Below are 140,870 nucleotides of genomic sequence, written 5' to 3' on the forward strand. Positions count from 1 at the left end.
TGTTTCATATAACACCAGTAAACATGCAGAAAACAAGGATTTAGCAATTTTCATTTAGCCCCTAACCAAGGCACTTAAAAATTTGTTTACACTGTTGCCACTAGCAGCTGCAGCTTGACCTGGCAACATCTTGCTTAGTAACAGAACCGTAGAGCACCGTAGACAATGAGAAAAGATCACATGGCAAATAACTCGCCACACAAAACCAAGAAAATCCACTAAATGGTCAAGAGGTTGTTCACTTGGTTACCACATAGCTTTGTGACATCAAGTTCCAGGTTGCACTTTAAAGTACATATGTAATAAAAAAATTGAATGAAGCAGACACTAACAAGTACCAACATGATGTGTTCTTAATAAATAACTCCAACATTCACTAAATGAAGTGAAAGCAAAATAGGCTGAGGAGTAATAATTTTATTCAGTGTACAGTTGAGAGTTCTAAAACAGTTACATGTAAATTCTACTTGGCACCCATAAAAATAGTCAACGATCTGATAAATGACATTTTCCATCTTAATTCACATCTTCCCATTTACAATATTGTCCACGTTCGCAAGGTGTATGATGCAAGTTAGTAGAACGGCCAGATGTTGACATTGTACCTGAAAACCACAAGATGGCCTAGGGCGTGCACATTTTCGTGTCTTGGTGCCCGGGTATAGATATCATCGCTACATGCCCTCGGTATCTCAAATATCAGCTCCATACGATGATGAACCTGTAATTGATACAAAGGTGACAGCACTCTTGCTGATGTTGTCTACTAAGGAGAAGCGTACTTGAACACTATAATGCTTCAGATTGTATTCATAGCGCTACACATTTCTGAGTAATAATCATAAGTATTCATTTCATATTAAAGAAAAGGCTATTGAATTATGTTTTATAACGTTCAGGCAATGTCACTCATTTTGAGTGAACATTACAACAATCAATTAAATAGGATAAGCATAGTACAAGGTAAAAATGAGAAACACATCTGTGAAAAGAGAAAACGTTAAGGGTTTAGACAGTCAATTAAAGCCCAGTGTTTTTCTATGGCCCAACACAAGAACTTGAAGTGTACCACAGCGAAACTCGATAAAATTTTTGCCAGAACTAGTCAGGCTTACCTTTCCTTATACCGTAGTGGAAACGACGCTGCTTCAAAGACTTGTCTGCAGAAAAACAAAAGTATATGAGTCTGTAAATGTCTATCTGATGTCTCCGAAAGAAAAAAAATATGAGCAGACTTCAGAGATTCCTGCCAGCTCTGGATTCGTTTGGTGCGATAGCAGTAGGCTCTCACAACGTTGTCTTATCATGAAAACATTAATAAATTTCAACCAACCTTCAGCACAGTGGTACTAGCCTAGGCTAAAATGTAGGTAAGCATGTCGACAGCTGCAGACAATAGCCATGGCAGGCTAAAAGATATGCCAGAAGCATGTTTCTGTAAAATTTAAGGTAAAAAGAAAAAAAAAAGAAAATTATGTTCTTTGGGTAACCTCACAGCCACTATGGTTAAATTCCATGACTCTGCCAGTGAAATGCTAATGACTTTGAGATTAACTATATACTACCTTAACACTTTAGAATGTACATGCAGTGTATCTATGAAAAAAGTATAACAGTTGTTCAATGTGCAACAAAAATGTAGAGCAACCAGACCTTGATTTAATCATTCTTAACTGTATCAACATGTGGATAGTTTACTGTAGTAAATTCTGTTCAAAAGATATCATGCTTTACTGCATTTTGTAAAAATGAGCAGGCAATGTTGAACACAGCACAATGAACTAAAACAAATTGCAAGTCATACACCCAGACAACCATATCAATAATATTAACAATTGTAATCATAGCAAAATTCACATTTAGGCTGCATTTCTGCATACAAAGTAACAGTGTCTCCGTGTGTCCTTTAACCAACATGTACAACAACCTTAGAACAATAGAACTATACTCCTAGCTTACATTGGAACATATCATGAAGCTTCAAACCCCATGACATTAGACTATGCCTCAAAAAGTATATCAGTGTCACTAAAACAAGCACATCAAAAAAGGTCGCCACTTAGCCTCATCGCATAACGCAAGAGTGATTGTAACAATGTACTAAACCTGAGGAGAGACTTGACAATGAAATTTACACTTGCTCTTCAGGCACTTTAACTATTACGGCTGCAGTGAAAATACATATGTAATTTACACCATACAGCCAGAGCTAAAAGTTGTATTTCAGTTCCTCTCTACCATGTAACAACATGGAAGTAATTATAACGTTTTAAACAATAATTCAAATGTTCACGATACATGAATCTTCATGCGGACATAAAAAAAATACTGAGGTCAACAATCCACAAAACGTATCATATACAACCGACACTTTCAATGTTCAAAGTACAGTAAAACCTCGTTAATTCGACCCTCGGTAATTCGGAAATTCAGATAATTCGGTCTCGTCCGCTGGACCCGGCAGGCGTATGCATTATTTAATGAAATTAAATTCGTTAATTCAGACTTATCTGGCCTCACATTGGTTAATTCGGATAACTCTCTGAGCTCGGCGAGCGCCTCAAATGTACGACGCAAAGGAGCAGAAACGGTCCTTAGCGGCCACCGAAACAAAGCGGCGGATTTCGCATCGCCATAGTTATCAGTGGAAATCGTACGTGAATGATAGCAATGCCAAAACGCTTCATGCCTATTTGTGCTTTAAAGCCTTTATCTTACGTTTACCGCCGCACATAGCACCACGTTGGCCGCGTACCTTCATCACTGCATAGCTGAGATCCATGACCGCGTCGATAGCAACCACGGTATTGTCGGCAGCGGTTGCGACAGTAGTTTCGCTTAGACTCGGTGCACACGTCGGCCGCATGCGTTCATGACTGCGTAGTCGCCATCCACGATTGCGTCGATAGTGGCCGCGGTTTCGTCCGCAGCGGTTGCGGAGAACAGTACTGTAGTTTCGTTTTGACTTGGTACGCGTGTCGGCCGCGTGCCTTTATAACTGCGTAGTGGTGATTCACGACCAGGTTGATAGCGACCGCGGTTTTGTCCGCAGTAGCAGCAAATGGTAGTTTCGTTTTGACTCGGGGCCTGCGTCGGTCGTACACCTTCAGAACGGCAAGGTAGCCGTCCATCATCACATCATCGCGTCAACAGCAGCTGCGGTTTCATCCGCCGTGGTTGCGACAAAAAGTAGTTTCGCCTTTACTCAGTGCAGAGCTGTCGAAGACGTAGAGCACTGTTTCACTGTTTACATCAAGATGGGCGGCGAGCTGGCGAAAAATAATTTGGATGTGTGCGCGGCAGTGAAAAGCGCGTCTCAGATGAAGACGCACGCCGCAGCCGTGCTGCTAAGGAAGTCGCGAGGCCTTCGCCGCTGTGAGCGCTAATCAGTCCTGTGATGACGAGAATTGCAGCTTCCCCACTGCTTTTGTGCAAAATAAAAACAGGATTTGCAAATTCATTAAGTAAATAAAAAGTGTTGGCGTAGTAAGCATTTGTTTGTTTTCTTGATACCCTCGATAATTCAACATACGGTTAATTCAGACATTTATTTTTTTTGGCCCCGTTAAATCCGAATTAACGAGGTTTTACTTATACCTATGCATCTATGATACAAAAACCATGCTGGTCATCCAGGCAGCATACTGGTTATAAGGAAGAGTCGAAGCAGTCAAGCCACCAAACAAGACGTGGTAAATGAGAGGCTCCTCGTCCCGTTTCTTTGAGTTACCTTTTAACAAGGGGTGCAGAGCTGGTTGACATAAAGGCATGTTGTGCGCGGCAGCTGTAGAGAAAGGGATTTTGCGCATTGCTCCAGCCTGGCACTATACCGTATAGACTCGTGTAAGGGCCGCACCCCCAACTTGGCAGCCCAAAATTTGGAGAGAAAAAAATTTCCAGTGGAGAAGCAATCGCGTTCGGTGCCCCGGTGCCATGCGCACATCGGTGAATTTTTTTCGTGCTGCATGCTTCCGCGTGCCGCTACTATATGGCGAGAGCTGCGCATTGACCTCTGATACAATGGTACAACTGCGGATCCAGGGTGTGCACAAGTCGCCGGCTGCACCGGTTCCCATTCTGACCCGGAGGCTCGGTCCTGCCAAAGGGCCGTACCTCGTGAAAATTGCGAAAAAGAAGAGTGGCCTTTACATTAGGCTATATGCTATTCTTTTAAAGTGAGCCTTCCAGTGATATACCAAGACTTGCGGCACTGTCAATGGCCTTTCTATGCCATTTTATTTTGCTATGCGTCTCTGCCACTGGCAACAACACAGCTCTGCAATAGTTTGCAAGAAAACTGAAGTTTGGCTATAAATTCCAGTTTTCTCTGCCAATAACTTTTGTCTTCCCACCAAACAAGCATTCACGGTATTCTAACCTGTCGGTCTAGCAGAACTACATTTTCTTCTTACTGCACTATAAAAGGATGTTTCGTACTAGCTGAATTTCATTGACGAAACTGATAGCATGGCACTGCAGTACTCCAATTTTTTTTTTGTAAATTTTATCATGGAACAGATGACAAATGTGACATTGACGTGGCTGCTCATTCACTTCTATAACCTACTATCCCCTACCAGTGCAGTGTGTCCAGAAAAAGCATTCGCAAGATTCCCGACCACACAGCAGACCCTAGTGAACTTTTATTTAAGTAAAGCAACCTCCTCTATTCTTATTCGTGACTCTCAATAAGCAGCACAGTCACCGACCATTAATTCAAACATGCTTGATTATTTCGACAACTTTGTGGCACCACCACTGGACTCGCAGACTTAATGTACAAGGACAACGAAAATTTCGGACACCTTACAGCTCGCCGCGCGATAATTTGGACTCGGACTGCACAGCCATAAGCTAATTTGACCACCAAGTAGAGCAGTAATAAAGATATGTTCGTTTTGATCTGTCATCGAAATGGTCGTCAGTCATGTCGTCAGTCACGTCGTCGGCGCCTCCTCGAAACCGGAACTAGCGAAGCCTAGTCGATCTAGTAGTTGCCGACTGTGCCCAAACCGCTGGACAAGCCAAGCACTAGTTGTAAAGGTTGCATTTGCGATTTGTCATGCAAGTTCTGTTCCTCTATCACCATCCACCGTTCATAGCCAGCTGATCCTGTTGATAATGCGGATGGAGTGTTGCTCTGACCACTGACGAAGGGTGAAAAGCGTGAGAAGGAATACCTTCACTTCACTTTCATACCTTCACTTTCGCAATATTTCGCTGCAACTAGCACCGGACACATCTACGAGCACTCTGCCAAGATTACCGTCGCTCGTAGAAGCCAATGCGTCTTGCGCTAGTCACAAGAAACTGAAGTTATCCCCACAAGTGACGATCCAAGAATACAGCACACCTTTTTTTGGCCACTTGCGAAATATAGTCACTTATTTTCTGGTGAATCTGGTATTTCGGATTCCCAATTATTCGGACGTTTTGGCGATCCTGATAGAGTTTGAATTATCGGTCGGTGACTATCTACACATCATCAATGTCGCACTGAAATCTCATTCACAACTTCCACAAGGCTCGTGGAAATGAGCCGGAGATAAGGGGACTGATTAAAGTACAGTTATTCACGGTATTAGCACTGTGTGAGCTTGGCAGCCATGATGACACTACTAAAGTAAGGTTTGTGCATTGTACTACTAGTATCAGCCACCTAGACAAGATGGCACACACAGAAACAAAAGCTCAACTACAGTGTCAAAACAATTTATGACCTCAATATCTAACAAAATGAGTCGGCAGTGGCGATTACCAACAGTCCGGCTACATCCGCGTTTCTTTCAGTGGCAATTCGGCAGCAGTCCAAGTTTCCCTAGCCTACAACGGCTAAGGAAGAAATATACAAGGCATTCCACCAACTTACAGGTGTTGCACGACTAAAGCATCTATGCTTTCCATATGCAAGTCCCACAAAGGTGTTTCACTTGCACTTTTTTCGTGAAAGCTGTTGCCACAGATGCATACTACAGACAATGCTATCAGTAATACACCAGAAATATTGAAGAAATAAAAAGCAGTGTTCATCAATGTTACTCAAACACAAAAAACATGCTCCAATGGCGAGGATAAACGTGATATATATAACATGCAGCACTGTCCGTAACAGAAGACCATTTTCTCCAGAAACACTAGCAACCTTCGAAATGCCTACGAATCATGCTGACCGCTCTTTGGAGACTTGGCATTCAAGCAAGTGCTGTCGTAAGACTCATCGACCTCTTCTACTGTCAGGATTTTCCCGTTGCAGCAGGGCGGCGAGTGATGGCCTTCAGAGACACTGGGCGGGTCGGGATCATCGTTGCACGTTGTAACTGAACGGTAATCTTCGCTTCGCGAAAACCCCGGCGTCAATGCGCTACCATGTGCTGCTTGATGACTAGCATGATGCAAGTCATGGTGCAAGTCATGGTGCAAGTCATGGTGCAAGTCATGGTGAATAATCGATTCCCGGCCAGGCATCGATACCTGCAGTTTACAAAAGGTCAGAGATCAGAAAGACTGTAAGGTAAACCGTGCAGGTCATGGACTGAAGCGTTTCGCCCTATGCTCCTTTTTATACAGATCTGAGATGCCTACTATGTATTAAATATGTCACATTTTGTGACAAAGTATGCAAATTAATGTTACACCAAATGACATAACATATGCACCTACATCATTCATATGTGATGCACTTTTTTTTTTGTAGTAAATGGAAGCAGTGAGACAAGTCTCTACAGTTGACTTTTTAATTCCAGCCTAATGGGACCAACAAAATTGACCAAGTTATCCGGCAGGTCGAATTAAACAAGATGCAGAAAAAACGCTAACACACACCACTGATTCATTTGCCAATATTTGCCTCTGAATCAAACATGCGCCCATTTTAGTGTGTCCAAAGTAGAAAAATAACGCTGAAATTATATTAAAGCTCCTAAACAAATTATAAATCTAACAAGCACCGATTTTTTAGCAAATAACATGGGTAAAGGTCTAATATGTGTTGCACAATGATGGCTGATTTCCTAAAGTCAGCTTCGCCGCAATACATCCGTGTTATGCAGTAAAACACAAACGCCGCAAAAACTGTTTTGGTTTAGTATCCGATAGCACTGTGCAGGCAATTTTCTGCCCAATTTCCTTAAAAATAAAGTAAAAGACGTGTGTTACAATCAGGTAAATACCATAATCTGACACTGTGAGCTACGGCTATTGCTTGAAAAGTTTTCTAGGGCAAGCCAGAAATAGCCTTTATCAATGGGAGACGTATTTACTGTCCCCTAAGCTCCACTGAGACAGACGCCTGCCACTAAAGGAGTTGCTATCGGGGTCACTATGAGGGTCAGGTGCGTGCGTGCTGACTGGTCAAGTTCGAATTATCCGGCAAAGGCTCATATTACGTTTGAAATAACGAAAGCTTGGGTCCATAGAAGTGCATAAGCGCTGCCAGGGACCTTGGGTCAGGATAGAATTAACCGAAAAATCGAATTCACCAGAGTCTAATAAATGGAAGTCTACTGTACAGGCTTCGTAGTGTTACCTGCTAAGTATGAAAGAGTAAAGGCTGTCTCAATACCACATTTCGTATGGGCAGTTGCCCACACTACAAGTAAGACCCAATAGGGCAGGACCCCTTTGGCACTGCAGTTACAAAAGACCAGGATTATTGCAACAATGAACTCTGATAACTCGATTTTTCATATGTTGTGTTTTGCTATATATACTCAAAAGTGTTTAATTTCTCATGCTGAGCTATATTACGTGATTTGGGTACTTCTGTGACCCAAGATGGCAGCAACATTGTGCAGGTGCAGTCAAGGCTGGTGAAAAGAAAAAGGAAAATTAAAGCCTTGGGCCTAATTAGGAGACAATGATTACAGCAACTGGAAGTGTGGTTTTAGTATTTTGCTTATTTTTCTTGGTGATCTGAACTTTTTTTAAACCAAGCTATTAATGCTAAGAGCACCGAGTTTGAGAATCGCACCAAACTACCCCTTCAGCTTTATTGATTTTTGCTTTATACTTCGAAAAAGAAGGGGTGGAGGAAATGTAGTGTTGGCTTGGCCATATGTCGTCATGAATCGGTGCTGGCCTCAATAAAATTAAATTCTGATGTTTTACATTCCAAAACCATGATATGATCATGAGGCACATTGTAGTGAGAGACTAAATTAAATTAAACTTGACCACCTGGTGTTATTTAAAATACACCTAAACCTAAGTACACAAGCATTTTTGCATTTCACCCTCATCAAAATGCAGCCGCCACGGCTGGAAAGTTTCAATGAAAAATCTTTAGTCTTAAGTTTGTGGCTAACGGCATCTCACCATTCCACTACTCCCTGTTCGGTACTTCAGTTTAACCTTTAACAGTCCATTTCACCAACTAGCCCACACTTTCTACCTTTCTAGAGTAATGACCAAGCACAGACGAATAGAAAACGTCCCTACCCGGACAGGCATTGTGGATGTGCCCGCTTCAACACGGACAGGAACAGGCTCATGCGTCTCATCCTCAGACGAAGAGCCTATGTCACTCAGTTGCCGAGGTGACATGCGGCACCCGCGGAGGAGGAACCCATTTAGGCGGCCACACGAAGCCAAGATGAGCCCCATGTAAGGCGGCGATGGCTTCAGTGGCCGGCTGATGTACTCTGGATGAAACTGAACACCCACAAAATATGGGTGATCTGCAAAAGTAAAAATACGATGCAGGCATGCAAGACTCTGAGCATAAGAGCATGATCCACTCTTAAAGGGAGAGAGAGAGAGATAAGTTTAATGATGCGAAATGCAGAGAGGTCGACCTGAGGTAAATTCCTCTAGCCAGCTACTTTGCGTTGGGGGAAGGGGAAGAGGGAAAGAAAGAGGGAAGAAAGAGGCGCATGATGGGTGACGATGATGAGAGAAGGAGGATGTAAAACATATGGCAAGCACTTTGGCATGCTCAAAGCCTACAGTCCATGCCCGTACTTTTTAAAAAGTTCAGTAACGCCTGCATGGCCTTGAATCTTGATTGAGTGTCTGGCCAAGGGCCTAAAATAACGTCCTCCGACAACGGCGGGCTGTCGAGACGCGTAAGGTCATTATTCAACCTTTGACGCTCTTGCACGTACCTAGGGCAGTCACAAAGCACATGAGCTATAGTCTCTTTGACATTGCACAATTCACAGTCTGGAGACTCGGTGCGTCACATGAGGTGTACGTATCCGCGCGTAAACGCTACCCCCAGCCTTAGTCTGTGCAGAAGACTGGCACAGCTGCGTTGAATTTTCGGTGGTAGCCTAAATTTCATGGTAGGGTCCAATCTCTGCAGTCGTCCGTGTCGATTATCCGGACTGTCCCAGTGCTTTTCTGTCGATTTTCGGATGACACTGGAGAGAAGGCAGTTGGCACCCGCTCTTGAAAAAGGAATCGCAAGCATTGAGTCTGGTTCTTCCAGTGCTTTCTCCGCTTCAGCATCAGCCAATTCGTTGCCGTGTATACCACAGTGACTGGGAATCCACTGAAATGTGATGTGGTGGCCGTTTTCTTGCGCTAAAGTGTATAGCTCGGCAGTTTGAAGAGCCAACACCCTGTAAGTGCTTTCTTTCAACACCAGTCTAAGATCCACTCTTAAAGGGCCCCTAAACCACCTTTGACATGTTTTTACATTCTAAGTAGACAAGCACATTGCGCACAGTATACCGTGACTATCATCATTCACAAATATGGCACAGCTACATGCCACAGTAAAGCCACCAATTTAAGATATACTTCAGGGCTCCTTTCCGGACATGACTTCCCCAGGGTAAAAGCTGTTCATCGGTCGGTCCACGAGGTCCCCGGTCAACTTGATGAAAGTTGGTTGTGTGCTCCGAAAATGGAGGGGAGCTTGCCCATTATCTGCTGCTGAACCTGTTATGAAGTTTCCATTCAGTGGGCATTCCGCAGAGGGCGATTAGAAGCAGACAATGAAGGAGCCTTTCTTTTTGTCAGTCGACGTGACCCGTAGTTATCGCTGCACAGCACCGGTGGTTGGTGTGAGTACGCAGCCAGGTGAAGAGAACACGAGTGGGGAGAGCAGCGAAGGAAAGCAAGAAACAGTGGCGGCCGTGCAGTTGCTCATCAAATGCCTGTAACTTTGCTATTACAGCATCATTAAAAAAAAATTATTGTGGCTGCATGTTCGTTGTACACTGGTTCACAGTGGTTAAAGGCACCTCGCTGGTAAGAAGGCGAATTAACTGCAGCATTTGGCATACTTTTCTGCCTTATCAAGTCTCCTCTCCCAGCAAGAGTGGATTTTTCAGTTTTGTAGAAATAGGTTTGAATAGTGAAATTTCCTAATCGAATACGAAAAAAAGAAGAATTTCATATATTTTGTCATTTCTATATCAGCATGAAAAATGAAGATCATGTGTAGTTAGTTTGGTAAAAAAAAATCGAGCTCATAGACATTGACACATGCATGTAATACCATTCACAATTAGATGTCTGGACAACTTAGGAGCTTGAAAATGATAAACGGCTTTCTATTATCTGTAGGGCCAAGGCAATAAGAGTCATGAAAAGGGGAACAGAATGTTTGCAGATGCATGTAGAGTGTTGTGTTCGCGAAGGAGAGAAGTGTGGCACTACAGCATTGTACATCAATATGGCGAGACTGCCCAAATAATTCAGACAAAATTCATATATAGGCTACCTAAAAGCGAGCCATTCTTATTGAATGACAGGAAATTATTGAGCAGAAGTTATCTGCCCCATGCATTCGTTAGGAAACTGCTGCGCCTGGGCAACAACCACAGCTATCCTGCAGCAGAATCATTCTTAACATCTGTCATTCTGTCTTGAAACGCTTTTTTCAAAAAGTATTCTTATCGCTTAGATATTCGAAAGAAATGAATATTCCACAACTTTGGATAGTGAATTCTCAAATCGAATAGCAAGGACTATTTGATTCGTATTAGACATTTTGAATATTCACACAACCCTAGCAGTTCCCTAATACAGCAACTTATTTTTTTTCTTTAATAAGTCAATTTGGTTACACTGAAGCTCAATTGAATGCGACTTTTTAATCTATGATGGATGTGATGTGATCAAGGGAAATCAATGAGGTGTGTTTACTGCCGACCAGAAAAGCACACGTTGCACTTAACTTACCAGATAGTTCTATCACTTCCATTCGTTTTCCTGAAGTGTCCTTGCCGACAAACTTCAGGCCAGCTTTCTCAAGCTCAGGGACATAGGAAGGGTTCACTTCATACCGATGCCGATGCCTTTCTTCAATTTTGTCCACGTTCTGGTACAGCTTCCCTGCAATCACCATCACAGACATTTCCAACAGCTTAATTCATGCGCAGTCAAAGTCCAGTGTCACTTTCAGATAGATTACATATGAAATATAGTTCTAAAGCATCAAGAGTAAAAAAATAAAAAAGGAAGAGGGAAATCAAACAGGAAGTTAAATACTATTGCCAAAGAGGATGTTTCCTAAAACACGCAACTTTCTCAGCGATTTTCTACCCTGTACTTTAAAAGCATGCGAAGTTGGTTCATTAATCTCGATAAATTATGCATTTAGGCAGAATAAAAAAATTGTCCAAATTGCTTCATAGAGTGGCCAGCAACATTAATTTGGTCATGTCCTCCTATAGAGCACCGCAAAAGCTTTGAACCTAAGCTAGAGATAGCTGGCCCATCTCATATATGCACAGCTAGAGGAAAATAATGTCAGTAATGTGAAACCTTTGCAGTTCGGAAAATTGGATAATTATAATCTCATCTCTGATACTGGCAAGCTTATGCATTATTTAATGGCACGAAATTTTAGTTCACTCAGATGTAACTATCCATGATGAACTTTGGAGTACGCTGAGCACGAAGCACTGCAAGCGTGCGACATGAAAGAGCAAGAGTGGCGGGAGCGTGCAACCAAAATGAAGCAGCACAGTCCCAACTAGTACCTATTTATCAATGGGAATCATATAAGAACAACATGAACATGAACAAGAATGCTTCACCAGGCTTTGTGCCTTTTTATTTTGTTTAGTGTCACGCATGGAACTGTATAGGCAGTGTGCCTTCAGGACTACATAGCCACGACAATGGTGACCACAAATTCATCTGCACTGGATTGTGGAAAGTGCTGTATTTCGTTTTGATTCAGTGCAAGGCATACGATGTCACAAACATTGTGGAAGCCACCAAGAATGAAAAGTGATATTACTATCGTGCCCTGTGCATAGGCATCGAACTTGCCAGCTCAGTGGTGAAAAAAATAATTGGGATGCACACACACTAGTAAGAAACACACCTACCAAGGTGAAGACATTCATCTTGCACCACTGCCACCCTGAGAAGGAAGTTCCAAAATGTTCGCTGCTGCGAGTCCTTACCAGCCACTATATAATAAGAACTGCAGCTTCAACACTTATTCTGTGCAAGATAGAAGCAACGGTAGCAGATTTCTTTAGTAAAGAAAGGCTTGTTGATGTGGTAAGATGTTTTCTTGGTCCATTCAAACTTTGACATTTAGTTAATGCGGACATTGTTTTCCTGCCTCAATAAATTACAAATTAACAAAATGTTATTGCAGTTTGCACTTCCCTGTGTCCACTGTGTCACCATCATCCGGAAAGTGCAATTACACAGTGCGAAGAAAAAAATCAAAGCTATGAGCCTGTCAACATCAGCATTCCCTAAAAGGACTTATATGGCACTCATTGGTATCAACTGCCCACTTAGCTATTTTCTGCACCTGTTGCTGCGACACGCACAGCAGAGAAAGTCATTTAATCGGAAAGGCCACCATAGGTGTGCAGAGTCTCAAAATAAATGTTCAATAGCATTACTGTGTCATGTCCCACTCTTACGGTTTGTCACATCTTTTGCATAGTTAATCAGTCATGCAAAACAAGCTCTTCCACTTGCGAGGTTGAATGAACGCTGTAACTGGAAAAACATGAGTACTACTGTCATATGGCTGCACTTACTCAACACAGAGTCTTGTGTGTTGAAGTGTGTTTCTCGCTTCCCAAGACGCATTGTGCCTCCCATTTGACCGACATTGTGCTCGGGCATTTCAATAATCTGCAAAGAGTGAGCAAACAAAAAACAGTAAGAACCGCTTGCTTAGCTCTGTCATCAAAAGATTTTTATATTATTTTTCATAAGTAGTGGTTGCTCAGACACCCAATTTACAGGATTTACGACACAGAAGTTATGGCAAGAAAGAACTGTAGAAAGCACAAAAGTAAACTATGTCACCCTGCTAGATAAATTACAGTTGAACCTCAACAAACAAAAACAGATATAACGAATTATGAAACACAAAGTAAATAAAAAAATAAAAGTTTCAACCAATAAAATTGGGATGTAACGAATATTATACCTGCAATCAATAACGGATACAGTAGAACCCCGCTGTTACAATCTCGGGTGCTGCGTTTTCTCGGCTGTTACATCGTTTTCAGCCGGTCCCGGCACAGCTCCCATAGAACCCAATGCATCAGTAACCCCGTTGTTGCGTCGTAACTGCGGGACTGTTCCCGTATCATACATTGCGAACTGCCACCTCGCGCTGGCCCAAGCAGCCATTTTGACTCTTCATGTCGCTTGGCTTGGTGACTTGACGAAGGAATTGGCCACCCAAAGTGCCAAGGGCTTCACCTATGACGGTTTCCGCCAGCAAAAGTATGGCCTTCGAGATCAGTATTTGCTATCTAAAGATGGTGTCTATGACGCGTTGTGGCCCTAGAATTAGTTTCAGCGTATACATGTTCCGTATAAAGTCCAAGGGCGATAACACCGTCGCGCGCCATTTGCTGTATGTGCGAGTGAAAGCATGCGAGGAGAGCCGACGACCGCACAAGAAAGAAAAGCAGGGAGGGAGCACGCCTTCCGTTGCGCTCGAGACATCGGCGAGGGAGCAAGGGATAGCGAGCGGCGTTGTACTCTAGCATCAACTGCGCACTGCGCGGCAGCGCGCGGGCCGTATCTTGAAAGCGATCCGTGTTGGGGGCAGAGTCTAGGAGTGTAGGTGCATCGGCGGCTCGTAGCTTTGTGTGTGCTGTGTGTTCTCGGTACTCAGTTTGCATTGAAACGATAGACAACAGCACGACAGTCACTTCGCTCGCTGCTGCAGCGGTGCTTCCTCACGCCAGCGCGTGTCCGCGCTCATCGAGTGTGATGTGTTGTTTGCCTGTGGGCGCTGACACCATGCTTGTTAATATAGTTAATAAGCAAATGTTGACAAGTTTATAAGGAACATAAAACTACTATCCTTACTTTGTACAGCTGTCTACTAATTTGCTATCGCAATCAATGCTTCAGCTTTCGGGTGAAACTACGACTTTTTTTCACACGTAGGAATTAAAATAATATTGTTGCAGTTCAACACTACTCCCATTTCTCAATTTTTCCTGTTTTTCGGCTTTTGCGTTTCCTGGCTCTTGGGTTTTTTTTTTTTTTCGGTCCTGTGAAAATCGTATCAGCGGGGTTCTACTGTATAATGAAGATATTTTCATGTCTGATGTGACTTTGTCCCAATGAGGTATAACTGTACAACACGCAGATTTTAAGATCCTACAGAATCACTCTTAAGAAATCACTGGACAGTTTGATATCGTTTCCACAACCACAGTTGCAAGACTCCTACGCAAATTTGATTTTTCCCTGTGTTCTCAAGAGAACTGTGACACACAAGAAAAAGCTTGCCAGTTCAAGAAAGTGGCAGCGAAAACTTACAACAGGGTGTGAAGTCTTGGAATTAATCTCGGCTGAGTTAGCATCCTCCCACCCTAGGACATTGCGAGAGAACTCGATCACTGCACACTGTAGCCCAAGGCACACACCTGCAAAAATGGCATCATATTTATTATGATCACAAGTATGAAACAGTGATCGGAAAACGCAGAATATCTCCTAATAAGTTGTCCTTGATACAAATCACATAGATGTGTTTTGATAAAAGCACTCAACCAATGCAATAACCGGCCTTTTAAAGGGGTTAAGCCTGCTGTAGGCTTCCCCTGTATGCAAGGACACTCAACATGAAGTGTTGGAAACAGCAAACATTTGAAATATATTTTAGTTCGCTTCCAAAGAGCGCCTAAATGCTCGTTCTCGCGACAGAGACCCATCGCTAGTGCGATTTACACCGACGTCACTGTGTTGGAAGTGCAACGAAAGTTTTAGTGACATCATACCACATTAGAGTGACGTACAATGAGCGGTGACCCACAGCACCGGGCAAACCTAGAGAGCCTCGAGTCTAGAGTGCAGTGAGCCGCATCGGACGCAGATGTAGAGTCGGAATTGGAGCTGCCGCAGCTAGCCATGACAACTGTGAGCGTGGTATTGTTTGCCTGCACTGGTACAGAAAGTGTGTGCGACAGCAGACGATGCAGCAGTGTGTGCGTCACAGCTTTGTGGGCCCACGTGACCAAGCTTCCTAGAGAGTGACGTCACTGCCCAACTTGGCACCCAGAAACCGCAACCGTTCACATAAATAATGCGAAATTAAATTATTTACTGAGAATATATGAATCTTCGAGCATGTATCATGCTTCCTGGAGCAATAAACGTCTGAAACAAAGAACACACAAGCCACAAATTTGATGTCTCAACCCCTTCAACATACAAAAAATATTTTAGACAATGGAGTAACACATGAATGCTACAAGCTGCTCTGAAGGCTTTAGTAGCATTCTGAAGAGATAGTAGCAGCATATGAATGAATGCGACAAGTTGCGTGTCTCGTCGCATTTTTAGCACATCGCACCCATGCAAACGGCAGTATTGCACTCGGAAGATGAATCACATTAGTCAAAACCCATAATAACGAAATCACCGGGGAAGCAAAAAAAAAATTGCTTTTGCTGGAATTTTGTTGGCGCAAGAATGAGACAGAAAAGACAGCGAAATGGCTTGCAAGGCAACAATTTATTGTGAAAAGTCGGTAAGCTAACTTCGCCGAGCCTTGCAGCAACTTGACAGCTCTGCCTTCACACTGCAAAAAGTGGTCCATTGCCACATCGTTGTCATGCTCGCCGAAAAACAAATGAATCTAACACTTCTTCTTCTTCTTTCTGGGGTTTTACGTGCCAAAACCAGTACTGATTATGAGGCACGCCGTAGTGGATGGCTCCAGAATAATTTTGACCACCTGAGGTTCTTTAACGTGCACTACAACGCAAGCACACGAGCGTTCTTGCATTTCGCTTCATCGAAATGCAGCCGCCGCGGCCGGGATTCAATCCCGCGATCTCGTGCTCAGCAGCGTAACGCCTTAGCTGACTGGGCCACCGCGGTGGGTAAACGAATCTAACACAGCCTGTGGGTTTGTCTTCTTCTCTCAATGTTTTGATCCTTGGTGGCCCTCGAAATTGTCAGCTTTGCACACATTACTTATGATGGCCTCGTCGGTCATCTCATCGTGCACGTCTTCATCCGCATACAAACTCGTTGATGCTGAAGCCATCTGGAACATCGTTTTCCATGGCACAAAGTTCACCCCATGCATTGGTCAGCGATGGCGGCACTGCACCGAGTGCGCATTCGGGCAGACCTTCCTACAGTGCTGCTGGAACAGCGCATGCCTGGTGAGTGGCAATGAAGCCATCGTGAGTAAAACAATTTGCAAACACAGCTACAAACATTTTACTGCACCATTTCCAAGCGCGCCAAGAATAGAGACCTTGTTTTTCAAAATTGTAGACAGCGAGCTGCAGGCAATTCCAAATTCATCAGCGATCTACATCTTCTTCCTAACCTTTTAAACCTGGGAAATAATTGCAGTTGTATCTCATAGCGTCAAAAGTTTGAGCTTTTTGGCTGGAGGCGGCATTCTTGGCAGGCTGGCAGAGCAGACAGTCCGATCGCCACACACACAACTGCCGTGCCTAGCACCAGCCGCACACACCGACCGTACTGCGCATACATGATCATGTGCACGGTAAACAAAGCACAAAGCATCATCAGAGTTTCCACATGTGGATTTGGTTAGTCAGCAATTATGGATCAGCATGACATGCAGGCGTTCCGCTCCACATTAGCCCATACCGTGATGGCACATATGATACAAATGTGCCCACTGCGAGGTCGCCTCTGCTTTATTTTGTCTTCTTGTTGTTTGTTTTTTAAATTTATATAAATTTCCGGTCAGGACACCACCTGACTCACCTGTTGGAAAGGGTAAACCACAATCATCCTCAACATCATCATCCCTGTCGCCTGTTGCAACTGCTCCACTGCTGTTTTTTGTAAACAAAAATGGCGACTGCCATGCAAGCACGCTATGGTGGTAGTTCAAACAATTTAAGGGTGCAACCAATGCATTTGACCAGTTTTTGGACCCTGCTAGCGTTATGCGAGTACATAATATGCGGACTGTCACTATAGAAAATTTCGTAAATGCAGGATTGCCGTAAAAAAAAGTTCCCAATGGGCATTCACCGCAGATCCGAAAATATTTCACTGCGACGAGTATTTCGTTGCCTCAGGATTTAGTTATCGCGCATTTCAACAGGAGAGGGTAGCATCATACAGTAAAACCCCAGTGATACGATCACGGCTGGGACGAATTTCGGTGATACGAATTCGTAACATTCCCCGTCCAAAAAACCTCCACTGTTCTGAACGCGTTGGCGTGCCGCTACGGATGATACTGACACGTATACATGTTTATCTTTCACCGGTGGCCGCTTTCCACCGGCTAACAAATGTCAAACGTTATCGCTCGGCGCAGGACGCGCCTGTATCGGAAGTTTCTAGAACGTTATCGATGCTTCTTTTCGTTGCCTGTTTTCACCGACGCTTATGTTATCTGATTGTGTGACCGATGCGAATTGTCTAGAACTTTCTGGAAGACACGCGGGCATCAGGGATTAATCTGGAACCTTCGATAACTCAGGTATAAAAGCCGACGCGTCGCGCCGCTGATCAGATTTTCGACGACCGCCGACTGTGTTCGCCGCTATCGTTGTGCTTTGAGTGTAGCTTGCTTTTGTGGGCACAGGTTCGCCCAATAAACAACCAGTTTCCTCATACACAGTTTTACGACTGTTTTCTTTACCGTCACTACTACGTGACATCTGTTGGAGGTGCTAGTTCGTTCATGCACCGAACGCCCCCACAAAGCCACGACCCAAGCCCGAAACCGGAGGACGAGACCAACGTCGCCAAGGAACAGCGAGCCAGCCGTAGGCAGCAAGGACTTTTGCCAGAATACGGACTTCTTCCCGAGAAGACCACAGCGATCAAGGCCAAGTCAACGACCACAATGGCAGCCCCAGCGTCCCCCATCCTGCTGCAACAACCTCGGGAGCCACCGACCTTTCGTGGATCATCGGCTGAAGACCCTGCAACCTGGCTGGAGACATATGAGAGGACCGCGACGTTCAACAAATGGAGCAACGACGACAAGCTGCGCCATGTTTATTTCTCGCTTGAAGACGGCTCCAGAACCTGGTTCGAGAATAGGGAGCGTGCACTAACAACTTGGGACCTCTTCCGAGCCGCATTCCTGGACACCTTCACGAGCGTCGTCCGTAAAGAAAGAGCTGCAGCCTTGTTGGAAAACCGTGTACAGCTCCCGAATGAGAGCATCGGTATGTACACTGAAGAAATGACTCGATTATTCCGGCACGCCGACCCCGCTATGCCAGAAGACAAGAAAGTTCGCTTGCTCATGCGGGGAGTTAAGCAGGAGCTATTCGCCGGACTGGTGCGGAATCCACCAACGACAGCCGAAGACTTTCTCTCGGAGGCTACGACAATCGAGAAAGCACTGGACATGCACAGACGACACTACAATCTTCGACGACGCTACGTCGAGTACCAGCCCGGAGACCGTGTTTGGGTCTGGACTCCGATACGCCGACGAGGACTTAGCGAGAAACTCTTACGTCGCTATTTCGGACCATATAAGATCATCCGACGTATTGGGGCACTGGACTATGAGGTCGTGCCGGACGGTATTTCGCAATCACAGCGGCGCCGCGCACGACCTGAAGTCATCCACGTGGTGCGTCTTAAGCCTTTCTATGCCCGCTGAGGAACTTAGGTCCTTTGTTGCTTTGTTATTTTTGTTCCTTTCTGTACGCATGGTTTTGTTTTCGCTTTCGTGTTTGTAGCATCGGGACGATGCTTTTTAAGGGGAGGGTATTGACACGTATACATGTTTATCTCTCACCGGTGGCCGCTTTCCACCGGCTAACAAATGTTAAACGTTATCGCTAGGCGCAGGACGCACCTGTATCGGAAGTTTCTAGAACGTTATCGATGCTTCTTTTCGTTGCCTGTTTTCACCGACGCTTATGTTATCTGATTGTGTGACCGACGCGAATTGTCTAGAACTTTCTGGAAGACACGCGGGCATCAGGGATTAATCTGGAACCTTCGATAACTCAGGTATAAAAGCCGACGCGTCGCGCCGCTGATCAGATTTTCGACGACCGCCGACTGTGTTCGCCGCTATCGTTGTGCTTTGAGTGTAGCTTGCCTTTGTGGGCACAGGTTCGCCCAATAAACAACCAGTTTCCTCATACACAGTTTTACGACTGTTTTCTTTACCGTCACTACTACGTGACAATACGAACACGTAAGCAACAGTGGCGGACCGAGCCAGTAGAGCGACTGGCACAGACAAGCCGGCACAGCCGGATCTGGGTGGGATCCACAGTCTCCAAGCAACCGGCTATGTCAAGCGGCTACGCAATCTCTCACTGGTCCCTCCATCGTGCAGGCCAGACATCACAGCCTGATGCTTTGACCAGCGAGGAAGAAGACAAGGACCACTGCAGCAACAACGACCCAGCAGCAGCCATGACAGCCAAAACGCTCCCTGCACTCAACATGCTGAGGCTGAGGCGTTCAGTGGCGTGTGAAAAAATTCGTGAAGTCACTGTGCGTGCACTTTTACGCCTTCCAGAAGGCTGATGGTTGACGATTTGGGCAAGAAGAAAAGACACACGGATAGCAGAATCCCACTGATACGTTTTTAAGGGAGAGCGAAAAAAAAAAAAAAAAAGTTGCAGTTTTGCCTGAAAGGCGAAGCAACGATTGCGATAGCAAATTAGTACACAGCTGTACGAAGTAACCATAGTTGTTTGATCGGCCATATAAACTTGTAAACATTTGCCTACTAACTAAATTAACAAGCACACTGTCACACACGCACAGGTAAACATGAGCACATCTCGTCCGATGACCACAGAAACTCGCTGTCAAAACGCTAGAATAAGGAAGCGCAGCAGCAGCAGCGAGCAAATCGACCTTCATGCTGTCTCTCGCTTCAACGCAAACTAAAGGTTGAAAGCATAGCGCATACTAAGCTATTCGGCACTAGGCGCACTTTGTCAACATCACAGATCGTTTTGAAGACGAGGCCCACGCGGGGGCGCACTTTGCAGGACATCACAGATCACTTTGAAGATATGGTGCCCACACAGCCATGCCTTATCTGCCACGTGCCGCTGTTACAGCATTTTTCATACATTGCGGCCGACGCCTAACTCAACGCGCATGCCCAGCCGATCGCGACACTCATTTTGCGGCAAATGCACAGTCGCAATGAAGCAGGTTTGAATTATCACGATTTCATTGCATATTTATGACAAATTCGGCGAACTTGGCAAGCTTGCACTTACTGGAAGTTTTATTTCCAGAAGTCGGTCAGCCTGTATTTCTTACGCTTCACGGCAAGCAAAGGCGTTACGCGAGTCTCACAGTCCGTTCAAAGAGCCATGGCAATGTCATTGTTGTGGGCTCTGATAACTTTTTAAGATGAGGCCAAAAGGATCCATTACTTTCAAAGCAGTCGCCGGAGTCAGTGTGTCTAGCGGGTTGTCATTTTCTCCAGACGACAAGACGTTGGCATCATGTTGACAACAGCGGCTGCAGCGCGGCCGCCGTATCTTGAAAGCAATCTGCGCCATGCACAAAGTGCACACCCACGTGGGCCTCATCTTAAAGCGATCTCCGATGTGGGCAAAGTGCAACTAGTGCTGGTAGAGTCGTGTGCGCTGTGCTTTTTTAGTTCGCATTGAACCGAGAGACGGCACGGAGGTCAATTTTCTCGCTGCTATTGTCGCACCTTCTCATTGCAGCGTGTTGACACCGAGTTTCCACGGTCATCGAGCGAGATGTGTTCACGTTTACCTAAGCACGTGTGACACCGCGCTTGGTAATTCAGTTAGTAAGCGAATGTTTACAAGTTTATACGGCCGATAAAACTACTATCCTCAGTTCGTATAGCTGACTATTAATCTGCTATCGCAATCGATGCTTCGCCTCCCGGGCGAAAGTGCGAAATTTTTTTCTTCCGCTTTCTGCCTCGGCGAGAGAGAAATCTACGCTTCTTCGTTGGCGTAGCCACTTCGACCGTACACACACACCAGAGAAAACAACAGCAATTGTAGTGATCCCGTGCAGTCTCGCGCAGGCGCGTGATGACCACGCGTGGCTATGCATTGCAGTGGTGTAAATCGGTACTTTGAACTTGATTTCGTTCATGAAAACCTCATTCAAGCGGACATATGATCATCACAGCTTTGGAAGAGCCTTCTAATTTGATTCCTAGGCAGTTCCAATTTCAATTCAGTCCCGGTTTCGGTCTCGAAAAATTCGTTGCAGCAAAAATACCGAATAAAACGCCTTCAGTCATGGAGAAACTTTTTTTGTATTACTTTCTACGGGCAGCTGACGGGGAATCGGAAAATCTTCGTTGTGGCGCGAATTTCATTGTAGCTGGCATTCGTTGTAGGGCGATTCGACTGTATTTCTATAGGCCCAAGCTTTCGTTATTTCTATTCTAAAAGTGGCCTTCGCAGGATAATTTTAACTTGGAAGTCAGCAAATATGCGCCTGACCCCTATGGTGATGCCAATAACAACCCCTTTGTGGCAGCTTAAGGCACAGCGAATGCTTTGAACTCATCATCTCCCGTCGAAAATGCCTATTTTCGGCCTGCCTTAGGAAGATCTTCAAGCGTTAACCTTCACAGCGTTCATGTGCTTTTCCGTATGAGACAAATGTATTGTGTTGAATCTGAATTTAGAAAAGCAGCACATATTAAACCCTTACCCATTTTTCGGGCTAATATATCAGGTACACTTAAGATTTCCACTTTGTTTAGGGGCTTTAATGCCATGGATATGTCAGTTTTCTACTTTGGACACATAGAAAGTGGGTGCAAGCTTGATTCAGGGGAGTGTTAGAATCGGGCAAATACTGCCAATTGAATCTGCAGTGTTTTCCGTAGTTTTTTCTGCAAATTTGTTTAATTTAACCCGCCAGATAATTCAATCAATTTCGTCGATCCCGTGAGGGTCGAATTAGCGTAAATATACTATAGCAGGTATTTTATTCGCAAATCGGATATTGTGATGCTTGTGGTAAGTTGCTGATGGCTTCGGCTGGCATCAATGGAAACAGCAATTAATAATCCTGAAAATAATTGCAATTTAAAGCACAATGGCAACACTTAAAAAAGCTAGAAGGGTACTTACCTAAAAATGGTTTCCTAGTTTTTCGGGCCCATTCGATTGCAGCGATCTTGCCTTCCACTCCTCGGCTTCCAAAGCCTCCGGGAACAATGATGCCACTGAAGGTATTAAAAAACAATTAGGGCAGAACTCATCTCACGATGAATGTCAATGGTAATGCGATTAGCATTCGAGCAATGTAGCGATACACCGTACTTATGAAGTTAAGATTATTTAACATTTGCAGTTGTCATTCTGAGCCTTCCGTTGCTTTGGCTATATGTGACACAATAAAGCATCCTTCGATGTTGCTATGGCACTCGCTTGCCAAGGTCACCCATGAGCATGGCAGCATGACAACTTATGACACCAATGTATGGAATAATGTCGATGGAAAGACAAAGGCGGCATGACGACAATGAGATCAGCATTCTCAAATGACAATGATTGTATAACAACGACAGCATGACAACACTGCTGGGACGACAATTGGATCTTCTTTCTGGGGTTTTACGCGCCAAAACCAGTTCTGATTAAGAGGCACATCGTAGTGGAGGGCTCCGGATTAATTTTGACCACCTGGGGTTCTTTAACGTGCACTACAACGCAAGCACACGTAAGAGATACCAGCAGTCATACAGGCATTTTGTAATCAAGGAGTACAGGTTGAATATGTGAATATCTTGGCAGATATCTACAAGGATTGCACAGCAACCTTGGTTCTCCACAAGAAAAGTAGAAAGATACCTATCAAGAAAGGGGTCAGGCAAGGAGACACAATCTCTCCAATGCTATTCACTGCATGCTTAGAAGAAGTATTCAAGCTCTTAGACTGGGAAGGCTTAGGAGTGAGGATCAACGGCGAATATCTTGGCAACCTTCGGTTTGCAGATGACATTGTCCTATTCAGCAACAATGGGGACGAATTACAGCAAATGATTGAGGACCTTAACCGAGAAAGAGTAAGAGTGGGGTTGAAGATTAATATGCAGAAGACAAAGATAATGTTCAATAGCCTGGCAAGGCAACAAGAATTCAGGATCACCAGTCAGCCTCTAGTCTGTAAAGGAGTATGTTTATCTAGGTCAATTACTCACAGGGGACCCTGATCACGAGAGGAAAATTTACAGAAGAATAAAATTGGGTTGGAGTGCATACGGCAGGCATTACCAAATCCCGATTGGGAGCTTACCACTGTCGTTGAAAGGAAAAGTGTACAATCACTGCATTCTACCGGTGCTAACATATGAGGCAGAAACTTGGAGGTTAAAGTATCCCGAGAACAAGTTAAGGACTGCACAAAGAGAGATGGAAGAAAAAATGTTAGGCATAACGTTAAGAGACAGGAAGAGAGCGGTGTGGATCAGAGAGCAAATGGCGATAGCCGATATTCTAGTTGACATTAAGAGGAAAAAATGGAGCTGGGCAGGCCATGTAATGTGTAGGATGGATAATCGGTGGACCTTAAGAGTCACAGAATGGATGCCAAGAGAAGGGAAGCGCAGTCGAGGACAGCAGAAATCTAGGTGGCGTGATGAAGTTAGGAAATTTTCAGGTGCAAGTTGGAATCAGCTAGTGCAAGACAGGGGTAATTGGAGATCGCAGGGAGAGGCCTTCGCCCTGCAGTGGAGATAAATATAGGCTGATGATGATGATGACAACGCAAGCACATGGGCATTTTTCAATTTCACCTCCATCGAAATGCGGGCCACCGCGGCGGGTGACAATTGAATTGACAAATGAATTGGAGTGTATGACAACAATGGCATGACTATGATGGTATGATGACAACCGGATGACGAAGTTATAATAATGATGACGACAGCCAGGCGACGACGGCATGACAATGGATGCATGGTACCGACTATGTTATGACGACGACGATGGCATGACAATGCCATCGTTTGGTTGAATGATAACATCATGGTTGAATGATAACATGACAAAGAAGGAATGATGTCGATAGATCAAGGAAGGTGGTATGACAAAGACTGAATGACGACAATAGGATGGCGTAACTGAAGGGATGATGATGATGATAAAACGACAGCATGACGACGACTTGACAATGATATGATGACTGGGTGACGATGATGGCATGACTAGATGACGAGAGTCGAATGGCGCAGTTAAAATGATGACGATGGAACGACCACGACGGCATCATGACTATACAGTGGAATCTCGTTGACACAATGTTCACGGGAACCGGAAATAAAACGTATCATCCGAAAATCATATTATCCGAACATAATCGTATATAAGAAAAGGAAATGGTATATAAGAAAAAAAACGTATTATCCCAAAAAAGCATTATGCAGAATCATATCAAGGAGATTGCACTGTAGTATGACAATGATACATGACGACAATGGCATGACAATGGTATGAGGAAAATGGAATAACAAGTGCATGACGAGAGTGTGTTAACAAAGCAGGAGTGATGACGATTGCTCGATCATGACGGCATGACAACAGATGCATGATACTGACTGTCTTATGACGACGATGGCATAACTGCGGCAGCGTAATCACGTTTGAATGAAGACAGCATATTTGTGATAGAACGATGAAGGCAGTATGACAACAATGGCATGGCGACTTTATTGAAGTGATGAGGATGGTAAAATTACAACATGACGACGCTTGTATGACAACGATGGCATGAAGAGTTGAATGACAAAGATAAAATGACGGCATCACGACCACGACATCACGACTACGGTATGACAACGAATGTATAACGACACACAGATTACGATGGCATGACAATGGTATGAAGTCAATCGGATGACGATGAGTTTATGATGAAAATGGCGTAAAGACGACTGTACGACGAAGCTTGTATGACGACGATGACATGAAGAGAGGCAATTGACGAAGTTGGAATGAAGACGATGCAACGACCACGACAACATCACCACTACGAGCTCATACCTAGTGGCCTAAGCTAAATAAGACAATTTGGCCCACTGGGTCGGTGTAGTCATGACAACGAAGGCATGATGAGAGTCAGATGACAAAGCTGGAATGGCAACAATGGAATTTTCAATAGATTTTCAAGCAATAATCGTAACTCACAATGTCTGATTACAATATTTACCCGGTTCTAACACGTGACGCTTTTTAAAATGAAAATTAGGCCATAAATCGCCTGCGCGGTGCAATCAGACAAGATTCCTCGGTTTGAGATCACTTAGCAAAAAGCACCAAGCTAAGCACCGTGTTATGCTTCACCGAATAACACGGACGTATTGCGGTGAAGCTAACCTTAATAAACCGTGTGCCGAAACTGACTTTAGAAAACTGGCCACCATTGTACAAAAATATTTTTTGCTAAAAAATCAGGTGCACGTTAGATTTCTACTTTGTTTAGGAGCTTTAATGTCATTTCTACATTAGTGTTCTATTTTGGACATATAGAAAGTGGGCGCGCGTTTGATTCGGAGGCTTGTTAGAATGGGGCAACTACTCCCAAATGAATCAGCAGTGTGTTTTGGCATTTTTCCTGCATCTTCTTAAAGTCGACCCCAGATAATTCTATCAATTTCGGCAATCCCATCAGGGTCGAATTAACGGAAGTCAACTGTATAGCTGCAGTAGTTTTAGCAACTTCAGCATCATTTAAACATCAAGAGAATGAAGTCTAATTCTGAATTATTGTGTTTCACTGCATCCAGACGTTTCGGAAACATGCCAGATGGAACACATTAGTATTAGAAAAAAGAAGTAAATCACAGAACCCACTACATGACTACATGATCGTTTTACACTTAATTCTAACACTGCTTGTGCATAACAACCAGTTTTGTGGCACAAGTCTAATCAGAAGCATCCTGTGATGCATGCAACATATTTAAATATGGCTATCTTATTTACAATTTCAAAGACTGAGCTGTATCTTGGTAAGCAGAGTTAGACACAACAGCTGAAAGGACATTAAATGCATAGCCAGTGCTATGCGTTGTCAACTCATTTTGGAAGAAATGGAAACATAAGACTAGAAACTCTGTTTAAATGTTTCGTTGGCACTTGTCCTGACGACAATTGTCATTTTCTTGTCCTGACAACAGGACAAATGCCACATGTCCTGTTACTTGTGCTGACGACAGGACAAGTGCAACTTGTCAAGTTTTCTTATACTGTTGGTTGGTTGGGTTTGTGTGTTTTCTTTTGTGCCCTTTCTTCCAAGAAGAACCCACGCTAACTAGGCCAACATATCATACATAGTCAACTCACTCTGCAATGCACAGGTTCTGCCAGGCAGCATGAAACTTGACTGGGTGTTCAGCTTTCATAGTAGGCTCCAGCTCTTCTGCATCTATGTACTTGGGAAGACAACCGAAATTGCTGAGAAATCTAAAACAAAACTTCTTGCAACTTCATCACCTACACAACATGTCAGCTATAATACGGCATTCATAGTTACCTCACACTGCATGTTACACCTTAAAAAGGAAGAGATGATACAAAAGTACAAAAGCGCAAACTACTGTTTTAATTCATGACCAAGAGCATGCTTTATGAGTGGATGATGTATGAAGCTTTGTGAACATTACAAGTCAAGGTGGATTATCTGAAGAACTTGTGAAAATGGGAAAAAAGAAGAGCAACACACCCATTGTCAAATAATGGCCACAAACAACGCTGGTTGACCAACAAACTATCGGTTTGCTTGTTAACCACCAAAAACATCAGCTGCATTGGTCAAATGAAGTGATCATCTACCTTTATTTGACAATGGGTGCTGTGCCCGTATTTTTTTCCTTTTTTCCCTCTTCACGAGATCCACCTTGATTTGTAATGTTCACAAGGCTTCCTACATCCCCACTAATAAACTATGCTCTCAGGCATGAATTAAAACGTTAGTTTGCACCCTCTTATCATCATTCATGTCATCCGTATTTTGTTTTATGTAACATGCAGCGCAAGAGAACTATGAATGTAAGCCAACTAACCCCGTTCATTTGCATTATGAAATGCGATATGGCATGCTAAGCTTACAGTAATTACATGGCAAAGGTATGGTGAGCTCATAAAAAAAGCTTCAGCAAAATACTCCAGTAATACACAAGAATACAAATGCAACAAACTGCAACCCCTAATGGGCTAATAAAAACTGCTGAAGCAGACATGCTTCACAAATTTCCAAGCTGTGCCTAGCAGCTGAAGGCAATGTTGCAGATATACAAAAGACTAAGCAGACTTGATTTTGAATGCTGTGTGCAGAATCCGCTCGTTTCATAGCAATAACGTTTCATGCTTGACAAGACGAAATTTTACCCAGTCAAATAGACAATACAAAACGTCATTCTTTGTTAATGAAATCTGATAAGTCTGCTGACCTTAACGAAGCCTAAAGAAATTTAATGACATGATAAACTACAAAAACACATCATAATAAGAAACAAAAGCAAATATTTTAAATGTCACCATAAGTTGGTTTCACCACATCATTATGTGTGCTTTGCAGTGAAGGCAAACACATTTTCTCAGGAACAAGCGCAGACTACTGGTGCCTGGCAAGTAGTAAGAACAATGTCCAAAAGTTTCTGAGATCAGTCTTAATAACATTACTTTTAACTGTACCCTTATCTTCATTCTTTTAAGCTTATCTGTAACTGCAATCTGCCAAGTCAATGCAAACTTTGTTCCAAGACCCTCAAAAACTAAATTTTGTAATTTTGCAGGCCACAACCATAATCTGATTATGAGGCATGCCAATGCGGGAGACCCTGGATGGTTCTTCACTGTGCCCTTAAATTTAAGTACTTGAGTGTTTTTTGCATTTCACCCCCATCGAAACGCGCCCGCCACAGTCAGGATTGAGTGTGTGACCTCGACCTCAGCAGCGCCAAGTCATAGCCACTAAGCTACCATGGCCCCAATACTCCTAGACTCCAATTAGACGAGCACACAACTACAGAGGCTTATGAGAATGGCATAACAGTAGGCTGAGCAACTATAATATTGAAAAGCATGAGACCACACACCATGATCTTCAATTTGTGGTTGCAGGCGAGTGCAGCGTGTTGGAGAGCCTTGATAACTGAGGAGTAAGCATCCTGCAACTTGATGTACTTTCCCACAAGTGCAATGGTCACTTCCCGTATTAGCCGTTCTGCCTTGAGCGCAAGGTCCCGCCATTTATACATCAGACGACGAGGTCTAGGAGTTGGCACCTGCAGCAATACAAAGTTGGTTAGGTTAGGTTAGGTTAAGCTGGAAGCAATAAGTAACGGAGTTACAATAGAACCTTTTCCTAATTCACAAAAGCACTTTTCTGCACTGCATTTTCCCAACTAGTGGCAGCACTAATCGCATTCAAATGAAGACAAAGTGCTAGCTGCACACGCTGAGACTTCTCTAGAGCACTGGTGTCATCACAAGATCCACGTCTACATTTTCCTATGTCACAATACAAGCAAACCGTGCTTGTGCATGCTGTTTGCAAAAATGAATACGCCATCGTTAGTTGGGCTTGCTGCTTTGCGGGAATGCCAGCTTTACAATTATGAAAAGGATTTATTGTGGTCATATTGTCCAAGGTCATGACAGTAGGTTTTAGTCTTGTGACACTCCATACTTGTTCTCTAAGGCTACAGCACACAAAAGCTTACTACAAACACGTAGGGACCACGAAAATCTGGTTGTCTTATCAGAAGTTTGCTAGGCAGAAGTGTACTGAACATATCTGATGCTGAACAAAGGTCTTTAAGCCGTTCAGCTTATCGGTGTTCAAATAAATGGAGTTTGCCTTAAAGGGGAGTCTCCCAAATTTATCATTGCCACCTTCAAGTACTTTCCTACAAGCGTGACCATGCACTAAGAAAGCACAGATCCACAACCCCTTAATACACATACACGGTCATAAGGTTACAGAAAATCTGCTGCCTTACTAGAAATCGAAATGAAAACACTAGGTATGTTGATGCAAAGCTCGTTGGGGCAGGCAAATGGTAATACCACAGCAATGAAAATTAGGTCGAACAAAGGGTAGTGCGCATGTATTTCACAGATCTGAATTACCCCTCTGACCAAACGACTGATGGTGCACCTATCATAGCTTCTAACAGTGCACCTAACACCTAACAGTGCTTTCGGTGATGTCAATCAGATGAGAGTACATTTTACAATGTTGCTGGTTGTACAGAATGGAGGCCTTAGTTAAACATCATTGCAAGTCAACAATATCTTCATCAAAGAACCCCACAGAAGGGTGTAAAAGGGACACTAAATAGAAACACTAAATCAGCTTAGAATGATAAGGTATTCTTTCAAAACTCTACTTTTGCTAAATTTACGATAAGAGGCAGTTTACTAGATGAGAGAATGAAGGTGCCTCGGCACCAGCCCGTAAGTGTGACATCAAAGATATTAATTTTCTCTTACTGGGCTTGCTATGTGCACTCTTTAGCTCCTTAAGAATACAATGCAGTCCCATTTTACTAATAAAAAAGATATCTAGGGCAGAGCAGATGCCGTCAAAATTCATGATGCCATGGTTGGCTGCTGCAGGAACTTCAAGATGGTAGCACCACCTGTCTATCGTTTTTGCATCATTTTCTGGCTTATTAAGTCTTCTCTCACAGTAAAAGTGGCTTATTTTGGTATTGTAGAAAGGTAATTTACTACATACAGTGGAATCTCGTTAATTCGAACTTTCGGTTTATTAGAACTGACGCTGTGGTCCTGTCAAAACTATGTGCATTTCAATGTGCAAAAATGCTCGGTAATTAAAACGGGTAAGCGTCTGCAACGGTTCATTCAAACATACCACGCCGCCAACCGTGCTCTCAGCAGCAGACCAACTCGCACGGTGGCTTTCCGACCCGGCAGTGCGGCCGCAGCACGCACTGCCGTGAAGCCACACTTCAGGAACTTGACACTGTGTTAGCTCAGTACACATGCGCTGTCTAACGCAGCGCTGCACACATAAGTCCTCCATTCAGTGAGCTTCCTTCAATTCGAACTCCAATAAATTCGAATAAATTTTCAGGTATCTTCGAGTTCAATTTAACAAGATTCGATTGTACATCTCAACTTATTCTTCTCATTAGTGTCCCTTTAAGAGCTCAGTGGTATACAAAAGAATGAGGAACAAATTACACAAATGACAAAATGGGCATGAGATATAAAGATTGTGCAGACCATTAACTGGAACTCCCGACAGGTCATCTTGCTCACTTCATCTTTTGCACAATTTGTTTTCAGGTAACACCAACTGTGTTACTGTCTCACCTGAAGGTGAAGGCGTTCGGCGAAAAGCTCGACAATGCCTTGCTCCTCCATGAAGATGGGCACGTGGTAGATGCTAGGCACATCATGCATGCAGAGGACCTGTCGTGGCTCAACATGGCAAAAGTTGGAAATCTTATCCTTGACAGAATTTGTGATCTCATTTTCGCTGCGGCAAACAATCTGCAATAAATTAGTCACTTGTCAAAACACCGCAACCATAGTTGGTAAAAAACAGAGAATGGGGTTCCTCTGTGAAAAGGTTTCATTCACACACAACCGTAACAATTCGAAAAGTACAGTAGGGTAAACTTTGCTTAACTCACTGTTTTAGATGAGGACATTTGTAGATCCTGAACATTAAGCTTGACTACATTTAAAGTGATAAACAGAACTTATATGGCTGCTTTTTATTTTACCATTCGTTGACCGACTGCAAACTAGCACCTCTGTTCGACCCTCTAGGGCTTTCTCACAGTAAAATTTTCTGTATCACCAAAATGTAAAGGGCACGAATCACAAGCAATTCAGCCTTGACTGCACCACTGAAAAGTAAGCTCTTTATCACAGTAACACAAGCATTCCAGCACACGGATAAGAGATATGACTGTTAATGTTAATTTTGAACACTGGCTTACTAAAGGCTCTAATATAAAAGCCAAGAGAAGTTGTGACAGCTGCTTACCAAATCCGGGGATAGACCCAAGCCTCGCAATTCACGGACACTGGCCTGTGTTGGCTTTGTCTTGTGCTCTCCAGTGCTCTTGGGCTGCAAGGACAAATTGCTGTCATCTTTATTTATACAGGACTAGTGGACATACCCTCCGTTAGGGAGATTTGTGCAAACCCTGCTATGTTTTCTCTTATATCGACGCATTTCAAACGGAACGATGTTGTGATCAGTTTGCATGAAGACACTCAATGCAGTACTGCAGGACATTCAATGCAAGTACACTGTAGCTATTCAACAGTTGTGCCCTTTTCAGCAAGTATTGCCATCTAGCTAACAAACCGCTATCTGTGGAACTGATAGATGCTGGCAAGTGAAAGCAGTGCGATCCAGTTTTACACGACAGCATGTGGTCGGTGACGTGGCCACACATATTTGGTTCTTTGGATAGAACACATGTGAGAGACTGGATTAAAAGTAGTTATACAGCTCTTGGTCTGGCTGTTCAATCCTTCCTATCTGGCAACAACACCCTCTTGTCTAATGTTCAGGATGAAATACACATCCTTTAAGGCCAATACCACACCTACAACACTGCCATGTTTCACTTCAATCCATTCAGTTGTTTTCGTCTGATGCGCAAGCTAAAATATGTAATCTACAGACATGCAGGTGAGAATGAAGCTTTTTGAGGGCATTGTTCGCACCTGTTCTTTAAATGTAAATATTTCAAGTTTTTATAATTGTACAGGTTGTGTAGACAAAAGTGATTTTATTTACATAGATAAACACTTCGTAAATAATGTGCCTCCAAGCTTTTCTTACCTGTGGCACCAGGCTGACATGCACGCAGCAGAAGTTCTCTCTTTTGACACGGAACTGAAACTGTCGGAAAGCCTCCACGAAGGGCATCCCTTCAATATCACCTATTGTTCCTCCGAGCTGCAAGGACAGGTATAAAGTGAGCACTTAAACATTATTCTGTAAAATTTGTGCACTGCATTGTCATGCCTTACCTCAATAATGCAAACTTCCGGTGTCTGGTTTGAGTCATTGACAGGAATAAGTGCAACTTTCTGAACCCACTCTTGAATGGCATCAGTGATGTGGGGAACAACCTGAAAAAGGTTCATAAAATTTGTAGCTTCTTCGTAAAAGCATATCACAACAGTTAAGTGCTAGTCAGAATGTAATGAAAGTATTAGTTTGGTGCTTAAAGCAAAGTGGCTTTACTACTTTCTTTAAATGTACACGGGATGCTATAAACTCTGCATTGTACCTATACTTGTTAGGAACTAATTGCATTGCACAGACGTCATACAATACACCAGTTAAGTAAAAGTGCAGCACTGTAAAAACTAGTTTAGGATTGTAAGCAAATCAAACTGTACTTCTTTTATTCTACAGCTAAATGAGCCAATGCATAACATGAACACACTTATACGTACCTCAAATAGACTTTCATTTCTCTAGTAACTGGTACTAATTTTCTGGCGACAGTGCCACTTCTATACAAGTATCTTGGCTAGTGTCATCTCAAACATGTAACATCTGCTTTTAATAGCCTGCTAGAAGTGTGCTTACATGCTTAGGTGAAATGTTTAAACATTCCTGTGTTACTTAGCGGACTAAATATAAACCGAGTCTATTTCCTGCTTGGGCTAAGTCTACTTACAGCTATGCTTAAGCATTCCCGAGTTATTTAGCGCACTAAATATGAAATGAGTGTTTTTCCTATTTGCATACATACCAAACTTTCATTTATGGTATTCACTGTAAAAACTGTTTTAGCCAGTGGGTTTTTTTTTTTTCTTTTTTTACACATACGAGTCTTCAAGATGACGATTAGCCACATTAGTCAAGATATTTTATAACTGTTGTTAGAGTAGTTTCAGCAAGATCTGGTATAGTGTATGTCTCCAGCAAAAGTACCTGCACAGTCTTGCCAAGGTAGTCCCCCTTTCGCTCCTTGTTGATGACATGCTGATAGATTTTCCCAGTTGTTATGTTATTGTCCCTGTGTAACGTGATGTCCAGAAAGCGCTCGTAGTTCCCCAAATCAAGGTCGACTTCACCACCGTCGTCAAGAACGTACACCTCGCCTACGAAACAAAATCAAACTTTATGTAACGCCACAGAGAAAAACAGAGCGCTTGACAGAAGAGCCATAAAGATGGCGGGGAAAGTCTCAAGTACCATGTTCGTACGGCGAGAAGGTTCCGGCATCGATGTTTATGTATGGATCTATCTTTATTGACGTGACCTGGAGGCCGCAAGCCTTGAGGATGGTGCCCACGCTGCTGGCAATCACACCTTTGCCGATGCCGCTAATGACACCGCCGGTAACCAGGATGTACTTCATCGCGGCGACTGGAGGCTGGGGATGGGACGGGCCTTACTTTCACTGGCACAAGGAACGAACGCCTGTAGGTGTTTACGTCAAACCAGATTAGCGCGGCAAAAGAGACGAGTGCTCCCGCCTGTGAAACGTTATTTCCCTCCACGCACGTGGCTTCGTGCGCACGTTTCGTTTCTCCGCGCGATCAAAAAACAGGCAGCTGTTACTCCCGGCAACAAAGGAAACAAGTCAAATGACATGCACGAGAACTTGCAACAGGCATCACGAATCGTGCTTCCGTGATTGCATTAACAAGAACCCAACAAGAAAGGAACGAGCAGTGCTCACGCGAAACGAGGACAGCAAACGAGTACCGCGTGTTTACGCGTTGGGCAAAGTCAGTAGTCAGCGCAATATAAGACAAACAGGGAGACTGCGATGTTTTCACTTACGGTGCGACTCTGTGAGGCGTTGTTCTTGGCGACCTGAGTCAGATGTGACCGCACAGTCGCCGCGAGTCGCAGTGCGCGCGTCATTCATTCGCTGGGGCCCGTTGGCCTCCTTGCCCCTGCTGTCCCATGTGGCGCACACTTATAATCGACATCGTTATCATTTTGTACCAAATTGACAAAAGTATTGAGCGAAATGTTGTTGTTTGGAAACAATATGCTAGCTTTTTTCGTCTTGATTGTTGAATGGGTAACGTTAGCAATTATATTTGTAATCACAACTAAGGTGTTAAATAGCCATCGACAACACGGGCCGAGACGCTTCCGTGATGGCGGCACTTCGCGCCGAAATACTTTAGCTTGTGCTGTATGTTTATGTGTCACGTTAAAGCTCGTGTGTAACGGCGTCGGTTGGAAAAGCACCGGCCTGCCACTTCAAGAGTAAGGCAGCTCAATATCGGCGGCAATGATCCTCCGCAACGCCATTGCCGGGAGGAAGCGCACACGACAAAGTGAGGACGATGGCACCGACCACTCGGGTCTCGACCCGGACGACTTCTTTTCCGAATTAGACGACGGGCTCAATGAGTCGAACGATAACTCCTCAGAAGTCGAGTTCGGCACCAGGTCCCGCGGAAAGCGACGTCGGGTAGGTGAAGGCGGCCGCGGAAGAGGACGCGGGCGCGGTGGTGGCAGAGGCCGTGGAGGGAGACGCAATGCATCGGAAAGCATAACAAGCGAAGACCCGGGCACTCTTTACGACGTGGTCAGGCTTGGTCGCCACTCGCTCACCGCCGTGGTCGACGACTGGATAGAGTCCTACAAGCAAGACAGAGATGCTGCTCTTCTGGACCTAATGACTTTCTTCTTCCACTGTTCTGGGTGCAAGGGCCGCATCACACCTCAGATGCAGGTTACCATGGAGCACAATCAGATCATTAGGAAAATGACTGAAGAGTTTGACGAGGAGAGTGGCGACTACCCGCTCATTATGACGGGCCCCCAGTGGAAGAAGTTTCGGCAGACCTTCTGCGAGTTCGTGCAAATTTTGGTGCGCCAGTGTCAGTACAGCATCATCTACGATCAGTTCTTAATGGACAATGTGATCTCCATACTCACTGGATTGTCCGATTCACAGGTGAGCTAAACATCAATCGCCTACTGTGCGCTGCAAATTAGGCCACCATCGACTATGCACATGCCCGTATGAAAAAAAGTGACACGTAGGGGGGAAAAAACAGTATAATGTTGGTCCGATTCGAAAGAGATTAACATATGATCCAAATAAAGTATTTTAGGTGTTCTTTGCCGTGAACGTATTAACAGGAAAATCGTATTAACCGTGGACTACGTGGTTCTATTTTAGCGGTGGCTACCTCTTCTGTTTGAGTGAAGTGATTGGCATTTGTAGGTTTCATCGCAACGTATTTTATCCTCTGTGTCTGTGCATTGGTATTTTTCTAGTCTGGCTGTAACCTAAACTGGCGGAAACATGCTTCTATGCAGGTTCGTGCTTTCCGGCATACATCCACACTAGCTGCAATGAAGCTGATGACGGCACTTGTTGATGTGGCTCTCAACTTGAGCATCAGCTTGGACAACACCCAACGTCAATATGAGGCAGAGCGGCAGAAGAACAAGGACAAACGTGCAACTGAGCGTCTTGAACTGCTCATGACCAAACGCCAGGACCTGGAGGAAAACATGGAAGAGATAAAGAATATGCTGACTTACATGTTCAAAAGCGTGTTTGTCCACCGCTATCGAGACACACTTCCTGAAGTGCGTTCTATTTGCATGCTGGAGATTGGCCAGTGGATGAAGCGGTTCCACCAGCACTTCCTTGATGACAGTTATCTCAAGTACCTGGGCTGGACCCTGCATGACAAAGTGGGAGATGTGCGACTGCGGTGCCTGCAAGCACTGCTTCCCCTGTATTCTTCTGAAGAGCTAACAAGTAAGATGGAGCTTTTTACCAACAAATTCAAAGACCGCATAGTTACCATGACTTTGGACAAGGAGTATGAAGTAGCTGTCCATGCCGTCAAGCTTGTCATTAGCATCCACAAGTTCCACAGGGAGATCCTGACTGATAAGGACTGTGAGCATGTCTACGAGCTTGTGTACAGCTCGCACAGAGCTGTTGCTCAAGCTGCTGGAGAGTTCCTCAATGAGAGGCTTTTCCAGCCCGATGAAGCAGCAGTGCAAGGTCTGCGCACAAGACGTGGCAAGAAACGTTCAGTGAACACGCCGCTGATTCGTGACTTAGTGCAGTTTTTTATTGAGAGTGAACTGCATGAGCATGGTGCCTACCTTGTGGACAGTCTGATCGACAGTAACCCTATGATGAAAGACTGGGAATGCATGACTGACCTTCTGCTTGAAGAGCCGGGGCCAGAGGAAGAGCAGCTGGATGATCGGCAAGAAACCTCCCTAATTGAGATTATGGTCTGCTGCACCAAACAGGCCGCTACGGGTGAACCACCAGTGGGAAGGGGACCCAATCGCAAACAGATGTCAAACAAGGAGATGAAGCAGGTGGCTGATGACCGTGTCAAGCTGACAGAGCACTTTATACAGGCACTGCCAAGCCTTCTCAGCAAGTACATCGCAGACCAGGAAAAAATTGCCAATCTTATGGTGTTGCCACAGTATTTTGATCTGGAGATCTACACTTCTAGCAGACAAGAGAAGTCCCTTGACTCGCTGCTGAAACTGATACAAGAGATTGTTGAGCGTCACGACAACACAGAAGTGCTTGAAACGTGTGCCAGAACCTACGAGGCTCTGTGCAGTGAAGAACTAGCTGTTCATTCGCGTTGTGCTGTGTCGAGGGGAACACTGATTGATTCTCTTGTTGGCCGATACAAGCAGGCGCTGGCTGCTTATGCAGAAGCAGGAGAGGATGCTGATGATGACGATATCTACGCGGTCCAGTCAGCACTCAAGAAAGTATCGATCTTCTATGGATGCCACAACTTGGGTCCCTGGACCATCTGGGAGGGAATCTTTGACTATTGGGTCAAAGGTGCCGGAGAGCGCAGCTTGTCTCTGGAAGGTGTCAAGCACGCAATTTCGTGCTGTTCATCGGGTATCATGTGGGACCTGGCAGTGCTGGATGAAGGCAACATTCAGATGCCACACGTGCATGCCTTGAGAAACCGTCTCCGGGAGTTCATGGACACCATGGTGTATATGCTTCGCCATTGCACTGGTGCCTTGCAGGAAGAGGCCTTTGTGAGCATCTGTGACCTGCTCATCATCTTCTGCCGGCAGCTGGGCGACAGTGAGCCCTTCAGTGCTCTTGTCTACGAACCTGATCGTGCCCTGCAGGCAAACCTAGGTGAGTTCATCCAGAACAACGTTTTTGTGGAAGATGACTCAGCCGCTGATGACGAGCAAGATGAACACCGCAAGATTGAAGAGCTACACAAGCGCCGCAACTTCTTGGCCTCCTTCTGCAAGCTCGTTGTGTACAATGTCATCAGTGTACGTCAAGCTTCGGATGTCTTCAAGCACTATGTTCGCTTCTACAATGACTACGGGGACATCATCAAAGCAACATTGGGGAAAGCTCGCGAGATCAATAAGGTCAACTGTGCACGCACCATGGTACAGTCGCTCACATCTCTCTTCAATGCACTGGACCGAGACCAACTGGGAAATATTGCCCGTCAGGATGAAGGTTTCGTTGCCATCAAAGAACTGGCCAAACGGTTTGCCTTGTCCTTTGGCCTTGACCAAGTCAAGAACAGAGACTCAGTCGCAGCTCTTCATCGTGAAGGCATCATTTTCGCTTGTACGCCATTCGAGAACCCGCTGAATCCCCTGGGGCCACCGCCAAACCTTCCTTTCCTGGAGCTTCTTTGTGAGTTCACAAACAAGTTAATGAAGCTGGACAAGAAGGTCGTACTTCAGTACTTGGACAGACATGTCCAAGCCAAACTGCCAGCTTCGCGAGCTGATGACTGGCAGCCTCTGCTCCTTTACCGCACCAGCCTCGTCCATGGCGAAGCTGAGCAACCTGTGGCGAGAGCACCAGGACGTCAATACCGGGGAAGAAAGCGCCAACGTGAAGACGATGACCACGCGGAAGAAGAGGAAATAGACCAGGACTCAGACAGGGGCTCAGAATCAGAGTTTCGGCAGTGAGCCGAAATCATCTCTCATTGTAAACTATTGAGTACCTTGTCTCATTGTGTATTGGTCAGAGCCCCTGTGTTTGGCTGTGCACAAGTTTGTATTATTTTTAGTTTGCTCCATGCACGAAGGCTTGTATAATCCGATGTGCTGAGTATGGAAATGGCAGATTGCCCGAAATGTCAAAGGTTGCCAGTAACATTTTCACACCCATTTTGTGAAATTCAACATTTGACATTCATGCTATGCCTATGTTAAATTATTAGTTCATTCTGGCTCCTGCAAGAGGCAACAAGATGCTGCAAGTTAGTTTCCAAAATTCTCTTTGTTGCTTCTTGTATCAGGCACCAACTTATTCGTTTCTAATGAGTTTGACAAGCACCGTTCTTGAGCATTCCATTACACAACATGGATGCCCAAATGCGTTCCATTGCTGGCTGTGGCTAAAAGAGGCTGTTGAATCAGTAGCTTTGCTTTTTCTAGCATTCTCTTTGTATGCAAGGCAGTGTACATAGATACTTTATTAAAGCATTCATTTTATTTCAGTGTTCTGTTTTTGAGTTTAATATAATCCTGACATATAGCACATGAATACGTAGGCATGTGCAGAGTTGTTCACTCTTCATGAGAACACCTCAGTAGTATTTAGTGTGATGAAACATCTGTTTGCACTTCTCACCAGAAAATTAGTTTCCCATAATGTAAATTTTGATAGGGGGGGGGCTAGATTGAGTCGTGGGCCTGAATTTCGTATTAAGGCTTCTATGAGCACTTTTTTAACACAAAAGTGCTTTGTTCATGGGATGAAGGACAAGAGGCATTGCCATGTCACAAAAAAAAAGGGATGCCAACCAAAAGGTTTTATTAATAGGTATTAAACATTTCGGCTTCTGTACGAAAGCCTTGTTCACAAACACTTACCTGGTTGAAATGGTATGTTTTGTTACTCACCCTAGGCATCTTGCATATTCATGCAGAAAATTGCCATCGCGATTCAGCATTCTCTTCTGCAGTCTGGATAGCAAGGGACTCCAGATACAGCCGTGAAATCCAGCTTCTTGCCTTGGCGATAATGGAAGCCTTGTCCCGCTCAATGTCATGATTAGAGGCTACTATGTGCTCCACAAACCCATTGGACGCGATATTCTTTTTGACATCATACATATGTTGCTTCAAGCACATTTCCAAATTGCAGCTTTTGCCAATGTAAACATAGTCTCAGTTTGAACAGGGTATTCTGTATACAACACCTGGAAACCTTTCTTTAGCCTGTTCTTCACATGTAACAATTAATGCTGCAACTTGCTGGTGGGAACATGGGTCATATTGACTTCATAGGTTCTCGGAACAGTTTAATTGAATTACAATTTCAAAAAGTGCTTGAAGCAACATGTGTATCATGTCAAAAAGAAGAATGTCACTTCCAATGCACTTGCGGAGCATGTGGCAGCCTCTAATGACATTGATGGGACAAGGCTTCCATTATTGCCAAGGAAAGAAACTGGATGTCACGGCAGTGTCTCGAGTTCCTTGCTATCCAGACTACAGAAAAAACGCTGAATCGCAATTGTCCACCTGCATACACAAGATGCCTAGGTGCCGTTTCAACCAGTTTGTTTGTGAACAAGGCTTACATACACAAGTTGAAATGTGAAGTACTTATTAACAACAAATTTTGAACGGCATCCTTCCTTTTTATTGACATGAATTGACATGAATTATTGACCTGACCAGACAAGATGTTATGCCATCGATTTCATTTCAAGGGGTAGTACCCCACAGTTTTCCCTTGCCTAACTGGCAACCTTGCTCATGCCTGCATTCCTTTGCAAGTTTATTGTCAACAATTGCCTCCATGGTGACAAATTGTTTGTAATGTTATCCTGGGAGAGTTGGTTTCCTTGTTTCTTTTTATTCACCATAAAGAGTAAACTATACTGCTGAAATTTTATCAGAAGTTCCAAACTAGAGGTTAATATCTCGTATACTGTACCTGTGTACTGTTTGTATTTATGACTTGTAACGTTTCCATAAATAAAATAACTTCGGTTTGGTCACTAAATTTTACTGCATTATTGAATACAATATACATTGAAATGAATTGATGGGGATTCCATCATAGTAGGGATTCCAGATTACTTTTAAAGTGATTAGCATTGTTTGGGAACTTCACCCAGTTTGCGGCATGTATCTAACTTCTTTCACGTACCCGGTGACCCAAGTTATCTATTAGCTTGGGCCACTAAGTATGTGCTGGCTGCTATCTTGCTGAGCAGACAATTTGGGCCACTGCGTATGTGATATTGGTATGTGCTATTCCTGGCCAGTAGCCCAGAATGGATGTGCCACAGTGACAGAAGGGGCCGTAAACCTACTAAAGCGATAGCACCCCATCCATAACAGACACCTCTGTGTTGAGAGTGGCTGCTTGCTGGATAGCCATTGCAACAAGGTTGTAGCCAGGATACTATGGATAGTGGGAGTTGCAACGGAATTTCAAATGGAGTGCAGTGAATACAACAAGATACACCGCGTCGTGGTATCATTTGGAATTGTGGTTGGCCACGAGATTGCCGCTTCGTGTCTGATGATGTGCCCATATGGGTTTCAAGATTCATGGATGACATGGGGGCACCATAATCATCATAAGATATAGAACATATCACCAATTACATACCCATCATAAGAAAGATTGCTAATTGCATTAACCTTGCCAATCAGCTTCAAAGTATGGTAAGGATGCCGCCAATTACTTACCTCCTGAAATTTTGTAACATGCAGCCAAAGCATGGTATACAAGATTCTTGATTTTGTTCTCGTTGAAATATGGCTGCCATGGCCGAACATCGAACCTGCAATCCTGTGCTTTGCAGCAGAATGCTATAGCCACCAAGACGGGTATATGTATAGTGCAGTCCACTGTTAAAGGAAACACTTGCGTGCAGAGCGTGTCCGGATTTTCCTCTCACAAGAGTACAATCACAATTTGCAGCAGATAACTTGTGGTTGGTAGCTCCGACTCCTTTTGACACACCTGTGCAGTGCACTGACATTGCTTCCTCAGCCACGCCAGCAAAGTGAGAGCCACACATTTGATTGCTGTATCTAACAGTGGACCGCACTGTACGCAATGACTTTGGTATATAGTGATGTAACAAACCGTGAGGGGCTCCACTTCAATGTTTACTGTATTGTGACAAAGATAATTTTTTCACACTGCAACTTCCAGTGTAGAAGTGAGTGATGCAGTATGTTCTAAACTAAATGGAATCACTTCATAACAAACAAGCCAGAAACCGTACCAGACTTCTTTTTTACGAGATTCGTAGCAATTTTTCTAGAAATGTACTCGCGAAATATTTACTAAAAATTTTGTCTATGAATAAAATTTTGATTGAAAATGTAGGTGGAAATACAATGCACAAAATAATTCAGCAATCCAATATACACACTGCATTACAGTTGTCTGGAGTGGTAGGGCAAACGGCTCCAGACTACACCTGTGACATATGGCGGGAGCTGCTGGGTTCGAGGTCGGTTAGGAAATAGCATGAACAGCTTGCATATGGCAACCTTATTGCATGTGGCAACATGCAGGCATTCACAGAGAGCCACAGCTGGAAAAAAAGTAATTTGCTCAACTATCACCACTGCCTGCCTGTAAAACGTTTGCCGAGGAGATTGAACGCACATGTCACACGTATGCTCACGGTGCATCACCAATACATTAAGTAAAGTGCAGCAACAGCTTTGCTCATACTTGGTCTAGTGATCTTCAATCTAACTGCTACTGTCAGACAGCATGTGTAGTATGAAGCTGCTTGCTCGACCATTCCAGAAACATTTGATTTGGTCTGTATTTGTTGACAGGATCCATGTGAACTTGGCTACATTTTATGTCATAGCGACAGGCAGCAGGTCATTCTGCTGACAACAGCTGAAAGAAAGAGAGAAACTATTTCTTAACGACTCTTAGTCAGAGTCATTGCTATGCATTTAACAAGTAAATCAACATACAGGCACCCATTTAGACGTGTTCCCTGTTTCAATGCACTAATCTACGACTGCTAGATGCAGTACCAAGTTGCTTGGTTAAGCGTTTTATTTTTGAGAACTCAGGTTCAGCCTCGCACATTATATTTGCAGTCATACTATTAGAGCTCCGCAAAAAAAAAAGCTTTACATCCATTAAGAGCAGTAACAACAGCTAGTGTTGCTCAATCAGGTTATGATCCTGACCAGAGAATGTGAAGCAATGCTACACTCAGGTTGATTTTTTTTCACACAATGTCACAGACGTTTATCAGAAAGTCATTGTACCAAGATATGGCAGACTTGTATCCCCCATCAAAAAAAAAAAAAAAAATGCTGTAATCATGTTCTAAACGAATAACTAAAATGTAAATGTAAACTAAAAAAATTATGACAATTTTCAGGATGTTACTGAAATGTGTCTATGATGGCACTAACAAATCAATGGTTCTAGCAAATGGCATCTTGTTTTAATATGGTCATTTTTATGTGAAATTGGCTTCAACTTGTACAGCAATATGAAGTCCAGCACCCTTTGATATCTGCAATCTGGTCAGCCAAGCTCCTTCGAAAGCAATTCATTTATGTGGGGACAAGAGCACCCAGGCTCTAATGAGGCCCCCAAGAATGACATCGAGACCGGAAAAAAAAAAAAAGACGATCTTTACTGTCCTCAGCAATGCCCAGCTTGTACTGCCAGGCTGATGTTCCGAGTGCGTACTACCAGCACTCGGGCTATCTTGTGCCACATGTGGTCTTTCATGCAATGGCCATCTAGGGGCGCCCCACATTTGAGATTCGTTTAAACGCTAACAGCCAACTGCAGTGACGTAGTACGCGGTATGTTCTGTTGGTTAGTAGAAAGACATACATATGTAATAAAGTGCTACTTCCAACAAAATTATTCAGAGGTAAACAGACTATACACAAGGAGCTGTCAAAGCGTGTCAGTGCAGTCGTGTTTAACTAGTGCAGTTCTTTGGGTGATAATGATATGGATGCTACACTCACACAACACTTGACTGCTTCAATGATTCTTCTTGCATCAGTTATCTCACCCCCTTATCGTGACTTCTAGCAACAGCAGAGCATGTGCCAAAATTTGGCCTGCACTTACAATCCGCAAACTAGTGCTTTGCAGTGAGAATGACCAACCCTTGTCCTCACAAAGCACCAGTTTGCGTTGTAAACCACGAGAGAAAGTATATCTCCTGTCAGGTTGGCATGGTGTAAGAAATAACTTTATCGTGCAGTAGGAAATACATAAGTCCAACAGAGCAATGTTTAAATGATAGGCTGTGGCAGCACCAAAACAAGGTCAGGAATGGCAGAGGTCACCTGGCAATTCACCATCAGGATTGTAAGTGCACGCCTAATTTTGGCACATGCTGTTGTTGTTGCTAGAAGTCACGATAAGAGGGTGAGATTCATAACTGACTGACACAAGAAGAGTCATTGAAGCAGGCAAGTGCTATGCGAGTGTAGCATGCATATCATAATCACCCAAAGAACTGCACTATTTGAACACAACTGCACACTGAAGCACTGACAGCACCTTGTGTGGTCTGTTTTCCTCTGAATAGGTTTGTTGGAAGTAGCACTTTGTGTGTGTCGGTCTACATGTGTGTTGTTGTTTTCGCACCTTTGACATAGATATGCAAAACCAACATGCCCATATTTTCATCCTAAAGTAGAAATACATGTTCACTTCTCAAATGTGCATGAACAAAAAAGCAGACATGTGGTATAAATGAAGTGAGACTTTCGAGATCACTGGTTGCAGTTACAGTGGGTTAAATGTCCTAATGTTTAACCAAATGACTCCACATTTTGAATAAGCTTAAATCAGCAAGAATATCCAGATTTAAAAAAATATGACAGACTCCAATCCACATAAGATGTGTTTATTTTCCTTCTATACAGGTGGCAAGAAGATAACCAGATGTACTTATATTAGAATACATCATGCCAAGCCATATGAATGAAAAGGTAAAAGCATGAGTAAAAGTTTGCATTAGCACAATTAAATAAAATGGCTTACATCTTGTTGCAAAAAATACAACATAAGTGTAGAAGGTGTAAAGATAAAGTGTGTATATAAAGCACATGTATTTGGCACTAGTATAAACATATTGATAGAGTATTGCTGCTTAAGAACTCTGAGCAGTGCACGGAATGTAGCAGAGAACGAGATTTGCAGGAACAGAGGCTTTGTGAGATCAATCCAAGGCAGGTACTACCAGTACTCTATTGCTAACATCTATGTCTACATTGCTACCGCAGTAAGACAACTGCCCCTACTGAACACTCATGCATGGCAGGCCCTAACAGCAAAAGGCTGCCCATAGCTGCCATGGAGCATAGCATTGCAGGTTAACCACACAAGAAAGCTTGAAAAGCTTTTTACTCAGACTGAATGCACCATGCAAGTTAAAACAGCACTCAGAAAGCACGTAGTCCTATATGTTGTGCATACTTTGAACTGCTAGGACGGCATCACAGAAGCTAGATTACATACTCGTATGCAAGGATAAACAACAACTTGAGAGGATTTGTAGACCTTAAAAGGCAATTCTTCAGCCACAAAGCAGCTGAATCCACAGCAATGCAAAGTCAAGAGTAATGCCTGCATTCTTGCAAAAAGGAACTATTTCAGAGGATGCGTTTTATGAACAAGATGTTCTGATGGCATGAAGGCATAAGATTCTAAGTCAGTGCAGCTATGACAAAATAAAATACCACAACACTGATGAAAGACATCACAAAATTTCAAACACACAGACATGATGTACAAGCACTTAAATTAATAAGACACACAAAAATATGACCTATCCACAGTGAAAACAAACTAGCACAAATCTACAAAGGCACCCCCTCTCGGACACATTATTTTATACAACAGAAGTTATAAAATGAAGAGAACACACTAGCGGAAGCTTAGGTGCTTTGTAGAAGCAGCAGCAGACTGGCCATCTCCTTTGCGATCTCCTGAACAGCCTTTGCTTGGCAGACCATTAAGTCCAGGTAGGCAGGGGTCTGCAGACCAAGCACTGTCACCTTTATCCCCTTTTCGCCCAGGTTTCCCTCTAAGACCAGGAATACCAGGCTCCCCTTGGTGACCTGGAAGGCCATCTAGGCCAGGTATTCCCGGTTCCCCTTTGTCTCCCTTACGCCCAGGTTCGCCTCGTTCTCCAACCAAACCAGGCCTTCCATCAAAACCTGATTTCCCTGGATCTCCTTTCGAACCGGCAGGTCCAGGAAGACCCAATGGACCAGGACTGCCTGCTTCCCCCTTTTCCCCTGGCTCTCCCTTCTGCCCATCTGCTCCTCTGCCCCCTTTGATACCTGGTGGCCCCTGAAGACCAGGCTCTCCAGGCATGCCTGGTGGACCTGGTGGCCCACCTATCATAGAAAAGTCCCTGTCATCCATGGCACCCAAAAGAGTATGCCTTGCGTACTTTGCTACCGATGATTCCCCTTTGTCACCTTTTTCTCCCTTAGGTCCCTGTCTTCCAGGAGGGCCCGAGAGCCCAGGTGGCCCCATCATTCCTTGCGGCCCATAGTCTCCTTGAATGCCTCTTTCACCCTTGGGTCCCGGATAGCCCGGGAGACCTGGAAGCCCCTGCAGCCCCATTTCTCCAGTCAAACCCATGGCACCAGGTGGTCCCATCTCTCCTGGCTCACCGGAAGGGCCTGCTTCGCCAGAACTGCCCTTTTCTCCTTTCTCACCGGGTACTCCACGCTCGCCCTTCAGCCCGAGGTCACCCCTCTCGCCCTTCGCTCCTGGCTTCCCGAATATGCCAATGCGACCCCTTTTGCCTTTTTTCCCTTCATCTCCCTTTTCTCCCTTCGGCCCTAGTGGTCCTTTCAAACCTGGCTCACCTTTCTGACCAGGTGGGCCGGGTGGGCCCTGCACGAACGAAGTAGGAATCGAAACACCATCTGTTGTCACAACTGAACCGGGCTCTCCTTTATCACCTTTTTCGCCGTCCACACCGGGTGCGCCAGAGACGCCAGAGTCTCCCTTCTCACCCCGCAGCCCGTCACGACCGTTCGCACCGGTGTTTCCTTTTGGGCCGGGTAGACCTGGTACGCCCGGGTCTCCAGGCAGGCCGACGAAGCCGTGGTCACCCTTGTCGCCCTTCGGGCCCGGAGGTCCCACTTCCCCAGGCGGTCCAGTTCGTCCGTCGAATCCGGGCAGTCCTGGAGGGCCTGGGGGCCCCGGTTCACCCGGAGCTCCTTTCATGGCTATAACTTCCGTGTATCCAAGTGTACCACCGTGCAGCCGCGTGACGGACCTTTTCATGCCTTTAGTGGATCGCACGACGACGCCTTCGCCTTTGTCTCCCTTGTCGCCCTTCGGCCCTGCCACGCCGGGCAGTCCCATCGGACCGGGTTCGCCTTTCGGGCCGTCGATGCCGATTGCACCCGGAAAGCCTGGTTTGCCCGGGAGCCCTGGCGGACCGGGAGGACCGAGTTCTCCTATTTCACCCTTCGCTCCGCGCCTTCCTCGCCGTCCCGGCGGACCTGGAGGACACAGGCAGGCAGGCTCGACGTCGCGCCGCCGTCTTCGCCGTCTCGCTGCGAGGAACGCCGATGAGAGCTGGTCAGCCGCCTGGCCATCTCTCCGGACTTCGAGCTGGTACGTGCGCTCCTCCAAGCTCGCAACTTTACTTTCAAGGGCGTTCACTCTGAACAAACACAACGCAAGCATACCCAGCGCGATGACCAGCACGGCGACAAAGCTAAACGCTATCCAAGCGGGCACCAACCACACTTGGCATGGCTTCTTGACAGTACTGTCGTCGTTCCCGCAAACTTCAGCTGTGTTGGCAGTTCCCGAGTCCAATGAGGCGGTCTGTTTCATCTTGGATGAGAGTCAAGCGCTGCACAAATGACGCGTTCACGTCAGTAGCGTTTTGCCGCACGCGACACGCATCAAACGGAGAATCAGGAGAATGACGTGAGTTGCATAGTGGACGAGGCGCAGTAGCCGATGTCCTGAGTGGACTCCACAGAGCCGCCTCACTCATTCAAGAGTGCTTTAGAAAAAACACTAACGAGCAATATCTTGAGCGTCCACATCGCGCGCCCCACTTAACGCCAACAAGCTTTGAGTGAACCCGTGCCTTGCGTGGGTCGCTCTCCGTTGCACCTCGGATAAACGAATTAATCAACTTGCGCGCTCTAGTTCTCGGCTGCGCCGCTAGTCGTAGCGTGGCCGCCGTGTGGCCTCAGTTTGGTCGTTACGGGTTGTTACTTTTTTCGCTGCTTGCTGCATTTTCATTTCGCTGTTGAGGAGCCACTAAATGGTGAAAATAGCATGCTAAAAAACACGCGACACACACCAGCTAATCGCTGAACTGGCGTTATTGCCTGCCATAACACGATGAAAACTTGTCAGCGATGCGGGCGCGATGCGGCATATCGAGTACTCCATAGATGGCGCTACCTCTGTAGCGGTTGTTATGAACTTTGTTGTGGATACACCTATAATACACCGATGCAGACAGACGGTATGCGCGGTATACGTTTGAAATGTGCGTTCAGGAAATTAATATCGCAATCTTAGCTGTGCGTTGAATGTAAATTGTTTAAGGCTGCATTGTTCAGCACATAACACAAGTAAGAAAATGACGCTAAAGCCTTCATCAAACGAGATCGACCAAGTCGTGAACTATGACGAAAAACACCACGGAAGTGATTCGCACAAGAACTCGTTTGAAAAACTTAAAGCTGCCCACGTGAGGTAAGTACTGAGCACGACGTACTGGCTGAAAGCAATAACTTTCGAAATACACAAACATGACTTTTGCTTCTTCAGTCTTCAAGAGGATTATATGAGGCTCCAAAAGGACTTGAAGAACACTTTGCAGTCTCTTCACGACGTTCGATCTAATCATGCCAACATACTGCATAAAGCCGACAAGATTATTTCAGAGAAAGACTCCACAATCAAAGAGCTTCGTGTAAAGGTGAGATGTCCATTACGGAATTCGGGTGACAGTGGGGAGGCGTCAGTGGCAATGTGCGTGCATTCTTGCATTTTTTTTTTTTTTCAGTTAAGTTCCATATGTGTGGAAGATCTCCGGAAGGAAATAGAAGATGAGTTGCGTAATAATTTCGCAGACTACACAAGGCAACTTCAATTAAATCATGAAAAATGCAAAGCATCCCTCCATGAAGCAAACGTTCAGCTCACAAACATGAAAGCTACGTTACAAAGTGCAGACAGAAGCCACCAGAGAAGTGTACAAGAGCTGGATCTCAAGCACAGGGCTGAGGTACTGCTTAAGAGCTTTTACATTTAGACCTCTAATAATAAATTTAACCAATTACATTCAACTATTCTCTCTGTCTGTCATTCAATAGGTCAACCGACTCCAAGTGGAGATTCAGCATTTAAAGGCTGAGCAAAGCCCATCAGGTGGAGAAGAAGTTCTGATGCAGCTCCTCAACACGCAGAAAGATAATGCAGACTTGCAAGGCAGATTGAAGTCTGTTTCTCTTGAATTAAAGGAACTGCGAAATGAAAGACACAGTCTTACTTTGGAGCATCGAGCAGCACTGCAGAAACATGCCGAAGAACTTGCACTTGCTGAGGAGTCCAACAAAATCATAGAAACAAAGCTGAAAGGTGCCCTGTCACAAAGAGAGGCGCTGGAGGAGACACTGGGCAGGTATCGACAAGACATAAACCAACTTTCGCAGCAGCTTGTATCTGCTGAAGAAGAGAAGCTCAGCCTGAGAAACAAGATCTCCCTGGTTGAACATAAACATAAGGTTGAAATTTTACAGTTGAAAACAGACGCCGTGCATCAAAAGGGTGACCTTGAAGCCAAATACGAGAAAGCTCTTTTGGAGCTTGCAAGTGAGTTCTGCGTTTTCTGTGTACTACTTCAGCCTACAACCATTTGGTAGGAGTGCGTGCAACAAATACAAAGTGGCTTCTTCTTTTCCAGATGCCAAAACAGATGCCGAGCTAGCCATTAAAGGCACCACTGACCAGAAACAGCTGCTGGTTGAAAAAGAGAGGGAACTGGAAAAGAAGCATCATGCTGCAAGGGCCAAGGACTGGGATCGCGCAAGGAGACTTGAATCTGAAAAGATCCTCCTGGAAGCAAAGCTAAAAGAACTTGTCACTGCCAAAGCAGCAATGGTTGAAAGGCTTGCTGAAAGCGAAAAGCAGATCAAGCGTCTAAAACAAGCGCAGGAGAGCCAAAGGCAGGAATTTGAGGAAGAGTTGCTTGCGCTGAGAGCCAAGCTGAAGGCAACGTCGGGTGCAAGAGATGATACAAACAAGATTGCTGCTGAAAATCAAGTTCTGCAGCAGCGTCTGGCCCTGGCTGAGGAAGAACTTGGGAAAAGGCATGCTGCGCTCAAGGACTTCCAGGAACAGAAGGAAGTCTTCTTGAGGAGAATTGAGGGTCTGCAGCTAGAACTGCAGGTAGCTAAGTCTTATTCTATTCAAGATGCGCTTGCTAGCCATTTTGCTGAAAAATAAGTGGTCCGAGTATATACAGTCATATGAATATATAAGAAAATGAAGGCATAAATGAAGACATCAAAGAAAAGCTCCACTTTCTTTTCAGTGGTAGAAATGTACAGTCATCGGCACTACTGTCTAGAGCGCTGAATCGATGCAAAAAAATCTGTGGATTGCTGGCCAGTTCAAGAGAGAATGCTTGAGAACAGCCCACGAGGGCCACATGGTGTTCAGCCTTGTACTGTGAACTGATCATTAATCGTTCTTTGCTCTGCAGCACAGTACTCTAGCACTTTAAGTGGGAGTGGAGACGTCTGTACACAAACTCTTGGTACCCTAACACAACTTGTGAAGATTTTGATCTCACCAGGGAACTAGCAATGAATCAGTCGTCAACTGTTATTCAAGCACAAATCTTGTACGCCTTTCATTTGTGCCATTTTAGTGCAGTGATGTCATGAAGTTCTCATATGCAGAATTGTGTCATCATTGCTACATATTGTCATCTTACATAACCTTCTAATTTAAGTCGTCTTATGTCATTGAAGCATTAGCAGCAGAGGAAAAGCAGCTGATAAAGCTGTCATGTTGGGGGGGGGGGGGGGTATAAAATTGCTTCATAAAAACGCAGTTCATTATATTTCATGTACTTCTTAATTAACCTTAGGATAATTAGAATTGTTTCACCAGCTTCCGTAACCACATATACATAACAGGGCTGTAAGTTTTGGGTGTGTTGAAGAGTGTCACTCTCACATTCTTTAGTTGCTCTAAAGGTTGCAGAGAATGTACCGTATTACAGACAAGAACATGCGAAGAACATACATACATATAATTTTTCAACTACTAAGCTGAAATAGCAACGTTACTAAAGAGGTTGTGTATGCATAATTCCAGGCTGCTCATGTCAATACGATAAAACTCTCTGAGCAAAGCAACAAGACTGGTATGCAGATGAAGCTAGCATGGGAGCAAGAGAAATACGACTTTGTCAAGCGAATAGAAGAACTTGAAGCTGAGCTGCGGCAAGCCCACAAAGAGTTTAACTGGAAATTGAGGGCTTTGAAGCAAGTGAGTGACTTTTTCCTCTCTATAATTTGTGTAAAACACTGCTGCACAGTATCAAATAAGCACTAGGTCCCGTACAAATGGTTATCACATAAAACATTTGAAAATTTGCTCGCCATATGATGTACAGCTGTATAGCCCCATCTTTCTTTCTCGACATATCAGTTTCCAGGTACATAAAGATGTCTGCTTCTCAGCGATCAGATTTGTAGCCTAAAATTTTGAGCCGTTCCGCAAATATTAGATGTGTAAGCCGTTTTTCCCAAATAACCGTCACCAACTAACCACATTTATCAAACGCATTGTCATTTTTCACCTCACTTTCAGTAGATTGTGCAAGCTTTACACCTTATTTATGAACGATCCAGAATTTCAGCAGAGTTATTACAAGCCAAGTGCTCATACCTGTCACTTTCAACAATGTTAGTTATGAACTAGCTAAACCATTCTGTAATCCATACTTCAAATAACTAAATGTTCAATGTGTGCTAATCCTTCGGTATTTCAACTCCATTTCAACTCCACCAGGAATGAAACTAGCATCCCAGATTTTTAACCTCACGTCTCTTCCAAAGATGTGTAGAAGCAGAAGTACAGATGCATTTTTTTTTTCAGGGTAATAATGAGACAGTTATATAATTTATCAGCTAAAAAAAAAGATTTTATTTACAAAATAAGTCTTGTGCTCCTTGTGAGAGAGAGAAAACTGTTATTAAATTCTTTCATATGCTTACATTGTGTAAAAACAAGTATAAGTGGTCATGTGCTCAAAGTTCTAGGAATACTTGGTTTGGCCTACATTTTGTTTCTGATACTTTTGCATTGTTGGCTTTTTTTACATGCCCCATAAGTTGAAATTGCTTCAGATTAACTGCTGCAGATAAAATGGTTGATGTGCTTTTGTTCATTACAAGTAAACCATTATACTTAGAAACAAGTAATAGAAATACATAACTCTTATAGGAAGAGAAGCTCGTTGAGCAAAATATGTTCAAATTTAAGCACATCTGACGCAGCTATAAAATTTATAGCATGATATGTGCAGCTAAGTGCATTTGATTTTTTCTGCATATCTCAACCAAACATTTTTTGGCACATTCATTTCCATGTCTTTTCTATCTTCCATCATGCAGAGAAACAAGGAGTACCGAAAGGCTATGCATTCATATCGATCAAAGATAAAAAGCCTGAAATCAGCAAACAATGACATGCGTTCTGAAGCTATTCACCTAAAGTGAGTAAAGTACTCATCATTACAGATTCTTTTGCAGCATAGATCTGCAACGAAATGTTTATGCAGTGAAGAGCTGCTGCTAATGGCACATTTTGCTGGATTCACACCACAAACATCATCATGGACAAATCAGTGGCATGACACATGACGTTCATTGGATCACTTCGCAGCCAGTATTCATACGACAGTGGAGAAAAGCAGACAACAAAGCGTACGACCTAACCCTACTCCGCTCTATATTGCATAAGCAATAGCACAGGCGTGTTGACTCACAGTTACCAAGCTAACAGCATGAGCTAAGCATTTGTTGTGTGCGTTTTAATGCAATGAGCGATGCAGAGTGGATTGAAGATGGTTGCCGGCAGATGTCTTGGTATTTCTTTCTAAAAACTGCAATAGTGATTTGGCTTTAAATCATATCTTGAATCGCTTCCAGGGACCGAGTGAGCGAGCCAGAAACGAGTGATGTATGATCGCATGATACACAATCTGCAAGCTCACATCGCAATTTGCTCCATCATGTGAATACAGCTTTTGGCAACCACGCTGTTCGTCGGGCTGAGTGTCCACAAGAGAACACCCTCCTTGTTAACTACCCTCACCCTACGCAGCGTCACACGCGTAGAGGAGAAACATTGGCACTGTGGCGCCAGTTCTCCCACTGCTACTTTGTCTAGAACATGCCACCAACTTACACTACCCTCACGGGTTGTAGTAACTAATGCATAAAATGATGCTTTCTTCAGGTCCACTTACGCTGGCTTTTCCAATCAGCATGCACTGAAAGTGACACGCTGCAATGCAGTCACACGAGAATACTCCCATTTTTGAACATGGGAGCTCATAATGTATATGTTTCTGCATTTAAAATACCAACTGCAACAAAATTTCACTTTAGCTAAATTGGTTATTAAAGAGTAGTAAGTAGGCTATTGAAGCATTTTTGCCAAAGCTGCATGTTTAGTAATTGTCCAGTTCACTTATTCACACTCCTTAAATAGCACCCAAGTAGGCGACATGTGCTTGTTTAGTGGATGTGATGCAAATCCTAGACCACGGCTCCAAGATTTTCAGCGTGCGGGTGGAACTGCCTAATCGATTCTTTGGGGAGTGCAGAAAGGACGATGGGAGCTATAGTGAAACAATAGTTGCTTATTTCAGTTATTTCTTCTCTTAAGATAACGAAATTCGCATTGCAGGCAGAATGCACCCTTGGACATCCAGAAGGAGCTTCAGGAGGAGCTTAAGAAGTTAAGAAGGCAACAACTTGAGTTTCGTTCATTGCTTGAACTGCCTTCTGCTCCACAAGGGACTGCTGGATCTTTGTGTCGCCCTTATGACGTAAGTGGGGAAACGAGGCTAGCATGTTTGTAGACAATGAAATTTCGCACAGTGGGAATAGTACTGTGCTAGGCAAAATGCAATAGAAGAAGAATGGTAAAGGAACCAAGTGTCAGTTAAGTGATGCTATGACATCTTTTCGATTTCTTTATATGGTAACATGCTTAACTGTCCCAACGTGCACAATCTGTTTAGGAACATAAAGATAGGACAGACCTTATTGATCTGAATTTTTCAAAGCGGCACACAGGTTGATAAAAAATTTTCGGTGGGAGGCTGTGGATTGGGTTAGTGCATGATCTATAAGCAGGTATTGTGTGCAGAGTTAGCACTGAGATATAGCGACAGCTGGTGAGAATACTTCCTTTGGCTTTCATAGCATCTCATCAGTGGCATTGTGAGATTTCCTTGAATAAAGAACTGAGAAAAAAAAAAGCATGTTACGTGTCTGGGTGCATTTCAAGCTCAGTCCTATCAAGTGCAAGTTTTCTATAAGTGACGTGATTTCTTGGCTTTCTTTCAATTATAGTTATTGAGACAAAGGAACTCGTCTGTTAATTGCTCGTCTTGCCAGCTCCATGCAGTGCAGTGAAAGCTATGGGTCATGCCAGCCAACAAGGACAGAGAACCATGAGAGAGACAAAACTTTACTGTCCTTGCTGGGGTCAAGGGAGGCGGGGGACCGGGAGACTAGCCCCACCGGAGCCCCCCTTTCTCAGGCGGCGGCCAGCGGGACTCCCCAGAGTTGGTCCTCTGGGCATTCGCTGAGCAGCATGGCCTCCCATTGCTCGGGCATGGTGATTCTAAGTGTAGGATTGGTGCTGTGTTTTATGGTGTGTGGTGCTGCGGGGCATGCCCAGAGAGGCTCCTCTGATCACCCTCCCCGCAACGCCGACTGAATGGAAGCTTTGCAAAAGGCGTAGTAGTAGTGGACAATGGGCGAGCCTTCCTTTTTTCTCTGGAACATGCAGCCAACTCTTGTTAGTTATTGGCTGACATGAGCCTTAACCTTCCCTGCACTGTGTGTAGTTCCGTTCAGATTGTCAGATCTAGCCTAGTTAAATTAGTTTTGGTGAATTGAAAAATTTCCATGTTGGTACGATAAAGTGTGCCACTATGATCATGGTTGCTGTTGGGGCACAGCGAAAGTTTTTGAAGCTTGCAAAGTTCAGCTGTTGGCTCTTTTAAAGCCTTTAATGATAAAAGAATAACTGGGCCCAAGCAGACGCCGTCCAGATCCAGGACATCACAGCAAGCTGGTGTGGGAACATCAGTGCACCCATTGCCACCTGTCTTTCGTTTTTGCATCTCTTCTGGCTTTCATGGAAATATTTGATGCCCGAAATCGAAATTGTGCTTCCTGCAGTAGAATTAGTTTAGCATCTCTCTTAAAATGCAATAAATTTCACTGAAATCGGATCAGTGGTTGTCTATGAGAGCATTTCCCAATTTACAGATGTATATTTGGGAGAAAAAAATTGGAGTTGGTAAAGCTTACTTTTAAGAGGAAGCTTTAGCCTGGGGTCAACTTCAATGCCACCTATTCAAGTTCATGCAAAATGCACAAACACTTTTATGAAACAAACTCTGGACTAATTTGAATGGTATTTGTTGCACTTGAGAGAAAAAGAACTCTAGTGAGTGTAGCAAGTAAAGTTTTGATTCTGGACCTGGAATTTTTTTAGGAAAATTGTCGAAAATCGGTATGTTAAAAAAAAAAGAAAGAAAGCACAAAGTTTACAAATTTGTAACTCTGCACCAAAGTAGATATCACAATTCTGTAAAATGCATCCTTTAGAGCATCTAAAGCGGATGAATTTGCTATATTAATTTACAGCTTACATGAATATGTTTATGAGGGTTTTGCATAAGTCCTACTCACATATTAATGGTATATTTCAGAGGAGTGAATAGTAAATAAATTTTATCCGCTTTAGATGCCTTGTTAGGTGCAGCTTACAGAACTGTGATATCATCTTCATTGCCAAGGTACTAAAAGTTGCAAACGTGATAGTTTAGATTTTTGTAATTTTGCAATTTTCAATAATTTTTATTAAAAGTTGGAAACCTCATCAAATTTGGTGCAGTGGTTGCCGAGAAAAACTATGTTCTCCCTGCTCATGTATTTAAATAGGAGCTTAAGCTTCCCCCTAAACCAGGCACCCTTTGTTATCCTCCTCCTTACTGCTTCATAGACATGGCACAGCACTGCTGTGCCAGCAAACCTCAGCCAGCCTTGTACAACTATATTGCTTTTTCCCAACTATTTTTTTTTTTTTTTTCCTTTTCGCTTATTAGCCTCCAACCTTGCTTTCCTCAACCATTCAAGTTAACCCACCGGTAGTAGCTTTCATATTCAGCGACACTTTGGCATGCATCCTAGCCAACTAAATGTTAAAAATTCAAACAAGACGTAGCTACCCAAGCAGGTGGAGACATGAAATGATTAATGGTAGTCAAACAAGGGGCATCTCTGGATCCAATGTTTCAACCACTGTTAGAAAGGTTTGAAACGTAGGAAAGCATAGAGTATTGTTCCAGAGCCCCTTTAATGAATGTAACATGACCGCTTTGAAAAGGTGTTGGTCATGGGTATCATTAGCAGACTAGGACAAATTTATAAAGCTAAGGTTTCAGTCAACCCTCCCAGACTATGCCGATTATGGCCACGTGGAGAAAATAAAGATTACATGCCCAATGGTGGCATCAAACCTCAGTCTCCCATGGTAGCACAACAGCCTAATGATCTAACAATTAGGCCACAACTGCATGCACACTTTCATGCTAATGCCAAGTAGCTCAGATAATTGCCACGTTTGTTTTGTACCATGTGCATGCGACAATGAGCATGGCACTTTTCATTAGACATTGTAAAGAGTAAATGTTTACACTGAAATTCAAGATGCCATAAGACTGATCAAAGTTGCGTATATGTATATGTTTTGTACCATGTGCATGCGACAATGAGCATGGCACTTTTCATTAGACATACATGCTCTCGTGCAAGAGTTTTATGGAGTCTAGAGGTTCAGATGGCTGTGGTTGGTGTTGGCACTGTGTTACTTGCGCTTTTATGCCTTCTTGGGTGACGATTGCGGGACGCACTCTTTGCCACAGTATGTCGCACATTTCTTATTAAGATGTGCCATTTCATCTTGCCGGTTTACCAAAGGTTCACTTAGGCCAATTCCCGCAGTTCATGGTATCTGTGTGGTTATTCTTCAACTGTAAAGCTTTCGTTCTGTGAAAGCTGCATGGGTTTCCTTTGTAGATTCATGTTACTGTCACGTGGAGGACAGTTTTATCTTTCATGAAATGTTTATCTTTGTGAAGCAGCCTCCAATTTCAACTTTTTTTTTTTTTAAGGCTGCGCACATTGTAAAGAGTAAATGTTTACACTGAAATTCAAGATGCCATAAGACAACAAAGTTGCGTATATGTATTTCATAACAGTTTCTCTTTTCAGCAAAACTTGTGGAACATGTCAGAAATGAAAGAAAAGTTGGATTGGTTAGATCTGCAGCAACGCCAACAGATGGACCAGATGATCACATTGGTGAAGAAGCTTTGTGCAGTCACAAACCAAAGTTCACCCAGCAGTATTGATATCTCATCATTATCAAGACACAGTTGTAGTTCCAAATCAAGCAGCACATCCAAAGAACACCATCACTCATCTAAAAATGAGCAGTCTACTCGTGTGAAATGATACAGGACATGGCCTCGGTATCATAGTTAATATATTTATCACTGTGTGTTGCAATTCATACATGAACACAAAAATAATTATTCTTGTATAAAACCCTGTGTATGTACACCTTGCACCGGTATTAAAATACATTATTTAAAGCCACCGTTGTATTACCATGACATGAGCATGACGTGAGCATACCATCAAGTCTATGCTTAGGTGATGCTTCCAGCAGTTGGTTAACGGTTACAACTTGCAATGCCTTGAAACGAGAATTGCAATCTTTCCCTCGATTTCCACAGCTTTGGAGGTGTGCCACGGCAGCAGGTAATGCAGTCTAACAGCTACTCCAGTCAGATGTAGAGGGATCTGAGAGCTTACGAAAGGCACATTGGAGTGCACACAATGGACAGCCTACGTGGCCCTTTTTTTTTTTTTTTTTGTCGAAGTTAAAGCGCACTAGAGACGCGAGCTATCAACCACATGACACCTAGCAACAGCCCCAGCAGAGCCACCAGCACGGTGCCGCGCACCTTCCAGTGGGCCCACGAGCTCCTGAGCTGGCGGACGATGTCTTCGACCTGAGCGCGCACCCTGTCCGGGTCCCCGGTGTTGTCGATGACGAAATCGGCTAGGGCGCACTTCTGCTCCAAGGGCAGTTGAGACTCGATGCGCCTCCTCGCCTCTTCCTCGGTAAAGCCGTTTCTCAGCATTAGCCGCTCGACCTGCTGCGCGGGTGTGCACTTCACGACAATCACCTTGTGCACGAAGCGCAACATCGTCTTCGTCTCGTACAGCAGCGGCACGTCGACCACGACGAACTGGCGGCCCCTGAGTAACAGCTTGAGGCTCTGGAAGGCCATTTCCTTGTGTATCTCTGGATGCGTGATCCTGTTTAGCTTGCGTCTCTTCTCGTGGTCGGCGAACACGATCCGTCCGAGTGCGGGGCGGTTGAGCTGGCCGTCGTTTAACAGCACCTCCGAGCCGAATTCCCGTCGAATCTGGACCCAGGCGGGCTTTCCAGGCTCGACGACATCGCGGGCGATCTTGTCAGCGTCTATGACATCGATTCCGAGCGAAAGCAAGATGCTGGCGACCGTGCTCTTACCGGACGCGATGCCGCCGGTCAGTCCGATTAGAAACATTGCTTTCCGTGAGCACCTGTGCGTTTACACCCGAGCTACAGGGACAGAACCGAAAAAGACTCCGCACCGTTAGCAGACCGACGGCGCAATAAGATCTCGTCTAGAACAGCCTTCAGATCCCGCAAGCTTGTCTCAACGGAGGAAAGAGGTTGCAGGAAAAAGCGTGAAATGTAAAGTGGCGAAACGAGAACGGGAAAACCGTGAGTACACATAATGCAGAATAGAATGGTCGAGAAGGGCCCGAGTAGAAAGCGGCGGCTACTTGGATTGGATTGGCATGCAAGCACGACCTGCTGCATGCAAGTCAGGTCTATGGGTGTTCTGTGGTCAGGTTACAAAGAGGAGTAGCCTCGTTCGGCTCAGTTTCGTTTCTCGCCGATATTGCCGACTGTATCGTGTCGATCAATGTTGAGAGTTGGCCCTGAGAATTGCTTTTCCTTCCTCCGTGGCTCTGAGACTCCTGGGAGCGTGATATCGCGGCAGTGAAAAAATTCGTGGACTGTTTTATAGTACAACTGCGCGTTATTCTCGTTTCTCGCTTCCACCACTTTTTAAACGCGAGACAAAAGAAGTTTTGCAAGAGCTCAGGCCGTTCTCCAACTTCCGAATGCTCTAATTTTAGTCTCTAGGACGACGGATTGCGCGCTTGTTTACTGCTTGCGCTTGTTTGCGTTCTGTTCCTGAAAACACTAACTGATAGAAACTTTGAAAATAATGGGAAAATGCTGTCGGCGCAGTGAAAGGGCAAGTAATGAATAGCAATGTAAACCGTAAAATGCGAAAAAAAAAAGGGGGGGGGAGGGGGAATGAGTGACGCTTATCTACAATGTGAACCCCGATAAATATCGTACGACGACGCGCACAAACGCGGGCGGAATCTCAACGAACTCTGACCGGTTTATCGTACTGCATCATCTCGTGCCTCGCGGAGCAAACACGGCGGCCTCAGCAGACTGCAGCCCGCATACGACATCGTCAGACACCCCTGCGACAGCGGACGTCATCCCGAAAAATTCACACAAAAGCATTAAACACGTGCCGCTTGTCAGTTGCTCAAAGCGTGACGTCAATGAAAACTGAGCATCTGATTGGCTGCTGACGCACACACCTCTCCTTTGCTCGGAGCGAAAACTCCTCAGTCGCCATGGCAGGTACTGCAAGCCGATTTGTATAACCTAGTAACAGCACAGCGGAGTCTACGACCGCGAGTCTGATGCTTCGTCAAGGACAAGAAGTGGCCCTGGAATCTCACAGGAAAAGGCAAGACGCTGCTTCTATTGTTCAGTCGCCTGTGTTAGAGACTGCGGCTTTGGGGGGCTTTTCCCGTTGTTCCCCTCCTCTCCGGCTCGGTTGGTGGGGCCGCTTTACGAATTAATGTATGACTGCCTCAGTATTGAGCGTCACCGGAACGTATAGTGATATCGAAGCCCTCCTATCAGGCATCCGTTGTGTTTCCCTGTGGAGGGACAACTTGTCACGGGATACTCGGCTGACTCTTGGGTCATCCATAGCAGCAGCGCGCCTTTCTCTGCCGATTGAATCAGCTGATATGCCGCGTCTGGGCTCTCATTTGCCGCTTCATCGCTTTGGTATACTTGGGCAAGGCTGACTCGTCCCGTCCACACGAACCACTAGGCCGCGTCGCACTCCCGTGTTCACTTAATGCGCGTCTGTAGACGTAAAGCCGGTAACGACATTAAATTGGCCGAAGCATCTCCAACCTTGAGCTCGGGCGTCCGCGGGCGGCATCGGGCGACGGAGGATTGCGTAACCGGGAGACAGCTGTTTACACTACCATCCCGTTGTTCTTGCCGTGACTCGCAAGTCAAAATGCGGTCTGGCAGTATTTTGTGACGTGTCGATTTCGCGTCACATTCCGAGCCCGCTCACTGCGGCTAAACAAGCGCTGGCTGTGTAATACAACTCGATCGCCATCATTTTCTTGCCGGCAACTGCTTTACTTGCAAGGTCGTCTGAGGTGCTCTTTAGAGTGGCGCGTTGATATAGCGCCGCCGTCGTTCGTGCGAATGCCGTGTGGACTCTGTTCACTTTTTTCTTGTATATTACAAGCAGCTCCACCGCTCTGAGCAGTGCATATGTATGCACTTGCATATTTAAGTAGCTAATTATTCTTCGTCGCATTTTTGACAGCACAAAAGTGCCGAGACCATTGACCTTTGTGCAGTCTTGTTCTTTTTGGAGTCATATCTTATTTTGAAATAATTCATGCATGCATATCAGATGCCTCTCCTTTTAGCTTCCACATTGGTGGTATTTCTAATGAAATTCAGCTTGTATATGCGAGATGTATGTTGTCCAACGTGGATGTTTATGTAATGTCGTAACTGACCACTCTATTGAATATTCTTTGTAGAAAGCCTTTCTTTATTTGAATTTTCTTTTTTTATATTGCAGCCTATGAAACCTCATGCATTAGTGCTACCAACAAGTAGACTGGCATTATGGCTCACTTTGGTCTGCTTCTCGACATTGATGGGGTCATCGTTCGAGGCCGGAAAGTGATCTCGCATGCTGTCAAGGCATTCCAAAAACTGGTGGACTCAAAGGGCAGATTCCGAGTGCCAACCATATTTGTTACAAACGCTGGCAACTCTCGGCGACAAGACAAAGCTGATCAACTTTCAAAATGGCTAGGAGTCCACGTAAGCAAAGCACCTATATCTGTTACCTGATTGCATGTGGTGTTCTGCTGCTCTGTATACATACCTGTGTTAGCAACTGCAAGCACAGAGGATACAGAATTGAGAATACAGAACTAAAAGCTGAGGTACAGCTCGTGGAGGGTCCTGCACCCTTTTACATTTGACAGCAGAGCATTGCAGAACATCTTCAAAACAAATGTAGAACTTAAAACAAAGCAATACTCAAAATGAAATACACTTTCAACAAAAGATTGCATGTATACAGATATGTATCACTTGCAGACATATATATATACACACACACACAATACACATATATACAAGCACCTGCAAATACAGCATGCTGTGTACAAAATTATGTATAATATTATTTCTATTTCAGGCTTCACTGACAAAATAATCTCATTGCATAATTTGAATTGCATGAAGGATCAATCTCTGCCTTCACAAGTTCAACAAACTTAAGAACCATTGCAAGCACCTGAAGACTGTAATTGTTTGCCTGTGTGTGAAACTGTCTGTCGTCACTAGCCAAGGGAAAAGAAAGGTTTAAGTAAGAAAAAAAAAAATAAGTGCTGCTGGTTTAAGGAGGCATCACTATGGAGAGTGCATGAGATCCTGACCCAGCTGCTCCACAAATTTAAATTGTGCTGTTGAAATACTCGAAGAGTTAGCACATGTGCTGTATCTGCATGTCTACTCAAAATATTGCTGCTGCTTGCAGTGCCAAATTTTGCAAATACTGTGCCAGTGTTTTGGGGGAGCCAATGCTGTCTAACATGTGCTTCCACACTTTTATCAACTCCTCACTGATGATGTTGCAATAACAGAAAAGTCCTTAGGTCAGTGACTGCTATAGTTTAGACTTCCAGTGTTCTCCCAAGGACTTTTCTGTCTTTGAGAAGGTCTGTCATACGAAGCAATAATTATTGTATTCTTGAAATCGCATTAGGTCATCATGGTGTGCAGCTTCTGTGAGCACCTCCTTCACATAAAAGCCGTGAGAACATTAAAAGGAGACAACTTCTGTACCATCTGAATAGTCATCCTTGGAAGAAGCGCCTGAATTGGTTGGCACTTTCCTTTACGAACTTAGCTGGATATTTTCTTGCCCCCATTATGCTTCACCCTGCCAGACAGATTTCTGGCAGATGTTAAGGTTTATATGAGCATATTCGTTGACACTAACTATTTCTTGCAGATCACGGAAGAACAGGTGGTCATGTCTCACAGTCCACTGCGCATGTTTCAGCAGTTTCATGACAAGCACTGCTTGATCTCTGGACAAGGCCCCATCGTAGACATTGCACATGGGTAAGTTTTCTTGCATTTCTGCACTCTTTTCTGCTGCCCTGTGTTGAAGCACACAGGAGAGAACTACAATTTAGGCACAACATGAATAATGGACCAGTCAGACTGTTTTCTCATTTGCTAATATGTGAGTTTTCTTTTTTTTTTATTTTCTGTCTTTTATAACCTTGCCCTGCTCTACTCTCATGTGTAAAGAGCAGTCAGTGGTCATTGCCATGCTGTTTAGTAAGACATGTGCTCGAGTGTAGTTCTAGTTGTCTGTGATAAGTGTCTATATATAGAGTTATATTCAAGGATCTGGCTTTAAACCTTTGTTCCTTTTACAAGCAAACCTCGATATAACAAACACAGATATAACGAATTATCTGATATAACAAATTTAAAAAATGGTTATTGCCACAATCCGCATAAAATGAATATGTGTTGATAATGAATATCGGGTATAATGAAGGTCATTTCACATCGAGTACAACTTTCTCATAACAAGGTATGCATGTATATCTTTCTCATTGACTGGCATGGGTGTTAGCTGTTTAGCTAGCACTGGAAACACAATAGTTGCAAGAAAATAACACTGTCTGCTGTACATTCTTGAATTCATTCTTTGTGTGCTTACGTGTTGTTTCAAAATATGGAAATGCAGATTTTGTTATGAATGTAACCATAACTAGTAACAAGTGTGGAAAGTGTGTTCTAGATATTTTATTTATTTCATTTGCATGTAAATGTACTGATAAAATGCTGAAAAGAGCACTGTTTCTATGTTGTTAGGACCCCCCCACCCCCATCATGCGCATGCATGCACACGCACACAGAAACATGAAAGCTCCTTTTTCTTAATATGTACTTGTAATGGGGCCAATTTTCTTGACTGCTGTCCTGTATGCCTTGTTTCCAGGCTAGGCTTTACAAGAGTCTCTACGGTCGATCATTTGCGATCTCATTTTCCACTCTTGGATGCTGTAGATCATAAACGAAGACAAACTGAGGTAAATAGGAAACTTTCATCTTATGTCGTGCCTTAAGCAAGGTCTTCTATAAAGGTCCAGGAGGAGATGTGTATAATTCCGTCCTTCTGCAGGTTTTAGCACACAACCTTGTATAGATAATAATATTGTCCAACAAAATTTATTGGATTTTTTTTCTCTAGAGTCAGCACAGATATGCAGTTATGAATTAAGTTTTAAGCAGAACCCCATTCTAGTGAGCCAGTAGGGACTTAGCCAAATGTATCTTATAACTGGAAATGTTTAGCTCAGTCCCTACTGGCTCATTTGTCAATTTGGACTCTTATTTATATTAAATCATTCACACATATATACCACATGTCTGGCCTTTATCATCCATGTTTGTAGTTCTGTAATAAATTTGTGCTGGGATATGACAGATGTATGTTTTTCAATGTGAATGTTTGTTTTAACGCCATGACTGGCCACTGTCATTATGCTTATGCATTAGTGCTGCTAACAAGTAGGCTGGAGTTTTATGATAAAAAGGAACAAGCTAGAAGTATAAACTGTAGCAAATGTGGGCCCAGCTCATATGGGCTGGGCCCAAGCCATTTTGACCTATTACAGAGGGCTAATGTTGGATTTGGAATAAAAACAGATTGGAATAGTTTTACGTTATCCCAGCTCTAATGGACTGACTGGTGTAGGTTAGATTTCATGGTTAGTACTGACACATTAGAGGCGAGGGAAAAATTAGACCAGCAACATAGTCTAAAGCTGGCAGGTAAATTGAATATTTACCAGAAATATCAATATGGCATCACACACTGTGGTGCCAAGCACAGAACATTTTGATGTGTAAATATGGAACTTGGTTCAGGGTTTTTTTTTATTTTTGTTCTTCTTCTTCTGGCAAATATTAATTGTCTTGCCAAGTCTGTTGATGTTTACTCTGACATGTTAGGAACATTTAGCTATCTACTACATTGATTTTCTTGTGCACAAGAAAGCATGAAGGTTCAATCACAACTGGCACTTACATTGGCCATGAACATTGTCTTGCAATGAACAGCATTGCTACTAGTGTATTCTACTATGCTGCACTTTATGAAATATATTGATTTCACATACGTAGCACAATGACAGTACTGTGACCGACAAACACATCAACCACAAAATAATTATGGGTGGCACAGTAAAGAGTATTGACCCTAAACTGTGCCGACAATGAAAACCTTCCATGCTCTGTTCGGGAAGAATTCTTGTCATGCTTACCTGTCGGTTAACATCACCTCCTTTATTAATTTAGCAGTATACATTTCCTTCTGTCTTTGTGTTCTTGGTGACAGAAGCTTGTTCATTGACTGCTTAAAAGTGTTTAAAAAAAAGAAAATATGTTCATTGAAGCTAGTATAACATAGTGAAATCTACTCTTAATAAAGACAAATACATAAGTGCCTCCCCCCCCCAAGTGTCGAAAATATTTCAGTGGGAAATTGCTCAAACAGTAGCTAGCTATAACAAGGGCTCTTTAAGCCTTGTTGTTTCGGTCATTCTAATTTTTTTTTTTTTTTTTTGAAAGTGGTTTTTTCTCCTGGTGCCGTTTCTTATGCCCTGTAATGCACGACATGTCTATTTCCGCCAGCCTTCTATTGAAAGGCAGCAAGCACCCCAGTACAGTCAATTTTAATGCTCCACCCCCTTCCCTGTTTTGATATTTATACTAAAAGAAATCAGTTGTAATTTTTATTTTACTATGTCTAATTGGCCACGTTAAAATGAAAATTTTTCACAACTTGTGATGATGTACTGAATGGAATGCGCTTCTTTCTCATTGCTTGCAGCCTTCACCCTATGAACGATACTTTCCAAGGGTTGAAGGTAAGCTCAAATGATCTTGCACTCGACCTCTGACCTATGTACACCAGCCATGGTGGATCAGTGAATCTGGCATTCTGCTGCTATGCTTGAGATCATGGTTTAATTTACAGCCATGGCAGCGGGAACCCAAGTGGGGCAGTATGCAAGAATGCTTGCGTGCCAAGCTTTGGGTGCATGTTAAAGAAACCCAGGTGGTAAAAATTAGCCCCAAATTAGTGTTTTTATGAGGTTAAACTTAATCAGTCAATCTGTGCTGTAATAATGATAATACTTATTAAGTCTGTTGTTGGACTGTTTGTGGCAGTAGACCTCGCTTAGCAAGAACTTGTCTGAATAGAAAGTGTCAGCTTTTTCATATGTATTACCTTCACTGAATAATACCTGGTTACTGGACATGGCCAGCAGTAACAATGCCAGTAGCAATTTATTGTGGCGTTTTGTGTAGCCACAAACTGTATGGGGATGATTACGTCGTTGCCTATGCCTTGAAGTAGCAGCTGAATAGAATATGGTAGTTCACCGCAACGGTATTATTTTTATTATAACCCAGGTGAAAATTTCCAACTGGGAATGCAACTGGTTCCAGTTAAACTGGTTTATGGAACAATTCCCAGTTGGTCCCCGTTGCAACTGGTCCCAGTTGGTCCCCATTGCAACTGGTCCCAGTTGGTCCCCATTGCAATTGGTCCCAGTTGGTCCCCATTGCAATTGGTCCCAGTTGGTCCCCATTGTAATTGGTCCCAGTTGGAGCCCATTACAACTGATCCCAGTTGGTCCCAATTGCAACTGGCCCGTGCCTATCAAAAGTGTATTCTGCTGATGGATTTCATACAACTAAGGCAGTTCAGCTATTATTGCTTAAGTCCCTAGCAAAATTTCTAATACAAACCCTAATAGCCTATTCGGTTATCGACACTAATACAGTCTAGTAGGTCTCTTAGTGTATTAGTGTAATAGGTCTATTGGAGTGAAAGAAAATGTTGTAATGTTCCAGATACATAACGAAAAACAGGTAAAATTGCTAAAAGCATTTATTAGCACAGCATGTATTTTTACAGATTCCTCCTTCGAGATCTTCGTCAGGTCAGCAATCTTGATTGAGAGCTTTTCGTTGACTTCGACCAAAGGGCGTCCTTTTGAGGAAGTGGTTAAAAAAACCTGGGCACAAAAATACACACATATAGAAGCAGTTAGAAACAGGGGTGCTAGTTCTACCACTAAACGTTTAAGCTGGCAATATTTGCTTCCACATTAGAGTAATGTGGCTCCGCAATTACCAAACTAATTTTAGGACAGTGTGATATATGCTAGCTCAAAATGTTTATCATAATAAAAAATGACGCCACGTGACACGATAGGACCACTATAAAGAACACAAAATCAACATAAGATGTGTGTTCCATCGAAACAGTAGGCAGATATAAAGAACTCTAGACACAAATCTTGCACAGCGTTGTCGGAAACAGGCATGTCGATCATTGCTGCAACGCACACAGCAATCGGCCCGACGGCACTGTTCAGAAGTACTTACGTCCACCGTCAGGATAAAAAAAAAAAAAGAAAACACCTCATTCTGTACTATAGAAGCATAAACAAGAAGTATAATTACCTCGAAATGGTAAATCGGCGCCGGGGAGAACACTGCACATCGATGCACGCTGATAGATCCACAAAGCCGCGAAGGACAGGGGTAAAACAGTTGCCTTGGGTTGTTTGGAAGTCACAACAGCAGCCATAGATAAAACTATCCAAATATACTACTCCACGAATGAGACTGCGCAGGCGCTAACACCACGGGTTCCTTAAAAACACATCGTTAATTCACTAACACGCACGCACGCCTCGCGTGACGCCTCGCCTTGACATGGCGGCCGCCATTGCACACGTGCTGTGCGCAACTACCGCTGACTATGGTCGCAGTTTTATATCCTTCCCACCCGCCGCGTTCCCTTCTCTGCGATACTGCTCTTTGATGTCAATAAATATTACGGCCTTTTATATGCGATATCAAGTTAGCAATTTAGATTAAAAGTTTAACATTTACTTTATGCGCACTTCAACAGAAAATACGACACTGACGAAACTTCAGTGCCAAACAAATATGGTTGTTCGTAAGCTGACCGGGCACCGCGATCTGACGGCTGGTTGTTCGCGTTTTTCTTTTTTTTCGCGGGGGAGTATTCGCTGTGCTGTAAACACTAGCTGTTTCCTCGACTCATCGCGACGAGGCTCAGTGAAGCAAAATTGGCAAGACCATGTAGGCGTACGTCGCTGAGAGGTGGTGTGCTGAAACTAATGCAAACGTGCGAACGCAATCTGCTGCACAATTGTACAGCAGAATTTTTAATTATTCAGTGATTAATTAGAAACAACCCTCCATGCAAGCAAGCGGTCCGCTATTCTAATTTTTTGTCAATTAACTTTCACCAGCAAACAAGAGCTGTGGAATCTAGCAGTACATGTTGTATCAGACCAGTAACAATCTGCATAAGGCCAATAGGACCTGTTAGTCTAATAGAGAAACTAGTAGACACGCGCGTGTCTACTACACTGCTTGTAAAAGACTAATAAGTCTAATACACACGGCCTCTTGGTCTTATAGGTAAATCAGTACGACTAATAGAAATTTCTATTGGTCTAATACAAAACTTATACAACTAATACAAAACTGACGTATTAGACTAATTATTACAGACTTCTATTAGAATGTTGGCTAGGATTGCTAAAACTGCCAAACTTAATTGCTCAGTATAAGTAGGACTAGCTGCTGCATGTTACTGGATGTTACTTGCTTTCATTTAAACTTCTGGTCACCGTTTCATTTGGATTCAAACTGGAAACAGTTGCTACCAGAACAACTGGCCAATGTTTAAGTTGGTTCCAGTTGCTACTGATACAACTGGTCAAAGTTCCAGTTGGAATCCAACTGGAACCAGTTGATTCCAGTACAAATGGTGAAAGTTCCAGTTGCCTCTCTACTGGAACCAGTTGATTCCAGTACAACTGGTCAAAGTTCCAGTTGGATCCCAACTGGGTCCAGTCACTCCCAGTATAACTGGAAATTGTTCCAGTTGGATCCCAACTGGAACCAGTTGCTACCCAGTTGCTTTCCAACTGGGACCAGTTGGTGTGTAACTGGGACCAGTTGGTTTCCAGCTGGAACCAGTTCATCCCAGCTGATCCCAGTTGGATCCCAGTTGGAAATTTTCACCTGGGAATTCTGGTTAAACTCTATGCCACAAGATGGCACCACCAACACGGCTGCTTACAGAAGCGTCTCTGGCAACCCAGTGTTTTGTGAATGGTAATATATGTACAGACAAACTAACACTCCCTATTAACTTGATGGAGGCTGCCTGAACCTCTGCCAAGCTTTTTCGTTACAGCTTTTACCTTAGGCAGCCATCCAGGCCATTTCTGGTCTACGAAGTGAATTTTAAATAGGCAACAGAAACTTGTTTTAGCGGTAGCTTGGTAGGTAGGCGTAAGGCACCTATTTTGCCATCATTTCCAGCTGTGGTGTTGTTTGGTGAGCCAGTGAGGTGGGAGACAAGCCTGCAGCTGATAATAGACGTGCTCATGACGAACGGCCTTCCATGCACTGCCGCACCTGCCATTCCTTACCCACACCTGCCCATCTTGGCTTGCAACATGGACCTGCAATGGATGGCTGAGGCATGTCTTCCAAGGTGAGCATGGCTAACCATTGTGCCTTGGTCTCTATTGTTTTAATTATTTTTTTTATTAGAACATTGTAGAATTGTCTTGCTAAGAAGGTGCTAATAAATGGAAGACTTAATAGTGATGTAATGGAAGTGAACTAAGTATTATGCCATAAACTCTTTCCATACTGCATGAAATGACAAAAATTGCACCAAGTTTCCCAGAAACGTGACTTGCAGTCTAGCCATCTTTTCAGTGAAAGCAGTCAAACACCCAAAAATAAAGAGAAAGACTACACACTGGCCATTTGTCAAGAACTGCTACTGGAATCAAATTTAGGATGTAATTGTTGTACGTGCACACAGAAGGTACTTTCGCTCATGACTACTATAGTCATCAACAGTACAAAAAGGTTAAAAAGTTCTGTTATTACAGCAGATGAGAAATCATTCAGTGATTCAGATTTATAATAATAGATAGCATGGTGCCATTCAAGCACGTATTTGCACGTACTGCAGTAGCATAAAAGGCGAGCATGTATATTGGAATCAAACCACCAAAACACAATGACCACTTAACTGTTATGAGCGATGAACATGGTTATATTTTTCTTTGTGACTTTGCCTGGCAACACAGCTTTTAAAGATTGGTGTTTACACCTTTACACAGATGTATCAAGTGCAGCATAAACTTATTCATTCTTTGGCATGCTGGAACCCTCGTGAATTTTGTTTTTTGTGTATGACTGTTACGATGAACACAACCTAATGCATGCTGTGCAAGCACGTTGTGGTGCAGCATTTTTTTTTTTTTTTTTTTTTTCAATTTATTTTTTGTAAATGAAAGGTGTTGATTCATGATGTGCCACTCATTTAAAAAGGTACTTGGGCATAGACTTTGTGACAAGAGGTGCTTCTGTGCCTTGTCGTGGGCAGGTTGTGGCTCTCCTGGCATTCTGAAGCTGCCATACTATCCTGCCTCTGAAATTTATAATTTACAGCTTTGCTTGAACTACACCTTTCTTGTGCTGATCTTCTGTGTCAAAAAATCGGAGATTCAGGTGGCCACGAAGGAAGAAATAGCTGCAGCGCAAACTGTCTCTACATGTAGACATGTCACCTATCATCTGCAAATAAAATTGCCAGTCGATTTGACCTTGATTGCACAACCATTCTCTGGTGCATCACAAGCATTAATAAATTACAGGGAGCACCACAAAGTGTTCATGAAAGGCACTCGGGGAGTTACTGTTGGTTAATTATTGTTTAATTAATGGTTAATGGTAGCGGCCTATGGCATTTATCCTCATCGAGTGTACAGCTTAGTTAACAGATTTCTCATGTCTTCAGTATCACTATAAGCGTACAACAGCAAAACGTGCTTGAAATTAACAAGCTTTCCAGTGACTTTCATTGTTTTGTAAATTGTGGCCTTCATGCCTGAAGCTCGTAAAAATATTTTGCCAATGGTAACAAAGTGGAATATTTCACTTGTGGTATGCTTGGAAGACAAAGGCATTCTTAAAGTTGGCCTGATTTAATATTACTGTGAAAAGCAAGAAAAGAGAAACTGCTTCAAGACTATATAATGGCACTTCCAACAACCATTTTACATTTTTTCCTTTCAGCGCATCTCTTCTATCACATTATGGGCCAAATAGTTTATTTTATAGTACAGGTCTAATTAGAAGTGTTAGAAAAGACTTGCATAAGAAGTTAAAAATCTATTTGCACTAATGTTTGTCACTTGAAAGTGTTATTGTGACATGTGCCACTTTAAAGCAGTGCCAGCGATGTCTATATAGTGGCTACAAGTGAAGTATTGGTCTCACTGTATGTATAGAACTATCCACACTTTCATTTTGTCATAATTAACTTAGCCCTTAAGGGCCTCTTGGATAAAAAGCAGCTGGTTATAATAAAAAAAAAGAGAGAAAACAAAATGAAGCACATTGGTTAATGTCTAATCAAGGGTAATAAAAGTTAAAGGAAAGAAGCTAACTGAAATGGAGCAACGTTGAGCGTGTGGGTATGCTTGAGAAGGGTCTACAAAATGCCACTGTTTGTGCAAACAGTGCAAGTTGAGACAGGCTGAAAATTTAGGCCGGGACGGCGTTTAGACCGGAAGCGTAGCAGACTTGTTCTGGTAGGGTCCTTAGCTGCCAGGTTAAACTTATCAGTCGTCTTTTGGACCCCGGAGATAAGGCCCAGTGGAAGAAAACTGTCCTCGACTCTGCTGATTATTGTGCCTCTTGCTTTTTACTTTTTTGCATGCAGTATGCAAAAGGCTCGTGCAACACGCATTGTGTGGTGCTAACTGCATCTCAGATTAAGTAGTATAGCGTCACATTTTAGCAAGAAAGAAAAAAAGAAATTAGAATTGAGGTGGAGATTTTGATGAACATATTGCATTGTAGCCCTTCCTGGACTGCTTTTGTCGATCAAAACATGCCCCTTCCTCTGCTGTGGTATGGATATAGTGGCATGGATATAGTGGTAAATACATATCTGAAATAAAAGTAAGCAAGTAAACGGTGAGATGAAAATAATAAGAGGTTCAGCTATTTAATGCTGGTTAAGGCATTCCTTCCTGGAAAGCACTCAAGCAAAGATGAAAGAAAAACTCTTGAATCTCTGCTCTTGCTTAGAAAGCTATCATGCATGTTTTACTGCATTGAAGTGAACACAAGTTTGTTAAATTACAGACAATTATTTTTGAAGTTGTAGAAAACCTGCGCAGCACTTTTGCTCTTAAAGCTGTGGCACTTAGCAGGTATGACAATTGTGAAACACTGATAAGATATTTTAATTTAAGACTAAAGTTAGTCTGGAAATGCTGGGTCTGGTGTCATCGACATTGTTGTGACATCGTGACACAAAGCAAAATTTGCTGGCTGTAGCAGTTAGGCTAGGTGTGGTGATGTTGCTGGTTCAAAAAAAAAAAAAAAAGAGAGAGTGCTGCGCATCCTGTGGCTTGCACTCGTACGTTGAAGCTTCAGTGATTGGATGAATGGTGTTGGCCAGTGTATCATGATGTGATTACGCATCCACCAACTGGGTACCAAAACCAAAGCTGGTTTGTAGAAACAAGTATTATAATTGTTAAGTGAGCTGCGATGCTTGTTGCTATATTTGTTTCTAGGATGATTTATTGGGTTGGGACCTGCGCCTAGCGTAAAAAGATAGCAAGAAGTAAATGTCATCGTACTCCTTTAAGTAAGCATAGATCTAGTGAAGCTTACATTTTAAACCTTTTTGTTTGTGCTCCCAGTATCATGTGCTTCAGTCTAAAAAAAGTTTATGCAATTTGGGGTGTAGCTTGTCTCCAAACAATAGTTGTCATCTGTCTTGCTTGCGTTTCCTTTCTTGAAAACTCTGCGCTCGCTACTTTCCTGGCAAGAATGCTATGTGACGTTGATAACATGCATAGCGTTCGTGACTTAGAAATACCAGGTGCACAATGTTAAAGAAAGAAAAGGCGTGCAAGATAGATGACGGATATTGTTTGGGGACAAGATAAGCCCCAAAGGGTGCAAACTTTTCTTAGAATGTTGTGTACTTAAGTTGTCTAATAAATTAACCTGTCTTCCTTTTTCACCCAGGTTTGGTCACGGGGCCTTTCTAGTCTGTTTGGAGAATTTGTACAAGGTAATGTTATCTCCCATCTTTCATACAATACATGCATCAGAAATGACTCCATCATACACGTTAAACAGCTGCATGTCATCTGTCACTTTTTTTTTTGTTGTAACAATAGTGCTGTCGAGGTAGTTGAGTGTAATATACATAGTATTGAAATCTTGTGCGGGTGATGAATTTCAGGAAGAAACACTACTTTGATCTAGATTATGAACTTTAATTGCAGAACGAGATTAACGCCTGTCTGTTTAGCACGTAGAAATCTTCTGCTGTGCAAGGTTTTTGCAGTCCTCCTGTCTGGACTTCTTGAAGCAGGTTCTCACTGCTTCTGCATGCACCTGAGAAATACTAATAGTTTAATTATGCAACCTCATTTAATGAATGTTGTGGCTGGATGAAAGACAATAGTTTAACAAGTTGGGCATGTGAAACTTAGCTGGCTGAAATATAACCACTTTACCGTTCATTATTTTAATGAATTTAGTGAATAAGCATATCATGCCTGCTAGCTCACTGACCTGTTCACGGTTTGTCTCGAACAGACCACACAGAATAATGGGTAAGCCATGATAGATGCAATAATTTTGTGTGGATGCAAAGTGATGACGAAAATCTTGGCTCTGGTTTTGGGCTAGTGTTGTTTGTTCACAAGCAAGCAAAAGAAAAAGAAACTGTGAAAGGCGTTTAAACTATGGCACACTTCTGGTGCTGACGTACATTTGAATCCCTGCTCTCAAGACAAGCTGCTGCCTTTTGTACTCTTTGTGGAATAAACTTTGATTTTTTTTTTTTCGAAAGTGGAACTCTCAGCCACATGGCTTGTGTGTGTGTGTGTGTCAGTATTCACCATGCCTGAAGTGTAAGGAATAGCAACATCTGATCTCGTGCATGCATTTTTGCAATACTTTTGGCTTGCAGAATTTTTTTTTGCTTCTTCGGTCATATACTTGTAATTCTTAATAAATCCATAAACTTAAATTGACCTGACTTTTGTGTCTCGATATAAAAGGAGCCCTTTATTGGCAGTGATAGCCACCTTTGCTGCCCATGCAAGAAATACTCAACTCTTCCATGATAGTGAAACAAGCCGTTCCATTGCTGGGACCCAAGCGATTAGCTAAGCATGTCTGCCAACATTTATGATTTTATCATAAAATGCCTGAATTTCAAAGCTTCTTTGTAATTGCTGTATCGACATCAATATTTTAAGAATTTTCATTTCCATACAGCTTATGGCAAATCTCATTTCAAGATAATACAAATACTGTTGCCGTAGCTATTTTTCAGAGCCTTTTATTTTGCACCTGCTCCATTATTCAGACTTGCTAGCAGCAACGCCATCTGTTCCTAAAACCAATGTATAACAGCAACCAAATTATGGCCAATGTTAGGTGAATATCTGATAAACAAACTTCATAAACCTCTCTTGTTTTTCTGCAACACAGATTACTGCATTTGCTTGGTTCTAACGTGCCCTTGATTGTAACATGCACCCGGAATTTTTAATGCCAATGATGACAACGTGTTACACAGACCCTGTTCATGATTGTAAAGCTAGCTTTGCTGGTAGACAGTCTGGCCAACTAATGGCAGCATGGTCATTTTTCCAAGCAGCCTGTACAAACACAGTTTTCTTGTAGTGCAGCCAACTTTTGCTTCGACCCTGACGGGACTGACAAAAATGATCGAATTATCCAGCAGGTCGAATTAAACAAGATGCAGAAAAACGCCAAAGCACGTTGCTGATTCATTTGGCAGTACGGTCTTTGCCCTATTTTAACATGCCCCCAAATCAAATGCATGCCCAATTTCTCTGTGTTCAAAGTAAAAAACTAACATAGGAGTGACATTAATGCTACGAAACAAAGTAGAAATCTAACACACACCCGATTTGTTAGCCATAAAAATGGGCAATACGTGTTGCACAATAGTAGCCGGTTTCCTTAAGTTAGCTTCGCCGCATGGTGTTTAAAGTCAGCTTCGCCGGAATACATTCGTGTTATGCGATAAAGCATACGAATGCTGTGAAGGCAATTTTGGTTTTGTGTCCGATTGCACCGCGCAGGAAACTTTCAGCCCAATTTTCTTTTTTAAAAAAAAGAAGGGCATGTTAGAATTGGGTAAATTCCATAACCAGACATTGTAAAATACGATTATTGCTTGAGAATCTTCCTATGGCAGGCCAGAAATAGGTGTTTTCGGCAGGAAATATTGTGTGTTTAATGCATTCATTGTCCTCTAAGCACTGCCGAGAGAGACGTTGCCACTAAAGGCGTTGTTATTGGAGTCACCGTAGGGGTCAGGCCAATTTTAGGATCAAAATAGCGAAAGTTTGCACCCATAGAAATGCATGGGTGCCGGCTGGGACCTTTGCTTGAGATCGAATTAACCGAAAAAAATCTAATTAACTGCAGACAAATTAACGGAAGTCTACTCTATTATGACATGAAAAATGTAGATGTGGCTCTCGGGATGAATGCATGCGCAAAATACAATCCCCAGCATGGGCTGCTAGCATTTCGTCTTCATTTTAACAGTGACTGGTCCTGCCATTATTTAGGCAAGTGTGCAGTACAGAGAAGCGGCACTTGCAAATTGTGAAAATGGTCTATTGTTGATTTTGTTTGGTGCTCCAATCGAGTGCGCGTGTTACTTTTAAGCAGATTTTTCGGGAAAAATATTGCGCTCTAGAGTTGAGTAAGTACGATATTGCTGCTTCAACTTTAGAGCCGGGTTGTTGTTTGGAAAGCTGCTACAGAACAGAGTCTACAAGAGTTTTAATAAACATTCAACATTTGAGTAATAAAACAATTTTTGTATTGTTCACCGAGCTTTTATATTTTTCGGCTCCGACTGGCAGTATTTTACAAATTTTAAGGTTGGCAGGTGTGGATTAGCAACTGCTCCAGAAAAACAGGGCTCCTCACCACTTCCTATTAAAAAAAAACTTTTTTTTAAATACGAACTAAGTTTTGAAGTCCTGATGCCCTCTGTGGTGGCTCAGTTAGTATTCTGCTGCTGAGCATGACATTACAGCTTCAATTCCTAGCAGGCTGATTCCAATCGAGGCAAAATGAAAAAGAAACAAGTGCACTTTATAGTTCACACTGAGGAACCTTTGAGTGCCAAGAGAAGAGAATCGCAGTCAAGGACTGCAGAGAATCGGGCAGCTTGATTTGGAAATTTTCAGGCATAAAAGGGGGTCAGCTGGTGCAAAATGGGTAATTAGGGATCACTAGGAGGGGCCACCATCCTGCAACGGACATAATCTGACGATAAATGATAATGATAAACCTTTAAGGGTTCGAAACTAATTTAGAAGCGTTTCCACTATGGTATCTCTCATGGCATACTGCGCAGCTTTGGGTTGTAAACCCTATCAATAATTGCTTTAAATCCTGATGGCACGTATATTAAAAAAAAGCATTACCTTAGCGTAAGTGTGTTCATAATGCTTGAATGCTGAAATTGAGACCGCCTTGCTGCGTGAAAAGAAAGTGTCTGTTCATTAAACCACAAGTGTTGTTCAAATCTTGGCCGCCACAGTGACTACTTGGCAACCAGTCATGTCTGAAAAGGAAGGAGCCACTGCTGAAGCACTCTTTCTTGTAAAAAGTACCGGCATGTCCTAATATCTCTGGTGGCCACTTAGAAGCATCATTTAATCAATTTTGAAGCCCTTCCTATAGTGCAGACATAGTGTCTTTTGTGTTCCATATTTGATGGGAATTGCTGTTCTGCAATTGTTCTTCCCCTGTGCCTTATTGTAGACTGTTTGAGCACTATCTAAAAACATGTGCACTAGCTAAAACAGCATTGTTTAGCACACTTTTGTGAGCCGTGCGCTTTACAACAGACCATGCCAAGCCCACTGCTGCTCCATCACATTTCACTTTGCTGAAATTGATGGAAGGTAACTGGCAGAATATTGAGCGTTCAGGTCTGAATGGCTCACATCCATGACTGTGCCTACCTATGTATAGTCTTAAATTTCACAATACGCCATCAATGTGCCAAATGGGCTCCGAGGCGTTAGATGTTACATGAGCTCTATACTTGATGTTTCAGCAGTGACATAATGCAATTTTTGAGATCAGCACAGCAGAGATAAACAAGTTTCTTTTTCAGCAACACATTATTTGCACTGCCAGACATAAGTAGTTGCGCATAAAATTTCGCACTGATTTTTTTAATTAACAAGAATGTGCTTGATTAATTAATTAATTTGATTATTACTCTATGAACTGTTATATTTGATGATGGATTTGATTAATTACTCTATCGAACTGTTATATATGTGCATCGCTTCCTCTTCTCCTGCCATCTATGTGACGTCTTTCAAATTAACCGACAGCCCCTATCACCTATGTATTGTGAATCTGTACAGCCTGAATAAACACAGTTCCACTTCTGCTTTGGACTAGGCTGTTCCTCAACCAACATAACATGGTGTCAGAGTAATCGCTGGCCTGGCTTTTTCAGTGTTGTAATTCAGTAATCTTGTTTTCATTTGAATTTCTTGCCTTCTGAAAACTCACCTAATGTGTGCGCTGGAGAGAAAGGCTGTGTAGTAACGTGCGAACACCTTGCTCAGATTGTGGTTACTTAATGCTGCGATGCTCGGGTCTGGGTTCTCTATGAAGTGCAGTGCTTTATTGTTGCTGAAGAGGGGAGAAGGCGCTCCCAACAGGGCTAGTGAAAAACTGAAATGTCGGATTACGCGATTCCCTTGCACCAACTTTCGAAGAGGCCATTGCTGTCGAGCCATAGAAGCACCTTTTCAATTTGGCGAACCACATCCGGTGAACTTCCTCTTGGTGCCCTTCACTCCTCAGCCATTTAGATTTAAACGACTAATTGTAACAGACCCCAGCAAATGTTCACATTCCTTGAAAAAGTGTACAAATCTGTAATGCAATTTATTATAATGCTGGATATTATTCAGCTCTAGAAATACTGTTTGTGTGTTACAATCACAAAAAGAGGTGTATATGAGTCTCGTAATGTCAAACAGAAACATTTGACCTAAACGGCCAAAACCGTCTCTCTATATCAGAGAAGTCACAAGTGAAGAATAACTTACGGCCAATGAAGGCCACCTATAAGAGCCACCAGGAGAGAGGGAGAGATATTTATAAGATAAAAGCTCAGAGGTTGAACTTCCAAGAGAAGTGTGCAAATCTGCAAGCCTGCCATGTTCAGGTGATCCAGGTGTAGCTGCAGGACACTGATGGTGAAAAGGAGGTAACCCATGTACATGTTTTCAATCCCTTCAGGCTCTGTAGTTCCTACCAAATTTAAGTGCTCAATGCTGCATTGTCTGTCAGATCTTGTTTTGTCAAAAATGTAACTGGTTACATGTAATGGGGTACTGAAAGAAGCAATTGAATTACAGTGAGCATTAGTGAGTAAACAAGTAATTGTTGAATTACAATAAAGTGTAATTGATTACAAGTAATTAATTACATGTAATTCATTACGTGCAAGTCTGATGGTAGTCAAATTTTGGCATAAGCTTTAGTGCAAGCCATTGTGATGCGGCACATGCTCGTAGAAGTGCATTCTCTGATAAGCATTAATATACCATAGTCATTGCGTAATGGAGGTGTTGGTGTCCCACTGTAGGCATCCTGTTCAAAACTTACAACTGCTTTTCGTACTCTCATTTCTGTAATCCTTTATGGAACATTTTCATTATGAAAAATACATTTAAGTTTCAGCGGATAACGCTGTGCAGTACATACCTATGGGGCTGTGACTTAAATGTTAACAAAGAAATTTGAAGAAAGCGAAGGATTATGCAATGTGTGACTGAATGGAAAATTCAGTGTGTAAGATCAAGAGATACAAGGCTGCAGTATGGATGAGAGAGTAAATGCAATGGAAGTATACTCTATTTGAGATAAAGATACATTGTTTGGTAGATCATGGGAAGTAGACACGCAGTGGTCTATCAGAGTGAGTGCCAAGGGAAAGGGAATGTAGTTGAGTTTCAGAGGATTATATGGAATGTTGAGGTTGGCATATTTGTAAGCGTGGTTTCTTGAATGATGTTTATTGTATGTTATTAGCTCAAGAAATTTGTAGCACATCCTCTCGCTAGAGGATGATGCTGCAATAGTGTTCTGTATAGCACATGCTTCCAGGCCCTTGGGTTGCAAGGGCTCCGTCAAGGCCGTAGTGTTTCTCACAAATGTTTTGCCGCTGACATATTTAGTATATATATCATCCTTCTGCAACATATTTTTTTTGTTCGTAGTATACTTCATTATCCATTGGCATAATCTTGTTACATATCCATTTTAGGCCTTTACAGCAACTGCTTTAATTCCCCTTTACAGCCAGGTCACATCTACCTCTCATAATTCATCACTACATTGCCAACTCGGTAAAACTAGCCTGGTGCTCTTTGGCCATACTTGGCCCTTGCACCACAAAACACCGGTTCATCATCATTTTCAAGTGTAATTGGATATCTTATGGAGAGGCCGTTGTTCTGAACTGTACCTAAATGGGCTGTTGGTGGTCACATTCACGTCCTTTTCTAACTTATAAAATCGCCTACCTCTTAGGTTGTGCCATGATCTGTAGCAGGTTTGCACACATGGCTGGTTCTGGTCCTGGCTCTTCCTTTTTCTTCCTAAGCACCGGTTTGTGAATCAATGAAACATATTCCCATTGATCTTGCTGCTGGCGATTACTGTCAGGCACCTAGATGAATTTCAGTGCAAAAATTTATCCCTGCTGTTTGCTTTTCTTCGGTACATTTTCTATCGAGGAAGACATTATAAGCGCCACATTCCTTATTTTGAACAGTTTGACGAATGTGACAGTGTGGGTATGGGAGTAATGAGATATGTTACTCCTTCAGGAAAGAGAATTTGCTGCAATGTTGTTTTATTTGGGGACTGAATCTTTCTTTAACAAATTCCTCTTGCAGAAAGTAACCGGTAGGGACATGATCTACACAGCACTAATCGGAAAGCCCAGCGAGATAACATACCTGCACGCTGAGTCCTGTGTTCAGGAAGAAGCCCATAGGCTCGGTATCACTCACCCAGTGCGACGCCTGTTTGCCATTGGGTGAGAATTTTCATTTTATGTGCTTTAAATATTCCGTCTTTTGACACTGCGCAGGATAGGCAAAAAATAAAGCTGTACGCAGTTGTGTAGCGTTGCCCCTGAGTTCAAGCATCTGCGTTGTGCAAAGTGTTGAGGACAGGACAGAAACTGACATTTTCTTCATTACACTACGTATATCTTGTTTCATAAAAGTGCTGTTGCATAAGTGTGCTGGACAACACCAAGCATACAGGGTTTTGCTTTAAATTTTTTTCAAGCGTTCGTTCAGCAGACACTTCATGCTACGTTGAAGCTGGTTCTTCTTCATTGCTTTTTTGTCTTAGTTATAATTCATCATTTAAATTTTTATTGTCTGTCAAAGCATGAACAGACTTGCCAAGACGAAGCGACAGAGAGCCGAGAAATGTGCTCCAGCCATTGTCAGAAACTTTATCTACAAGTTCTATGTGTTTAGCTGACCTCTCCATGGATGGGACAATGGGTCTGCAGCGTTGTATTTTTGCATGAGTTGCCTCAGAAGAGCCAGGAAGTGCGATTAAAACGCAAAACGAGTATACTCGGGAGTGGCAGGAAGTGTGCGGGGGTGGGTCTCCGAGTTAGGAGTGGCACTATAAGGGTAAAAGTAAGAAGGGTGGTCTAGCACACTACCTACATTCAGTACACTCACCTGTTCATCTTTTCGTCCATATGTGTCATGGATTTCCTTTGAACAATGTTTCTCGAACTGTAGTCTATGGACCCACAGGGTCCTACAGAGGGTATTCACAGGAACATCAGAAGCCAATTTAGAGACTCGCAATTTACAAGCATTGTCTCGCAAGAGGACCAATAACAAGTTCAGTGAGGCATTTCTGGCAACCTTTGTGTGTGCAGCAGCATTCATCATGCCTTTGCGGATAAGCCGATGTATAATCAAGGACTTCATTTTGTAACCGTGTTTGTGACTTCAACTTTCTTTGAACTTGACAACGGTGCGGCTGTTCCCCTTGTGCTACACAGCATTTCTGGTTAATCACACAATGCAAGTAACACATACTTTATCTAAAATGAAGCCCTATAGCTGCAAATATGATGTGAATAAATTTTGGTGTCCCTAGATTAACTTCAGTATTGTTGTGTTTTTCCATGCTTGCCCTTTTCTGTAAAGATAAAAAAAAAAAGGATATGTGCTTAAGGTTGGTCATCTGGAGAAACGTGGTGAAAGGGTCTCTCATGGCTAAAGGATTGAGATATATTGTCTGAAAACCTTTGGCTAAGATGTGGAGATTTGGAACGTTATACATGGTGTCTGCCTATGCCACTGCGTCTATTATTTGCTGTGACTAACATGTTTAATTTGCTAGTGCTTGAGCTGCTGTTGCAGGCTGGGCTTAACATATTCATCCAGGATGCAAAATGGTTACGTTTCTGTTACTGTTTAAATTAGTTGCAAAATGTTGCATTCATACAAGCTTCAGGTATGACTGAAGCTGCTATATATTCAGTATCACTTTTGTGTGCGCCTAGGACTAACACCACTTTGTATCTAAGACATCATTTTTCCTCTTCTGTGTAAAGCGACAACATAAACACCGACATCTATGGTGCCAATCTGTACAACCGCTACCTGGAGCGCCGTCGAAAGGATGACTTTCCAAAGGCAATTCTGGCAGCTGGCTCCAATTCTGCCCGTCAAGCATTGAACTCCACCATGTCCAAAGACTCCCAGTCCACTGTTGGGGTAAGCTCCAATGCCCCAATGAAGGCAATAGCCTCAGTGTGGCCCTTTATCTCAAGTCATCAGTGTTTCCTGCAATATCTAGAATTTACAGTTTTCCATGGTGGGCTGGTGGCTTATGTCTGGCCTCTTGTCACAAATTCTGAGACATGTCTGCATAACCAGACATGGTTGAATATTATTACCATGGCAGCTAACTGGCATGCTGCCGTAAGCCAACCAAGCACTTCTAATAGCAGGCTGTGCATGCATTGCCTACTATCGCAAGTGTATAGTTGCATCAGTTGCAGTCTTTAGTTGCAGCAGCAGTTGGTGATAGGTCATGCCACCACAAGCTAAAGTGCCCAAAAGTGCCATTGCTCCATTGAAGCACCCAAAATGTACCAAGAGATGCACACACAAAAAATGATGGGAAATTTATTGTGTCATGGTGACATCATAAGTCATGGTTTGGGCACAAACTTCAAGGTAGTTTGGCTGTCATTCTCATCTGTAGTTAACCATTATTGTTTCACACACACACAAAAAGAAGCATAGAAAATTTTAGGGCAGTAACGGCCTGCCAGTGCAGTGCAATTTAGAGTGTCCCTTCAAGCAACCAAATATTCTAAGAGCAAGATCCTGTACATGGGTAATGCTTAAAATCACATCATGGTACGTTTTCAGCACATATTATGATCTTGTTCTATGAGGACTGAACCTGGTTTATATTGCTTTTGGACAGCAGGTTATCTTTGTCTAAGCAATCTAAGGGGCACTGGAATGTTTTTTGAACATTGTAAAACATTCCCCATCTGTAGACAATGCTGCAGTGAACATAAGAGCCAGCTATTTTTCCACTGCATGCAGCAGTAAACTTACCGTCTAGTATAATAGATCACTTGCTGTATGCTGTGGCTTCTTTATTTAGCTTGTTGTATGCGACATCAGCAACAATGTAACAGCTGGTGCAATGGCTTATAGGCACCAGCCATTGCGCCACCGTTAATAACTATAAATTACAAGCAAGAGCTAGCGCATGCATGCACACTTCTCCAGATGTTCCCTCAAATGGGGAAGCAGCGGTTGTTAAAGGGGCCCTGCAAGACTTTTTACCATTGTCGTGCAAATCATTTCACATGAAAGGATGCAGTTCTAGAAATATTTTGCAGGAAAAAAGTATTCCAATGCCTTCAGTAGGAGCAGAGTCAGCGGCATTTAAAGATTGCCTTGTATCCCCTCCACGGTGCTCCCACTCCTTCTTCAACGACGTGCACTGTGGGGGCTATGGCGGCCATAACGCTCCGCTCACTGAACGGCGCACAGTTTATAAATTTGGTTCGAAACGTTCACTTACGGTTTTGGCGCTTGCAATACACTAAACTCAGAGGCTGCCACCTAACAAGGCTTGCCGAGGCTGCTCGCCTTGCGGTAACCTGTGCAGTGCATTTTTACCCCTTTCCCTGCCTTTGCAGCAACAACTGCACACCGATGTCGTCATTTCGTGTTCATTTTCTGCAAAAGCCCAGTGAAGCACGCCTCCCACAAATTTTGCATATGTAAAAGCTGCAAGTGCCACGTTCATGCTACATGTGTACTTGCGCTCAAGTGAGTGTGCGTGCACAAATTTTATGCACAAAGAGAAAGAAGCCATGAAATGCGCTAATGCACACTGTCATAGTAGTCGGTGAAACTTAAGTGACGCCACAACGGAACAACTCGAGCAGACGACGGCCACTGAATACCAGAAATACAAAACAAAATTCTTATGTTGACACTTTTAAAGCAGTGATATTTCATAATTTTTAATACATCAAGTATCATGAACGTTGTTACACTTTCGTGGCCATCGATAAAGTTAACATTTCTTGTGATGTTTTCATGAATCTAGCCAATAGTGGTATGAGGGCGCCATGGCGTCATCATGAGCAGTTTGGATGATGGGAGCTTAATTGAGCCGTAGGAAAGCATGATCGATCTTTACAGAGGCATTGTGCATTCCCCACTACGTGGATTTGAATAATGTTTAACTTGTGTGTTCACGGAAGCATTCTCTTGCGTTTAGCGTGATTTATTTACCATGCTCAAAGAATGTTGCAGGGTCCCTTTAATAGATTCCACCTGTTCTGTCACCAATCCTTTGCCGCTCTTAGGCACCGTTGTTAGATGCCAACCTAGAAAATTAACACATCACGGAAAAAAGAAAAAGAGGAGAGATGGACAAGGCATTGCTGTTGGCGCTTCCCCAGCTCAGACAAATGGATAAATCGAGGGGGAATGGAAAAAGCAAATATTGCTGTCATCATTACGCCTTTGTTCATATTACGTCCCTCTAAAAAATTTCCTCGTGAACATACTTCTTGAAATGTTACTGCATCTAGCGCACAACGCAAGACAAGGACAGAGTGAAGAGCCGACGCATTGGCTCTTCACTCTGTCCTTGTCTTGTGTTGTGCGCTAGATGCAGAATTGGAACACCAACATGCCCAAACTTATGTGATTTCTTGAAATGCATTGCACTCATTTCAGCATGTTGCTCAGTTTCGTGAAAAGGTGTTTAATGGCACTTTTTAAAAATCCTGTGTCTCCCAAGTTCACTATTTCTTCTTGTGTGCTGCAGATGATGGGCAACTGCGGAGCCGTGAGCTGTACATCTGTGCTGGTGCACACAGGCGTGTACAATGAAGACCTGCACGACGATGCGTGCGAGCACACGCCACGCGACTTCCTGCCCGTTGAAGTCGGCCTCAAAGAGCCAGCATATCGCGTCGACAACATCCTCTCCGCCATAGAACTAATCTTTGATCAGGAGGGCTTTTCTTGATGACAGCACAACACCCTATGGCTTGAAATGAGGATTCTTCTGCGCACACCTCTGCTTTTTTATATATATATAGGGATTTCGGTTTTGTGAAGTCACCCCCCCCCACACACACACACACACACACGCACACACTTTTTGTTTTTCAAGCTGCCACCACCGTCTTCATTTGCTTCTTGTTTGCTTTATGACGCATTTCAACACATAAAGACTATGTGCCCATTAACCACCCGCATTGGGGCTGCATTATATGGGGTGGTCATCTTTAAGATCATCTTAAGTTATGGAATTTTCAAAAATTGCAAATAATTAAATTCAAATCCTTGAGCTGGATTGTTGATAGAGGCAGACATTACTTGGCCGAAAAATGGAAACACATATTCAACTAAATAACAAAAATTCACTAATTATTAACTTCATGCCACATATTGCAGTATATGAATTATAGCTGGTGAGTTTGTCAAGCAAAACAACACTCTTTTATGCATTCAAGCACAAAAGTAACTGGAAAGCCTTGTATTTCATCCCACACTTCGGGAAATAATATTTTGAAATCGATGTCATCCTGGAAATTAATTTTAAGTAGCCAGTGAGTTTGCAAGACGCATCGTCTTGCAAACTCACTGGCTACAATTCATAAATTGCAATATGTGCCGTAATGTAATTAATTTAGAAGTTAGTAATTTTTTTTTGTTAATTAGTTGAATATGTGTTATGATTTCTCGGTCTAGTAATGTCTTCCTCTTCGAATAATCCAGCTCAAGGACAAGAATTATGCTATCTGTCGCAGGCAATCTTTGAATATTCCATAAAACTTGAAAATGATCACCCTGTATGCGGTGTGCAAAACAGATATTTTATTATATTAATTGTGTATAATTATTTTATGCATCTACTTTGTGGCAATAGCAGATGGTTGAGACTATCTATCTGTCTGAGTGGGTTTTGAGCTGGAAGAGGATAAGTTATTTTTTCAAAGAATTTGACAGGTCGGAGATAGCATCTTGCTGCTTGCGCAGTGGAAGCTTGTATACTCCTTTAGGCACCATGATGGCCAAGTTAAATTCATTTTTCAGCATTTACCGCAAGTGAAGTGACAACCATTCCAGAATAACATGCAGTGTCAGTTCCACACTAGCATGCTGTATAAAAACTGTCATCACTCCTGATACTATCAGGCAAAAATGATAGGAATAATGCTTGCTGAATTCATTGGTACTACAATGGATGTTTCACAGTGAAAACGAAAGGTGTTGATTGTTTGTAGGTCACCTGTAGCTTGGTGGCTGTGCTTTTTTACTTGTTTCATGAAGCCACTTCTGTATGAGGCTGTTGAGTTACATGAAAAGAAAGGTCATGTACAACTGGAAGTCAGTTTGTTGATGACCCAGAGTGCACTTAGCCTGGAAGTAGTAAGACTGACTTTGCCATGCACTTCTCATGACTCTTTGGAATGGTTACAGGCAGCACAACTTTGGCATATCAAACAGCAGCTACTAGTTTACAGAAGCTTAGTGCACAAGAATGGATGGTGCATTTCTTTCGTAGTTTTTACTTGAAATGTAGACGGGAAGGAAGAAGAGCATTTCAGTTGTTTGTTGCCAGAAGACTTTACGACTTCATTTTATTCCTAACATTGCACATGTGAACCAAACTACAACACCATTTTGACAAGTGCTTGTAGTTCTGTTTATGGATGCCTTACAGATTATGCTCCACTTCTATCAAATGTTGAGCAGTTTGGGTGCAATAAATTTTTAGTCCAACAAAAGGTTTAACTCAAGAATTGCTGTTTCCTATAATATGTAAGCCTTGTTTGCATGTTCCTGCTATTATTGCTTTTTTTTTATGTAGCTACAATATTGCATTGATTAAATTTGTTCCAAGGCTTGGCACTTTTCATTATGTGGAAGAGTATAGATAGATTGAATTGTGCAGATTGTAGTCTCGTAAATCTACACAATGTAACATCATCTGTAGTCACATGGGGAAGTGATGTTACTCCTTTTCTTGCTGTGTTGTTGGTAGTGCTACTCTGTCGCTTCAAGCAAAAGAAATGAACGCTGAAGTTTCGATGCCCTTATTTCTTTTTAGTTGCATTTTTATGAAGCCACGGCTGTCACTGATTCTGCAGTGTTTGTCACAGTGCTGCCACTGTTTTTTCCTTCTTCGTCTTATCCTTTGCATTCGTAGACATTTTCACTACATTTATTCATGATTATTCACGCCACGTACATATTGACACCGTGTGCTTGATACACAGAAGCGAAAACTCTCACGACATCTTCATTGTCCGTAAATTTGCTCAACTTCACGATGATTTTCACTGCTACATTAATTTAATGCTGTGGGAAGGGGGCCTGTAAGAGCAGTGTGCAAATTGTGGCCAACGGAGAGCAGCTTGCACGCTTTTCTTCAAGGTTCCGAAGTCCTCTCACTAAGTGTTTTAAAAACTTGTGTAATCTTGTGTAATATGTTCATTGTTTGCAGTAACATCGTGCCACTCACGCGTGCTGTCAATATATCATCGTACGTGTGTATGCTTTTGAAACTGTTGCTTACTTTTGCTGCTGTAAAAACTCGAAGCTGATTGTGCAAGTTTTCTAAGTTCTGTCCTTGCAGGCACAAATGAAATGAATGTGCTTCGAATTCTGTCTCTTTGATACTGTAATCTCAATTTTTTTCTTGCTTTGTATGGTGATGCAGAGTTTATTCACGCTTCTTTTTATAAAAAGAGTACTAGGGTGAATAGTTCTTACAGCTTCCGTGTTCTTTTTTTTCTGGGAAAGCTTATGTTGGTGAGGTTTCATTTGATTCTTTTCTAGTAGGCACTGTGTAACTATATTCCTTCATTAAAAACTTGTCGCAGTACTGTAGTAGAAAAGAAATTACCTGCCTTGGTCTCTTTAGAATCGTAGCCTACATTTGAATGCTGTATAATCAAACTTCAATATAACGAACACGGATATAGCAGATTATTGGATGTAGTTACATAAATCTAAGATGTTTATCATTGATATCAATCGTAAATATATCCTTGTAATGAATATTGGATTTAACAAAGGTATTTTTGTGTCAGATAAGACTTCGTTATATTGAGGTTCAGCTATGTATGCTGTATTGCAAAGCATGATGTGTGGTTATGTTCAAGGTTCACGACCTCTTGTTTCTTCATGCCTTATGCAATTTTTTTTGTCATCTTCCAAGACCACGTTTGTATGTATGTGATGTTTCTTATGCGCATGCTAGAGTATACTTGTCATTCTGCTTGTTTGGTAACAACAAAGGCATAATTTACAGTAGCCACTGCATGCTAGAAATAGTTGTTCTGTTTTGAAGTGCCTTTTGTAGCCTCTGCTGAGTCCAGGTTCTGCATAGCGTTTCCATCAGCATGTCACTTTGTTTAAACAAACACTTGATGTTCTGTTGAAATGCTGTTGCTTGGATTTTTATATACATCTTTCAATATCTGTCTCTTGGTGAAGATAGCAATAGGATGTTCTTGAACAAATGTGACTGAGTAGAATTCCCTTTTAGTATACTTGATAGAATGACAGTAATTATTCATTTACAAGAGAGTCGGTCCTATGACATCAGATGCCTATTTATGAATAAACTGCTGATACTGAAGCACTACATGTAGTGTTGTGTGCCTTTAGGTAGCATATATCTGTGGAATGTACCAAAAGTATTAAATGCTGAAGCATCTGAAAGCAGCCCTGTAACACCTCGTAATAAATGAGCACATCTGCTGGGACATGGTTTTCAACACTCTGACACACAATGCATTGGGTAAATTTGCAGACAGATTGGCAGGAGCCTGTCCACTCGAGCTTACTACTGTGCTCTGTGGGAAAGAACCAGTCAGAGTAAGTCAGGGTAGTTAGTGTAGTATACACAGTCAGTGTAATAGACGAGTTGAAAAAACCTGGAAGGCTGCTTTGCTGCTACAAAAATTCATGCACAATGGCAGCACGGCCCATCCTCGATGCAAATATTGTTAGGTGCACTGTAGTGCTTGCTGGCACATGTCCGACTTCTGGAGACGCCTGCATACCTAGGCTGGTTCCCTTTGTACTCCCTCCATTCACTCTTTCGCATAACTTGCATGCACCTAATGTTTTATGCTGCAGAGCGAGCTTTAAAAAAATATAAATTCTTTCGCGCTCTTTGAATTTCATTATTTTCTCTTGAATGGTGCTGTCGCCAGCTGCTTTGCAGCTCGGGAAAGCTGCCTTGCTGGTTTTGCAACTTGTCGATTGAAAGCAAAGGCTACATTCAGTCAAAAAACGGTGTAGGGCTCAAAAACTGTCTACTTGAACCAAATAACCCCACACACGCAAGAATAACCCAGCATGATTAGTAATGTTTGATGGCTGCATGTAAGGTTGCTGGAACTCTTCAAAGGATGCATAGGGGTGCAACATAAAACAGTTTAAAGCATACAAAAAGCAAGGAATGAAGTTGTTGCCTAGAACAGAGTATGATAAATGCAGTACTTGATCCCTGCTGGGCAGCGTATACTTGCTTTTCAATAACCGTGCGGGCATGTGAAAATTGAATACACATGTAATTTACGCGCGACTGATATTTTACCATACCTTTCAGATAGTGGTAAGTAAATGTTATCTGGTGATAGTACTACAGCTAGGCAGTAGAGGTTCTGTCAGACTACTGCATTACTACCAGCGAATGCCCCTTTGTAGAGATTTAGCTACAGAACACCTATCAGGTAAACGCAGGCGTACCGGGCGTTGGGGCGGAGGCGTTAACGTGAGCGGCCTGTATGGTGCTGCCACCTGGTGGAGCAGAGCTGTCACCAAAGCCTCTGATTTGGTGATATCCGAAGTGACTGGTGAACAGTGAACCGGACCAACCAGACGGCCTCAAAGACTGTGACGAACTGTGTTTTAGGTTCTTTCGCTCCTTACTTTACACGCCTCACTTTCTTTCCTTTCTTGTTTTCTACATCTCCTGTGGCGTTGAAAAACGCCTGCCATGTGACAAAAGCGGTCAGGACCACTTACAGCAGACAAAAAAAGCTAATATTGCAGTAACCAGGTGTATTTTACTTCGCTGCTGGTGCACATTTTCGGCAGCAACACGATTACGCCACTGCCGAAAATTAACATGTAAGTCACATGTTCGATTGCTCGCAAGCACTGAATCGTCAGCTGCCGCCGTTGCCGCGCAACCAGAGAAGTGACGGTACACATGCAACTACGCAACAGTTGCCACGCGCCGCCACGCGCCAAGCGCGATTGGCGACGCTAGCGACACCTGTAATAGCCGTAATCGGAGCCACCGGAGTCGATGCCGCATCCACATCCGACGTTTGGGCCGTTTGAGGTCGAGCGGGGTCAATAGCATGAGCGCCAAAGCAGCCGCATAGGAAGTGCTTGCAGCACGACAACACCGCAACGGCCTGCCAACGGTTTCTGCTTCTATGTTTTGGTCATCGGCAGCTGGACCATGAAAGCATCGGCGCTGTCCGTCGAGTCAACAGTAGTGTGCTCGTAGAGTTTTGAGCATCGCTTTTTCAACTGTTGCATTGTGCTACTGATGAAATGGGGAAGAAACGCTTGGCTATTACTTATCCAGGATATGAGCCAGAGTACGCTCGAACAAGTAAGTCAGTGCGCCGCATGGCCGCAACCGGCCTTACGATACACCCGCTGCGTGTATCTTTACTTCTGCCCGTTGCTTTCTTTGCAGACTCGGTGCCAAAAAAGCGTTTGGCCATTACTTATCCCGGTCATGAGCTGAATACAAAGCTGGCGACGAAAAAATGCTCCCGTGAGTAACAACATAATATGCGCCGCTCGCGTGATCATGCAACTGGAAAAAATCACAGTTCCCGGCGTTGTCTGAAAAAAGAATGTTGCTGTTTATACTCGCAGGAGACATCTACCGCCATAGAGAAACAACCTCATCATTGGAATGTGTAGACCGGCAGTGGTTGTGTATGAACAGTTTTTGGCAGGCCAAGTGGAGTACGATTCCAAAAAAATTCGTCACGCGCTACATACCCGTCGTCTGGTCGTTCCTGCAAGCCTGCGTCTCGCTAGGCTGCCTTTTCCTGGTCTTCCTCTTCTTTTACCCCCAATGCCTCGACTCAAGTGAGCTGCAGGTAGGTGACAGCCTTGCACTTGCGCATTGCAACTTATTTGCTCATGAAACAGATGTGCACTGCGTGCTAGGCGCGCAGAGGGAGCGCATGGTCGTTGTCAAGCTTCAACGACTAAAATGATTATAAAATCAAGTCTGGTGTAGATACGTGGCTATTGTATCTTCCTGTTGCTTTATGAGTGCATGTAGTTTCCGCACCTGTTGATATGTGGCCGCTTTGGCTGGAAATGAAAGCTGTGACCTGGTGCACCATTGAAAATGCAACATATATAGCTACAGAGTCACCCTGGTTTGTTCCTCTATGATGCACTTCTTATATGTGCATAAGCTAAGTATAACAAAAGGAAATATATTCAAACCTTTGCTTAGCAAAGTGCAGGCGTGCTCAGCTGGTACAAATATATACACAGATGTGTGATTGTAAGTGCTGTACTAATTTTTTTTTCTCACTAGTGTTCAACGTTACTTGCACATTAAGCTTTGAGACACACCCATTTGAAATTACATTGCACGTGGTAGTACAACTGCTTAAGGAATAGTTCAACATCAGCCTCAACTGCCCTGTCACATTTCCTCTTTTCTGTTACAGGTGGAGGCGCTTAACCTCACACTTCAGCAGCATCTTGTTGGCCAGGACATTGCCATAAATCGGACAGTGACTGCCATAGCACGCTATTTGAATAGCAGTGAATCTGCAGCATCATTTCCACTTGTGCTTGTGTACGTTGGCTGCTCCGGGTGTGGAAAGACGTATGCACTGTCGCTAATTGCGAAGCACTATCCACATACTGAGACTCTGGTTGCATCACACAAGATAGCACTTACACGCAAAACAGGGAACGACCTGTTACACTGGCTGCGGTACTCCTTGTCATCGTGGCGGCCAAACGTTATTGTCATCGATGATGTCGACCTTGGGCTTGACACAGTTCGGCCTAGTCTGCTGGATGATTCATTCAGCACACAACTGGAGGCTGTTCTTTCAACTTGGGAGAAGGCAAGAGTGCAGAGAGGTCAAGCAGTGATCTTCGTTATGTCACTGAGTGGTGGAGGTAATGTGGCAGAGGGTTTTGCGTTGAAGCAGATTGCTGATGTGCACAAGCGGGAAACTGCAGAAGACATTGAAAAGCTTATTGAGGCGTACCGAGACATGTTTCCGCCGTGGTTAAAAAATGCAGAAATTGTGCCTTTCCTGCCCCTGACCAAGGGTGATGTAAAAGAATGCGTACTGAGGCAACTGGCAGAGCAAACACTAAAATCCCGAGCCAAAGTACTGGCACTCTCTGGTGGTGTTGACAGTCTATTGCAAGCATTTACATTTTACCCTGTGGACAACCCTGTCTTCTCAAAATCCGGCTGCAAGGAAGTGCCTATCAAGATTGCACTGGGTGAACTCTGAAAACTTGACTGTAGCAAGAATGCTATGCTGTCAGTGACTGATATGAACTGTGAATGTGCTCAAGGAAATGCTTGGTGGCAAGCACAAATATCTGATCTTTATGATGTGGCAGCAGTGCAAGTTATTGCATTGTGAGCATTGTTGACTGTGATAAGTGAAAACGGTTGTAGTAGGCTAAAGGTGTGCCTATATTGACGGTGCCAGTTAAAGCACTACTTTTATTTCTATTATCTTGGTCGTACAATACGTTTTGCACTGCAGATTAGAGTGCAAATCCTTACTGGAAACATTTTTTATGCGGAAGTTGAATTTTACTCATTCTTTTTTTTTCTCCATATAGACTTAGTATGTACCAAAAACAAATTTTATGCGTGATCGTTTATTAATAAATTGCTCTGTACACTGGGCAACAAATCAAATGTGAGAATAGGGTCTTTGGAACACTGTGTCATATGTTGTACTCGGAGACCATTCATGCATCAGTAGTTCAAGGCAAAACAGGTGAGAGTGCCTCTACTACATGCATATATTCATTACCATACTTTTCATTTCATGTGCATGATGGCAAAACTGTGGATGGATGCTTAAATTAAAAGCAAATAATACATTTCAATGTCTGCAAAAACTATCATATACTTAAAAAAAAACGAAACTCAAGATAGACAGGCCAGTATCCTTTCGAATGTTATTGAAATGCCATGCCTTGCAAAGTAAATGGCTGTTAGCTAGCACCAGACTCCTTCAATGTTGCTGTTATTGCACCATAAAAAAGTTGCACGTTCCACTGAGCCTCCTTCCGAGGCCACTTACTCGTATTGGGATTGGACCACTAAATTTCTTAATCCGGCTCTGGCACAGGCTATAAGCCTCAAAGCAGCCAGAAAATAGGTGAGAAAAGCAGCAGGTGAATTTGAGCAGGTATGTCATAGGATAAAGAGGGGGTGCAGTATACAAACATTACTGGATATCCCAGTTAACACAGAGCAAGTGTGAAAATAAAAGATGAAAAAGCAAACCTGTCTGTGGGTTAAGACCAACTGTATGTTACCACAGCCTATCTTTCTTGTTCTTATTAGTAGAGTGATTAGTAGGGATTGAAAAACTTTACTTTGTGGACACGGGGTCAATAAAGGTTTGTAGAGCATATTCGAAGATGCCTCTTGCAGTTGTTTCTGACTCAGTTTATATTTTGCGTAGCTTTTTCCACATTTAAAAGAAAGTAAGGCAAAAAAAAAGCTATGCAAAAGCTACATAATCCTAAACAACTAAAAGTGAGGTTTAAGAATGTGCTCTAGAAACCTTCTATTGACATTGTAGCCATAAAGTCAATTAAGAATGTTTGTTAATTACTACTAATCAATATATAAGAACAAAATATGCTAGATACTTCTCTGGCATGTGAATAACATACAGTTGGTTTCATCAGCACTGAAAGCATCGTTTTTATTTTAAACTTTCTCCATGTTAACTGAGACACCCTATGTATTGCTCTGGGGTGCCAAAAAGTTTCATTATTTACAGGAATAGTTGCGATAGGCCCTTCCTCCCAACTCAAAATGATGCTGGTGGTCGTTGTAGTAATGTTAAATGCTTGACTACATTAATTTTGCACTATAAGCACAGAGTAGTACAGTCCTTTCTCTTCCTGTTCTGCCCGTTAAGGTGAAGGCGAATTGATCATTTGTATTCCACCCATTCTCCCAAGGCCACCGCACCATTCCCATTTTATTCCGGGTGTTTCAAAATGCAGAGTCATTCTGAATCAGTTCTAAACTAGGCAACACTCGTACAGATACTGAATAAAATAGGTCATGTATGATCATTGCAGTTTTACTGAGAGACTTTCTTTTTTTTTTTTTTTTTTTTTAAGCGTGCTACAAAGTACAGTCGGCGTCAAAAGATTACGTGCCCCGGGATCTGAGAAATATATTTTCGCAGCTTGGACAGGCACCTAGGTATTCAAATTTGGCGCCGGTATTATACTACGTGTACTAAAACAACGTGCGTTGTGCGGTTTCCCTTGCCACACTCGCATACTGCTCGGAAATGAGCGTTTTCTCAGATCCGCACTGTCCGTAGATTCTTGCTTCGATTGCACTTAAAATTAAGCGTTTTCTCAGATCCGCACTGTCCGTAAACTTGCTTCGATTGCACTTAAAGATACATTAGGGTTTGGTAGGATGTCCTACTCTAGCTGTGACCTCAGCGTGCATTCATGCAGTACTGTGTTTTCTGCCTACCGCGCCGTGTGCCCCTCAGTGTCGCAATTTAGAAACAAACGTTGGTCCGAGCGGAAATGAATAAAAGTGACGATGAAGAAGAAGAGGGCTCGTGCGCTGCTGCGGGTGCAGGTGGAACGCGAACGGCCTGCACCATAACTTGGGTTGTAACACACGAGTGAGGGTCTCCCACTCTCGATGGATGTGCTGAGAGCCGTAAGTCTTTGTATCTCCCATCCCATGGCCTCGCGCGAAGCGGTAAACAGCCCCGGGTCACAAACGAGGCCGAGGCCACTGCTCGCTTGATTACGGTTGCTTGTCGCGTTAGCTTGATGAACAAAGTCGGATCACAGCTGCGGAATTACATAGCGGCGTGGAATCCAACGCATGTTTCCCTGTAGTATTTTAAACAGCAGAACGCCATAGTGCCCGAGTCCCCGCGACGGGGCTCTGCTGTGGGTGTAGTGCAGTTATCCGAGTGGAGCAGCACGTTCCGTTCACTTGTGGTTTAATTACTTGCAAATGAAAAATCGGGGTCGTAAACACGGGACGTGTCTCCGATTCAGCCTATTTAACACCCGCGAAACGCCCTGCTAGATACCTTGTTTGACACTCCTTTGACACCCCGTTTGAAACGTTGCTGGACACCCTACTTGCACCCCGTTATACACCCCTCTGGAAAATTGGCTAAACTCCATCTCAAGCTCGGTGCAGTCGAGCTGTGGAGTGAAAGCTATGGGCCACGTCAGCCTAGGACATGTTGGTCAGCTGACCTGAAAAGAGAACCAGAAGGGCTTATACATTGTCCTCCTCTCATTGCCATCTACGCGGCGTTTACTGAAGATTCCTGGAAGGATAGCTGAGCGCAACGAGCGAGCCTTCCCCAATTCTCAGGAACACGCAGCCTGGTCTTGTTGTTGCCTGACACGAACACTAGCCTTCGCTACCCTGCACGGAGTTGGTGAGACGGAGTATTCGGCTATCCAGTCGCTTACGTCGTGAGTGAATGAATAAAGCAGTTTACATTTAAAGTAGTCTTGGTTACGAAACCAGGGACGGCGGCTGGGATACGTTTTTGGGTCAGGTTGGCGTTCGTGAAGTGAGGATTTGAAGATGGGCCTTCTGTGCATCCGAGCAAAAGGTGACGGAACAGGGCAGTCCTATACAGCAGGTGTCTAATATTTGGCGAGACTTACGTGCGTCAGGGAGACAGGCTATGTACTGTACTTACGTCGTAAAGAACGCGTTGAAGTTTGCTGGTCACTCAAGCACTGAACACGTACAGTCATGAGCATTATACGAGAGGGAACATATAGAATTCGTTATTAAACAACTGATGCGTGGATTCAAATCTGACGTATACATATGTTAACAAGTAGCTTTCCCGTCGAACATTTAGTCTCATTGAACACTTTTGTGCGGGACATGTTTTTAAGCCGCCATATTACATGGCCTCGTGAAAGCAGTGTGGGTTTATACTGTTCATATTACTCGAAGGGGGTCCCGGCGCAGGTCTCGTCCATCCACTGCCACAAAAACCAGAACGACGAGGCAGCTGACGTGGACTTGAGCGCTCGCCGGCGTCTCATCTGCGCCAGCATTCTCTGCCTCACCTTCATGCTCTTCGAGCTCGTCGGTGAGTACACTCTCGCTCATTAATTATTACAAACGTTGCACGTGTACGTCATTTTTCTAATTATAGCACAGATGAGTTAACGGAACACACACAAAAATATAGGCTTCGCCCGAAATCAGGCCGAAGCGCTTACAGCGATAGCATAAGTTATACCGGGTGTTCAAAATTAAGCTTTACGGAATTTTTAAAAATCGCCTGTGCAACTAATTCGCAAAAATCCCTAATTAACTTCTTAGTTAATTACTTTACGACACATACTGCAATTTACGAATTGTAGCCGGTGAGTTTGCAAGACGCATCCACTTGAAATAAATTTCCAGGATGACACCAGTTTCGAGATATTATTTCCCAAAGTGTGGGACGAAATACATGGGCGTTCCGGTTACTTTTGTGCTTTAATGTATAAAACAGCATTTTGGTAAAAAAGCAAGTGAAACAACAATGCATTTTTACGGCCAGTTTGCTGGCGCATATCTCAAAAAAGGTGTCATTCTGGAAATTCATTCCAAGTGCATACGCCTGACAAGCTCACCGGCTACAATTGGTAAATTGCAATGTGTCGGAAAGTAATTAACTAAGAAGTTAATTAGTGATTTGTAAGCGAAGCTTTATAGGTTCACAAGTGTCGGCGGCGGTGGTGGTGGTGTCACGCTGAAAAGTGGGCCGATCCTGGTGATAGTCCAAAAGGGTCCAAGCTCATGCAATGGCACATACTAGGGACAAAAAAGAAAGAGAAAGAAAGAGAGAGAGAGAAAGGAAATCACCACGAAGGTCAGATACACACACGACAAGCTTCGCTTACCCCCATTTTCTCGGCAGGGGAAGGGCTGGTGATTTTTTGGGAATTAGTTGAATATGTGTTTCGATTTCTCGTGCTCCTAATGTCCGCCTCTTCGAATAACCCAGCTCAATGATAAGAATTATGCTACCTGCCACAGGTGATTTTTAAAAATTCAGTAAAGCTTAATTTTGAACACCCGGTATAATGCTGCGCTTGAACTTCTCGGTCGGCTTTAACTATACGCGTGTGCGCAAAAATTTCTGGCACCCATTTTTAAAGCTTTAAACGCCGTGTATGGTCTGTAATGGCATCACATGGGCGCCTCTATAGACCTTTTCATCGGGCGAGGAGGAAAGGGCGCGCGACGAGCCTTTCCTCCTCTCTGGCTTGTGCGAGCCGGCGCGGCGCGGCTTGAATGTGTTGCCGGTCGCGCGCTGCCGGACGATTTGGAGGTGTTTTAGCTAGTTCTGAGTGCAATTTACGGGATTTCAGTTCTTACGAGGTCGTCGAACAACCACTGTGTAGCCTTTAGGTGCAGCAGTAGCTATTGTATCTGGAAATTTCTCTTGGATGTGCAAAAATGCGACGAGCATCATCAGCCGCGGTGTGTGTATGTGTTGTGAACTACGTTGGATGTATCGGTTTTCACTCGACGAAGAGTTGTAAAATGTTTTCATCAGCCTCCGGCATCGTTCTCACGCATTTTAAGCTTAGTAGACTTCAAATCACTGTCTACGTTCAAGGCCGAAGGCATTGCTCAACACAGCGAGCACTGCGGTTGGCAAACCAACATGATACACACAATTGCTTCGTGCTTCGATCGGCATTGCCTTTTTGCCCTGTAAGGCACAATGTACAAAGGGGATCGCATAAAGAGAATCCGACAGCTATTTGTAACGACACAATTTCCGTAAGATGGGTGAGTGCGTCGTAGATGACTGAACTTACGAGACTGAAAAAAAAAAAAAAAAAAGAGTTCATATATGTCCTCCTTTTGCGGCAAAATAAAACAGAACACGGGATAACGACGCAATAAGACTTCGCATGGTCGTGCCGCATGCTTGGACCACTTGGAAGATGCGCTATATAGAAGAGACAGATCTATAACACAGCATTTAGTACTGCCTCGGACGCTCGCGCAGTCTGCAGCTAGTCCTTCGACCACTCGAAAAGTGTGATTTACACTGTACGGTATGCGGCTATTATTAACCAACTTATTTTATATGTGAGCTCAAACCTTGCCCAGCAAACAAGGCAGTCGCCCAATGTATCTACAGATAACAACTTGAACGCTTGTCAAAGTAAACAGCACGACTTATTCTACAGCAGAACGGTACCCACGCTGTTAGGATCGTCAAATGTTTCGTAAGTACTCGTTACAGCTAAACCAAAGAATGCTACAGTAAGGTAACATTCGTGAAACGAATTTTCAGAAATACCTAACTGATATTCGAGGCTCATTGTAAGCTCAAACAAACGCGCACACCTCACGCTGGGTGCTCCGTCCGCCCTAACGTCTGCATAAACTCCATCCGCTTAATTATACTTCAGACTTAAATTCCTTCACTACGCCTCACACGACCATTCCCCACGTAGAAGACGCCATTCCATGCTAAATAGACCGCGCGAGTGCGAAAAAAAACCACCAGAAACTGCCGCCGAGCGCATACCACAGCATACAACACGGGCGTTCGCCCAAGCCAGCATGCCAACTGCCCATAGATGGCGCCACTGCCTGCGCAATGGCGGCGCCCATTAAAAAACGGTCTATACGCTGCTCGAGCGTAAAGAGCGGCGCCAGTGAAATTACATCACTTTTAGATTGTAAGCATTAATATTGTCTTGCACTTTCTAATGGTCTGAGGAAATTTAAGATAAAGGGCGTGCGCTGTTAATGAAATGTTTCATGACTTTTGTTTGCGCGCTGCAATTATAAAAAAATTCTGATGAATAATTCAGTCAATCACATAAAACCTGGCTTGAACAACTCTGGCGGTTAAATAATATAGCGTCTACCTTTAATACACGGCACACATACGGCATATAGCATGCACATACTTGCGTATATACGGATCACGGCGAAAATTCGCCTGGAATGTTGTTCTAATTTCTATCGCAATAAATGTAGGCGTATGTCACCATGCGCCCTATCATGGTCGTATGCGTTAGAAGTTGGTTGCAATAGTATACATGGACAATATGGGCGCATATAGTATAGGCGCGCAGCTTGAAATTAGCGGGTGGTGATCGCTCTTGCCGTATACTTTCAGGATGCACAGTTAATTTCTTGGCCCCTAGGGCCGGCCGTTCAATCGTTTAGAGACTCCCTCTCGCGGCCCCCGAACTCCCGACTCTGACGCGTATGCTTTCTCAGGTGCGGACGCGTTGTAATGGCAAACATGTATCTCTTCATGCAGGTGGCATTTTGGCGAACAGCCTGGCGATAGCGACGGATGCGGCGCACCTCTTAACAGACTTCGCCAGCTTCATGATAAGCCTGTTCTCCCTTTGGATGGGTGCCAGGCCTGCCACGAAACGCCTCAGTTTTGGCTGGTACCGTGCAGGTACGCAGGAGTATTCTTTCGCACGAATCTGACAGGCGAGCAGGTCGAGTGGCCAAGTAGGGAAAACAGAACGCGCGACCACCGCGTGTATGGTTCTTCGTATCTGACTGTGGACCGTCAAGTCTGCGAAGACTTTAGGTAATAGTTAAAAATAGCCGTGGTAGCTCGATACACATTCTAATTAGAATGTGCATCTAGCTGCCACGGGTATTTTCGCTACATTTTTGCCACGGTGAGTTCGCGAGGGTTAACACTCGCGAACTCGCCGGCTTCAATTCGTAAATTGAAATATGTGCCAAAAAGTAGTTAATTAGAAAGTTAATTAGTGAAATTATCCTAATTATTCAAATAAACATTCTGATTTTAGGTTTTAGGTAGTCGTGATGGTCGCTTCATCCAGTTATATTTCTCAAGGTTTTAATATGCCACAGGCAACGTTTTTAAAAATTTGGTGCAGCAAGAAAAGAATTTTTTTTAATCTGGTATAGCCTTTCAAACGGTCACCATAATCATAGCTGCCCTGCAATATCATTTTGCGTGGACATGCCCAGGAAGACGCAGCAGTCGCGATTAAATACACCATTCTAACTCCAAAGGCGTTTAAAAGAGTACCTGAGTGCCCATACTTCCGGATGGTCGAAAAAACCTGGAGCCATTCGCTTTGGTCTTGGACATATAAAACCACACCGAGTGGTAGCTACGGTCACAGACTGTATTCGTTCACGTTAAAGCTCGTCAGGTGGCCGAAATAATCCCGAGCCTTGCATTAATTTAGATCCAGGTCCACCGCCTTCGACATATAACCCCAGCGAGATAGCAGTGACTACGGTACGTCACAGACCATTTCTTGGTGGATGGATTGACGATCGGGAACTGCACGCGTTACTTCTTGACAGATGTGCAGGGTCAGCAACACCCGCATCAGTATTGAAACACTCACATCCCTTCACATTTTCCACAGAGGCATACAGATGGAACTACGTCTAAGGAGTAGTATTAACCACTTATTTCATAGAGTAGAATAAATTTTCAAGCTGTGTGTGATTGAGAATTAAGGATATGTTTTTCTTAAAAGTGGGTCGTCCTGTACACTCCGTATATAAGTTTAAGTACTTAAATAGTTAAGGGTAATGTTCTTCAGGTCCGGGTTCAACGGAGACGTCAATAAATATCACTGGTATTTGCTTAGCAACTTCAGTTATTGACATTTCAATTTTCGTACCACCAGGTATAAGCTTCCATTGAACGCTTACCATGCAAAACCCTGCCAATTACTGCACTGCACTACCGCAGAGGTGATCGGCGCGCTGACATCTGTGATTATGATCTGGGCCGTCACCGGCGTGCTGGTCTACATGGCGATCCAGAGGATGATCAGCAAGGAGTACAACATCGACGCCACCATCATGCTTATCTCCGCCTCCGTCGGCGTCGTGGTCAACATAATGTGAGCGGCCAGCTTGTCTTTCCAATCGATCGAGCATTCTGACGCGTACCGATTACTTTAACGTTTCAGTCCGATTTTTCGTCGGAGATGACGAAGCATATCCTGCACATCGCGTAACATCTGGACAACGAACGAATTGATATTATATCTGCCATAGCTGTGCCTCTTGAACTTCCGAGTTCACGTCGGCGCGCGCGCCTTATTCGAAAGATATTCAATCCTCATTTTTGAACGGCCTCTCCGCGTTTGCACATATGTACAGTACGGTTTACTCCACGGATTAAGATAAGACGTGGTTTACTCTTACAGAGAGAACGCCTAACCGGTAATTAAGGCGATGCGAGCGCAGCATTTCTTCGACTTTATCGGGAAGAAAAAAAAAAAACTGATTGGTATGATGCGTTAAGCAGGCAAACAAGCACGAACATATAATAGTCTGCGAGCATTCATATGTAATCGACAAGGGAATACTAATTCGGCGTTCCCTTTAAGAGTGTACCGTGTGTATACTGCACGTTGACGTGCCTGGGAACGGGCGTGGTGATCGGCGCTGCGAACGCTCGCAGCATGGGCCTGGCGCTGCAGATCCACCCGGCGAGCCCGCTGGGCCACAGCCACGGGTCCGAGGAGTCGGCGCGCCGCTTCGAGCTGCTCTCGACCGAGCCGTTCGTACCGCACGGTGGCACCGCCAGCGAGATGGACTCGTCGCGACAGTGCAGCCGCGTCGACATCTTCCGCAGCGTCGGCTCCCGCGTAGCGCTCGGCACAGGTTCGTTCAAATATTATAGGCCCCGTCAGAGATTTTGATTATGCACACGTAGTTAGGTAAAGCGCCGTCCGAGGAGCCTTCTACCGCGGAAACTTTTGAAAGCGGTTTAGTAATGGCGGATGGTATAGAAGCAAATGATATGTTGCGAAAACGCGAGCTGCCTCGCTTCTTGCTACATTCCGTTTCATACTTCGCGTGTAACGCTGTGGAAGCTACGCAAGAAGTCCGTTCATTAAAATGTGTCGCTCCGCACGTTATTTCCCCCTATGGGTCGCTGCGCGCCAACGGTGTTTGCCCTGCACGAGCACACACTTGATGCTGCCCCGTCGGGCTGCAACACCCCCCATCCCCCACTCCCCCCCACAAAAAAAAAAAAAGAAAGAAAAAAAGTCATCTAAAACAACATATTGGCAGTCATACGAATACACGGTTTGTTATTTTTTAAGAATATGTTCTTTTTTTACTAATATTGAATCTACATAAAGAGCAGTTTGACCTATGCCTGCAAGAACACAGAACTATTTGTTGGTGCAAATGCAGTCGCTGCAGAAGGTCTCTCTATAGCCTCCACCGCGTTGCTCGCGACGTATGAAACGGAGTACAGGGGTGTGGAAATATTCGAAGCTTTCGAATAACGGATCAAGTATTGTCCTATTCGATTCGGTTCTCGATTCAATCCTCGAAAGTTAATTCCAGCGACCATATATTATACAGTTTTGTGGTGAAGTACGCTGCGTCGTTCAAGAAGCCGGGCTTTTCCGGCTTAAACCGCTATCGTTCGCACTCACCTATGAGTTCCGAGTACGCAAATAAGCAGCATATTTGCTCATAATGCTTCATTTGTGCTTTTAATAAACAACGCTTCACAATGCGCAATGGAACGAGAGAAACTTACTAATGTTGTGAATATACCAGATTTTAAATATCGTTCCTTGTTAATAGTGAGAGCCGCTGCTCATTAGCTGAAAACTATTCGACTTGCGATTCAATTCGCTTCTGGCGCTATTGGATTCGTATTCAATTCGGTCTCATGAATTACTATTCGCACGCTCCATTTCCAGCAGCAGAGATCCTCCTAAAGGGGGCTTCGCCCCATAATATACCTTATTGAGGAGAAGACAGCTTTAGGAGCGCTTTTTAAGCGATTAGCGCATGCACGAATGCACTTCAGCAGCAGGGACAGTTCTTTAGGCTCATCGCAAGTTAGCTATGCTTCAATATGCTTTCGCCGGCTACTTATCACTTGTCAACAGCGGCCATGGTCACACTCCACCTTGGTACGAAGTTGTTTCAGAGCTGTCTGGCCTCACCTGTGTGTTGGACCACCACGGCCAGTCGCTTCGTTGCAACCAACGTCCTTAAATAGGGAGGGGGGGGGGGGGGGGGGACATGTTTCCTGGCACGCAAGCAGCGGTGCTATTCTTTAGACTTCACGCATTTTTTTCAGGGCCCAGAGAGGGAAAACACTGTCTTATGGAAACAACTGTACCAGCTGTTCTTGGACGCCCTCTACAACTTTTGAAACAACCATCGCTGCCTATTGTGAAGATTAGATAAGCTTTAATAAGCTAAGGGTACTGCAAAAAAAGAAGCAAACAAACAATTCGAGTACACAGCTCAACACAGCTGCCCTGACAATTTCATGCGCCTTTGATCCCATCCGACTACGAAGTAGTGCCTTTTCTTCCTTTTTTTTTTTAAATTTTTCTTTACAGGGGCCCTGAACCACCTCTCGGGCTCGGTGAAATAACATAGCCCTCGGGTGGCATACGCTGCTGTGAACATCTCAGCCAAATTTTGCTGTCGTACGCGGTGCATGAAGCTCGCAAGCGGAGCGCGAAGTCAACTTTCTCTCAAACGCTCTCGTTTTAACAGAAGCCATGATCCTCACTGTTTTCTATGTGCTTTATTTCGTAATAAAGCACATTCGCATACACGGCTGCTATTGGTCGCTGCGGTCGGCTACACCGCGGCCGCCGCGGGGTGCCGTCACGAGTCCACTGGCTAAGCGCACTGCGGCTCGCTGAGGACAACCGCGTTTGGCTTACGTTTAGCGCGTCGTATAGACACCAAAATTGGAAGTCGTAGCGTCTATACGTTAACATCCAAAATGAAACTTGAACTGCACGCCCCGGTGAAATTTTGAAGGCGGAGCGTTGTGGCCACGCCCCACTCCGCCGTATCCTTCGCAGTGCAAGGCATTGAAGAAGGAACGGGAGAAAAGCGGAGGCCGTGTTTGATTGCCAATAACTCCGCTTCTGCTGAACGCGTTGAAATACTTTTTGCGGCGAAGTATTTCTGACATAGCCTATTTTCACTTCGAATGCCGTTCTCCACTTCGATAAAAAGTGGTTCAGTGCCCTTTTAAAAGTTTGGATCAAGTTACCTAAAATGCTTGGTAGACCGGTCTGGCTAATTATACTTTCATTACAGTAAAACCACATTAATATATATGGTCTTCAGTCAACAATACGCTGATTGTAACAAGTTTTCCTGGTTTCTGCATTTCATCCCTGCGCTTCTGTGAAGAACTTACTAAGGGATATTCCTCGATCTGTATTTGTAAAAGTGAGTGAGTGAGTGAGTGAGTGAGTGAGTGAGTGAGTGAGTGAGTGAGTGAGTGAGTGAGTGAGTGAGTGAGTGAGTGAGTGAGTGAGTGAGTGAGTGAGTGAGTGAGTGAGTGAGTGAGTGAGCGCGAGCGAGCGAGCGAGTGAGTGAGTGAAGAAAGCTGTCATAGCGAGCGGGCTGCCTATATCCGCCCTGCTGCAGGCAGCCTGCAAGCAATGGGTCCACAGCACGTACCCGAGGTCGGCCCCAGCGGTCACAGCGCCAGCGCGCCGTCCATGTCGTCGCCGCCGTACAATCCGTCCGGCCCGGAAACGCTGTCGGCGCACCACACCGAGGGCCCCGATGCCGTCGGCACCGAGGCCGTGACGCCGCACGAAGACGCGACCGAACAACGGGGCGCGCAGTCGGGCGTAGTGGGGCCACCGGGAAGTCAACGGGTATACGCACGAAAGTTATAACGAAGCCGTTGCATGTACCGTTTGTCGGTGTACAGTGACCGTAGTTAATGGTATTTTCTCCAACATTTCGGGTGTTTGTCGTTGGCATGATTATCAGGTTATCTGAAGAGGAACTAGACCGCCGCGCGCAGCTCATCGAGCTGCGCAACTATAATCTATACAAGAGCAATTATAATCAATCTGATGTCATGGAAAGGTGTTGCTAATAAGGGTTGTGGGCATCACGTGTTCTTTAGTCAACAAGCATGATTTTTGCGATGATTGGACAGAGCATTAACCGCCAGATGTCGACACAGGCAGCAGCTGGCCGGCCCGCTTTAACTACAAGGCCGCGTGTGGCAAAGCTTGCGAGATGAGATGCCTCATTGAACTGTTTAATTAACAGGTTTGCGTGCAATTTACAGTATATGTTCATTACGGGCCCACTATTTTAAACTCTCTTGGGATAGCAAATGAACCGACGAGGAAGAACCCCAGCGTTGTGTAATTGGAACTGCGTAAAATTGGCGTGCTTCGCACTGTATACAGACTTGAGCTGCTCACATCTTTTTGCCTCCTCGCTGCATGCATTCAGGTAATGTCGACAAGCTCGGAAGACAGCGGCGCGTCAGACTTCGCAGCAATTCGCTCCGGGGCAAAACGCCATCGCGCTAGCATTGCAAGTGCCAGCGGAAACGTCTCGGACAGCGCCGGGGGCGCACCAAGAACTGCCGCAGCTGCTGCGCCCGTCGATGAACAGTCCGGAGTCTCCCAGCACGATCCGGGAACGTCGACGGATGGTCAAGCTGTACGTTTCGAGCGCAATACGAGCACCATATCTTCACCTCAAGGATTTTCGCGGAAACCTATTTGAATAATGAGTTCGTTTCAATTGCTTGCAGCGCGCTTCGAGTTGTCGATAAATTCGGCCTCACACCGCGTATGTCTCCTACATATAGCCCCATGGTTGGCTCAGGTAGTAGAGCGAGTGCATGCTCCGGAAAGGCAGTGTACCTGAGTGGGTTCGATCAATCTGCAGAGGAGAACGAATTTTCCTTAAACTAACAGTGTTTGCTTTTCGTGAGTACGGAAATGTGGGTCCCTTTAATTTTGTGCTTACCTGCTACAGCCAGGTGAAAGGCAATAATTTGCCCTTACATGGCGAAGGCTGTGCTATATAATTAAGGCACTCTGTATAGGAATTTTCAGACAGCAAGAAAAGTACAACGCGCACTAATGCTCCAGACACAATTGAATTGTACGTGGCGAACGAGGATGCGCGTGGATCGGAGGTTACGCGTCTGAACAAGTGCGGGGTGGTACGGTATAACTCGGCCGCTGGCGTTGACGGCGCAGAGGACGTCGGACAGCCGTCACACAAGCGCCGCGAGCCTGGTGCAGACGCCGCCTCAGCAACCAACGGGCGCGGGCACCGCGCCGGCACCCGATGCCGGCAGCCTCACCGCGAGCCCCGACCCGCCGCCGCGAAGCAGCAAGGAGAGTCGCGGCGTGATGAACATCAACGTGCGCGCCGCCTTCATCCACGTGCTGGGCGACCTGATCCAGAGCGTGGGCGTGCTGATCGCGGCCATCGTCATCTACTTCTGCCCGAGCTGCGGCGTCGTGGATCCGGTGTGTACGCTCATGTTCTCGGTCATCGTTCTGGTCACCACGCTGACTATCCTGCGCGAGGCGCTCAACGTGCTCATGGAGGGCATCCCGCACAGCGTCGACTACCACCAGGTCAAGCGGCTCCTGCTCTCCGTCGACGGCGTGGCGCGCGTGCACGATCCTGCACATTTGGGCGCTGAGCCTCGACAAGCTCGCCGTATCGGCGCACGTCGTGCTCGGTGAGTGCTGCAGACGCCTCTTCCCATTCCTCTCTTGCACGGACAGAAACACTACACCAGTTAAAGTATCCTTTCAAAGCTCTTTTTATTTCGATAACTTCGCAGTAACAGCTGTTAGATTGTTAGAAGAGTCAGTTTTCTGTTTTAAATGTCGCGCCGATACGTCGTGTGACGTTACGGATTTTAATGCCATTTTTAGAAAAAAAATCTCCAGCCCAATCTGGCTCGGTAAATGTTTTCGAAACAATAAGTTAACTTTCTAAGTTCAGCCTTTGGCGTTGTTAGAGTACAATGGAGTAGAATTTACAAAAAAAAAAAAAATACCATCTTCCCGTGCTGAGTAGTATGCGAAGCAGCCATGGTGTCGACTCAAGTTCCCATTAGTTTTCAGTTCGTCGTTTCCGTTAGGTTGATGTACGTAGCTACCGGCTTCGCGAGCCCGAAGTTCGGGATCTGCCTGTCGCCGCTGCCGTTTCGTGGCAGCGGCTCGAGCCCTCTTCTCCGCGGCGTTGTCCACGGTGCTGACACTGGCGTTGACGCTGGCGCTGTTCGTGGCACTCATCGCGGCGTTGCGGGAGGAGAATGAGAGGAGCGGTGTGCGCGCGCGCGTCATTATACCGCGAGCTACAGTGGCGCCCCCCCCCCCCCCCCCAGCAGAGTATGCAGCGCCTACCGTCGCGCCTCTAACCTAAGCTGCTTCGCATTATCACTTGGTCTTTATTCTATGTTATCACGCGCGGAGCCGCGGGTGTTGCCATTCGTCGCGCAATCCGGAGAGGTGACAAGGAAAGGAGGGGGAGGAGGATGCGCAGAGGAGAGGAGGGGAGGAGGATGCGCATGCGCAGTGCGGGTGTGGACGCCGCACGGCGGAGGGAGGGACATAGCCCCGAACATAAGAGGCTCCGCATCGAAAAAAGTCGCGATTTCGCCCGGAAGACGGAGCATCGATTGCGATAGCTAACTAGTGGACAGCTATACGAAGTAAGGATAGTAGTTTTAGCGGCCGTATAAACTTGTAAACATAGGCCTACGAACTAAATTAACAAGCATGGTGTCACGCGCGCACAAGCAAACATGAACGCATCTCACTCGATGACCGCGGCGCTGTCAGAATGCTGTACTGAGTATGCGCGGTGTCAGCAGCGAGCGAACTATGGAGCGAACTGACCTTCGTCCCGCTGCAGATGGCTTTCAAGATACAGCCGCCCGGGCGGCAGCGCGCGGCGTGGCACGCGGCCTCCTCCCTCCCTACCCCCACCCCCGGAGTCCCGCGGCGGTCGCTCGGGCGGCGGCGCGGAGAAACGCCCCCCTCCCCCTTACCCTTCCTCCAGAACGTTGTGTGCGACTGGAAGACTGCACGCTTCCATCCGCTTCCCGTTCTTGCGTGCGCGGTGAGCCACGATCGCCGGCTCACCCTCGCACGCTTTCACTGGCGTGCGGCGACGCTTTTATCGCCCGTGGACTGTATACGGAACCTCACGGCGACGCTGACGGCAGAAATGCGCCTGGAATGTCCATATAATTGCTATCGCAATAAAAACGTCACGGCGCGCTGGTACAGTGAACTGTAGCACTGGTGCGGGAACGGCGGGAACTTCAATATGGCGTCGCCAACCTTCCTTCATTTTTAGATGCGAAGCATCTTATGCTCGGGGCTATGTCCCTCCCTCAGCCGTGCGGCGTCCACACCCGCACTGCGCATCCTCCTCCCCCTCCTCTCCTCCGCGCATCCTCCTTCCCCTCCTCTCCTCTCGGCATTCCTCCTCTCCTCTCTAGCGTGCGCGCTCCGCTCTTCTCTCATTCTCCTCCCGCAACGCCGCGAGGAGTGCCACGGACAGCGCCAGCGTCAACGCCAGTGTCAGCGCCGCGGAGAAGAGGGCTCGAGCCGCTGCCACGAAACGGCAGCGGAGACAGGTCGATCCCGAACTTCGGGCTCGCGAAGCCGGTAGCTACGTACCTCAACCTAACGGAAACGACGAACTGAAAACTAATGGGAACTTGAGTCGACCCCATGGCTGCTTCGCTTACTACTCAGGGTTCCCCAACGGGAAGATGGTATATTTTTTTAGTGTTTTCTGGCTGTAATGGTGCTCTAAAAGGGACCCCGTCGAACAATTCCGAAAATATACCTGCTGGAGCTGGACCTCAAATGGGCACTGCCTTGCTACAAGGCTTCCAGTCAATCCATTCAATTAATGTTTGACGAAGTCTATGCCCTAGACCCACCGTGGCTTAGTGGCTGTGGTGTTGTGCTACTAAGCATGAGGTTGAGGGATCACATCCTGCCACATTGGGATGGGAACAAAATGCAAAAACGCCCGTGTCCTGTGCATTGGGGAAGAACCGCTGGTGTTCGAAATTGATCTGGAGTTTCCCCACTACGGCATGCCTCATAATCAAATTGTGGTTTTGGCACGTAAAACCCCAGAATTCAATTCAATTTAAGCCCTAGAGCTGTGCAGTTGCCTATGAGGTGCGCCTTAGTGGATGGCTCAGGAATAATTTTGACTTCAGGGTACGCACGAGTGTGACGAGTGTTCTTTCAATCTGCCCATAGAGGATTGCGGCCGGATACCGAACCTGCAACCTCATGCTCAGCCCCCTCTATGATCAATCGCATATCAATATATACCTTTGCAACCAGCAAAGCTTGCACTGGGGCTGTAGTTGGTATGTTAATTATTTGACAAACTTGTCGCTCATATTGCTTACTTTATGGTGAAAGACATACATGTGCACATATGCAAAGTGCACATTTGTTTTCCGCTCTTTGAAACACATTGTCGTAGCAATGAGAATCTGTCAGCACTATTCTCAATATATCAGACGCAATGAATGGTAAGATAGCCATAGAGGCTGGGATAATGGGCAATTTTTTTTAAACGTGGGCGAATATAAACTTTTCCGAATACAAATCGAATAGCAAAATGCAGACACATACGTTTACAGCTGCAATGTTTACTTCAGTATAACTTTATAGGTACCACACTTGTACTGACTAGCAAAAAAAAAAAAAAAAGGAATGAGACAGCAAACAGTAACAGGTAATAAGAATCAGTTTTAAGCACAAGATCGCTATTTGTCATTATAACAACTTGTGCATGAATAGCCTCTTAACATCTTTAGAGCATAGTTGCAAAGAAGCTTTCCAAGAATGAATGGCTGCTGTATGACAAGCTTTCCAAAAATGCTAAATAAATGGTCGTTGGAAAAAGATATAAAATAGTGGAAAGAAAAATGTTGCAAAAGGACCTGTGTGCCATAGACACATCTAAAAGGGCACGTTGCAAGGGAAATCTTACTGGTTGTAGCGTAAAAGATAAAACTGCTACATAATTATACTGAAAGAAAAACTAAATGACAGGCTGCAAGCAAAAATCACAGGTTGTCATGTACGCATCCGCTGCGAAATTGAAAACAAACCCCCATTTTGTTTCAGCATTGCTTCGTAAACTTTAGTCATTGCATTACTTCTGGCAATTTACGATACTCTTTGACCAGCAGAGAACGCCACTGCTTGTTGCAAGATGTTTGGTTAGTTTTGGTATCCTGAAATTCCATTTTGAATACGAATGCAAACAGTTAGTGTCTGATATTCGATTCGTATTGCAAGCTGTATATTCGCCCACCCCTAGATTTTTTTAAAAGCTACTTGTAGGTCTTGCTAAATATTTAGTGATCTCTTTGAGCCCGTTTGCAGGCACCTTCCTGCTGCTTTGAGTATGCTTCTTTAATTATGTAAAGAAAGAACATACACTGAAATACCCTCCAAGCAGGGACTGTAAGGTAAAGACATGTTTCAGCTGCAACACATATTAGGTGTCTATGCAGGAAACAAGTATGCCTGATGTTGCGTTAATCGTCGAAAACTCCCTGTTCAGCTCCTCATTTTCAATTTAATGTGGCAAAAGCACCGCTGTGACCCATGGTCATTATGACAGCTTTTTACACCCAATTTTTGTTTTAGTTTCTCAACATAAAACGAAGCAATGTGAATTGCACTTACTCGCAATGGAAAGTTTGTCAGGCTCATGCATGGGCTGAAATCGTCCTGTACAGCACACTTCTCCGTGCACAACACTGTCACGTGGTTGTAAACAGTGTCGCAACAGTGTCACGCCATAGGCGCATCCTTGGATCATTTCCTGCAAGCCCTCCCCCACAACCTTGGACAATTACACCATCACCTGCATCAGCCCATTTTTCTCCGAAAGAAACCAACAAACGGACGAACAGGGAACAAACGGGATGTAGGCAAAGAGAGCTTTGCCTTAGCTGGCCACTAAGGCAGTGAACAGCAGGAACACCTGCCAATGTGATAGGTCTGTGGAAGGTAACTCTGTGCAGTTGCAGTCAGTTCGAGTCTCGCGGTTATACCAATGCAAGGTGCCCTCTAACATGCATCCCTGCATTTTGTACACAGTTCCTGGTGCGGATGCCATGTCCGTGCGGCGCAGTGCCTCCAGGACGATTCGCCGCAACTTCGACGTCTTCAAGCTCACTCTGCAGATGGAAGAGTTTGAAGAAGGCATCCGCCAACACTGTCGCCGCTGCAGCGAGCCCAGCTGAGATGCATGGCACGTGGTTTTGAGCCTGGTGTCGTTCTGCGCTGCCACCACATAACGCTCATTTGAGCTGTTATATTTTACTTCAATTACTTCTGTTTACAAGTACAAATGCGTTTTCAGGGACAGGTTAATTGTGTTTCAACTGTAAATGACGATCATTCTCTTTGGACAAAATATATATTCGAAACGTATGGTGCTGGCCGGGCATGACCTGTTTCTGACTGTAGGTACTGAATCTGGCACCTCTGATGGCATTTCAGTCGTGGCTCTGCATACAATGCATAACCAAACAATTTGCACATAATAAGCATTGCATTAAATTTTTCATGCAAGAATAGCTATGAACACGTTGGCTCGTAAGTATGGCATGTATAATTATAAAGACAGCCTCGTGCGGCTTTGCCACTCACGAGTACCTGAATAAAGCAGACAACAACAAAAGCATGCTTGTTGCCTGTCAAACAACTTCGTTGAGGAAATGGCACATTTCAAAGGCAGATTTGCTCCTGCTGTGCATAAAATACTGCAAACATTTCACCCAACTAAAACGTTAAAGTGCAAGTGAAAATTTGTAACTCCTTGTAGCAGGGGCAGATACAGGGTAGCCTCCACTGGAGGGGGGGGCTCATTAAAATAAGCAGGAAAGTAGGGGGAGGGGGAGATGGCCTTGTTGCATGCTTAGTACTGTGAGTACTAAAGTGCCGGCATTCTCAGGAAGGGGGTAGGGCGCAGCGCCTCCAGGGCTCCTTCTCTGGATCTGCCAGTGCCCTGTAGCCATAATCATGCATTGCAAGTGAGGTGGCCTTTCCTGCATGGCTGCTACTTTCTAACCCAGACCTTTACAGCTTTAACTAACACCTCACACATGAAGGAGCATATCCATGTGGCCATAACCATGTGGAATAAGCATGTACAAGGAACCTCCTAAGGCACAGAAAATCACGTTCTCTGCTGATACAAGTGGAGTTAACTTTTAGACAAAATTGTGAAGTAATAAGCTACAAACACATACAGCAATGTGTTCAGATAGCCAGGAACTATATAACAAAGTTCACAATATTTCTATGGCGAAACAATAGAATGATGCATTGCTGAAAATGCATATTCCTATGTTTATATGAATGGCAGAGGTTTACCTTTGCTACAGCGAGAAACTTGATGCTTTCAGAAGATGGTATTAATGATAAGCCAGAGATGATGCAAATCTGAATCATGATGTTTTAAGGTGAATAGAGCCACATACAGGCTGTTTGTGACGGTCAAAGCGTTTAGCTATGGTGATGCAAGTTGCAGCTAGTGAAAAGTGTCTTTACAGCAAGTGCACAAAGGTCAACATTTATTCAGGCAAAAGGGCAAAACAGGTAGCAAACAAGCAAAATTGTTCTCTTCAAATACGAGTTTTCATTTCATTTATTTTGTAAAGTCAATTGAATGTATTCATAATGTATATTTAAAAAATAAAAAAAAAGCCAGTGTGTGCGGAACTCCTACAGGGGCATCTGGAAGCAAATGCTAACAGCAGACTGAAGTGAAAGCACACCAAAGTAGTGCGGATTACCCACCTTGCTTCTGTGCTGCACACAATATTGCTCCCTGCAACTGAGGAAGTACATGACACCATACTTCGACAACTTACTGCTAACAGGAACTACATAGCTGAACACTAGAGGAATTTCATTTCTATCACAACTACTTAAAGCTTCACTGGTCCACTGAATCCATTTGCAGAATGAATTAAACAAGAACATGCAGCCAACAATGTGACGTCGCAATTCACTAAGGAAGGCAGTACTCGATCATCAGGAGCCCTTGAAGAAGGCCGCCAAAAGTGGAACAGTCACTGCAAGGGCGCCGTACACTAGCGCTACCATGGCAAGTGAGTTTATCTTCATCTTCCACTCCAACTGCCGCTGTGAGTCAGCCACTATGTCTCTGACGTCTTCACCAATGTACACTGCTGCTCTCCTGACATCTCCTTCAGCTTCTTCCAAAGCCCTGTCGGCAGCTAGCAGTGCTTTTATTTCTTTTGTCTCCCTCTCTAACAACTGCTGTTGCTGCTTCACCAGCACCACTACTTCCCGCATCTGAAGCTCGAGGTCCTGAATCGGCCACAACATTATCTCCGGCTTTGGTCATCATTACTGGTAGCACAGCTGCACTGGCTGCACGGTCCGTCGCAGCAACTATTGGTGCAGCACCAAGCAGCTCTCGGATGTCGGACACAAACTCCACAATCTGGTCCCTGTGTCGTTTGAACTCGTCCGAGAGGCTGTAGACCAAGCGTTGTACCTCGGGTTGGCTGGACGAACGTTCCACAAGGTCTCTGAGCTGGTTCAGGCGTATCCGGTTGTTGATGGTGGCCCCGATAATGCCTATGACAGCGCCGCAGACGGAACCAATGATGGACCAGTACTTGGTGCGCTCCCCCTGGGCACGCTCTTTCTCGTGGCTCTCCCGAAGTGCCAAGGAGAGAGAGGCGAAGTAATCCCGCTCTGCTTTCTCCAAGTTCTTGAACTGCTCAAGCAAGGAACGTTCTTCCTTGATGACGGCGTGCTCCTGCAAGAGTCAGTGCAACAAGTGCATGACAATCGTCAACTATATTGCATAGTCTGGACAGCATGATCTATCCTGTTGGTCATGCAGTTGGCTAGGTCGAGCTTCAACGTTATGTTATACTTAATGAGAGAGGAGCCTGATAACGATGTGGACAAAGTTTTTTAACATTGATAAATCCCCCCCCCCCCCCCCCAGAGGGAGCTTCTAGTTTTCAGTCTGAAGCTGAAATGAGGTTTCGTTCCTTGTAGTTTAGCACCTACACACATTTACGTGTAAAGCTACCAGTAATCTATAAAACACGCAGGCGTACCTGAGTTATGAGGGTAAGGTAGCGATCCTCTCCTCGGTGCGTCTTGTCAAGTTCTGCGTGGATTTCCTTCAGCTGGTTCTGAAGTTGTAAAATCCGTTGCTGCTTCTCTCGCCGTTGCTCTTGCGTCGTCACAAACTTTTGTTCAGCCTGGCAAGCAAAACGTGTACCAACATTATGGCATCGCGCACCGATGTGTAGTCAAATGTAGTAATGAAGCACACAATGCACAAGCGACGTAAAGATGGAAGTTTTGCTATGAAACAACTTTACCGATGGACTCGATCGTGCCTTACCTCCAACACCTTGGTTTGGGCTGCTTTTACTTCGGTAAGGCCGACGACATCTTCGTAAACACGAAATATACTGAACACTTTCGCTGCAAAAGGGTGAGTGTGTTGGCACCTTTCGGGCAAAAGTAGCGGCGAGTTTTGCATTGACAACAGAGGGCTGCACAACCTTTGCGAAATAGAACGAAATTTGATCGGCGACATTGTCAAGCAACCGAAAGTAGTAACAATAATTATGTTCCCCGCGGCAATCCTTTTTAAAGAGTAAGCTGGCAGCCGCTATGCGAGGGTCATCCCACGCGCTGTCTTTGTCCACTGTAAAGCCTACGTTACGTTGGTCTTGTCAGTTTAATATAGGAGGCTGTGGTTTAGCATGCACATGCAACCGGCCATGAGGTATTTGCTTTCCCACATAACACCAGAACGTCAATTCAGCTAAGCCGCTGCGTCGAACTCTGAGCAAAACGTGCAAGTAACGTATTTAATTGGCAATTATAATAAAAATAATATAAATATATATAAATAAATGTAAGGTAAAGAAAAGGTACCTAAGCAAGAAACAACAAAACATTAGTAAGTTCCAAAACTAGATTGACATATCCGACAAAGTCGATCTCGTATCCGACACCAGTCATGATGCAAGACACAAAACAAGACAAGAAGTTGTGTCGTCTTCGCGCACGTGGATGAGTGTCGCGTAACGTGTGCATTACAAAATGGGGAAGAAAACAAAGACAGGAAAGCAGCGCAAGGACAAGTTTTACCATTTGGCCAAAGAGACAGGCTTCCGGTCCAGAGCAGCGTTCAAGCTTATTCAACTAAACCGCAAGTTCGAGTTCCTGCAGAGGTCCCGTGTGTTGATCGATCTATGCGCAGCGCCCGGAGGATGGCTTCAAGTTGCTCAGAAGTATATGCCAGTGTCCAGCGTCATTATCGGTGTCGACCTGGTGCCCATAAGGCCAATCCCGAACGTCATCGCCATCCAGGATGACATTACGACGGGTAGCTGCCGCACGAAGCTCAAGAAGGAACTGAAGACCTGGAAGGCCGACATCGTTCTCAACGACGGTGCCCCGAACGTAGGTAAGAGCTGGGACCACGATGCCTACGGCCAAAATGTCCTCACTCTGCACGCCGTCAAGCTGGCTACAGAGTTCCTCAACAAGGGAGGCTGGTTCATCACCAAGGTGTTCCGTTCCAAGGACTACCAGGCGTTGATGTGGGTGCTGAAGAAGCTCTTCAAAAAGATTTCTGCAACCAAGCCGCAGGCGTCGCGTCACGAATCTGCAGAGATATTCGTTGTATGTCAATCGTACATTGCCCCCGACAAGATCGATCCGAGGTTTCTGGACCCGTCTCACCTTTTCAGCGATGTCGACACCGGAGAGGTAGCCAAGCTGAACCCGGCGCATCCCGAGAAGCAGAAGCCGAAAGCTGAGGGGTACCCCGAAAATGATTACACTTTATACCACAGGGTGCCTGTAATGGACTTTCTAAAATGTGAAAACCACCTAGAGGTGTTGGGTCAGTGCAGTGAGGTGGTGATAGATGATGATGAGGTGCTGGCACACCCGCTCACAACGCAGGAGATCAAAGAGTGTTGCAAGGACATCAAGGTTTTGGGCCGCGGAGACATAAAAAACTTGCTGACGTGGAGAAAGAAGCTGAAGGCATGGCTAGAAGAGAAGGAAAAAAAGGAAGGTGAAGAAACTGAAGAAGCAGGAATGGAAGAAGTCGAAGAAGAAACTGATGATGAGGAGCTTCAGCTGCTCAAGCATGCAGAGGAAGTAACAGCTGAACATGCCAGGGAGCTAAAGAAGAAAAAGAAGAAAGTGCTCAAGCAAAGGAATAAGCTTAGAGAGCGCATGAACTTGCAAATGGTCCTGAAGAATGATCAGGCTATTGTGGAAGAAGATTTGGATCTGTTCAAGCTGAAGGCTATCAAGAATGAAAAACAGTTGTCAAATGTAGATGAAGTCGACGTTGGCACGCTTGACCCTGTGCAACCACTTGAAGATGACGATGAGGACTTGGATCATCGGAGAAAGCTTGTTTCTTACAAGAAGAATGTCATGAATGAAGATTGGTATGCTGAGGAGGGTGAAGAAAATGGTGAAGACGATGATTCTGATGATGATGAGCACGAGGAATTGGAGTTTGAGAGTGATGCTGAAGAAAACGCAAATCACGATGAAGAAGAAGATAACGTGCCTGAGGATGATGAGAATCCCTTGCTTGTTGATGTGGCTTATGGCAGCCTTAAAAACAAGCGCAAAGAAATGGGAAAATTGTGGTTCGAAAAAGAAGCATTTGCAGACATCGATGATGAGAAGGAACTGCTGGAGTTGGAGATGATGTCCGAAGGAAAGGAAAAAAGTACATCAAAACCGTCAAAGGCATCAGCGGGCAAGCAAAAAGGCAGTGAATTGAAAAAATCGTCGAAAAAAGTCACATTTGCAGATGCTGTAGAGGTAGACGCAACAGACAAATGCGTGACCACATCAACTGGTGGTTCACAGAAGAAGAAAAGCGCAACAAAATCTAGCAGTGAGCCACCAAAAAAGAAACAAAAAAGAGTTAAGCTGGATCCAGAGGGCTTGGCTATAGGCACAATGATGATTAGGTCCCAGAAAGCAAAACGTGACATCATAGATGCCGGGTTTAACAGGTATGCTTTCAATGATGACAATCTGCCAAAGTGGTTTGTGGAGGAAGAACAGAAGCATAGCAAAAAGATGATGCCGGAGACTGCTGAAATGGTTGCCGAGTACAAAGCACAACTGAAAGCTGTCAATGCACGGCCCATCAAAAAGGTTGCAGAGGCTAAAGCTCGCAAGAAATTGCGCGCTGCTCGAAAGCTTGAGAAGGCTCGCAAGAGAGCTGAAACCATCACGGAAAAGCTAGACATGACAGATGCAGAAAAAGCACAGCAGATACGGCAGATTTACAAGAAGGTCCTTGGCAAGAAAGAGAATGACAAAGTAACATATTTAGTAGCCAAGAAAGCAACAGGGCGCAAAGTGCGGCGGCCACCTGGAGTTAAGGGCCGGTTTAAAGTTGTCGATCCACGCATGAAAAAGGACTTGAGAAAGAAAAAGGCAGAGATGAAGAAAAAGCGGTAGTTGTTGAGCTGCTTCACTGTACGAAGATGTCAAGTGGTGGGCTGTACAGGCAATGGGAAATGCTGATGTGTACTAAAGTGGGCATATGGACTGAACATTGTTATCATGAAGTCAGACTAGAACCTTGCCACTTAAACTGTGGTGTGTTCTTCTGTCCTAACTGTGACTGTTCATTATGGTGTTACCATTGTGCTATGAAGCAGAAATGTGTAAAAATAAACTTGCTATTTGTGCCTGAACATTGTAGAAAAACCTTACTCATTCTTGAAGCTATTGTTACAAATATTATTTTGGCAAAGTGTATTTTTCAGATATAACTTTCATATGTACACAAATATCAGAAAACTCACTGTGGCACACTGTAAGTAAGCTGCAGCGATGAACACCACACCATGCATTTCAAAATTTGGGATGCAGCATTCATTTGAAGAAGCACAATACCTACGGTACTTAAACAAATATATGAATAATGTACACCACTGTTGGCTGAATTTGTCCAGCAATTCTTGCAGCTATCCAAGAACGCTTCAGGCACCATATCATTTCTTATGCGTACAAAGTTTCTAGAAACCCTAGAAAATATGGCTTATTTTCCTGGCTGAGAGCTGATGCAGACTGTGCAGATGCTAGAAAGCAATTACGAGACCACTCTATTGCGTAGTCGCTCTAAATGAGCTCTATGGAGTACATAGCATTTGACATGTTTAAACTTTCGAGTGCAGTTCACATGAAACAAACATTGGTATGCTTTCCGTTTTAGTATGGTGATCTTGTCTAATACTTAGGGGGTGTGTGAGTAACCAATATTCGAAATTTCAAATACGAATTCCAAGTCTTTGCTAATATTTGTTCCTTTCGAATACTATAAGTGGCAATTCTTGCAGTCTACGGGGAGAAAGATTGATGCAAATGGAGACTCGTCTCAGTGGTTCTGGTGCAGGAGAACTGTGGTTGCAGTGTAGGCAATCCCGTTCCTGAAAAAATTACCAGCTGTTCAATAAGCATGTCTCGCCTGAGGCTACCTACAAATGCGCTGTCTCTATTTAGACAGAGCAATTCATTATATGGCCAGTTTCACCACGTTTAGTTTCCTTCAAAATGGTGTCCTGTGCTGTAGTAATGCCCTTGCCTCCTTCAATGATCACTTAACTACTACATGCATCAGGGATGGGTGCTGGTCCTTTCGTTTTGTTTTTTTTTTCTTTACTGTCGTCATTGTGTGCCGTATATGATCATACTTTCCTTTTTTTTTTTATTTGCAAGCTTCTCAGTTTACCTGACATGCAGTTAACGTTATTACACGTATCAAATAATGTAAACAGGCATTTTTTTGCCATACAAACTGTACGTAACTTTTCATTTCATTGTTGTTGTTTTTTAGAAATTGGGAATATTCAATACTCGAAGGTCGTTTCTCCCAAATATTCATATTCTATTAAACATTTTTGCTGTTCGAACACCCCTGCTATTACTTGGGTGAAATATTTCTTGTTAAATGACAAGGTAAATGACTCTGCTGACCTGTAGCACACAGTGATTTGAATGTAATCAAATGCTACAGAGCTTACATTATAGTATTTTGAAATGTTAGTAGCACGAGTGACACATCATGTCTGATTTTATACAAAGCACATTTGCAAGAAATGTTCAGAATCTTAGGTTGGGAAGAATTAGGTGGTATAAATCAGTTAAATAATCATCTGTGGTTTACAGGTGACGCTGTCTTGGTCATCAAGTAGGGAGACAGCCTGCACCTGAATAGGCAAATATGTATTGCATAGGCTTGAATGATGGAGATGACTTGCAACAAATGATTGGGGACCTTAACTAACGAAGCCTAAGAGTGGGTTTGAAGATTAGTACGCACAAGACTAAATTGATTTGCAGGAAGAACCAGTGAAACATACAAAGGACAAAAGAAAGGAATTCACACCACAACTGTGGTGTGAATTTCTTTCTCCTGTCCTTTGTCTTTTTGACAGGTTTTTCCTGTAAATGATGTACCAACTGGCCTGGATTTCGAATGTTCAATAGCCTGAACAAGAAGTCGCGATAAGCAATTTCTATAATCTGTAAAAGATCACATTTATCTAGGCGAATTAGCCTCAAGGAACCCGGGTGCTGAGAAGGAAATCTACAGAAGAATAAAAATGTGTTGAAGGCATAGCAAAGTCATGTCTGGCAGCGAACTGCTATCTTTGAAACGAAAAATACAATCATTGCAAACTGCTACTAACGTATGTGGCAGAAATGTGGTTAAAAAAGATGGTTGAGAAGAAGCAAAGACTGCGTAAAAAGTGATGGAACGAAAAATTATAGATGCAACATTAAGAGACAAAAAGACAGCGGTGTGGATTAGAGAACAAACGGGACTAGGTAGTTGATATTCTATTTGATATTAAGAGGAATAAATCGAGTTGGGCACACCTTGCAATGTGCGGAACAGATAACTGTTGGTCTAATAGAGTTCTAGAATGGGTACCAAAAAAACAAAAATGTAGTCAAGGCCGTCGGAAAACTACGTGGTGTGATGAAATTAGGTAGGAAATTTGCAGGCATCAGGTGGACTCGGCTAACACAAGACAGAAGTTGGAGGTGGCTGGGATAGGCCTTCGTCCTGCAGTGGATATAAAATAGGCTGCCTATGATTATGGCATAGCCTTGATGCAAAAGCAGAATCTTAAGTCTAGTTGGTGAGTGATGATGCAAAGCAGATGCGACAGGATGGATGTTGCATGTATTCAAACGTTGGTGCATGTCTTCATTGTCTGTGTCTGTTTTGCACTGTTGATTTCCTGAAGCTTGATGCTCATCCGAAGAAAATTAAATGATGATCAGCGATCAGGCAAAAAGAAGAGGTAGCAGTTGGCAGATATAAAACGGAAGCATGAAGCGAGTAAAGTTGTCTTGGACAAATAGTTGTGGCAGGCCTGCCCACGCTACAGATCCTCTGATATGCTGTTTATTAAATTTCAACAATGTGAGAGCCAGGCAAATGTAGGAATAGGAAACTGCCATAACAAAGGAAGAATTCTTTTAGAAGTGAAAAACGTCTTATGAAAGTTGGCCTTCAAGACTTTAAGGATCTTAAGTGATGTTCCCAGAGATATAAATCCATTATTGTGACAGACGGTCACATGCTTCTGATTTTTCCTTGCATTGGATGCTCAAGGTGCCATTTAGTCACAGGTTAAGAATGCAGCTGCAAGTGTACACTATCCGTCACCTGGGCTTGGGGATTGACAAAAGTAAACCAAGTAACATGCCCCCAGTGCTCAGCTCCTGTGGCAATGCCAGACGCTTGACACCTGCTTTGGTTGTGTCCTGGACGTGGGTGATCAGACTAAGCCAGGTGTACCTAAACACTACAGACATTGATAAGTTCACAGACGTTGCTGCAGTTGCTGTAAGATTCAGTTACAGAAGGTCTAATTTGATTTTCTTTTTTTTTTCCCTTATGCCTTGCAACAAATCATCCCCAAAATAAAAATCACCACTTTGGATTCTTCCTTCCCTTTCTCCTTAGCATACATGTCAAGCATTTGCCAAGCCTGCCTTTGCCTTGCTCAGGTGCTGTAGTGTCTTAAAGCTCTTTACCCTGCTAGGGGAGCTTTTTGTTTTACCAACTGTGAGTGATGCACATACATTTACATGAAGGAGTCAGCATTTAGCATTTGCACATTCTTTTCAGATTTCTGACTTCCAGCAATAAATAGAGGCCCAAAGCCTCTAACCTGATAAAAATAACGACAAGTGCCAGAGCACCCTAAACAACTTACGATAACACTTCTTTCTAGGACCAGTTCTGGTACCCAGGAGGAAGATTCATCAAGATGTCATGATACACTGGCTAGCTTTGTTTCTGGAATCCCTGCGACTATGATTCATGAGCGCAGCTAGAAAAAATAAATGCCGTGCTCTTGTTAGCTTTTTGATGAGCAATGTCGTAATACCTAGCCTTACTGCTAGACGACGGCAGAAAGTTTTGATCAGGGTCATGACGCGACAACGTTGACGACGCCGTCTGACATTTAGAGGCTCTTCCTGTACGTTCCGGTGCCATATGTAAGAGAACTATTTACTGAACTGCAAAAGGATTAAATGCAGCTGCATCCATTTTTTTTTTTTTGGCAGGAGCCTTTCTTGCATTCTTAACGGGGCGCTAAAAAAAATGAAGTAGCTGTTAAGTAAATTGCACTTCTGCAATACCAAAAAATCCACCCTTACCGAAAAAAAAAAGGCATGATAAGCCAGAAAAGACTAAAAAACAAAAGACTGCTGTGGCAACAACGCCCTGAATGAATAAGCTCCCCATGTCGTCATGGATTTGGATGGTGTCCTGCTCAGGCTTTCATTCATTCAAATAACTTTATTGAGTGCCCTGCGATTTGGTGGGGTGGGCCTAGACCCCGCCTAGGCTTGTTGGCTCTTGGCGGCTTCCTCGGCTCGCTGGACAGCCCAGAGTTGGTGCTGCAGGTCCGAGCTGAGCAACGCAGACTACCAGCGCGCGCGGAGGCTGTCGCTGTTTGAGGCTGCATCACTGTTATCGTGTGTTATACCCGCACATTCCCATAGGATATGCTCTAGGGTGGCTCTAGAGTCGCAATGTCTGCACTTGTCAGTCGTGTATAAATCTGGGTGTATTATGTGCATGATAGCTGGACTTGGATAGGATCTGGTTTGTAACTGCCGCCATTCGACAGACTGTTTTTTGTTTAATTTTGGACGAGGCGGCGGGAATGTGCGCCTCTGCAATCTATGGTGTTGTGTAATTTCATGAAATTTGGTCATTCGATCTTCCCACTCCCACTCGTCGGTAGTCGCTGAAGCGGGACTAACCGAGGCTCGGTCCGTAAGCTCTCGAGCCATGCGGTGTGCCACCTCATTGCCACCGTCTGGTAGTGTGTGAGCGGGTGTCCAGATGAGATGGACACTTCTGTCGTGGTTGTTACCTAATTTTAGGAGTCGTAGTGCCTCTGGGGAGATTCGACCATTGGCGAAGTTGCGTATTGCCTTCTGGGAATCACTGATGATTATATCTGCTTGTGTTTGTGCTATGGCTAACGCGATAGCTATTTCCTCTGCGGTTTCTACGTGTGGCGTGTTGACTGTAGCGCTCGTCGTGCATTTTCCCTCGTAATTTATCACCACTTCTGTGTAGGCGCGCTTGTGTCTGTACCTAGCTGCGTCTACAAATATGGTGTCCTTGCTGTTACTGAATTTCTTTTGTATATCGCGTGCTCTGCTTTCCCGCCTACCCTGATGGTGGGTGGGATGCATATTCTTGGGCATTGGAGGGATGGTTATCATGCCTCTGATGTGTCTGGGCATATCTACTTTGACACCATGTTGGTCATGATACCCTATACCCAGGCGATCCAATATTTGCCTACCTGTTTTAGTTTTGGACAGGCGTTCATATTGTGCTATGCGTTGTGCCTCGATTAGCTCATCCAGTGTATTGTGAAGACCTAGCTGCAGTAGTTTATCGTTGCTGGTGGTGATGGAGAGTCCGATTGCTTGCTTGTAGATTTTTCTGATTAAGCAGTCTAATTTGTATCTTTCTGACGAGTACCATCGTAGGTAGGATGCGACGTATACTATTTGGCTTATTACAAACGCTTGGACTAGCCTAAGGAGATTGCCTTCTTTCATTCCACTGTGTTTGTTGGCTATTCGCTTCAGTAGTCGCATGATTTGAGATGTTATATTGTCTAATTTACGTATGGTCTCTCCATTGTAGCCGTTACTTTCAATGATGAGCCCCAATACTCTGATCTTGTCAACCTTGGGTATGGGCGTACCATCCACGGTAGTTAGGCGAATTTCCGGATTGTTTCGTTCCTCGTAGTTGCGTGGTTTTCGGCCACGTTGCGATGGTATATAAATGAGGAGCTCAGATTTCTCAGCCGAACACGCCAGTCCGGTTCCTGCTAGGTATTGTTCAACTGCTTCTATTGCAGGTTGTAATGTGTTTTCAACCTGTCCATCGTTGCCATCGCTCACCCAGAGGGTGATGTCGTCAGCGTAAATGGTATGATTGAGGCCATCGATTTCCTGTAGTTTTGTTGGTAATCCAATTAGAGCCAGGTTAAACAGCATCGGTGATATTACTGAACCTTGGGGCGTACCTGCGCTTCCAATCTGTAGTTCTTCGGAGTCAAGGTCTCCTATCCTAATGTGTGCTTTTCTGTCAGTAAGGAAGTCTCGTATATAATTGTATACTCGCTGGCCTAGGCCTAGGTCATTTATTCTGTTTAATATTGTTTCGTGGGTAACACTGTCAAACGCCTTCTTTAGGTCCAGTCCTAAGATAGCTTTGGTGTTCCGACTGATGTTATCTATAATTTGATGCTTAAGTTGGAGCATTGCATCCTGTGTAGACAAATTTCTCCGGAAGCCCAACATTGTAGGCGGGAGAACGTCGTTATCCTCGAGATAGTTGGTCAGTCTCGCTAGGACAACGTGCTCCATGAGTTTGCCCACACGGGACATGAGTGAAATGGGTCTCAAGTTCTCCAACTGCAGCCGCTTGCCTGGTTTAGGTATTAGAATAATCTGGGCCGTTTTCCATTGCAGTGGTATTGTACCGGATAGCCAGCATGCGTTTATATACTTGGTAAGTTTTTCTAGAGAGGCATCATCGAGATTTCGGATCGTCTTGTTAGTTATTCCGTCTAGTCCTGGCGCAGATGTAGTATTTAGCTTTTGTAGAGCTGCTCTCAATTTCGCTTCGCTAATCGCTTCGTCTAATTGTATGTTTTTGGTGCCTGTGTAATCTGGGTGAGCTGTTGGCTTAGCCCGAGATAAATACCTTGTGGCTACCTCATCGATAAAAGCTTCTTCAGTTTTGTCATAAGCATGCAAGATTTTGTTTATGTTTTGTCTGTACGTAGCTTTACTTTCCTCAGGATTCAAAAGGTGCCTGAGGAAGTTCCACGCTCTGGATAATCAGAACTGATTATCCATATTGGTGCATGTTGCTTCCCATTGTTGGTTACAGAGCTGTTGTGCGTATGCTTCTATATCTCTGTTAAGTCGGGCTAGCCTGCGTCGGAGCGTCCTGTTGGGTCTCTGAGTTTTCCATCTCCTCAGGAGACCTTCTTTAGCTTCCCACATATGTAGGAGTTTACTGTCTACCTGTTCCATTTGCGCGTCCTGGGGAATTATGTGTGTGGCTGAGTTAACATCCTGCTTCAGCTGCGTGCTCCAGTCCGCGATGTCGGTGATAGTATTATCCTTTTTCTCGCGAATTTGTCTGAGTTTGTTCCAGTCTACAATTTTCAGTTGTTTGCCCTTGGTTTTGCTTGGCCCTGCTTTAACAGTGATTTTGAGGATATTATGATCGCTGCCGAGATCCTGTTGGGTGCCCTAATGTTCTTTGTAAAGGTGAGATCTGGCGTAGTATCCACACTAACACTAGACCCTCTCCTCGTAGGAGTCGACGGGTCTGTGATGAGGGTAAGGCCCTCTTGTTGTGCGTCTAGCCATAGGTGTCTACCTTTGGGGTTTTCAAATTTGTATCCCCATGCCGTATGTTGTGCGTTGAAATCCCCTCCAATCACTAAGGCTCTGCCTTTTGCGATAGTGAGGGTCTTGCGGAGAAGTGATCAGAAATTGGGAAGTCGGTTTCTTGGGTTACTATAAACATTAAGGACAAATAGGCTTTGATTGTTTTTTCTAGCAGGTATTAATTCGATTAATATATTGTCTACATCCGCAATGCCTGTATCATACTGAACGACCGTATACCTACGTTTGACTAGAGTGGTGACAGCTCTCGTCTCCCCATCGGCACTACAGAATTATCTGTACCCTGATAATTTGGCCTTACAGTGTGGCTCCTGTAGCATTATGACATCAGGATGTTCCTTATTAATTAGGTGTTGATGTAAGTTGGATCTTTTTCTACTGTATCCTTGACAATTCTATTGCCAGATAGTATAATGATCGTGTCGATCCATGGTGGCAGTTAGTTTTCCGGTTCCCTCCACCGTAGGTGTCGAGGGTTTATTATATGGCTTACTGGTTGTTTTGATGGGGTCACCTCCACTGGTTTGCGGTCCCCACGTCTTCATACGAGATTCAATGTCAGCAAATTTTGTATTAATTGTGTTAAATTGTTGTTGTATTTGCGTCGTAATAGCCTGTGTAACTTGCTGGGTAATTTGTGTGCCCAGATCTGTAAACTGCGTACTTATGATATCTAGCTTGCTTTCTAGAATGTCAATTTTGCTTTCGAGTTCATCCTGTCTTTTCTCAAGAGGTTTAACGGATTTGGTCTTTTTAACTGCGATCGTCTTGTTATCATCTGTGGCTTTGCGTTTGGCTGGCACGTTAGCCTCTTCCTCCATATCTGCCTCTTTTTCCTCAATACTATCTAGTGTGACACCTTGCCCGTTTTTAAGACTAATGTTCTCTTTCCGCAGTCTACCGTTTTCTTCTTCTAGAGCGACAATCCGCTGATGATGTTCTAGCATCATTTGTTTCATCTGTGCTAGTTCTTTTTCTAACGCTCTATTTCTAGTGTTAAGTGCAGCCTCTGCCTCCGCGCGCGCCCCGGAAGCCACGTCAACCCAGCTCACCTGTGATGGGGGTCCGGTGGTGTGGTTGCCGATAGTGCCCTTGCTGTTGCCAATGGCCTGGGGTGACTTGGTGGGGTTGCCACTGCGGGGTCTGGACCTTGACCTTGATCGGTTGCCGGACTGAGATTTGCTTCTGGTTCTTGGGAGGGAACCCGATCTGTTCCTGGTGGCTGTACTTGGGCTTCTTTGGTTGTCGACGTAGTTCTCGTATTCCACTTGTTCCTCTCTCCGGGCACGTTTCCATCTTCGTGTTTTGACGAGGTATGGGATCCGGTACCTTTCTTGGCATCGTTTATCCGCGGTCGGGTGGTCATTTCCACATAGTTGGCATTCTGCTTTGCATTCGTGGTCTTGCTTTGGATTCTTGGTGCCGCAACTCCGGCAAATTTTGTCAGTAGGATTGGGGCATATGTCCGCTCGGTGTCGAAGTCTTCCGCATTCGTAGCAGATGTCAAATTGTTTCTTGTAAAGTGCGCATCGAACAAGCGCAGCTCCGTATTTCACATAGCTAGGGACGTAATATCCATCAAAAATGACGATTACGTTGTTTGTATTGCCCATACGTTTGGCGTAGAGGACGCTTGGGTTACGTGGAGTGACCAGCTTCCTAACGATGTTTTCCGGGCTTTCATCGGCAGAGATACCTCGGATGACTCCTTTCGAGGTGTTCTCCGGTGCTGCGCGATAAGCACAGGCTTCATATTCCTTGCTCCCAATGCTCAGACTGGTTATCGCGACATACTTTTTGGCTCTTTCTTTTGATGGTGTGCCGAGGACTATAATGTTCTGCTTCTGGTTGAGGCAAAGATTATCTTCTTCATCCGCTGTACGTTCAACATTTGTAGCACGTCGTACGCTGTGGTAGATGCGGTCTGTACCGTGTTCAGTCACGTTGAGTCCCCCTCTTGGTCTAATAATGATCCTATAGTCGTCTACTGGTAAGTGAGGCATGCGGCTTGCGACGATTAATTGTCGGATCTGCCGATTGCCCTTTTTCTTGTTCCATGAGGTTTCGTTAGCTCGCTGAAGTGGTGTTTTATCACTATGTGGCCGGTCCACGTTAACAGTGAGTCTTCGATGATTTCTTTTAATTTCGAACCAATGGCCTTGGTCCAACTCTTCTGGTTGAATATCTTCGCCTTCTACACGTACAACGTCCATGTTTGGCATGTTTAGAGGCGTTAGGCTCAGCACATCAGCCATTGCGGCTGGTGATACATCGCGACGGGGATGCTATCGCTAGGCCTAGGCTTCCCAGTCGGCGTGGCAAACTGTTTGCAATGATTGCTGGAAATGGCCCACCTGGTTTATTAGGTGTCCAGGTGATCCTTGGATCTTCCTGCTTCTCCTGAGATGTGAATTTTCTCGTTATAGTCGAAAAACCGCCGGCAAGCATTCGAAGTTTACGGAGCCGACGTGAAACGCATCCGCTTTCGGTCTTCTTCTTGCTCAGGCTTTGTTAATTTTTTATTGGTAAAGATGGGCTACACTGTATCCCAAAAGAGCCAACGACCAAGCTTGGCAAGTTTCACAAGCTTTTACTGAGACACATACGAAAAAAAAAAAAAAAACTGATATCCACGACATCATGCTGACATACTGGCACTGAGGTTTCTATGCAAAATTTAATAAAATTGAACTTTAAACTTAATTTTCTTCTTTAATAATTCACCTATTACCCAACAATTATTGAAACGAGTTTTGAAAGGACATTTTGTCAGTACTAACTGACTTAGTGTTCCTCTTTAGTGTCCCTTAAGCCACTGACACATGCACACATTCAGCTTTCTTTAACCATTTTGAACATGTTTATTAACCTGACAATCAATAATAGCATTTCAAGCAAAATTTCTTAACGTCACCAACACATCACTCCTTGGGAGGTCCATCAATCCTCGACATTACATACAGTCTTCTTTCACAGGTCTCTTTTCAGCTTCTTTGACCTTCACAAAACACAGTCCGTGTTGAGTCACTTGGGTGTCCACGTCCACTCTGCCTTCTAGGAATACAACAAACAGACATGCCTTCCGGCAACTGCGATAGATCTTTCTTAAAAGCTTGTCCACTTCTGCTGCCTTTTCCTCGGTGACTTGTCCATCACTGTCCTGTGCTTGAAGCCCAGCCATGACAATCTGGTTTGTTTCCATAAGAGACCGCACGCTTCGTGCGACTTCTATGTTGCCACTCACTTCAGTGTGTGGAGTGGTGTTGAGCACAAACTTTGGGTAGTTGCTAAGGACTTTCTTGGTGCCAACAAGGTGAACCAACCTCCGGTTCTCCCTTTTATTAAGGTAGTAAAACAGGTTGCTTACAGCGCCACGGAAATCAGTCTGGAGCTGATTCCGACATTTGGCCCACGCCGTTAATTCTTTTTGCTTGCTCCGAGATTTTTGTGGCTTGGTTACTGTGGTGGACTCCATCTCTGCTTCGTCATAAACGTAAACTCCAATAGGCTCGTATTCTTCCTCTTTCTTGCCAGTACTTCCAAATCCCATTTCATCCTCATCGTAGACATAAACGTTGAACCGCGTCTTACGATCATATATTTCAAATGCCCTGTCCATGATTTTGTTTTGCATTTCTTTAAGAACGGCATCTCCATAAAAGAGGCCCTGTTTGAGCCTATGCTTGACAAGGCGAAGACTTGCAGTGGCGTCCTCTGCGGAACAGTGGCCGTCGGTGCCCGTTTGAATTTCTTCACCAAGAAAAGTGCTTGTCAGTGTCTTGAGCTTTGTCTTGATTCGCCGGTTTCCTGAGATATTGAAGATGACACTGGAGTCAATCACATATGGATGTATCAAATGTAAAGCGTGCAAGTCAAAGTTCAGCGACTGTCCCACGAGAATGGCATCACTGGGCAGGAGATCGGATATTGCTTTTTGGACATCTTCAATACGTGTCCAAACTGGGTCCAGCATTTCTTTTGTTATGCCACTGAACTGTGTGAGGTAGTCAATTATGCGGTTTCGAGGTTTGACCAGTTCGTCAAGTAGCACGTTTTCATCTTCATCCACCATGGTCACACGGGTGAGCTCGTTGACCCTGGCTGTTGTCAAGCACATCTCACAATCTAATCCGAACAAGCGGGAGCTGCAAAGAGAAAGATGGGAAACTGCAGTTCTAGATTCACATATAGCCAAACACACCCAGTGGCATTGCTAGAGCAGCAGGTACAGCACAGATGTAGATTACAGTGGAATCTCGTTGATACGATTTTCACGGGAAAATAAAACGCATATCCGAAATTTGTATCATCCAACTAAATCGTATTATTGGGAAAAGAAAAAGCAAACATATCTCGAAAAACGTATTAAGCAGAATCATATCAACGAGGTTCCACTGTATTATGTCCAGGGGGGGGGGGGGGGGGTATTGTGTATTAAAGGCAGACTTTGGTGTAGGTGAACCTTTTCAACAGCTCAGACGCTATGGCAATCTATTTTGAGTGTGTGTGTGCATGTGTGTGTGTGTGCAGGAGCTGGGGCTCATTTTGCCGTGCATACTTTTATTTGTTACTGCGAAAGCCAGGCGCTCCTTTTGTTGAGAGTGGGGTCAACCTCCAAGGCTGGAGTGCCCCCACTGCCTCCCCCCTCATCTGCAGTTCCAAAGCACCTGCTGTAAAAAAAAAAAAAAAAAAAAAAAAAAAAAAAACATTTCTTTTCCAAATTAATTTATCCACACCGTCAGGCTCGTAAACAGGGGGAGGGTTAGGGGGTCCTGACACTCCTGAAATTATTGCCATGGCAATATATTGCGCAGTGCAATTCCATATATGTCATTATATTGTATGTACACATCAATATATTCATTATATGTTTGTACTATCATATGTCAGCAATGTGGCTGATTCATACGTGAAAGTAAGCAAATGAAATTTTTTGAAATTGCCACGTTAAATGGCCACGTTGTCCCAACAAAACGTCTCTCGAAAATTCCTTGGTACAGCCCTGCTGACAGTCCACACTCTACCAAAATTCTGTGCACGTTCATTATGCTGATTTGTCACCGGGGCAGCCAAAGGAGGTAAAGAACAGATACAGAACTCAGCGTTTTCAGTCATAGTTGCCATTAAATCTGCCAAGGACTGCTACTAGCAGCATACTTTGTGGAAGCGGTGGCAAGCGAAATATAGATCAGCCCATTTGCAGCTAGCAACATGGGGAAATGCTTGTGGTATAAAAGTTTAGAAGCTTAATGTAATTTCACTTAATGTAATTCAAACCATGGATGCCTGTAGTTTTCACGGGACCAAAAAATGGTATCATTAGCATTTATAATTTGTTCTAATTATGTTCAGCCCCCCGTCTGTGTCACTCTTTAAACATCTATATCACAGCCAATTTAATGATTACCTGATGTATTGTACTTTGATTTCAAATAATCTGATATCTCCACATTCTTCTTGCTGTGGTGTCGCACTTCAAAAAATGTAGAGCTTTGCACTTCTGCTTATTTGATTAGAACCATCTAGAGCACACATGCAAGTTCTTATTGATGGGAAGCACAGCACCTCACAAGGCATGCATGCACACTGCACCACATATTGCATAGTTGCTGCCATACATGGTCATACAGTCACATAGTCTATCACAGGTTACTTCCTTCACTGCTTCTGCTGAAAGAACAGCATAGTTAATATTACGCTTTAAGTCATTTTTCTTTTGATGTCTTAAACTGTGTGAGTATCAGTTACCTTACACTGCTGGCTTGCAACAGCTGAGAAGTGAATGCTTTTGTAGTTTAGTAAGAATGCCTTCATTCGATGGGTGCTTGAAATTATACAAATGAAAGCAAGAGTTCCTATATTTACACAGAAGTTCTGGTGCTAGACACAGGCACACACAAAGAAAAACATCAGGGACTTACACATACGCCAGAACCAATACAGCAACAACAATATGGCAGCAATGCATAAGCTTCCAGTTCCACACTGGCATTCTGTATGACTGCACAAGTTTGTGTGCAGCTTAACAGAACTGCAGCCCACAACCTAGCTATACTTACTTATGATTTACTGGTGTGTAGCTTGACTTTGTATAGACGTAGTCTCGTGTGTTGTTTGCTCTGATCAGTGGATAACCTTCCGTCAGCATTTGTACTGGGCTCAACAAAAAAAATGTGCGGGGCACCTCAAAAGCGCCGATGTCCTCATCTTCAGTTGGTGCATCTTCTGCCAGAAGCTTTTCAGGCCACTGACTGTCAGGCAGCTGCGTCTTTGTATTTCTGCCATTCTCGTTGGCACTTTTGTTTTGCACTGCCACCGTCTGGCTCTGTACTGGCGGATCAGCATCCGTGACATCACTGCTCTTTGGAGCGCTTGGTTTGTCGGACGGCTCCGGTACCGTCTGGCTCTGTACTAGCGGATCAGCATCCGTGACATCACTGCTCTTTGGAGCGCTTGGTTTGTCGGACGGCTCCGGTTCTTCGTTTTTCCCACTGGTTTCTTTATCGCCAGGCTGCTTGATGGGCACAAACGCGCCGTAGCACCTGAAGACCGCGCCAGCAGCCTCGGCCGCCTCCAGTGAGCCAAAGAAGCACCGCAGTTTCATGCCGCTGTTGAGACTGATTGGCACTTGCGTAAGTTCAGATTCGGTTGTGGCGCTGTAACGCGCAGAGGGAACGACACGGACACCGCCGTCGGGAAATATGTTCCTGAGCTTCGGGAACTGTTCAGCACTCGCACTAAGGTCCTTCGCTGACAGTCCGCTCACAGTGATTACGACAATGTGGCTGGTTTTGTCGTTTCGTAGGTACCGGCACCAACGCGTCAAGAGTGGGGTCTTCGGGCCCATCAGGGCCACAAGGAGCAGGGCCTGGATATCTTGAAGGTAAAGAACGGCCTTGTCCTCCACGACGTCCTCGGAATCGTCGTTGTCGGTACTGGCATCGGTTTCAGGCCACGACCAAGCAGCTTCGGAGCCATCATCGGTCAGAAAAAACTTGGGCATTTCTTTCCACGCACTAGGAAAGGGTCGCTTCCGGGCTCGAAGCTGCACCAATTCTTCGCTGATTGCCTTGGCAGCGTCTGGTAGCTCCGATGTTTTTCTCTCCGAAACAGACGTTTTTTCGTGCGCCCAAGTTTTGTCTAAGTTTTGACGCTTCTTGGTTGCAGGGGCCGATTCCGGGCTGACCGATGACTTGTCCTCGCACAACTCCAAAAAAGCTTCAATCTTCCTCTTCTTGGATTCCATGCGCTTCATCTTCTTAGAACTCAAACCGATTCGCTTCTCGGCTTTTCCGTTGACAGGTGCCATCACGCTAGCACGTCAGATATACGCAGTACCACTGCAGGTAGCCAGGAACACGTGGAGTGACGCTTACCAATCGAGCAAGGCGACTGATCCAAACGCGCTTATGATTCGCAAGTCCAGTCCATGTTGTCCTGGCAGTTGAGCCCTCGCGAACATGCGCGAGAGTACCATGCGGCTAAACACACAGAAGTATTGTTTTGCCGTAACTTACACTTCAGGATTCGTACACATGATACATGTTAGTTTCACCGCGGCAGTTCTCAACGCACCTGACGCGTGCATGCCATGAGCTGCATGCGGCCACTGTAATGTTTTTTTCACTGCACAACTGCAACATTGTGCGCAGACGCCGCGCAAAAAGGCCCCAAATCTGAACAATCCGGCTAATAAAATAATTTTGCTGCAGAGATTGATAAAAAAAATCAGCGGCACAGAATTTTTTTATGTTGTTCAAAAAAAAAAAACACAGATAAATGCAACTTTTAAAGTGTTGCGTTGATATGAGTTTTTGGTAAATGCGGTAAACAAAAGCATAGCCTCCGAGATTATTTTTTTTGCCATAAGTTGTTGCTAAGAGTGCAATTTGGATCTCACCTATTCACATTGTAAAAAAGATGTAATTTTATAAATAGTAGAGCTCTGTGTTTAAAAATATTTATTGTGATAAAGGAACGCAGCCAGCTTTAGCCAATCTTCCGACCGACTTGTGTTCTGTGCGCGAGCGACATGCGAGTCCATGTGCTCAAGCGCTTGACGTTGTCTGCACACTTAAAAATACTAACGTTCTAGTTTACACGTTGTGTTATTGATACTTTGGTGGTGTTTACTACGTCATGAGTAAATCTGCTGCTATGGAACTTCTCGAAGAGATAGAGCGGACTGTCGTTCTTGGGCGAGAATTTTCCAACGTGCTTGAAGACGCGTGTGGTGTTTCTGACCAAGACGAGTTTGATTTCTTGCGATTCCTCGTAGACTGCATTGTCCGTGGCGACTACGTGAGTGTGTTCACAGACGATCGGACAAAGAGATTACTGCGCGTGTCATCTTACTCTAGTTGTTTATGTGAAATACTTGAGAAATGCAACAACTACGTGGACGGCGGTCGCCGCACTCGGCAATTGACTGTGCTCCTTGTCGGTGTAGCTGCTTTGAAGCTCTTTGTCCAGTGCAACTGGACGGGACCAGCTGTAGAAGTTGTTAATGACATTTTCCCCAACTCGGAATCCGACGAGTGCCAGCGCGCGTGTCTGAAAGCTCTCGAAATATGCGGAGAGCCGCCATACCACCTGATAGAACAAGCCCCTTTCCTTATCATTGCCGAGGCCTTGCTTGTGCGCTGTAATGAAATGCTTCACAGCTGTTGGTCCGCTGACTGGTGGGCGTGGAGGTGTGCGTACGTACATCAGTTAGTTATGCTTGACCGATCCCAAGAACTGTACAACGAAATTTGCGACCGAATCGCCAAGGTTGAAAAGAATCTACCTTCCCCCGATGAAGGCGACGAGCAGAGAAAGCTAAGAATGGTGTATTGCACCGAAGCAGCGCTGTCCTACGTGCATTACTTCGAAGTGCGAAATAGTCGTTCGTACTTGGACGCGGCGAAAAGTGTTTCAAATGTCGAGTTTCAGCTGACTGGAGCACTTGGAAAGAGGACTTACCACCAGGAAAATGAGCTCCCCCAGTTGCTGCTTGAAGTGCGGCACAAAGAAAACGGCGACGTCGCTACTTCGTCGTTAAAAAGGGCGAATTATTTCCCTAAGAATGCGCCGCTTAAAGATGACACCGTCATGAATGAGATAAAGTTTAGTGCCAGTACAGCTGCAGATGTTAGCCTAACGCCCGAGGAGGGTTGTTTGCTTCTAGCCGTGTGCATCCTGAGCAAGAGCATCAGTGCACCAGATGCTCTTAGAGATGAAGAAGTCATGGCATACATTGAGCGAGTGCTTTCAGTGCCTTGCTCTTGGTCGGTGCAGTTCAGTGCACTCTTTCAGCGATGCAGACTGGAACGTAAAAGTAGCCGGCGAGTCGAGCGATCTATGACTCAACTGCAGTGCCTCGTCGACGCTGTTAAATCCCCTGAACCTAGTGCTAGTGCCAGGCAAGAGCTCTTCTTCTCTGTAGCTATGCCGTCCATCTGGGAAGTTGAAAAGGAGCTGGGCAACCTCTTCTTCGCACTGGGCGCTACAAAGAGTGCCCTCGACGTTTTCATCAAATACGAGCTTTGGGAAGATGTTATAAACTGTTACACCAAGATAGGACGCCGTGACAGAGCAGAAAATGTTGTGAGGAAGCTGCTCGAAGAAGAAGAATCCGCGCACCTGTACTGTTTGCTGGGTGACGCAACGCAGGACCCTGAGCACTACACGAAGGCCTGGGAGATATCAGGTCATACCAGTGCAAGAGCTCAGCGCTCACTTGGCTTGTTCTATTATAACAAGAAGGAGTTTCAAGAGGCCATTCCGTATCTTGAAAAGTCATCAGAACTTAATGGAATACAGATGAACGTTTGGTTTGCCCTTGGTTACTCTGCCATGCAGGTTGAGAACTATGCTCTGTCTGTGAAGGCATATAAACGTGTTGTGAATTTGGACCCTGAAAGCTTTGAAGCATGGAACAATATGGCCAGTGCTTATATCCACATGGGAGACAAGCAAAAAGCCTGGAAAGTTCTGCAGGAAGCACTTAAGTGCAGTTATGACAATTGGAGAGTGTGGGAAAACTACCTACTTGTGTGCATGGATGTTGGAGCTTTTGAGGAGTGCATAACTTCTTGGCACAGACTGATTGACATTAAGGGAAAGCATTCTGATGGCAAGGTGGCGAGACTCTTGGTTAAGGTTGTAGCTGAAGGAATTCCTGACATCTATGGCAAGCCTGGAACTCACCTTAAGTCGAAGCTGCTCGCGCTGTTTGGCAGAGTGACATCTGGTGTCACTAACGATGCTGACATTTGGCACTCGTACGGGTCTCTCTACCAGCTCTCAAGTGAAGATTCAAGTACAACTGTGGAAGACACAGAGCGAATGCTACAATTCTTTCAGAAATCATTTCGCTGTCATAATCAAAAGTCAAATTGGGAGAAGGAAGTGGCAGCTTGCAGGGAGCATCTAATACGTTCGAAGGACCTTTTGGACATTTACATTTCTGCGACAAAACAGTTTAAATGACAGAGCTCGCAAGCACCAGCTCTTATCATCTGCTAGAATCACAGTGAAAGGTACGCTGTCAATTGTTGAGAACTACAAAGTCAACTATACATCTGAAATTCTTGATGAACTGACACCTGCAATTAATACTCTTGCAGTGAAATTAGAAGAAATTGCTTCGCTTATCAATTCCCTTGGTTAAGCCATCACAGGACCCATATTGTTGCTGGTTGTAAATTTGTGTTGCTCTGTTTCGCACAACATATTTGGGATTTATTGCATTAACACACATTGTTGCGTTTTCTCTGGCAGTTTTTACCATTGTGAAAATGTACACATTGTACAATACACTATTTGATTTATTGCTATACTCTGATGTTTTACTCATCTCGTGTGATTTGTTTGATATTGATATCACTATTTTCTGGGTATTGTTTTTTAGTATAAAATGTCAAGCTGCATAACATTTTAGTAATCCTACGCTTTATCAAAATCATGTGTGCATGCTTAAGGTGCAAGCTGTACTTCATGAAGTAAAACATTGTATCACTGGTGCTCTAAACAAGAGAGACATTATGTATGTGACAACCGAAGAATTCAGTGGGCGGGGTCCTACACAAAAGAAGTTGCATAGCTGCGCCAGCCAATTGTTTTCCCTCATTTCCTTGATGTCATGGCGGCGACCAACTTCATTTAATACAAACTTAATGTTTCTTTCAGTCGGCATCTCTCGGGAACAATGTTTCGTCGACTGGAAGCACAAAAGGCAGATACAGTTCTGTTTTGTGGACGGGGCCTGCATTTTAGATTGTCCCCACCTGTATTTGGTGTCAGGCAAACCTAGTCAGCCAGCAGGCTTTTTTTTTTCTTTTCTTTTTTTTATGCGGCGCATAAATATTGCCGTCAGGCCTGTCACACGTCATGGCAGTACTCGACTTTCGTTTATTATAGTGTATGCTTCAAAATGAATTACGTAAAACAGTTTTTAGTTCTGGCCCTGGAAGTTCCTTGTCAGGCTGGAGGGTCCAGTTATACATTCCCGTAAGTGTGATCAGCCAGCAGCCTCGTTCCGACGCACATCTGGTGGCAGGAGCCCCAAGTGTTTTCCCACCTCGTTCAGCCAAACGGCGGCGACATTGCAGTGGTTGGCACGGGAGTCCTCGTTTTCGCAGAAAATATTCGCCCCATGCGTGGTTCGGGCGCTCCGCGACAGGCGGCAGCACTCGTACCGCGCATCCGCTCGGCGCTCCGCCGTGACGCATGCGGCGGCCCTGCAGCGGCAACAAATGACGGGAGGGGAACGGAGGGACCGCAAGGTCACATGACTAGTCGCAAGAGATCATTCAGCGGTGTGCAGAAGCTTTTTTGGGAGAGGGGCGACGTTTGTGTGCACTGGTTGAATCTATTTATAGTGTGATCAATACTGGAAAATTTGGGAATACATCGGGACGACAAGCAAAAAAGCGGGTAAGTGTCGACAGTTTTCTCGCCTACTGGCTGGTCAAGCATCCTCGACGCGTTTCACGGCTAAACCGACGTCGTCCGCCGCGCTTCGCCATGGTTTCGCGTCGCGCCGCTCGCCTGCTTCGCCGGCAGCGCTCGACCGGCAAGGGGAGCGCGCTAGCTGTTGCATTTTTTTGCCTTGGCTCGAGTGTGTCGGCATATTTTTACGTTACCTACACACCGTGCCGTGTATAGCGGTCGGATCTGCTGGTACCGGACTTCTATTCCGACAAGTCACGCTTAGCTAAGCAAAGGTAGCCGGCCACTATTATAAGCGTGCCTTTCCTTTCGGTTCCTCCAATGCGCGCGCCCGGCTGGTTCCAGTATAACCTGATATCCAGAGCTCTTCTGCTTCGAGTTCTTCGCTGCATGTGAGTAGCTGTGCTGCCAGTCATTGCAGATTCCGTGAGAATGTTTTTCGCTTAGCACCGGCGACACGCGCACTATCCGCGGAGAATTACATTTCCGGCGCCGCTATAAATACGGAGAGTGGGCTACCCAGTGTGACTCTCCGTTTACCTGCGGCTCTGATGCGATGACCCTGTTCTCTTAAAGGGGCCTGCCTGTGCCTCCTTCTAAAGGGTGTTCGCTCTCTCTATCTTGTCCCCCCCCCCCCCCCCCCCTGCCTAAAAAAAAAAAAAAAAAAAAAAAGACGCACGAAAATACTGTGGAAATGTCTACTGGTTGCACTCGGAATGAACACGTCGCTCGAAATAGTCTTACATACGATATACGTCTAGCAAAGCAAACCAAGTGTACTTTCGCTCATTCAAACGTCCAGGCCGGCTTCGTGTTCCGCACGTGGCAAAACGGCGTTCCAGCAGTGCAGGCAGGCACGCCTCCGGAGAGCGGGCTCCTGCCTCGGCGGCTATGGCGTCAGGCTGCGTTAGATCAGGTTCGATCGCGGCGCGCGCTCTTCCACGACCGCGTTGCACTCTTAAGGGGGTCCCGGCAGTTGTGTGTGCCCCCCTGTTTCGCGACATAACTAACCGTTACGAGATGTGAAATTGTAATTGTCCGCGCTGGTCGCACTGCTGTGTCGAGGAAACTGCTGAAACTAAACGCTTTCTGAACCGGGTTCGCTTGCCAGTTTCTTGGCGCTCGAGGTGGGTATAACTGTACACTTTGCTCAAGGAGGATATTTGAAGCGGCCGGAGAGTTTGTTTAGTAAGTTCACATGCGTTACGCACATGAATGTGTGCGAATATAATTGTCTTGCGCTGATGATTCTATCCTTTTAACTATGTACGAGCGAATCGATTGTGCATGACCTTGGGACAAGCACGCGATGATGCTGATTAATTAAAGGCAGAACAGCACTTCACATTGCGCTGCGGGCCAGGACTCTTCGCGCTAGGTATCGCTCTGTAGGCCTGCAAATGTGAAACTCTCTTTAATGGCCGAGTTGGCTGAGTGGTCAGCCTGAGTGAATTCCAGCCTGACTGGCCTCCCACCGAGGGCTGCCCGCCGAGAGAGGCGTGATATTCGTTTTAGTAACCGGTCAGCACGTTTGCATACGCCGTTGCGCCATATCGCTTCCCTTTTCGCATACAAAGACCCCCATTTTCATTCTCCGACGAAACAAACATCTGTGTGCTCCGTCGTCGCGCGCTGGCGGCTCTGAAAAAAAAAAAAAAAAAAAAAGAGAAAGAAAGGGGTTGTCCTTATTGTTTCCTCCCTCGCTCATCTCGTCTCGGAAACGCGTGCGCGCGCGTTCCCAGTCGCAAGGCGTCCTTCGCGTTCACGGCAGGAGCGGATCGACTATACCGCCTACGAGGCACGAGAAGCAAGACTCCAAGCAAGAGCAGCAGCTACTTCTGGAAAACAAGAAAAGGCCGTCTGTTTCTTCTGTCTACCCCAGTGCTGAGACGCGCTGGTGTTCGAGCGTACGAACCCGCTTTTTTTTTTTTAAATTATTTTTTAGGTGTGTATGTGAGGAAACGAATGTGGTGGCAGTTGCTTACGTTATGCCAACGTTTACTGTACTAACGTTGGTTACCGCTACGTGCTCCGATGACACTATGTAAAGGAATGCACGAAAGAACGACTAGTGCACTTGACAAAACGACAGACTGGTTAGGCTTGTCTATCTGTTTGCAGTGTTCACATGGACGAGAGGCGGCAACATACTTCTCGTAAGAAACGCCGTTACTACACCATCCCGGCTTGCTTGCTAAGCTTAAGTGATGCGTCGCGCTCTCTAACATCACAGTGTGAATAATGTTGTCTGTACCCGTCATTTCCATCTCTGAGCGTTAATGCACCGAGCGTCAGTGAACGTGAGTGTGCAGTTCTGAAGTAATGCGATAGCTGGCGCGAGAACTCGGCGTGTAAATTTAACTTAATTAGCCCTGTGTTTCGGTTCCTGAAATCGCCGGCGCACCTTTAAAATACGATAACTTTCTGCCCATTTGCTTGTTTTAGTGTTATAGCGCGGCATCCTATAGCCGTGCTATATGAAGGGCCGTGACTGGCTGCTTGAACTGGTCGGTAAAAAATAAAGTTTACCAAAAAAACTTGTAACAACGAATGACTCAGCGGAAATGTTGCGTTCCTTCCGCCGTTTACGCTGTAACTATAAGAAAGCCGGTACATTTTACATTCCACAGGCTCAGATATCTGCTACGCGCGCGGATGTTTGCGAGGGCGCTTTTCCGATGCGACCATCCGTCGAAACGTGGCCGCCACGGCGAATGCAGCCTGTCATCCACCATTGGCATTCACCGCAGTCCCGACGATCACGTGCCGATTGAGCTACGGGGCGAACCTTCGCGCAGCTCACTCAGGGCGTTGCTCATTTCACTTCCTAAGCAACCCCGTATATAGTGGATGCTGACTAGGACAATACAACAGGGTGTCCTCATGAACCCTCCCTGATTTCAAAATAAAAATGGTAATAAAAACAAATAGAGCTATGATACATTGACATCTGCAGTTTGCGGCATCATTTTAATCATCTCAAAAATTAAAAAAAAAAAAAAAAACGCTTCTACATGGGCTCATATATCGTAACCCTTAAAAGGTCTTCCGCATACCACACCACACATTGGGCTCTCTCTTGAGGTGTTGTCATTTTTGGTATTTATTCAGCACCTGAAACAAAACAAGAGGAATGGTGTAGAAAAAAAATTATGAAAAAACTTTTTGAGTTGGTTTACATGACGCCATAAACCGCAGCTTGCTATGTAACATAGTTTTTTTTTTTTTTCATTTTGAAATCAGAGAGGTTTCATGTGGACATCCTGTATTTTACGTAACCGCCGAAGTACCGCCATGATGAGCTGCTAACGTGGTCGTTTTCTAACCGTAACAGACAATGCGTGGCACTATAATAAACGGTCGATGTATGTGCATGGACATGGTTGTAGAGGCATGTTAGGTGTCTCATGGGTATGTTAACTCGACATCACTGCGCACAAAGTTGGGGAAATTGTTCTCATAATAGCCCAAGATGGCGGCGTTCGTGGACCGTAAGTAGGACAGTCTAGAAAGCTGCACAACTTGACTTCACAAATTAAGATGCGGCGCCGCCGTCGGCCATTTCGCGCCAGTTAAATAATAATAAAAAAAAAAGGCAGTTGACAGACTCAACAGGAGTTTTCCGCAGCAGGCAAGGCGTGGCCAAGTTTATAGTGGTCACGAACAACGAATTAGATAAGCGCCAACGTATGAGAGGCCCTCTGTGCCGCGCACAGCATTCGTTACTCCTCATACCATGCACTTGCCTGTTTGTAAATAAACAACGTTGGTACAAGCAAAAAAGTACAGACGACCAGCTTGTACCGACCCTGTTTGTTTACAAACAGGCAAGTGCATATGGTATGAGGAGTAACGAATGCTGTGCGCAGCCCAGAGGGCCTCTCATATATGCACGATATCCGTACACGATTACCGAACTTTCGGTAATCGACGCATAAATTAGCATCCGTAGGCATGACTGGCATGTTGAAAGTCGTCTGCCCTGGGCCGGCAACGTGTCTTTAATTAGTTTCTTTTGCCTATATTTATGGCCAAAACTATGACGGATGTTCTGGCCTTGTCTGTATTCGCTGGATCGGCAAGTCGGGTTTGGTGTAGCGGGAATGCCAAGGGGGGACCTCGGAAGCGCCATGTGTAGCTATGTTCATGCGGAATATTCGTTTTCTCGTCGCGTCAATCACAGAGGGACTATTAATTGCACTATACTCACTACTCGAAGCGGGAGAACGAGACATTTGTGTAATTTAGCAGCGACAACGCAGCGTCATGTCTGTTTGAGAACGACGTCATAATAGGGGCGCGTCGCTTCCTGGTGCTATGTCAAATCGTTCTCGAGGGACTTATATAGGCCATGCCATGCTTACTGGATAAATAAATAAATAAATAAATAAATAAATAAATAAATAAATAATAAATAAATAAATAAATAAATAAATAAATAAATAAATAAAAAGTAATGTTCCACAGCACTTGTAGGAAGACCACGTGCGACAGTGAAACAGCAGCTTACTCCCTAGCGTTTTCCCTCCTTTAACTGGGTGAGCGGTTGGTCGAGTTTCGGTAGCATTGCAGATAATTGCTGAGACGGAGCGCAGTATATATGTTACTTGATCAATTTGTCCTTCTATGGGGATTTCTTAGTTCTGCTGGGACCGCACGTGTGTTGCGCTTAACGCACGTAAAGCACTTGAGTAAAACAGCGATTGTATATTTCTCAACGACATTTTGCGAGTTCACGTTGTCATATGGAAAGACGGTGGGGAAGCGAA

At 44.4% G+C, this 140,870-nt stretch overlaps 13 protein-coding genes and 1 long non-coding RNA gene across 23 annotated transcripts in view; 8 read left to right on the top strand and 6 right to left on the bottom strand.

Moving 5' to 3' along the window:
- Positions 1–397: 397 nt before the first annotated feature.
- LOC119460711 (CTP synthase 1) lies at positions 398–34,297 on the bottom strand. Of its 2 annotated transcripts, none has more exons than XM_037721773.2 (17): positions 34,153–34,297; positions 33,559–33,786; positions 33,295–33,464; positions 32,379–32,480; positions 32,188–32,304; positions 31,378–31,461; positions 30,696–30,875; positions 28,448–28,636; positions 26,694–26,782; positions 22,479–22,573; positions 14,716–14,822; positions 12,963–13,059; positions 11,131–11,283; positions 8,437–8,675; positions 6,171–6,471; positions 1,116–1,160; positions 398–721 (listed from the first exon to the last, which is right to left on the bottom strand). In XM_037721773.2, exons 2-17 carry the CDS (start codon positions 33,722–33,724, stop codon positions 693–695), a joined length of 2,163 nt encoding a protein of 720 aa, XP_037577701.1. In that variant the 5' UTR covers positions 33,725–33,786; positions 34,153–34,297; the 3' UTR covers positions 398–692. The 2 variants fall into 2 exon arrangements, with proteins under 2 accessions (XP_037577701.1, XP_037577700.1); XM_037721772.2 differs by having other exon boundaries at positions 33,559–33,739; positions 34,153–34,295.
- A 150-nt stretch (positions 34,298–34,447) lies between these two features.
- Positions 34,448–38,829, top strand: LOC119460710 (cohesin subunit SA-1). Its single transcript, XM_037721771.2, has 2 exons — positions 34,448–35,287; positions 35,656–38,829. The coding sequence occupies exons 1-2, from the start codon at positions 34,616–34,618 to the stop codon at positions 38,299–38,301; spliced, it is 3,318 nt and encodes a 1,105-aa protein (XP_037577699.1). The 5' UTR covers positions 34,448–34,615; the 3' UTR covers positions 38,302–38,829.
- A 5,380-nt stretch (positions 38,830–44,209) lies between these two features.
- On the bottom strand, positions 44,210–47,474 carry LOC119460713 (collagen alpha-1(XIII) chain). The gene has a single exon (XM_037721776.2). It carries the CDS (start codon positions 47,186–47,188, stop codon positions 45,248–45,250), a length of 1,941 nt encoding a protein of 646 aa, XP_037577704.1. The 5' UTR covers positions 47,189–47,474; the 3' UTR covers positions 44,210–45,247.
- A 326-nt stretch (positions 47,475–47,800) lies between these two features.
- Positions 47,801–57,159, top strand: LOC119460712 (centrosomal protein of 83 kDa). Its single transcript, XM_037721774.2, has 9 exons — positions 47,801–48,070; positions 48,146–48,296; positions 48,384–48,605; positions 48,694–49,192; positions 49,284–49,768; positions 50,705–50,878; positions 52,009–52,109; positions 53,309–53,450; positions 56,917–57,159. Exons 1-9 carry the CDS (start codon positions 47,955–47,957, stop codon positions 57,157–57,159), a joined length of 2,133 nt encoding a protein of 710 aa, XP_037577702.1. The 5' UTR covers positions 47,801–47,954.
- Positions 57,160–57,173: 14 nt separating this feature from the next.
- LOC119460715 (dephospho-CoA kinase) lies at positions 57,174–58,887 on the bottom strand. The gene has a single exon (XM_037721778.2). The coding sequence runs from the start codon at positions 58,284–58,286 to the stop codon at positions 57,591–57,593; it is 696 nt and encodes a 231-aa protein (XP_037577706.1). The 5' UTR covers positions 58,287–58,887; the 3' UTR covers positions 57,174–57,590.
- Positions 58,888–59,081: 194 nt separating this feature from the next.
- LOC119460714 (haloacid dehalogenase-like hydrolase domain-containing 5) lies at positions 59,082–87,628 on the top strand. Its single transcript, XM_037721777.2, has 10 exons — positions 59,082–59,546; positions 60,702–60,949; positions 62,151–62,263; positions 63,159–63,249; positions 65,055–65,091; positions 68,606–68,780; positions 72,356–72,401; positions 79,333–79,475; positions 81,033–81,195; positions 83,792–87,628. Exons 2-10 carry the CDS (start codon positions 60,749–60,751, stop codon positions 83,993–83,995), a joined length of 1,173 nt encoding a protein of 390 aa, XP_037577705.1. The 5' UTR covers positions 59,082–59,546; positions 60,702–60,748; the 3' UTR covers positions 83,996–87,628.
- On the bottom strand, positions 66,105–67,453 carry LOC125947798 (uncharacterized). Its single transcript, XR_007468491.1, has 2 exons — positions 66,701–67,453; positions 66,105–66,249 (listed from the first exon to the last, which is right to left on the bottom strand). It is a non-coding gene; the product is annotated as an uncharacterized LOC125947798 (long non-coding RNA).
- A 1,754-nt stretch (positions 87,629–89,382) lies between the features above and the next one.
- Positions 89,383–91,988, top strand: LOC119460716 (torsin-2A-like). The gene is made up of 4 exons (XM_037721779.2): positions 89,383–89,620; positions 89,708–89,788; positions 89,893–90,122; positions 90,711–91,988. The coding sequence occupies exons 1-4, from the start codon at positions 89,560–89,562 to the stop codon at positions 91,518–91,520; spliced, it is 1,182 nt and encodes a 393-aa protein (XP_037577707.1). The 5' UTR covers positions 89,383–89,559; the 3' UTR covers positions 91,521–91,988.
- Positions 91,989–92,123: 135 nt separating this feature from the next.
- Positions 92,124–110,918, top strand: LOC119461969 (zinc transporter 2-like). Its single transcript, XM_049673170.1, is given in 10 exon segments — positions 92,124–93,955; positions 95,252–95,375; positions 98,574–98,720; positions 100,014–100,167; positions 100,734–100,936; positions 103,706–103,941; positions 104,537–104,749; positions 105,298–105,732; positions 105,734–105,791; positions 110,215–110,918. Coding segments are annotated over 10 exon segments (1,734 nt in total). The 5' UTR covers positions 92,124–93,937; the 3' UTR covers positions 110,361–110,918.
- Positions 110,919–111,673: 755 nt separating this feature from the next.
- On the bottom strand, positions 111,674–113,944 carry LOC119460718 (mitochondrial potassium channel). The gene is made up of 4 exons (XM_037721781.2): positions 113,519–113,944; positions 113,226–113,372; positions 112,511–112,915; positions 111,674–112,479 (listed from the first exon to the last, which is right to left on the bottom strand). Exons 1-4 carry the CDS (start codon positions 113,714–113,716, stop codon positions 112,159–112,161), a joined length of 1,071 nt encoding a protein of 356 aa, XP_037577709.1. The 5' UTR covers positions 113,717–113,944; the 3' UTR covers positions 111,674–112,158.
- Positions 113,945–114,151: 207 nt separating this feature from the next.
- LOC119460717 (pre-rRNA 2'-O-ribose RNA methyltransferase FTSJ3) lies at positions 114,152–116,873 on the top strand. Its single transcript, XM_037721780.2, has one exon. The coding sequence runs from the start codon at positions 114,229–114,231 to the stop codon at positions 116,632–116,634; it is 2,406 nt and encodes an 801-aa protein (XP_037577708.1). The 5' UTR covers positions 114,152–114,228; the 3' UTR covers positions 116,635–116,873.
- A 10,125-nt stretch (positions 116,874–126,998) lies between these two features.
- On the bottom strand, positions 126,999–131,801 carry LOC119460719 (uncharacterized). Its single transcript, XM_037721783.2, has 2 exons — positions 130,227–131,801; positions 126,999–128,312 (listed from the first exon to the last, which is right to left on the bottom strand). The coding sequence occupies exons 1-2, from the start codon at positions 131,474–131,476 to the stop codon at positions 127,121–127,123; spliced, it is 2,442 nt and encodes an 813-aa protein (XP_037577711.1). The 5' UTR covers positions 131,477–131,801; the 3' UTR covers positions 126,999–127,120.
- A 381-nt stretch (positions 131,802–132,182) lies between these two features.
- LOC119460720 (tetratricopeptide repeat protein 27) lies at positions 132,183–134,775 on the top strand. The gene has a single exon (XM_037721784.2). It carries the CDS (start codon positions 132,307–132,309, stop codon positions 134,638–134,640), a length of 2,334 nt encoding a protein of 777 aa, XP_037577712.1. The 5' UTR covers positions 132,183–132,306; the 3' UTR covers positions 134,641–134,775.
- Positions 134,776–135,929: 1,154 nt separating this feature from the next.
- LOC119460722 (plasma membrane calcium-transporting ATPase 2) overlaps positions 135,930–140,870 on the top strand; it is a 336,648-nt gene continuing 331,707 nt past the window's right edge. For 5 of the 9 annotated variants that reach the window (XM_049673163.1, XM_049673164.1, XM_049673165.1 and 2 more), the window contains exon 1: positions 135,931–136,086. The gene's annotated coding sequence lies outside the window, so the exon portion shown is untranslated. Of the gene's footprint in view, positions 136,087–140,870 lie in introns of all 9 variants that reach the window. The other 4 variants (XM_049673162.1, XM_049673149.1, XM_049673159.1 and 1 more) reach the window with 1 other exon arrangement.

Source organism: Dermacentor silvarum, chromosome 8 (genome assembly GCF_013339745.2).
Source record: "Dermacentor silvarum isolate Dsil-2018 chromosome 8, BIME_Dsil_1.4, whole genome shotgun sequence".
NCBI lineage: Eukaryota > Metazoa > Arthropoda > Arachnida > Ixodida > Ixodidae > Dermacentor > Dermacentor silvarum.

What these genes read in the sequence shown, in the direction of transcription:
- LOC119460720 (XM_037721784.2), top strand. Translation starts at nt 132,307, where the DNA reads ATGAGTAAATCTGCTGCTATGGAACTTCTCGAAGAGATAGAGCGGACT.
- LOC119460713 (XM_037721776.2), bottom strand. Translation starts at nt 47,188, where the DNA reads ATGAAACAGACCGCCTCATTGGACTCGGGAACTGCCAACACAGCTGAA.
- LOC119460719 (XM_037721783.2), bottom strand. Translation starts at nt 131,476, where the DNA reads ATGGCACCTGTCAACGGAAAAGCCGAGAAGCGAATCGGTTTGAGTTCT. An exon ending in TACACACCAGTAAATCATAA is followed by an intron (nt 128,313 to 130,226) that starts GTAAGTATAGCT and finishes TTCTCTTTGCAG; the next exon opens with CTCCCGCTTGTTCGGATTAG.
- LOC119460715 (XM_037721778.2), bottom strand. Translation starts at nt 58,286, where the DNA reads ATGTTTCTAATCGGACTGACCGGCGGCATCGCGTCCGGTAAGAGCACG.
- LOC119460710 (XM_037721771.2), top strand. Translation starts at nt 34,616, where the DNA reads ATGATCCTCCGCAACGCCATTGCCGGGAGGAAGCGCACACGACAAAGT. An exon ending in CTGGATTGTCCGATTCACAG is followed by an intron (nt 35,288 to 35,655) that starts GTGAGCTAAACA and finishes GCTTCTATGCAG; the next exon opens with GTTCGTGCTTTCCGGCATAC.
- LOC119460711 (XM_037721772.2), bottom strand. Translation starts at nt 34,236, where the DNA reads ATGACGCGCGCACTGCGACTCGCGGCGACTGTGCGGTCACATCTGACT. An exon ending in ACGCCTCACAGAGTCGCACC is followed by an intron (nt 33,740 to 34,152) that starts GTAAGTGAAAAC and finishes TCCCATCCCCAG; the next exon opens with CCTCCAGTCGCCGCGATGAA. An exon ending in CGGAAGTTTGCATTATTGAG is followed by an intron (nt 32,305 to 32,378) that starts GTAAGGCATGAC and finishes CTGTCCTTGCAG; the next exon opens with CTCGGAGGAACAATAGGTGA.
- LOC119460718 (XM_037721781.2), bottom strand. Translation starts at nt 113,716, where the DNA reads ATGTCGCCGATCAAATTTCGTTCTATTTCGCAAAGGTTGTGCAGCCCT. An exon ending in CCCAAACCAAGGTGTTGGAG is followed by an intron (nt 113,373 to 113,518) that starts GTAAGGCACGAT and finishes TTTGCTTGCCAG; the next exon opens with GCTGAACAAAAGTTTGTGAC. An exon ending in ACCGTGCAGCCAGTGCAGCT is followed by an intron (nt 112,480 to 112,510) that starts GTGCTACCAGTA and finishes CCAAAGCCGGAG; the next exon opens with ATAATGTTGTGGCCGATTCA.
- LOC119460716 (XM_037721779.2), top strand. Translation starts at nt 89,560, where the DNA reads ATGGGGAAGAAACGCTTGGCTATTACTTATCCAGGATATGAGCCAGAG. An exon ending in GCCAGAGTACGCTCGAACAA is followed by an intron (nt 89,621 to 89,707) that starts GTAAGTCAGTGC and finishes CTTTCTTTGCAG; the next exon opens with ACTCGGTGCCAAAAAAGCGT. An exon ending in TCGACTCAAGTGAGCTGCAG is followed by an intron (nt 90,123 to 90,710) that starts GTAGGTGACAGC and finishes TTTCTGTTACAG; the next exon opens with GTGGAGGCGCTTAACCTCAC.
- LOC119460714 (XM_037721777.2), top strand. Translation starts at nt 60,749, where the DNA reads ATGGCTCACTTTGGTCTGCTTCTCGACATTGATGGGGTCATCGTTCGA. An exon ending in ATACTTTCCAAGGGTTGAAG is followed by an intron (nt 65,092 to 68,605) that starts GTAAGCTCAAAT and finishes CATCATTTCCAG; the next exon opens with CTGTGGTGTTGTTTGGTGAG. An exon ending in GCTGAGGCATGTCTTCCAAG is followed by an intron (nt 68,781 to 72,355) that starts GTGAGCATGGCT and finishes TTTTTCACCCAG; the next exon opens with GTTTGGTCACGGGGCCTTTC.
- LOC119460712 (XM_037721774.2), top strand. Translation starts at nt 47,955, where the DNA reads ATGACGCTAAAGCCTTCATCAAACGAGATCGACCAAGTCGTGAACTAT. An exon ending in TCAAAGAGCTTCGTGTAAAG is followed by an intron (nt 48,297 to 48,383) that starts GTGAGATGTCCA and finishes TTTTTTTTTCAG; the next exon opens with TTAAGTTCCATATGTGTGGA. An exon ending in GTCTGCAGCTAGAACTGCAG is followed by an intron (nt 49,769 to 50,704) that starts GTAGCTAAGTCT and finishes GCATAATTCCAG; the next exon opens with GCTGCTCATGTCAATACGAT.
- LOC119460717 (XM_037721780.2), top strand. Translation starts at nt 114,229, where the DNA reads ATGGGGAAGAAAACAAAGACAGGAAAGCAGCGCAAGGACAAGTTTTAC.